We start from the raw sequence: 144,179 nt of genomic DNA, 5'->3' as shown, positions 1-144,179 counted from the left end.
ACTTTCAGCTCATAAATTATGAGGATTCACTGCTATTTTTTTGCTTTATGTGATAGTAAACTGAAAATCTTCGGGTTTTGACCCCTCGGTCAGACAAAGCAAGTCATATGACGATATCACCTAGTGTTTCATGAAATTGTGACATTTTATAGACCAAATAATTAACTAATTAATTAATGAGCAATGACAATAATTATCAACTGCAGCCCTAGAATATTAAACGGCCTCATTCATGTCAATCAGGAGACTAAATGGTTGAAAAGTGAGCGTACTTACTGATGAAATGAAATCTTTATTGTAGAATGTACTGCACTCTGGGCTCTGATGAACGCTGGAGGGGTGGAGGTGGACAGCTGACAACAGCCCAGAAAGGAACAGATTTAAATTCTACAGCAGCATCATGATTGCTTAACAGAGAAATAAATCAGAAAGTTGACTGGAGAAATGCTCACAGTAAGCTATTTGAGTTGGAGACAGTTTGAAAGGATATAAGACAGGGCAAGTGTATGAAAAGTAAAGCGCAGAGATTTGTTCTTGACCTTGGTGTAGTCAAAGCTGTTGCATGGACTGTGCGAACTGTGCAACCGCATAGGGCCTTGCGCCACTAGGGGGCCTCGCGCCTGCAATGTTTGTTTTTTAATTTTAAAATTTTTTGATAAACACATTAGTTATATATGATTTTGTCTGTCTCTGTCAGGGTCACATCAACAACAAACAAATAAATAAAAAACAAATCCAACAAATTAAGCTAGTTGTTCATTGTCGCTATGCCATTAGGCCTCACTGAAGCACGTCTGAATCTCAGGATGCACCGGACCTCTTCGTGGAGTTGAGGATTCTTCGAGAGATAATCCCAAAGGGAACAACTACAGCACTTAAAACACTTCGATACCTCAAAGGGATTGAAGGAACTTTCCCTAACTGTGAGATTACGCTCAGGATCCTATTGACTTTTCCAGTAACGGTGGCATCATGCGAGCAAAGCTTTTCAAAGTTGAAACAAATTAAAAACTATTTGCACACCTCCATGTCACAGGACAGACTGTGCGGGCTTGCCCTGCCATCGGCTGAAAAGGACATTGCATCCAAACTGGATTATAAAGATTTTATTGCTGAGTTTGCGGCCAAGAAGGCAAAGAAAGTGACTGTGACATGATCAGTTTCTGCGCAATTTATGCATGGTGAGTCCATCTCACTGGTTAGAGTTACAGTGCAGTAAGTATGTTGTGTGTAGTTGTAATGAAAATGAACGGATATTATGAATGAAAAGCAAAGCACCTAACCTACTTCTTTAAAATGTCAAAAATAAAGTGACTGAGCTGATTTGATGTAAAGCCACTCATTGCACAGTTGATTTTTCCCCCCTTTGAAATAAATAGCAAAAAGTCATAGCTGAGACTAACCCTGTCAAAGAGCAGGGCCTCGCATCCCCCCTGCGACGGCCTTGGCTGTAGTTAAGTATCTTACACTGAAAAAGCAAAGTCCACTTAAGCATTCCCACAGCTTTCAACCCATGATCCATGAACTGTGTCAGCAAATGGAGCTCGATCAGGTGTCGTCACCTGACAGAACACAAGGACTTTGGTCATTAGATAACAGTGGGAAACGTATCCTTCTTGACTAAACTTTCGCCAAGCTTCACACCAGTAACTGTCCAAAATGAACGTTAAAAGGAAATGGAAAACATAAAAAGACAAATTTAAGGTGAACTTGAAATATTGATCATACAGTTCAATTTCCCCCCTTCAAACAGCATTATCACTTTAATGTTATTGCCATTTTCCCCCTCTCTCCCCTCCTCCTCTCTCTTCCTCTCTATTCTTTAAACATTTGTCTACTGTACGTTCTCTGTCTCTGGGCTGTACTTGTTCCCCTGCTTGTACTGTCTTGACAAAATATTATGTTGTCAATTATACTGTCAACACACTTTCTTTCAACATCTGTGTCTCCCCTCTCTCTCTCTCTCTCTCTCTCTCTCACACACACACACACACACATACAGAAATTATTCTGTGTCACAGTTGCTTCATGCATTCAGTGACTTTAGATGAACACTTGAATTGTATCACCAGTTGCCTTTTTGTTAATTAGTACCCATTCAAACCAAAACTGTTCAGGACCAGAGAACAAAAACGTCTCAAGTCTCAAAGTCTCACCTTTTGTGACTGTTTTAACATCAAGCGTAGTATATTCCCGGATTCAGCACAGTCAGGGCTGTTGAACAGTGATGCACAGGACACAATGAGCGGTGGACATTTCAAGTACAAACAGCATTCAACTTGATAGCAGGCATGTGATAATTAACTCACTGCTGTAATTGCTAACAGCTAGCAATTTGGGACAAGGCTATTTGGCTATTAGGGCCCAGTCTATTACTGGGAACAAAAGTGCTCATTCTGAATAGTTACATCATTGATGCTTGAAATGTTTGAGTTTAGTGAAACAAAATGGCAAATTTACACGAATTTGCTTCAATATTAACATCCGTGGTCTCTCTGGTTATTTTGTCTTCATCTCTTGTTGAATGTACTGTGGCGAGCGAGCTGCACGGCACGCTGTTAGATGGTGTAACAGTTGAGTCCTCTCTTAATACACTGTGTACGTCTAGTGGTAGTAAGGCACTGCTAGTAAATATACCCTGCAGAACTCAAGGGCTCACCCCTCGACTGTGCACTTTGTTGGGCCCTCGGTAATACACCCGCCAAGTGTGAAGTTTTCATTGACTTCAGTGGTGATATCCTCTGACTTTTCCTGTTTTACCATCATAAGGTTGACATATTTGTTTTAAGTTAACTTTAAATGTCACAGCACAAATATCCGTCGTGCCTAGAGCATGAATCCTAACCGGGTGATCCCCTGACTATTTGGTTTATGACCAAATACCTGCAAAAATAATGACAGTGCCATCACATTCAGCTGCACTTAGCTGCTAATACGCTAAACTAAGATAGTGATCTTGGTAAACATGTTATGTCTTATAAATGTTAGCATGCTGAGGTTAGCATTGAGCTCAAAGCAAGAGTGGTCAACGTAGCTATAAATTCTCTTCCTTTGCTGATCATCTTATTACACTACAACTTGCCCAGCTAGCTAACAAAAAGTAGCCTGTCTGTCTCCATCTGTTATGTCCTTCTTGCTTCTTCAACCTGTACAGGTTAGTGTAGATGTTGTGAGCCACAGTGTAAATGTAGGACCCACAGGCTCTCCATCTGGGTCCCTTAGCAGTGACCTCAGTGGCATCTAACACCAACACTTCATAGGCCTGTCATACAGAGACAGTCATCCTTACCACAGCATAGATGGTTGTAGAGAGACCACTTAGTCAGATGACCCTCACTGTCTCGACTGACCACCTCACACTATGCAGTGCTCTCTCTCTCTCTCTCTCTCTCTCTCTCTCTCTCTCTCTCTCTCTCTCTCTCTCTTTCTCTCTCTAACAAACACAAACAAATAAACAGTCCCTCCTTTGCAATTACTCTTCTCTTCATTCTTTTCCCTTCCTCTTCCATCCCCACACGTGTGAGAAATCTGTGCACACTCACACACACACACACACTATATACTGTATATATAAAAGATTTGGATTGACCACACACACCCACACACACACCCACACACACCAGGCTCCAAACAGTCCCAGGGAGACATACAGGGTCTGCAGGCTGCAGCTTCATCCATCACCACTAAGCCCACCTCTCCATTTCACCACCTTCTATCCATCCATCATTCTCTCCCTCTTTCTCTCTTATTCTGGCTCAAACCCCCCCCCACTGCCGTCCTCCCCCTCCTTCTCGCTCTGTCATCTCTTCCACCCCTCTCTTTTATACTCTTGGTCGTCTCTTTCCCTCTGACCTTTAAGCCAACCTCTGCCTTTGAGCGCCATGCTCTCTATCCATCTTCGCCACGTCTTTCCCCTCTGCTTCCTCTCCCAATCTTCTCCATCTACCTAAAGTTTCCTTCTGCATGTCTCTCTGCTTGCTTCACTGTCCTCCTCATTTATCTTTCCTGCACGCCTGCTTCTCCTCTTCCATTTCTGAATTTCTCCCTCATTGAGCACTTTCTACCATTTTCCAGCACTTTGCTTTGAATCGTATTACTTCATTCTCCCCGGTCTGCGTCGGCTCTCCTGTGTCTGTCCCTCCCTCTCACAGTCATTGTTGTCTTGTGATATCAGCAAATCCTGGATATCAGACCTGCATCTTACAGCATTCACATCCAGCTCCTTCGAGATACATTGAAGTCGGAATTCAAGTTATTTGCAGGATTCATAACACCTACCTGACACTTACACTAAGTTTGCCCATTTTAGGGCAAATCATGTTTCGCTTGTTTTAGTGCTTCAGAATTCATTATGAACTTGCTTCCAGCTGTTCATCTTCATCAACCTTGACTTTAATTTAACTAGCAATTTGGATTTGATGTGGATTTAAGTGGTGAAATCAATACTGGATCAGGGCTTTCACCTGGATTCTCATAGTCAATCAGTTTAATGGAGCGAGTATTTGGGAGCACAGCCTCTCTTGTACAATCAGTGGGAAACACAGTGAATGCACAAACAAGCTTTTGTCATCCTCCCAAAACTTCCACAAGTCCTGTCACTGTTCTTATGTAGCTCCTTGTGAGTGAGTGTGTGTGTGTGTGTGTGTGTGTGTGTGTGTCAAATGTGAGTGCGTGCCTGGGTGTGTTTGTGTGACATTTAATATCATAGCTCTCCCTGGCATGCTCTTCATTACACTGCACTCAGTCTAATTTCATCGGGGCCTGCAGCCGTTTGAAAACAGGCCAAATACTCGATGAGAGATGAAGAGAGGAAGAGGAAGGAGGAGGAGGAGGAGGAGGACAAAAGGGGAGAGGTGAAACTAAGAATGGGTTGTTGATATTAAACAGTGGCTGGCCTGACATGATGCAACCATGTTCATCCACACACACACACACACACACACGCACACACACACACACACACACACACACGCACGCACACAAACACGCATGCAAATGCACAGACATGCTCACAGGCACATGCACGTCTGCTGCCTCCCACACACTTTCACATTAATCCAATTCATAGAATTAAAAGCTGAAGGATGTTTCGCTTCTTTACCCCCGTAACTCCCCTCCCTCCTCCTTTCTTCTCTCCTCTCTCTCTCTCGCTCTCTCTCTCTCAGCAAGAGGGATAAGGGGCTAAGATTAATTCCCTAGTTTTGCCAGGGTATTTGATAAACAGCCACTTGTCTTTGGGACATCGCTGAGGAGAAACACGGTGAATGAATCTGCACAGAGAGCCAACACAAGCACCAAGAGGAGGTGTGTGAGAAAGCAAAAGTATAGGGGACTGAGAATACACAGATGGGGGTGAAACGAGATGGAGATGGGAAGAGCAAATGGAAATGATCAGAAGAGGAAGAGTCAGGCAAATAAAAGAAGGACATGTGGGAATAAACGACACAGGCGGCAAAAGATAAAAAAAAAAAAGAGATCCATTGCGAACCAAATAAGAAGAAAAGTTAAGCAGTTGAAAGAAGAAAGGAAGATCAATCGTTGGCTCTGTCAGCATTAGATGAATGGACCATAAACCTTTAAAGTCTGGCTGAAATTAAAAAAAATTTTTTGCAAGGAAATCTGTGTATATGCACCAGTGATGTTAATTCTGCATGTGCGTTTCTGTGGTTTGTAAGATTGCACTTACAGAGAAGAAGTATTTGTTTTTCTGGAGTAGCAACACTCCCAACATTGACGTGAATTTATGCTAGCAACCGAAAATGTTGGTACCGTAATTTCACTGGTGTAATATCTGACTGCATGTATAATAGTTTGGCCACACAGACAGTTCATCAGCTCCATGTTGTGATTTCAACCACAGAGAGCGTATGGAGTGCTACCAGTGACTGAGCCAGTGCTGAGGCGAGAGCACAGACAGAGGCTTGAATGTTACAAGCTGTTCCCACACGTACACACCCAAAAATGGTTCTATCGACTTTTGAAAAATAGCACAATTGTGTCTCGAGACCTTTTTCCTTTTCAATTTCAATTTTAAGAACATCCAACACAGTTATTGAACACTAACTCAAATGTGATGACTGGAACTGATCCTCTTTGGTGGGGCGTCTGATGTCACATGATGATAATGATGATGATGATGATGACAATGATGATGCTACTGAATCTTTGCAAGAATCAGTTTTGAAAAGAGCTGCTCACGGTAGCAGGTTGTTGCTCTGCATCTCAGTGATTTCAATAATTTTACTTTGTCTGGTGGTAGCTAGTGTTGCTTTCGTCAACAGAAACTTATGACTAAATATCATCGTCAACGAACCTTTATCACGTGACAAAAAAGAGACGAGACACAATGTAAATATCGGTTATGTGATGATAACTATGATTAAATATATAATGCAATATTGTTCATGAATAAAAATGAGACTAAATGTGGTTTACAAAACAAAAACTCTAAAATGTCTCTTCATTTTCGTCCACTAAAACGAGACAAAATGTTATAACATTATTTCGTCTCGTTTAGTCGTGCTGTTACTATTATTTTGCAGTATTTCTGTTTCCTGTGTCTCACTTCAGAGGCTGCATCAGGTCTATACTACTAGGTACTTATACAATATTGACTGGGTTAAATAGAATTGCATTACTAAAAAGAGACTAATACAATACAATTTTCTTTGGCTAAGACTAGACTAAAATGTCATCAGTTTTCATCGACTAAAACTAGACGAAAATAGTCACGGATAATTCTGACTGAATAAGACTAAAATGCTCAGACGTTTAGTAGACCGAAACTTGACTAGACTAAAAAGAGTATGAACATTACTAAAACTAATAAAAACTAAAATGACAGCTTGACACAAAGACTAGACTAAGAGTAAAATTAAAACAGGCTGCCAAAAACAGCACTAGTGCTAGCAGCTCTGCAGCAGCAACAAGGCTCTCCTTCACAAATTCTCCATCTGAGTGAGGTTTCAGCTTCTTAGCTATTAGCTCACTCACCATAAAACATGCCTGCAGAGCACTGTCTCTGTCAGAGTGTGGTCTTGTAAAAGCTGCTTGTTGCGCATCCAAACTCCAGCGAAGAGTCCTATCTTCATCCAAGCACATTTGTCCTTGCATCTCATCCAGTTCAGCATGTTTCAAGCTGTAATGACTCTTGAGATTGACCTTTTCATCACTATGAGCTCGTCCCCGCAAACTAACTTAGAACCACTAGCTTACTTTTTACCTCCAACAAAAATAATTGTTTATCCATTTCTCTTGGAAAGTACCACACATCTACTTTTGTTTTGTTGACAGTCGGCCTGATGCATGCATGATACATGATATCAACCGCTACGTATGTGTTTATACTTCCTTACACAAAAAGTGAGGAGAATTCAAATTTCAGTTCAACTTAATCAACCAAGTTGAGCACAAATGAAGTGAACTAGTTTGACTTCCTCAACAAGAGGTGTGTGTGTGTGTGTGTGTGTGTGCTGTGTGTGCCGCAGCTTTAACAAGTGAATGACAGCTGTCATTCAGCTGCCTCTCAGTGCCTCTTACATTAAGCCATCTAGCTACAATAAGAAAATTACACAGGACATCCATGCCTCATCAACAGTTTGAGTCCAACCTCTGGTTTCTACTCACTGCCTTAAAGGCTGAACCTCACCTACCTTCCTGCTTGAAAAGTGTGAAAAACAAGGTGTATTTTTGTCTCAGGTCCAAATGAGGACATGTGTTTGAAAGCTCCATTGTGTTATTTTTATTGATAGATGCTGAGAGGCTGGTGTCTCTCAAAGTCTAGAAATAAGGTGAGCGCACTCTCAGAGCCTCTGTGCAAGTCAATATCTTGACTTTAAAGCGATTGACAAGTTGTTTTTGTGAACAAATCCCTCAGTTTTGGCATGTAATCCTGTCTGCGTTGAGCTCCGTCCCTCATCTAGTCTCTTTCCTGTCAGACAGGGCTAGTGCTTGATTTTATTTGGCTGCCACAAAAAAAGGAAAAGAGAGATGAAGGGGGAAGAATAATACAAATCTGATGTTCTTTTTTTCTGAGCTGTCTCCCTCTCTTTCTTGTTGACTGTTTGTCGTCCTCTTTTATTTTTTATTTAACTGTGCCTAACCCTAGTTTTCTCTCTCGTCCTCCAATTTACCATCTCCCCTACCATCTTCCTCTCTGTGGTTGTTTCTAAGATTAAAACTAAGACAGAAGTAATGGTCATTATGAAAACTGTGTCCTGCTCCCCCTCAACCCTTGCTTCACTCTCTTCTGACGGGCCTTTAAATTGTTTCTCAGACAGCCTTTCACCTTGATCGGGACACTAAATCCACCAATTAAATCACCCAAATTGGCACTGTGGGCGCAGCTAAAGGGTGGGAGGGGAATGGGAGTAACAGCAAAGGTGATATATAATACATCCCCTCTGTGTGTGTGTGTGTGTGTGTGTGTGTGTGTGTGTGTGTAAATCTGTTTACACAGTCACATAGTGGGGACTCGCCTTACTTGTGGTGACAAAATGCAGGTCCCCATAATGTAAATCACAATCACATTTTAGAGTTTGAGACTTGGGTTAAGATTAGGGTAAGGTTAAGTGTGTGTGTGTGTGTGTGTTTGTGTGTGTTTTGAGGGGATTGGCTATACCCAACAAAGACAGAGCAGCAACTATAGGCAAAATAACAGCAACACTATTGAGGAAAAAGGGTTCTCAGGCTGGGCAGCAAACTGCAAAAGAGATAGAGAGAATTCAATTTTCAAAATGACTGACATAAATATCAAAATACTTAAAAAATGCAGATGTTGCTCAAAGTGCAGTATCTTCCAACAAAACAACCCATTTTCATTTTCAGGTTGGTTTTATCATGCCTGGCAGAAAGCCTTTCTAACTTGTGGGAATTGTTGTGAATCTGTCGCAGTTTGGTGATGTTTGGCACCAAAAATGCTTGGTTAGGTTTAGGAAAAGATCATAGTTTGAGTGAAAATAAGTGTGCATTGGTAAGTATGTTACATACATTACATTATGTAGGTTCAGTTATGTGAGTAAGTTAAAATCGGTTTGTTTTCAAACAGGACATGAACCTGCTTCTTGGGTGTAAGTTCTGTGTTTGACACATCCATCTTTCCTGACCTCCTCTATATGTGGAATTTTGTTCTTTATACGACATAATCTTGCCCTGAGCATCTAAACTTGCTATCAGATAGGCTTACATTGGAATTAGTTGAAAGCCTGCTGCGTCTCATGCAGACACTCAAGGGTGCCTTGTGTGTCTGCATGAGACCCCAAGGAGTGTGACAAATTTGTCAAAACTATTCTCAAATGTCAATAATACATTTGGTGTCTCAGTTATACTGTTTTGTCTATGTTAAAATAGCCATTATTGAACGAAAGGACAAAATCATCACTAGAAAAGGTGTTTCAAAACTGTAGAACAGCCGTGTATACTAAAGCATACGCCAGAAAGTCAGATACCATTACAGCTCAATTTTGACCAAATATGTGGTTCCTGCATTTTGCCTTTGTAGGGTGGTACAGCTTTTGAGCTTCGTCCATCTGTCGGAAGGCCCCCAGCCCAAGGCTAAAGGTGCTATCTGTCATGCCAGATGACACAGAGACTGGGAGTCCATGACTGGAGGGGTTATCATATCACAACAGCTAGGAAAGGAGGCAGGGCAGGAGGGAGGGATGAAGGAAACGAGGAGTGATGATAAAAAAAAGGATGATGGTAAGAGAAGAGGAAGATAGAAGATGAAAGCACTGGTAAATACAGGGCACAGGAGGAGGGGAGAGGAAAGGAAGGGGTGTAAGGAATGAGATTTAAAAGAAGAATGAAGAAACAGGGGGATTCAGAAATGGAGGAGAGACCAGGAGAAATCGAGCAACAGAGCAATAGCGTGATATAATAGGTTGAGGGAAGGTAAGGGAGGGAGAGATAGGGGGAGGAGAAGCAGTATGCTGGATCAAACTTGAAACAGTAAGGATAGAAAAAGAGGTAGGAGGTGAGGTAGGGGAGGAGATACTGTATGTATGCTGGATGGAGGAAGGAGGGATGAACAAATGAAGTATACAATGGTCGGGAGAGTGGGGAAAGAGAACGGAGGAGGGGGAAAGTGGCGTTAAAATCAGAGAAGATTTGCTTGGTGGTGCTTTCACAAACCCACACAACCATACACACACTACACACACACACACGCACACACACACACAGGGTGTAACTCTCTTTTCAATTACACGTGACAGCTGCTGTCCCCATGATCCATGCAGTTACTGTGGCAATGGTGACAGGAATTATGGTGGAGCAGGCAGGTGAGTCAGAGGGGAGTGAGGGGAGCGAGATGTGGGAGAAAGGTGTGGAAAAGGAGAGAAGTCCAAGGAGGATCAAAGGAGGTGTACACTGGAGAGAAAGCGCTCGAGAAACAGAACTCCAAATAAGATTATTTGCATTTATTTAAATACAAGATTGGACCTTGAGCATGATGTACTTTGACAGAGTTGCCAAAATATAACACACAGCAAAGACAAAAATTTGATGGCTGGCAAAAAAGGAAAATTCACGCTTTGACCTGTGATGCTTGTGTTAAAACAAAATATAACCAAGATATGACGAGCACCTAGGTCTGTAAATACAGTGCTACATTCAAAAATGCTGGGATTGAACAGTCTGACAGCTGTTGGAATGAAGGACCTGCGGTAGCGTTCTGTCTTACAGAGTAGATGCAGCAGTCTGTTGCTAAAGGAGCTGCTTAGAGTCTCATGCAAGGGGTGAGAGGGGTTGTCCATGATTGATATCAGCTTGGCTAACATCCTCCTCTCACCCACCTTCTCGATGGTGTCCAGAAGGCAGTCCAAGACAGAGTCAGCTCTCCTGACCAGTTTGTTCACTCTTTTTCTGTCCCTCTCAGAGCTCCCACAGTTATCAGACCGCTACATGGAAAATTGCAGATGCCACCACAGTGTCATAGAATGTTTTTAACAGCGTCCTACATACTCCAGAGGACCTCAGTCTTCTCAGCAGATGGAGAAAACCTTGGTCTTTCTTGCACAGGACATCTGTGTTGTTAGTCCAGTCCAGTTTGTTGTTGAGGTGAACACCCAGGTATTCGTATTCCTCCATGATCTCAACGTCCAAGCCCAGAATGTTCACTGGTGGAGTTTGTGGCACCTTCCTGCAGAAGTCTATCACCATCTTCTTTGGAGTGAGGTGGGGGTGAAGGTATGTAGTCACTGATGTAGAGTTGAGGGGGATTAAGTAGTGTGAGGGGGGTGCTGCTGGTGTCAGGGATGCTCTGGGCGAAGAAGAGGGGTGTGGAGTATGGATGGTGGAAGGAGTCAAATCTGTTGAAAAACAAACTAAGCTCATTTGTCCATTCCCGATCTCCAGATTCTGGGTCCCTCCCACTGTCACTGCTGTGGCCAGGCATCTCCAAACCTCTGTGGCATTGTTCCCTTGAAGGCGCTCCTCCAGCTTCCTCCTGTAGCTGTCCTCTCCTGCCCTTATCTCCCCTTTCAGCTCCTTCTGCACCCTCCTCAGCTAATTTTTATCCTCAGATCTAAAAACCCTTTTCTTCACATACAGGCTACAGGCCTTCAGTTCCGGGGACATCCAGGGTTTGGGAAACACTGTACCTTCCTGGTAAGCACAGTATTCTCCACACAAAAGTTAATGTAGTCTGTGATGCAGGTTGCTAAACTGTCAGTGTTATGAATGTAGGGACTGCACAACACTTCCCAGTCATTGGTGTCAAAGCAGTCCCTCAGTGCTTGCCATGCTGGACTCTTCAGACCATCTCCTTACATGCCCTATGATTGCCAGTTGTTTATTCACCAAAGGTATGTAGACAGGGACCAGATGTGCCAGGTTGTGATTAGAGTGGCCCAGCAAGGGGAGGGGCGAAGAACTCTAAGCATCCTTTGGATTTGAATACAGTAAGTCCAGTGTTCTATTATCTTTAGTGTGACGTTTAACATACTGGATGAAGGTGGGGAGAGTGGAAGACAGGGAAGCGTGATTGAAGTCTCCAGAGATGAGGAGAAGGGCCTGGCAGTGCGATGTCTGCAGCTGTGAAACCACAGTTTGTAGGAGCTCGCAGACTGCTGCAGCATAGGCCTACAGGGGGATGTACGCCATTATTTTAGATTAGATTAGATTTAGATTTATTTGTCCATCTGCAAGGAAAATTGTTTCCACCGTCTCTGCAGCCTCAGAGTACACAAATACATCAAACTGGACAGAAAACATCATACATGAATCCCACACAACTTCAGAGTACAACCTCACAGTACACAAATACATCAAATGGGACAGGATACGTCAAATTTGACAAATACATAGATAAATCCCACACCATACACCCACTACTACCACATTCTCAAACTTTACATACACAAACACACAAACTCAGGCACATTAAAGTCTGGATGTTGTTCTGTTCAGCTCTGTTATGGCAGAGGGGACAAAGCTCCAGCTGAACTTCACTCTCTTCCATGCCAGCGACCTGTAACATCTGTAATTTGTCTTGTTGATTGATTGCCACACATCAAAAAGCCAGGTCTTATCTAATATGAGCCTTAAGGAAGGAGACACTGACGGAAGGATGCTGGCATCCAGCAGCTGTATCAAGGAACTCTTTGTTACAACCATGATAGACAATAACCCTCTTCCATGAAGCATTTTGGTTTAGTTTTATCTGTGTTTATGTCAGCTTCAATTAACCGAAACTAAATTGTGAGCCATTAGTGTGCAGTTGGCCATGCAAAAGAATGCAGGGCCCACGTCCCAGCCCCCACCTGAGGAAGGCAGCACTGTGGGAGATGAGTGAAGAATCACTGTGGGAGAGGAGTCGACCTCACCGGGATTCAGGGAGGGACTGCATCCTTTCTTAGTTGTTGACAACCAGAGCCCCATGGCCCCTGTGTTGCACCTCTGCGCTGTAGCAATGACAGAATGACTGACACTGCACTGGTCGACCCCTTGGTTGCCCCTCTGCAAGTTCTACCCAGTTTGTGAGTCACTTCCCCATTGCTAAGATGGTCAGTCAAGCTATTTTACAGCTTTAGCTCCTTTGTTCCATGTGTGATCATCCCACATCATACATTTATTAAGTCAACCCAACCAATGAGAGTCCCCAACGCTTTACACCCTCATGAAGGGCAGCTAGTTTTCACGGTCAAACATCACTGAATCACAATATCTTGTGAGAGTGAATGGCTCTGAAGAGACAATTAAAAAAAAATTAAAAAAAATAGCTTGGAACGTACTCTTATGTTTGCTTCCACTGTTGCCACATTGATTGCCCAGTAGGGATGCTAGGAGTCATCATTAGGGAGGGCTTCTCCTGCTCTGTGTTCCACATCCCCTGTTGTCTCCACCTCCCCTGTATATCAGCCTCAGTGTTTTGTGTTTCCATGCCATGTCATGTCAAACCTGTTCATTAGTTGTTTCCATTATGTTTTCTGCTTCGACTGACCGGTGAAATTTGTCACCTTCTTCCCGCGCAGCTTCCAATCGGCTGTTCGCCACTGTAGTTAAGTTGCTTTTGTGCTCTGGCCTTTGTTCCTGCTTTGCTGGCTTCTCCTGCTTTGCTGTCCCTCTGTCTTTAATTAGCCACCTGGTTGCCTTGCCAGCTCTGAGTGACTGCCCGTTAAGGATTGTAACCCAGCTGAGCACAAAGGAAAACCTCCTCTATTTTGAGACTTTTGCTTTTGGGTTCAAGCCCTGAGTATACATGTAGTGTACATACATGTAGTGTGTGTGCGCGTGTGCATTGTAGTGCTCAAGATGACACAGAAGTTAGATCAATCATTCCGGAAAATGTGTGTGGCCCGGCATGTGATAGTATGTCATTATCAGCAGAAAATAATGCTGATGCTGTACTTACAATGCTTTTGGAATCATTTAGGCAAACAAATAAACAAGGAATGCACAAGGATGAGATGGAAAGAGAGAAAAATTTGTACCTAGGTGGTTCAGTCTCTAAGGGTTCATTGAACAAACATGGCTTGTTTGGTTTACATGGGTGTTGTCTAACCCTTGTTTGTGTAGAAGAGAAACAAGAAGTTTCTTGCTATTGCTTTGTTTCCCTCTGTTACTGAACAATGGAATCACAGGAGTCAACATCTGTAGGCACAATCTGAACTGGATACAGCAGACAGGGTTCAAAACAAGGAGAGACGGACAGAGTGAGAGACAGAAACATGCCTTAACTGCATCTCAGTTGGGCTTCAAACTTAGTTCAGTCATTGTTCGGCTGATGGTTCAAACAACACAGTGTAAACAATTGGGAGGGTTGGTGGTTGGCTGTTAGCTACTGTTATACAGTAGAGATATCACACACACACAAGATGAAGGGATTTGGGATTTGAAGAGAGTAAACTGTTTGCTCCTTTGCAGAAAGTATTCAGTGCATCTGTACACTTGGTGCTTCAGTGTGTTGCTCACTATGTGTTTAACCCATCACCCTACGGGGAGGCTTGTGGGTAGTTTTGGAAAGGGAGGACAGGATCAGAAATAGGCATACTATAGGTACACAAGAACACCTGCACACCTAGATAGACACAGGTTCATGAACACAGACACAGACACATGCCCTGTGCACTAACGGACTGCTTGAACTGGCTTCATGGGCTGCCTGCAGGCCCACCAACACAGCCATCATTAGTGGGCTCTGTTTTTCTGGCCAAGGCCACAAGAGATAACATGACTAAAAGTGGTGGTTTCACAAATTTTGTAGGTGCTGAATACATTTAATATTTTAATTTGATATTGACTTAAATGCTTAAAGCGTAACTGAATGAATGTCATTATATATATGTTTTGTTTTGTTTTGTTTTTTTTTGTCTTATTAGTGAAGCCAAGGATGAGAAAAACCAACTAGGAAATCTTCTCTGGAGAAAATGAAAATAAACATAGTAACGTGATGTGATTTATGACCACATACATGATAAACTAATGACATTCCCATGAGCGTCAGCTGTACTTTGTGTTTAGTTTCTTAGTAGCAAACTTTCAATTTCCAAGCATAATTTTATCAGGTCACACATTTATTTTTGTTTTGTTGACAGTCACCATGATGCATTGACATGATGTCAACCGCTACATGTGCTGCATTCAGCAACCACTCGGAAAGCAATTAGTCAACTTTTTTTTTTTACCGCATGTATTGCCTTGCAGGTCAGCAATAAATATTGCAGAATATTTTTAATGGATATTTTGAATAAAATATTTTGCTCCAGGCTCTTAATTAGAGTTGCCAAAAACACTGAAATAATCTTTGCGTCTCATAAGATATTACTTGTTACTTTTATTTTAAGTTAATGTTACTTTACAATATTACTGTCTGTGTGGAGTAACGTGTAAGTGATTACATTACTTTTGTGTTACTTTTACCAAATAACCAGAGAAATGTGAATAGCTTTAAGTTTGGCTATGTATTATGATTATATTATGGTTTGTAATAATAATGCTGTCACTACTACAGCATCTATTGAATCTCGGCTGTGTGTCATGGATGGATATGCAGCCCGTGAGACCATTTAATCTGGCCTGCAAGGCAATTCATGAATACTAAAAAGCAGTTTCTTTTTTTCAGCACTAAAGAAAATAACATAAAATAATAAACTCCTTCAGGAATTTGGTGAGAGGTTTCAGGACATGAAGGGTAAACAAAAGAAACTGAACATATTCACTAGACCTTTGAAAACCAGCTGATGTGCCTGACAACCTACAACATGAAGTAATACAGCTGCAAAGCAATGGCCAACTACTTTGAGCATCTCTTATGAAAGCAACTCAGCAAAACTCTGGACTGACCCAAACCTTGAAAACCAGCTGCGAGTTACATCATCATCATCACTACCATCTGACATCAGACATCTCCCCAAAGAGAAGCAGTTCCAGTCAATGCAGAGGTGAGTGTGATAAATGTGTTAAATAATTTAGTAGTGCCAGGGGCACTGTCAAAGGGGGGGCAAGGCCACCCTGATACAATTGCTGCTCCCCAAGTGAGCCCCCTCCATTCCCTCATTGCATATGCATAATAAGCTTCTCAGGTGCTTCCCAAGCACCAGGCGGTTGAAATGGCCGTCGACAGGAAGAAGTCTCCCCACCCCTGGCGTATATGATTATCGGTGAGGGGTGAACAATGAAATTACTTCCAGGAAAAACACAGAAACATAGAAAAAAAAGGAAGACAAACCAAAGCTCAGTGCAGGAGGCCCAGCTTGGCAGGTGGCTAGCAGCATTTACATAGCAGTTCATCTGTTCCTGTAAGGGACGGATGCGTGGAACTCATATCTTACAGTATAATCACATCTCCCCACACAGCCTGGCCGCTGTGCCTTCCTCATAATTCCTAATCTAAATATTAGGCCACACACACAGATGCACACACACACTTAAACCTCCATCAGAGATAACAAAGTGTGTTGCAGGACGGTGTGACCTGGCCTCTGTTTATGAGCACATGTTAATATTTGTCAAATTACAATCATCTCTTGCAGGATTTAATAATTCACAAAGATACACACACACACACACGCACAGAGAGAGAGAGAGAGAGAGAGAGACACACACACACACACACACACACACACACACACACACAATGAATTTGGTCCAGGTGGAGCGGTAGCTGAGCATCCACAAAGAGAGGTTGAATTACCTCACCGTTGGCATGGCGATAGCTCATTGGAGAAAATGGCTGCTGCTCCACCCCAGCTGAGCTCCTTGGAGCCTGCAAGGGATGATGGATCAGAGCGAATGAATGAATATGATAAAAGAGCACGAGAATAAAAGAAAAACAGGTCGGAGGGTTTACTGTGAGCAAGGTGACCGTAGATAAGGAGCTGGGAAAGCAACGGAGCAGATGCCACAATGAATGCATGAAGAAATGAACAAGATGAGCAGCTAGTGATTTTGCAGAAGCACCTGTGGCTCCACGACTCACGATGTAGATTTTTCCTGCTAAAAAGATCATCCATTAAGTGCATTTTGTAAATCTGAAAAATCTATTTTGTCATGTAATCAAGCAACTGACTAAAACTAATACATTTATTTCTGCAACTATTAGCCCTGTTGGGATTTTCAATGCTGACATCATTCACTTTGCACCTTACAGCACTGATTCATTATTTCACATGATTTTGTAATTCTTAAGATTTCAGTCCTGGTTGATTTTGGTGACACCTGTAGTTACCATGGTAACAGCAAGTATGGTTTAATACTACAAGGAACACTATTTGAGCTACTAGAACAGGAAGGCACAGTCTGTTATGAATCTGTTAAATACAGAAGAAAGTTACATGCTTTTAATGTGAAGGAGCAGCAGTAGGAGATGTTCGGTTTTGCTTCAGCACCAACAGTTCTGATTTTGTGTTAAGCAAGTGAACAGTAAACAGTGAGACTGTTATCAACGATCCTAAATTACATGCATGCCTTGTCTCCTCTGTATCCTTTATGCCTGTGAAGGAATATTTGAATCCAGTGCCAGAATGGCAAACTATGCCAACAATGAAAATCACAATGTGGAGAGGTAATTACTGTATACATTAAATGCCTATTGTTTTAAAATGGCAACCATAAATGGTATTACAAATAGGGTTTTATTTCAAATCTTAAGGATTTTGATTTTAAGTACATACTAAAAACCATATCCACAGGAAGATAGATAATGGTGTGGCAGAAATCGCAGCCTGGACCAGAAGGGAAAAACAGAACGAGAAGCCAGAAATAAAAGTTGTTTTCTCTGTAGCAGCCAAAGGGAGCCAGAAAAAGCAGCAGTGGGCCACAGGTGGCAAAATGCTTCAGGTAAGAACCACTGCAAATTGTTCCCATTCCACATCTTTTTCGTCATGGAAATCTCCAGGGCTAGGGGCGGGGATGGGAGTGGATCAGAGCTAATTCAGTTCATGATGCTGGCACTGTTATAAACCAGCATGTTCACTGTGAGCAATCAAGATTGGAAGTGTACTGTACTGTCAGTGAATCAGCACCAGGCAGCTTATAGCACATATGAGCACCCTGCTAAATAAATACATACCTGAACATGCAATAACGAGCATGTGTGAGGGCATGAATGTGTGTGCGTGAAGTCAGCTTCTTTCAGCAGACTTTCTTTCCTTGATTGGAAAGTGCCATAAGTATGATCACTTCAACTACTCACCCTATTACCTTACTTCTCATCTGGATAAGTGAGGCCTTTCTTTAGTTTACTTGTAGTTCAGACTCCAACACTCCTGAGCCCACCCAGGGAACCATTAAGGGAGGCAGAGAGGCGAAGACAAAGACAGAGAAAATGCCGTTACTTCTAACTCATCAAAGCCTCTGCAGGGGCTCTGTCTCTGTCTTTCCGATGACTGCATATCTTTCTGCTTATCAGCTCCCAAGATGCTTTGCAAGAGCAACCAGTGCAAGCTGTTGAACTTCACTGTTCTACCTGGTTGCCTTGGAGATACCCTCTTACCAATCAACACAAGCAACCTCAAAGGCATCCTCTTGTAGCTCAGAAAGGTTAAAAGCAGAGCTCTCTGTGTCTCCTGTCCCCCCCCCCCGCCACCCACCCCAGGGGTCAACTTTGGTTCGGGCCTTGCTGGCTTCTTGTTCTACACTACTAATTGGGCGGCAAGATCACTGATCAGTTGGCACAACTTTACACCATTTCTTCTAATGAGACAGTGGCCACTGTCCACAGAGTTCAACCCTGTGTGACTAAAGACATACACTTGCACTGTACAAATGTACGATAAATGACTTTTTAAAAAAGTTTTGAATTCTCAACATTAAAAACCAAAAATTTGGAAAGACCTATCAACAGACAGAAAATATAAGGAATGGTCTTCACAGGCTTTCATTGCAAAAATTCTTCTGTATTAATGCATTACACTGATTCAGCTCAGAGGGATGTTTACACTTAAAATGAAATGCGATCAGTGTGCAAATAAGTGGTATACGAAACACTTAAGCTCAGTATGGATAATATACTTAGTTTTCAGTAACACATCCCTTCTGTCTATAAAAAAAATCCCTGGAAAGACACCATGTTATCTCTAAACTAAGAGCACTGTCTGCCTCCTTTTGTTGACTTAGAAAAGCATCCTGTTGTACTGTTGTCCCTGTTTGTTCACCATGTTGACCATCTCCAACAGCATAACACATGCTACCTCTGAAATCATCAGCCTTCCCACACCCAAACTTTCAGACATTGAATGACAGCCATCACACGCCCAGCATTCACAACAGCAGATGCCTCTGATCGCCCCCTTAATCATCACTTCACAGTACTGCCGTCAGGACAGAGTTACAGGACCTTAAAATGGAGGCGAGCTCTCCTCAGCAGGAGCTTTGTCCCCTCTGCCTTTGCAGCACTGAATAAACTGCTTCGCTGACTATGTCGTGTGCTAGGATGTATGCAAGTATTTCTGGAGACTCTGTGCATTGTCTTTATTTGTATGTATCTGTGTGTTCCTGTGTTGAACTGGCTGTGAAAACAAATCTCTCTCAGAGACGAAAAAGTCTAAATCCAGGCAGTGATTACACGGAGTCATCTGAGTGAAGTTACTGCTCTATTTTCTTACCTTGTTTACTCTTTGGTCTTGCACACTGATGATGAGATGCTGAAAGCCTCGTGTCTCAGATTTTACCAAATATTCCTGTTTGATCTTGTATTTATGCTGCAATTCCCCTATCTTGAGTCACCCACAATATGCAAATGCAAATCTGTGAGGACAGTGTCTTCAAACGGAGCCTCTCCTGTCTGTGCATGCATTGCCCATTGTAACGTCTAAGAAAGAACTCCTTTATTTGCACTGCAGTGGAGCACAAATCGAGAATTTCACTTAAAAGTGATTGCTCTTTAATTGGTCTTTATAGGGGAAATTACATTTTTAACCATCTGAAACTCCACTACCAACCCCTAGAGGGAGCAATGTTAATTACACCACAAAATACTAAGTGTTGGATGAAAGGAATTAGTAACATAATGGCACTTCTGCTATTCTTTGGGACTAGGTGTGATGCAGATAATGTGAAGTCTGTCTTTGAATTTGCGCTTGAAGTATCTTGATACAGAACAGATACAGGAGCATGAAGTTTTGTCTTTTTCTTCATTTTGATGAGCGCTGTCTTTTGTCTTCCATCAATTCCATTCCCCAACAACCTCCACCAAGAAGGGAGAGTAGCATGCTCATGTCTGAGAGGTAAAAACCAGGACAAAAAACATCAGCAAACAACTCATCACTGCTTGTAAAGCTTAATTGTTGTGAGTGCACATTAGTAACTGAAGCCAACTCAAATGAGCATTTTAACATTTTGATCAAATTTGATCTTCTCCCGTCTGGATTTTTTGCAGTTGGACAGTAAGAGGACATGATTCCCTCATGTGTATGTAATTTGAATGCCACATGGAAATGGTGGACTCTACCACTATGAATGAAAATTACTTCATGGAGGGGCAATCACAGAATGTAAACTAATTGAAAGGCTATTATTGAAAAACGTAAACATCAAGTGTGCAGGATTTAGGCTGATCAATTTGCAGAAATGGAATATAATGTTTGTAATTATGTTTTCATTAGTGTATAATCACGTAAAACTAAGAACAGTTATATCTACAGAAGGAGCAAGTAGCACCACCATGCCTCTACAGCACTGTTTCCCTACCTTTTTGAGCCTTGGCACATATTGTACATTAGAAAAATCACAAGGCACACCACCAAACAAAAATGTCACAAAAAGTATATTTATTGAAATATAAAGAAAATCTAGTTTCAATTTACTCAATATACTTACTCAGTGTGAAACCTGGGCCTGTTTAGTTGAACACAAAGCTGATATTCTTGCAGACATTGAAGAAAGACACACAGGAAGAGTTCACCTGATTGGTGCTCTAAAGCTTAGAGCACCAATCAGGTGAAATTGGGTAATCTTCCACAGCACACCTGATGATTTTTCATGGCACACTTATGTGCCGTGGCACAGTGGTTGGGACACACTGCTCTACAGTGCCCCAGAACAGACAAACCAAACACCGACTCTCGAGAAAGTCTGTCATGTTTGGGAGCTCTGAAGAGGCCACCTCTGGAGAGGGTGAGGTGAGGGGTATTCAGCTGTTTGCAATCTCCAACCTCACCAGTAAGTGCCACTTAATCCTACACACTGAACCTTTAAGGATTAACACTTTAAAGTTATATACTATCTACCGACAGCTCCCTCCTCTGAAATTAAGTCTGATAAACTGAGAGGATGAAGAATAAAACCCACTTTATTAAACTGAACCACAGCCTAACGTAATTCAAACACGATTTTAATTCCACAACATTATTTAATCAAATGTCTTCAGAATACAATATATTCATTTTAAACTGCTACCCCGTGTACCATAGTCATTTCCTTCATTCACAGTAATTTGAGCTACTGAATTCGAAAAGGAAGATTTATACTCTCTGCAGTGCCTTCACAATGGCATTGGAAAAAAAAAAAAAACCTCCCACAATTGAATGCTTTGCAGTTGAGCCACCACTGCAACATTTGTTCAGTATAGCCTGAGGAAGGCCATTGAGAGGTGGAACATTGGCGATTGATGGTTTTCTGGGAAGACACACACCAGAGTGACGATTCTGCCACTGCAGAAAGCGTATTAGGAAGTGTTTGTTTGCACTTTTAAACTTCAGACAAACATAGAGAATGACCAAACCTGGTTACCAAATGAGATTGTTAGGATAGATGGATATCTGCGGTGGTTGCGGCTGTCAAGCTTAACAACAATCTAAGTGTGGTGGAAGAGCAGTGAGCACGCACAAGTATACAATGACATTGGCTCTTTCATGTTGGTGTATTTATTTTTGGTTGTTGATCTGCATGCCCTTTCAGGGGCCAGGTTCAGACTCAAATTGCTGGGAGGCAAACTTGACCAAGTGAGGCCGAGGATGAGAGATGGCACTCGATGGCCTCCAAGCAAAAAAGAACATATAGTGAAAATCAAAAGTTACATTCTTTCTTTCTTTCTTTCCCTTACTTTTCATCCTTATCTCTATGTAACACAACCGCCATTCTCCCTCTCTGCCCATCTCTCTGTGTCTCTAACTCTTACTTGGTATCTTGCACCTCAAATAGTGCAGAGACAGACTCACAGTTGACTTCATCTACTTTGCCTCTCGACAGAACAGACAGTTATGTGCCCTCTCAACACACTGTTATGGAAGCACACTTGTGTAACTGCCACACACAGAGACGTGAACACACACTCTGACAAACACAGAGATGTGCATGGTTATGTGAAAAGCATTTCAAACGCACAAATGCCCAGTGGTAAGCTACATAGTCACTCAGCGTGTCACACACATACACACAAACAGATGCGTCATTTATATGGGCAGCCAAATGGACTACCAAGTGCTGCTTCACCTCCCATAAAGCTGCCATAAACCCTCTCCGCCTCTGACAGTTGACTGATTGGTGTGATAACAAGGCAGGTGTGTGTGCGCGTGTGCAGTCGTGTATGTGTGTGTATATGCACTGAAGTGGACAAACAGCTCATACTGCAGGAGGTGGATATAAAGTAATAGAAATGTTTTAAAGTGAAAGTTTCATAGTGCAATCAATTTGACAAAAGTGATGCCAATATGCAATATTATCTCCCAAATTACTGATTAAAGATTAACATTTTCAGCTCTACTGAGCTATATATAATGACAGGAGGTAGTCATGGATGTGTCATTAGGATCTGTGTAACTGGTCTAGGCTGTCACTCTTAAAGTATTTCTACAGATTCTAATACTTTTCCTCCTAATCGATATGTTCCCACTTCAGACCAAATCCTTCGCAGAGGGCGAGAAAGTTATGTCTATTTCTGTCTCTGCAGACAAAACAGCATTGCTTTCCTCACCTTCCTCCATTAGAAATTTTTATTTGCTCAGTCAACATATACTAAGATTCTGGAACCCGGCTGTAGGAATTTGCTCCCGTTCAGCCACAAGAGCATAGAGAGGTCAGGCACTGATGTCGGGCGATAAGGCCTGGCTCGCAATTGGCATTCCAATTCATCAAAAAAGATGTCGGATGGGGTTGGAGTCAGGACTGTGTATAGGCCAATCAATTCTTCCACACCAAACTTAGAAACCAGTTCTTTTTTTAAGGTATTTTTTGCCTTTATTTGATAGCTGACAGCGTAGAGAGAGAGGGGAAAAGAAAGACATGCAAAAAAAAGTCCCTCGCCACAATCACTGAAGCCACACAGTGTGCGTGTTAACCACTGGATCACCAGGACGGCCCCAGAGGAACCATTTCTTTTTTTGACCTTGTTTTGTGCATGGGAGCGTTGTCATGTTGAAAGGGCATCCTCCAAACTGTGTCTGACAAAACTGGAAGCACACTATTGTCTAAAATGTCACTGTAGGCTCTAGCATTAATGTTCAACTAAAATTAAACCGCATCTCTATTTTCTTTTACAAAATACATATCTGCTCCTTAAATTACACGTCCTCTGTTCTCCTTTGAGAAGTACTCAGTTCTGAAAAGGGAGAAATTTAAATTTTATATTTTTTGCTTGAAGATGGTGCCCTCTGTCTATGCAATAACTAGCTGGAAATGCAACCACTCAAACCATTTCATTTAAAACTAGAAAGTCTTCCAAATTAAATGGCCAAATACACTTTTTGTCCATACCCTCCAGCACAAACACATTGTCTCTATTGGCAGGGAGCGTCAGCATTTCAAAAATAAAACAGTCACTCTTTTTAAGGTTCAAAAACAGCTTGGTTAGGATCAGGAAAAGATCACGGTTGGGGTTTCTTAAGGTTAAAGGACCTTCCTTGTCAAGCTTACAGTAATAAATATTTAGTGGAACGATCATGGTCATGTTTTTAGAGGAAACATTGTTGACTGTTTGCTGGAAGTGTTTGCTTCCATCCATCCCAAACCTCATCCCTACCATGGATGTTCAAAGGAGAACTGGATAGTGTGGTCAAAGATGGCACCAGATTCAATTCTATGAAAGATGCTCATAAGGTACATAGATGGAAAAAGCCTCTGCTGGCTCGCTCTGGCCTTGCTTCCGTGCATAGCAGAGTCTTTCTCCAATTGAGCTGGATGAGTTTGTGTGTGTCTCAGACTTCCACGAGCCGAGCCAGCCTGTTTCCTGTGGGCTCCCCGCAAACACGAATGGAATAAAATAATTTACTCATACAGCTTTTCTGGATTTTCTGAATGTTACTGCACCAAATGGATCAAATTCTGATAATACAAAGTCATTTTTAGAGGTTTGTGAAAAATTAACTCTCTGTTTTATAGCCACTCCTTTTCCAATGATTGCGAATGGAAAAATGCATTTTAGACCAGTGTGCATCATGTGATGAATGCAGAAGTTGGAATGCACCTTGCGGCCATTACACCAAAATTGCTTCACGGTCTGGAGCTGTTCCTGGGTTCTTGCTCCCTGTGTGAACTCTATAACACCTACAGCCGACTTCCTCCTGTGCTCCTGTCAAAACTGTTGCCTCTAAAAGTCCTCATCACTTCAATGGAAACATTTTTGGAGCACTTTCCGGTGTGACTTTTTGCAGTTTGCAGGTCAGCTGCAGCACATTAAACAGTAAATAAACGTACATACAAATCACACTTTGGTCCGTTTGATCAGGCCTTCTCAAAGTTTTGATGACTGAGTGCCAGCTTAGGGAGCCAACATGTAATTGAGAGCTGCAGGAAAACCCATGAACTTATGATTTGTGATTGTTTCTAAAAAATTCCTTGAGTACCTTTACCTGTTTGCAGATAAGACAGATCACTTTATACGTCCCAGAGGTCAGGCAGACCAAGAGTTGATCGACTTTCCCTGAAACCTGTTTTTCTTCTCAGCCATACAGCATTTATTCCAAGGTGACTTTCCCATTTCACATGCACATTTAATAGGCTATTGAAAGTGAAAGTATTGCAATGGGCTGACCACGTCACATTCAGTCTGCAGAAAATGTTTCAGAGGGCCTCCATTGGCCCACGGGCTGCACTTTGAGAACCCCTAGAATAGATGTTGATGTGGTTGTTCCTCTTTAATATCTCTACTAAAACAAGCACTGTCTGTCTATGAATCCCATGAAAGATTGTGTACTTGGTCTCTGCCAGATTCTGTCAATCAATCAAACACACTTTCATAGACTTTCAGAGGCTTGATATAAAATGCTTTTTTCCGTCCCAATCATAATGAATAACTATGAACAATAAATTACTGTTATTGAAAATATACTGAAAGTGATTATGCAGACTTTAAGGTGGCAATACAGCAGACAAAGGGTTAGCCTTTCTGTCAGTTTGCTGTTACTCTGCTCCTGATGACATAAACACAAACTAAAACTGTAGTGGTGTTTTTAAAGTTAAATGTATATACACTGCAGCCTTACAGGTTATTGTCCCACACTTTTCAACAGCCCAAACGCACGAGGTCCTTCACACATCCCCCTTTCCATTCATTAGCCCACCTCAAATGGAACAGTGCTTCGCTCTAGTTCATATTCTCTCTCCTTTGCTCACATTTTAAATTGGTACACTCACTCTTACTGCCTCCCTCCCACTCTCTCTCTCTCTCCCTGCCTCTCTCACTCACGCACACACACACACACAGAGGTACACACTCGTAACAGCCCACAGCAAGTGCAGTGCTCCCCGGTGTGGACAGCTCCATCCATTGTGTGTGAATAATGTCCAAGGTCACTGTGTACTCAGAGGGTGATCATAAAAACCATACTGCTCCTAACCACAGGCCCAACCACTGAATTAGACAGATGCTGGGTGAGAAGAAAAAAGAGGGAAGGAGGAGGTCAGTGCAGTGTGTGTGTGTGTGCCGGGCGATGAGAGAAAGAAGAGGAGGAGGGAGCGCGGGGAAGGGGGGAAGTAAAGCAAGGAAGGAGGGGAATAGGTGAGCAGGGGTGGGGAAGGAAACAGGGAGTTGGAAAGGCTGAATGAGGCATAAAGGAATCCACAGCTGTCTCTCTCTGTCTGATCAGTCATATCACAGGGGGGCAGCGAACCTTTGCACTCCTTCGTCACTGCTAATTTCTCTCTTGCTGGCTGTTGGCCTTCTTGTGGGAACTTGTGTGTGTGATTCTGTTACTGGCCACATCTGGGGACAGAATCTGGCCTTCACGCCAGATGAGGGAAGACAGCTTGTCAAACCAGAGACTGGATGTGTGTCCAAAATTTGATTTAACTGCACTTTCACTCAGCACATAAGACGACTTCTGTCTTAATTGGGGTTATAGTTGAGGTCAGGCTAAGCCCTCTGGGCGATGAAAGGAAGTCACTGCAATGTTTGCTAAACTGCGCTTGCAATGCAAAACAGCAAATGTGGGTTCCAGATTGTGTTAATCTAAAAACTCTTCATACACTCAACATGTTGACATAATGATGAGAAAAGAACCGGCTGTAACAAAAAGCTTCTCACTTAAAGACAAAAAAAAAAACCTTTTGTTGACAACACAGTACATCCCATCCGAAGTGGAGATAAACAAACCTGGAAATAAAATTAACAAAATCCCATTGACGGGTTATTTGCTGCTCAATATGTTGCCTTTTTTACACCAGAACATAGCTTTTCATCAGTCCTAGTGTAAGAACAGAGACCTTGGATTAAAAAGCTTTTTGTTGAATTCAATCTTCAGCACCGTCATTCTAGACCTTGGAAATAAAAGTAAGTGGACCTTCAGTTAAGATTCTTTTGTCAGAGTCAACCTTGTAATGACTATAATGATTTCACTACAGTCCTTGACATTATGACAATGACCTCACATGAGAACTTTCCATTGCCACTTGTACATGAAAGGGGCTGATAAACCCACAGCTATGTATCACCCAACTTTGCAGCTCCGTCATCTCTACAGAACTTTAGAATATCTCTCAGCTCATTGCTTTGGTTCTTGTCGGCCTGCAGCTTTGCTGTTTTGGTTCACTGTCACTGCTTTCTCAGAAGCCGTGTTTCCATTAATGTATTTTAATGAGCATTCTGAAGCATCACAGGAGAAAAGGTTGATGAAAATGGCAAAACTTGAAAAGACTCCCTAAGTAGGAAGTGCTTGTAACCACCATGACACCCTGCACACTAGTAGATATGATACTGTATCTGTGTTGATATTTTCAAAAGATCAACTGAAGACCTGCTTATTCAGGCAGGCATTTAGTTAATGTAGTACATTTCTATCTCTTTTTTACCACTTCATTTCTCTGCCCTTTTATTTGATCTTTTATTCGATTTTTATAAACTTATGTATCTTTTTTGTATTTTTTCTATTTCGATTGTGTTTTGATCTTATTGTCATACTCTGAGCTGTGTTCTATGTATCGTCGCTTTTTATTGGAATTTTTCTTCTATTTTCATGAACTTATTTATTTGTTTTATATAATTCTAGTTAATACCAACCCTAACCCTGAGTAATATCCAACAAATTCACAAACCTACACAAATGACCTTTGCATACCTGTCAAGTTAACATGACTGAAATGCACGCATGGCGCATGAAATCGGTGAGTCACTCCTAACGTCCACACACGCACATTTAAAAAAACACAAGCAACACAGACAGTGCCATGAGCTAACTGCAGAGTAATTTAAGCGCGTATACTCATAGAATCTGGGGTTACTGTGAGTAACCACTGTTTGTTTGGTTTAACCTTTGCTATACCAGAAAGAATTTGGCCATAATATGCTTGCCTATTCATCTCTGTTGCTCTCCATGTTTTGGTGTGAAAATTGCTTTTGTCAGCGTGAGATTCAAGGTCAAAGCTGAGCCGCTGTTCTGTACTGTAACGCTGTCTTACAGCAAACACTACATGCAACCGACAACAGCTGTACTATCTGACTGGCTACACTGGCATTCACAATGATAGATCACTGAGAGCTGGAGATGACAGAGAGTTGGATTCACTCCCATGCATGTTTACCCCACCACGTCTGTGACAATCACACGTCAGCATTTTCGAAAAGTTCCATTTCCCCTTAATCACCATAAAGCAAGTGGGATTTTCAGATTCAGGGAGCTCTTTTGTAGTTTTGGAGAAGACGAAGAACAGCAGACAGGGGGGAGAAAGAGAGAGAAGAAGATGCCTTTTCGAATGCATCAGCATTAGTGTGAACAAAGCCTTGAAAAATGTGTGTGCGTGTTTCTCATCCCACAATTTTTTACTTATTCACTTTTGAATAGATATTTCCTGTTTATGTATGTGCATCTATTTTGCATGTAGAATGTACATAGTGGTTTTTTTGGTTGTTGTTCTCCACTCTGCATGGTGTTTGGGAGAGTGACATTATTTGTCTGAATGAGTGTGTGCGACTGTGCACGAGTCTGTGCACGGCCTGCTTCCCTTCAATTGCCTATGCACCTATGTAATTAGTGTGTTCTTGGTAATGTAGTCTAATGGCTTCACAGGAACACTCTGAAATGCTGATGAACATCTGTTTGGCAGAAAACTCAGCACACACTCTGTTTCTGCCTCTCTCTCGCTCCCATTCCCTGACAGACACATGCTTTTTATGCAGTCTGCTGTCCAATCACCAATGTGTGTATTTGAATCTATGTAAACAATGTAAATGTTATGTAGCTGAAAGAATGAATCCAGCCAAAGAACTTAAACACCTCTAATTGCGGAAATATCTTTGCATAGAGGTGATAATTAGCATTTAAACAGTCCTGTGGCTCAAACACACACAGGACAAAATTATTGCAGTTGCTTATCTCCGCAGTGAAGATGAATAGAGCAAGCAGAGTTGAACACTGTTCTTTTTCCCTTTAAGCACACACCAAAACACACACAAACACACCAACCTGCTGAATTTATAACAGGTCAATAACAACATGGAATACCATTTAGATGGGAGCAGGTGGCTTGTTGGGGTGTGTGTGCGTGCGTGTGTGTGTGTGTGTGTGTGTGTGTGTGTGTGTGTGTGTGTGTGTGTGTGAGTGTGTGTGTGTGTGTGTGTGTGTGTGTGCGCGCGCGCGCGCGTGTGTGTGTCCTTGTTAGGGCTGTACAGTTTGCTGCCCCTACCAAGGTCACAGAATGTCTTAGTGCACCCTGGGAGAAAAAGCAAGCCTGTGTGTGTGTGTGTGTGTGTGTGTGTGTGTGTGTGTGTGTGTGTGTGTGTGTGTGTGCGTGCGCGCGCACCCTCGCCAGCTGGCAGAGATCCAACCTGCTATCAGTGTCGCCCCCTCTCCTGGAGACAGATCTACTGACTAGTTAAGAAGGTAAGCAGAGAATCTGACTCCTTCTCTCACTCTTGCGTCCATCACTCTCTCCTCATGTCCTCCCGTCATCCTCTCAAATGTCAGAGAGAAACAAGAGTGACAAGTGTGTATGTGTGAGCGGCCCGCTCTGCATGTTTGCATTCGGGTGTGATCAGCCATTGTCAGTTCTATAATCCAACAGTTTGTAACCTGAGATGCATCTTCAGAGGCACCAAAAACATAGATTTACTGTGACGCCGCAAGACTGACTTTCATTTATTTTCCAGACTTACTCTCAGACTGCAGGGTGGACAGATGAAGGGACGATAGGATGGAGGGATGAAGGGGAAGTGAGATGCCAAGAGAGGGAACCATGTGATGATGGCGACTCAAACAAGCTGCCTAATTGGGCACAAGAGGCCTCACAAGTTTGGTGGCGGAATGCTTCAAAAACACTTTTCTAATATAAACACATCCAGGAGAAGCACATAACAGGGTGCGGATAATTACACACGATTGCAAACACACACACACACACACATACACACAGAGACAGGCATATGATGGAGTCATTAACTTAGATATAATGAATTCTGTCAGAAACACACAAATCAGCACACACAGGCCTATTAATGAAGTTACAAAGCAGTTACGAAGTGGGAAGTTGGAGGGTTTGTGTCTGTCAGTGACACATGTAAACTTCCTAGCACACGCACACGCACACACACACAGAGACACACACAAGCTTAATATAATAGGAGTCCCTCAGATCTCGAAGCAGTTGCATTATTTAACAGCAGGACTAGGATAGCCTCCAGTGTGTATGTGTGTGTGACTCTCCATTTCCAGCTATAAATACACCTGGATCTGAGAATCCCCCTGTTCTCTCCCTGTTTTCCTCTGTCTCTTCTCTCCTTCCTCTCTGTCTCTCTCCATCTGCACTGGAACTGTTGTACTCCACAGTGATTCATCTATCTTTTGAAATATTTCCCGACTTCCATCTAAATGGTACCTGGCATGAAAGCAAAATTCAGTATTATAGGATATTACAGGGAGGGAAAAGCCTTGTGTCACTGCCTGCTGTTTTTATTCAAAACCTGCCATCAAAGTGAAATGTATGGTTTTCTCACAGAAGGGAAGGTGTGATTTCACCTCAGATTCCTGTGAAATGGATTGTTATCTCAGCATTGCAAATGATCAAGCCTTTAAGAGGCAGATCTAAATATGTCATTGACATAACCTGCAAAATGAACAGTCACACCTACAGTGTCGCTGCCACAGTGTCACAGAGGGTGAATACAGGCAACAGATTGTCAGGCAGACAGGATCAGTTCAGTGATTTGTTTACAAAAATGAGGTCTCAAGGCTTACAGATCCATGAGGCAAGCAAGGGTCAACACCCGGAAGGCAGTCCAAACAGGCAAACAAATCCAGAGGGGCAAGGCAGGTGTTAAACAGGCAGCAGATCAAAATCCAGGTAAATCCAGAGCAGATAGCAAAGAAAAAAAAAAAACAGATGGGATACAAATGTAGATGGCTAAAACTGAAAGACATGAGGCACATAGCAACTTTGACGACCCGCCAGGTGAACAATAGATCTGGGCTGGTATATCTATGAGTGGTTGCTGAGAGAATGAGGTACAGGTGGGGAGATGTGAGAGGAATGCCTCAAGTGAGAGGAATAAGGTGATTGCATGGCAGATGGCAGAGAACCTGGACCTGGAGGATCTGGAGTGAAAGGAGAAAAGTCAGAAAGCATCTGGTGGACAAGTAAAGAATAACGCTCGAGGGGCCCGGGGAAGTGGAGCTGTGGTGGAACAGAGACAAAGAGACAGAGTGAGCAGGGATGTACACACCTGATGTGACACACACACACACACACACAGCCTGTTGATATACAGTAGTTCTTGGATAGACCTACGTAAATCAGTCATTTCTAAGAGAATCAGTGATTCTTTGCCAAAGTCATTGTGAATCACCTTGATGCTTTCCCACCAACTTAAGACATTAAGTATCTTAACACCTTTAAATGCAGTATTTCTACACATATTCTACTATACATTTTGCTACATTAACCAAATGAGCTTTCACCTAAGCTGTGTGCACTGTTACACAGCAGAGCTTGAACCGGTCTCCTTTGCAGTGCAAAGAGACATGCAATTGTGCCAGATAATGATGGACTGGACAAATGCAAGAACTGAGAAAATCAAGCAAATACCTTTTCAATTTAAGTTTTGGTTGCTCTGCGTATTATCTCAAATCCAGTAACTGCACACTGTGCCACTGGTAGCCATGTTGGAAAGCAGCCTGCGTCGCCCTTTCACAAGCCAGCAAATATGCTTTCACTTTCCATTAATGGAGTATTAAAAGCATATTTAGTCTATGCGGAACAAAGGTAGGCTCCACACTGTATAAGTATCTAAGTCATATGATCACTGGATTGATTCTGATATATTAACAGAATCACTCGTTGCTCAGAACGTGGCTTTTTTGTGATGGAAATTAGCCAATTTCTTATCGCCCATTCCTATTGGTTGCTATTTGCTTTACAGCAATGGCCAGTTGTGGATTCATTAAACAGAATGTCACCAGTGAAACTGATCCTGGCTTTCACTCAGCAGGCAATCAGTTGTTATTTATTCAGGAAACAATAATTTTTAGAAGCACAGGGACAGAGCAAGTATGGATGGATGAAACAGTTCTGTGGGGCAAATATTATGTGGTATCCTTCATATCAAAGCAAGTGGTTTGGCCACTACTTGTCCATATCAAGATAACAGATATAGACAACAATAGTAGGCTAGGCAGCTAGCAAGTATAAAGTAAGTGAGCTTATTGATAGCTTCATATAGATTTAAAATAAAAATATTAAGTAAAATAATTGTATGGAACAGAAATTGTTAAATTAGATATATAAACATGCAAAGTGTCTTCCCTAGAAATAAACATGTTGGACAGTGGCTATTTCTAACCTGCTGCACAGCAGATGTAACACTAATTGTTTCAATTATTTCAGAAGCTTGAGACTTGACTTGGACTTCCATGAAATGACTTGTGAAGATCTCTGGCCCACACACACTAAACACTATTAAAACACAGAGTAGCTTGCACTTGGAATAGTTTATTGACCAAATACTTTTGTACTTTTACTTGAGTGGATTTGTCAAATGGTCATTTTAATTTTTAACATGACAATTACATTATTATACTCTACTAAATAACTAGATTCTCATTCATCCAGGACATGGTATTTCTAAGTACTTCCAACAGCAACTGGACTTGCTTGTGGTTCTAGAAAACGTTTTGTCTCTCATCCAAAAGGCTTCTTCAGTTCTAACTCCCTCCAATGGCAGTTTAACAGCCATTCACGCCAGGAGTCACATGACCCTAATGAGTCACATGATGGTGAGGTGGGTCAACGACACACCCATTCTCACCCATTAACACCCATTGACCCATCAACACCATGACTCATGTGACCCTAACGACTTGATAGCTGAACGGAGCTATGATCCTGCAAGAAGGATAAGTGCCTGGACTTCCCACCAGTCAGTTAGAACTGAAGAAGCAAGTCCAGTTGCCTTGGGAAGCACTTATACTCTACCAACTCAGTTTTCAGACCATAATCAAATACAGATGATTTTTGGAATGAGCTGAAATGGGATGCTGACAGTAGGTTTTAAAAATTATCCAAATGAGGAGCTGTGTGACCAGCATCTGCTAAAAGCAATCTTGTCAAACCGTTGCCTAGAAGGTTCCAGGCTGTTCTCGTGGAAAAAAGGAAATGCACTTGACAGCTACCAGGTGTAGCTGCTGAATGGACATTGAGCGCACATGAATCGATGCTGATGGTGTTGTTGACTATGATGCTCAAGTCGCAGCACCCTTCAATCACCTCCTCCGCAGTCGTACAAGAACAACTGGATTCACTGAGACACACAGAAGCCGTCAGAACAAAAATGCATTTAAGGCACTTGCTGCTAGTGATTTTTGTTTACGAGCAAAAAATACAGGAACTCCCAAACATGGACCTATGGTCAAACCATTATGTCTGCATTTATAGAAACGAACTCAAAGAAACACACGTGCACAAACACGTACACACACAAACTAGAACATTCTTGCATTTACCTTAACGATCCAGGGATCAATCAGATAACAAAACCGAAGACAAAAGCAAGTGAGGGGAAGGAGGGGGGAAAAGAGGACACAGCAACTGAGAAAGTTGAGAATGGACAGTTTGATTGAAGAGCACAGATGCACTTAAGCTGCACAATCTTACAGTCCAGCAGTGGAAAAAAAGAAGACGATTAAGAAGAGAGGACAGGGAAGGAGTTTCTTAGTTGGTGTTGTTTTTTTTTTTTGCTCAGAGAGAGCAGCAGAGAGCACAGACGCAGCGGTATGTTCCACATAAATCTAATTTATTTGGCTGTCTCCTGCCACTAATTTGCCAAAGGAAGGATTCTTGTCAAAAGGGTGAGACGAGAGGCTCCTGCTCCGACACAAGCAAGTGATGGTATTCACTTTTTGAGTCCAGCCATAAAAATAAGTGGGTCCAGTGCAAGTCTGAACTAATTGAGAGGGCTAGGTGAGGTTAAAATAACTTTCTATGTTTGTGTCTTCTGAGCGATTTGAGCGCCTAACCTGCACACTAATTTTTGACACATTTTCTGAAAGCAGATGACTTGTAGTTATTTCGATTTTGTGAATAATGAGGTGTGTGTTCTTCTTGACTTTCCTTTCTTTCAGGCCCAGACTTGCAGTCTGCCGATAAGGACCAAATTCCCTTAGTTTTCTTCTGTTTTATCCATCTCACCCTCCCATAACTGTTGTCTTACTCATCTTGCTAAAGGGTTAGTCGGATTTTTCTTGTGCTTCGTTCATTCACCACTGCAGCTGTCGTGCATGACCAGACAGGCAAATGTGGAAGGGGAAAACAAAACATGAGCATCAAATAAAAAAGTCAGAAAAGCTTTGCCCTTTTTGTCACTTTTCTCATGCCTGTATCTTTTTCTCGCTTTCTTTCGCGTCCAACTCTGACTCACTGAAAACTCAGAAGTAACAGGCTGCTTTTCACAGTGTTTGTAAGAGAGCAGCCTCTTCCTTGCATGATATTGCATGAGGAACATGATTCTTAGAATTTGAAAGCCTTTGAATGGTCATGAACTCATACATGAGTGGAGTATCTTCATTAAATAGACATATTCCACATATCACAGCGTTCATAGCGTGAGCTTATATGCAAAGCTTTTCCCTCTCATTATTTTTCAATCATGTTTACTGCATTATAAACATACCAACATGATGCATTGTTGTAGAGAAGTTAGATACTGAAAACGAAAAAGCTCAGTATTTGTCAACCTGGATTGCATTCTGGTGCTTTTGCCAATTATGACTAATGGCAACTTACCGGCTGCTGTATTCAGGCACAGAAACTTTACACTAGTGTGAGGCTGTGGCTTTTTTACAGTTTAGCTTACAAGATGCAAATATTTCTGAGCTGCATATTTGGAATTATCTTGGATCTTATCTATGGATTTTCTTGCCAGCAGTGCCAATATGAGAATATTGACACTACTCACACCACTTTATGTATATATACACGTGTATACATATACGTATATATACATATACGTATATATATGTGTGTGTGTGTGTGTGTGTGTGTGTGTGTGTGTATGTATATATATATATACACATATACATATATACGTATATATACGTATATATTTATGTAATTAGCATGATTTGTTCAAAAATCCAAGTGCAATAACAAAAGATTGTGCTAATCAGCTCCTGGCTTCACCTTCACACTGAATGGACAGATGAAAGACTGATATTTATCTCCTCATTTGACTATCAACTAGAAAGCGAATAAGTGTATTTCCTAAAATGAGCTGAATGGCCAGATTTTAAATGTCAGTTCACACTGCGGTGCCCTGATGTATGAAAATCATAGGCAAATGTCTGTTGTATTCTCAAGTCAAGTCACATTTATTTATTCATGAAGCACATTCTAGAGCAGGACACCTTAAAGGGCATTAAAGCTGTGCCATGGTCTCATTTGTAAAGTTTGTGTCTTTAACCTGTTTGAATTCATGCTTGTAATGTCATGTTAAGGTTTCCATAACTCTGCTCTGATGTCTCTGCAGTCAAACTGGGTATTTCTTTAAGGCCACTGTTTTCAAAAAAAAAAAAGCCATAATATCCAGTGGGCAACTTTATGATATCAGGCACGCTTTCATCTTGTCTGCACCTACACAAGCATATAAGCTGCATGTATATGATCTGAATATTTCATCTACACCACAGAGAGCCTGGGTTTCTGCATCCGCAGCCTGTTTGTTAGTGGACCCCCTTTGGAGCCTGGGTCACTGTGTTCTATAACCGTGCAGCATGCATGAAGCAAAACAAACACCCTGGCAATAGGCAAAGCAAGCAGTAGCTCAGCACCCTGCTGTCATTTAAGGCACAGAATGGGGTCCGTGCTGTTCAGAGGGATTTGGATAATGGAGGTTAGGACATAATATTTCCAGTAACTTGACGAAGTTGACAAAAGTGTGTGTTTTTGTGTATCGCAGGTGAGTGTGAGCGAGTGTACAAATATGAAGGGAAAATTGCGCTCATGACTTAAAGAGCGTCTCGGATGTAATGTGTGTAAGAGAGCGTGTTTCTGTGCAAATGTGCACACGTTACAGATGTGCTGCAGCCAGTGAATCATTGTCCTTCTGCAGCCGACTAGATCAGACTCTGTCCGCCAGCTCCATTGTGTCCCAATAACACCCTTGTCTCCTGCTGATAATTATCTGCACGGCTGCTCTCCTCTACTTTGCTCTCCTCGCGTCTGAATGGGAAAGACAAAGAGCAAGTTTGTAAAAGAGCCTGAAAACTTAGTTAGGGAGTAAGGAGGGGGAAAGAGAGAGCGACAGTCAGCGGGGTGGGGTGGGGGTTTTCGGGGAGGGGCAGGCGGCAAAGCAGACAGACGAAAGGAGAGGAAGGAGAAATGATGATGATGAGTGTGGATAGGCAGGGAGAATTGAATCTTTTAATCTCCCAAAGTGGGAAGAAAGCGACCTGAGGCATTTGTGATTGGATTTCCTTTAAGTCCACAAGTAGGTCAATAGAGCTAGCATTGCTCATTAGCAAAGAGGGAGGGCGAGGGAAAAGTTTTGTGTCGATACAGTGAGCATCATTCATTTGCCCTTTCCTCAGAAGAGGAGGAGGAGGAGATGGAGCAGAGAGAGTGTTATGGAAAGTTTGGCTGCGTGGCTTTTTGTTGACTGTCTGAAAAGGGTGGAGGAGAGGATGGAGCTGGCAGCAAATACACTGAAGTTCAGAAGACTTGCAAAAGGGCATTCACACTAAATATCAACCATGAGGCTCGCTGAGGAAATAAAGACGTCTTGCTGTTGAAACCATGAGGCCTTATTAAGCCACATGCAAATCATCCGAGGTCACATCCAGCCAAACAGAAAACAGACAAATAAAAGCACGCCAACATGCCTGTCATCAACCCTTAAAATGGCTGCCACCTACACTGGGGTGTGAATGAAAGCATTAGCAACTAGTTTTGGCATTTGGCTGAATAATAAACAAGTACTAAAAGCTCCGGATAATTCCTCCATCCTAGATTTCTTTCTGCACAATTAGATCTTGCTCTTAAAGCACAATTAGCAATGTGGTGCCAAAGGCAACCGGAGAGAAGAAGGAACGAGGTGGCAGAGCTGTGGGAAGCAATAAAAAGACACAGAAAGGTTAACTTGAGTGGAGCACAGTTTGTATGGAAATGCCAGGATGTTTTTAAAGTAGTTGTTGTGCTTGGCTGGGTGTTGTTTTGCAAATTACAAAGGCTTTATCCGAACGTTGTTCTAATATAATCTTTAAAATTAGCAGCTTACAATAGTTTAGTATGATGGTTAAAAAAAAAATGCTAAATCTAAATTACAACACACTTTTATTTAAAAAATACACCTCACAACACTGGTATGGATTTCACAAAGGAATGACTTGAACTGCAAGACTGCCAAAACCAAAAGTGACGAACTATTGTCCTTCACTTTATTAAAGGGAGTAGCGCTATAAAGCACCATGTCACATTGCATGCTGGGTATTTTATGGGCTAATCTGGCATTGTTGTTGGCTACTCGCCGAGAGTTAGATGAGAAGATCGAAACCACTCTCATGTTCGTCCATTAAGTATGAAGCCAGAGCCAGCAGGCAATTAGCATATAAACTGAAAGCAGAGGTAAACAGCTGGTCTGGCTCTGCCAGCGGAATAATATGCCCACCAGCACCTCTAAATTTTACGAATTAACACATTATATTTTGTTTGTTTCATCCGTACGCAAACGTTTCAGGCTACCTTTATGCTAAGCTAAGCTAATCACCTGCTGGCTTGAGCTTCAGACTTGATGCACAGCCATCATAGCAGCTCCTTTGCTCCTTTGCCTCAGCCAGCTTGCAGGCGGCCAGAGTGCCAGTGTTACACCGCAGGGGACCAGAGACAAAGTAAACAAACTTGCGTTGTAGCTACATGTCAGGGGCAGACAGCGTGTTGTTGGTGGTATCGATGAGCAAGGATTACACCAGCATCTAACCAGACCCAAGAGACATTTGCGGATACATTTATAAACCGGTTAATGTGCTGCAGCTGAGCAGCTAATTAGCTCTCTAGCCTGCGAACCGAAGTTAGCAGCGCACATTTTCCTGGTGAATCTTTGTTTATACGGTCGTTCGTTCAATGAGCTAAGGTGCAGGACAAGACACAAGAAGGAGACTTTGGTAGGAAAGCTAATGTGGCTCTGTGTGTTGTGTCGCAGGCTGCGGTCCGGCTCAGTGTGACCATCTGCTCTGCCTGTGAGAGACATCACTGCTTTATGCAAGATTTAATCAGCTGTATGGAAATAAGATCTCCATCCGCATAGATGGATATCTTAACGGGATTCCATCTAATTCATGACAAACAAGAGGATGTCATCATGAAACAAAAACAATACCAAATTTCATCATTTTAGTTTCAGATTTTGTAAAGGACAAGTGATTTACAGAGCAGATCGTCGTGCTGTAGGAGACGAAGAAAAGGCTGTTTGTGTTCAGTTGGATGAAAAGAGAGAAACTGAGCAGCAGAGTCGTGAGTATGCATGACTCTGTGGTTGTAGTGCTGTGGAAATGTACATCATACAAAACCTACCATGTGAGTTGTTGCAGTAGGCTACAGACAGTTCTGCCCCATGTCTTATACTTGGCCTTTATAGATCAACTCATACATATAACCGAGCCATAGCTGTGATAAGTCGCCTTCAAATACAGCACAGAACAGATTCGGGCGGTGCCAGCAGAAAATATGGTGGATCATTTCAGTGAGATGGCAATAATTTTTCAAGCCCTACTGTTTTCTTTATTAGGCTAAAATCATTTTTGAACAACTTCCACATTAAATCTATGCATGTTCCCCTCAAATGACATTAAATTGTGGTGTTGTGAAAGGGACAGTTTTAATGATGAGCTATTGAGCTGGAAGGCGGACATTAAGTGGAAAATGACTGTCTAACGCATTGTGTTATTTGGTGAACACATAATCATTTGAATTGGTCCTTTCTGCCTCCTCCAACACATGCAGATCAGGTAAACTGGAGCGACTGAATTGCTGAACGTGTTTTTCTGTCCGTCTCTGCAGTCTGTGCAGTCAACTGGTGTTTAACTGCAATTTGCTCAACGCATTCTAGAATCGGCTCCAGTCTCCAGGATTCGTTTGTCATTTACTTTTTGAATGTCTTCATGTTCAGAAGTTTCTCTAACAAAAGTCAGAGCTGCTTTTTTTCATGTGAAATTTTCTTATATTTGATAAAGATTACAGAAGACCCTTGATATAAGGACATTTTTCCATACTTTTTTTTAATTTGAGAGTTTTAAGTTTTAACATTTTTATTATCTTTCATTATTGGACTGCAGTCCTTGGCTGATATTCTTTTATTATTCATATTTACTGTATGATTGCAGCAGAAGAAGAAGACTATGTGTCTGCTGAGAGGAATATCAACTATGGGCTGCACTCTAATTTGTACTGTATATAAACAAAAAAAGCAGGCCAATCAAGCACGCATACACACACAATACACATCTACACACTCAATCTTGTGCACACTTTTCCAAACAAATATTCATAAACCTGCCTGTGACACACACACACACACACCCACACACACACACACACACACACACACACACACACACACGTAATGTAGAAGGAGCTGATGCTGATGAAGCAGTGGCAGCCTTTGGGCTGAGGCAGATGATGGATGGAAGGTAGTTGATGACTGTGTTGGGTGGCTGCTCACTCCCTTTCATTTTTCCTCACACCCCTCCCCACACAGTATCTCTCTCTTTCTCTTCCTCCCTTCACATCCATGTCCAAGTCTCCCCCCTTTTCTCAGGTGATGAGTGATGGAGGGAGGATCTGTCCTGCCTCCACTCTTACTCTCTGCCATTCAGGGTGTCAGCATCTCCTACGTCCTCCACTGCTTGGACCCAGTACAATTTATAGAACCACTGTGGCACAAATGAGGGTGAGGGAGGAGGAGATGGAGACACAAACAGGCATGCAGGGAGATAGATAAAGAGGGAAAGTGATGGGAAACTCGAGAGAGAGATGGTGGGACAGATAGAGAGGGAGACAGTGAGAGAAAAGGAGAAGGGAAATAAGAGGAAGGCAGAGACAGCTGAAATGATGAGACCAAAGACACTCTAAAGCTCCACTTAGACCATATCAGTGATCAGTGACAACAGGGGAATTTGTCTGACATCCATACAACTTATATGCAGGATTCTCCAAGTTATTCTTCTCAAGATTATCTCTAAAGCCACAATTTTAACTTAAAAGTCGTCATCATGAGCACAAACGCAACCTTGGCCTCATGGGAGACTTCATGTCAAACACTGACGTTGTGGTCGCACCAGAAAGTGAGAACCGATTAAACTGTGTGAGATGGTTATTAGGATTAGCACAGAGCAATTAAATGTTAATGATGTAATGAATAATGAGCCCCCACTCATTCTCATTAGCAAACAGTTGTTAATTGTATACAAGGCCACTAGCAGCTGAAGCAGGGAGGGAATGTGGGAAAGGAGGGAAACTGGAAAACAAGAAAGAGAGAGCGAGCGAGAAAAAGGAAAAGGAAAAGAAACGCAGGAGGGGAAGGCTCAGTGGGTGTTATATTACCACTAATTTTTGGATTAAAACACATGATGCACACCTCAGTCCAAGTGCAAAGTCAAACACGCCTGCCTCAGTGTACCTCCTGACATTTCGTACAGACCCAGGAGCAGGTTGTAGAACTCCGCAGCTGCTCAGGGAGCACAAAACCTCTCTCATTTCCTGAAAACGCCCAGAAATCTGAGACAGCGGCGATAACAAAAGTAGTCTTCTCAAAAAACAGGATTTTAATAGAGGGTTAAGGCCTGTTTCTTAGAAGCATGTACTTTTTTTTTTTTGTGAACAATCCATTTATTTATTTATTTTTATGCCGCTGTCCTGAGGAGGCGGTTTTTCCAGTATAACCAGAGCGCCCCCATGAGGCAGCAAACTAGAACCGCTGACTGTCCAGAGGGATGAGCATCACTTCGGGGACCTGGCGGCAGTGCACTGGAGTAGATTAAGAGGAAAAATTATTTATAAATTTCCCTTCAATTATTTATTGAGCAATTCCTCCCAGTGTTTACTCTGGGGTTATTAAATATTATGCTGCTAAGCAACTTAAAAGACAGAATCGTCAGAGGACATCCCGGGATACTTATAATTCCAGTGCTCACAGAACTCACAGAGCTTCCAGAGCCAGCATTCAGAACGCAATTAAAGCAGCGGAATCTCAATCAATTTTCTCACCATTTCACTTTTTTCCCTCCTTCCTCTGTCCTTCCTTCCTTTTTGCTTTTCTTTTTCATTTGTGTTCAGCATTTGCAGTCTCTGGCCAAACACAGTGCAGGGAACAGTGTGTGTGTGTGTGTGTGTGTGTGTGTATGTGTGTGTGTGTGTGTGTGTGTGTGTGTGTGTGTGCGTGTGCGTGTGTGTGTGTGCGTACAGACACTTGTGTATGCGTGGCTGAGAGGTAATGGAATAACTGCGACTCAGCTAATCCGATCTGTCTCTCTTTCTCCATCTCCAGGTCCTGTCTTCCTCTCTCTATCGCACTCTCTCAGTACATTGAGAGACAGACCTCTGTCTGCTGGCTCAGAGACCGTCAATAGTTTGTCCAGATAGTGGCAGCAGGCTTAGCTAGGGAGAGGAAATGTAGCCTTGGATTTTGTCCTTCTTGGCTCCCACAACAAGCCAACTAATAGGTTTTGGTAAGAAGGAAAGAGAGAGAGAGAGAGACAGACAGAGAGGTAGTGAGAGAGAAAGAGTACCTTTAGCCAGACAGTAGGTGAACATTACACAGGGAAGCATTCTAAATCATCCTGTCTGACACTGATAACACACACATACGGACATGTGCACATACATAGTTCATCCTACTTGTGTCTCCCATAAGTAGCCAGTTGTGCAACATGCAAACATGCACATACACATGCAATGAAAGGAAGGGGAAGTGGCTGTTTTGACATTTTTCAGCCACTCTTCTGGCTTATTGGTCGGTGTTGGGATTCATTCCATCTGCTTTGTTCCCTCATGTCTCAAAAACCTGAGGTGTGTGTGTGTGTGTGTGTGTGTGTGTGTGTGTGTGTCCTTTTGCCTTGAGTGGCTCACTTTACCAAGAGAGAAAAGGAGAAAACACAAACCATAGCTATCATCCCTCTCCACTCTAACCCACACTCACAGTCTGTCTTGCCTCTTCTCCCTCACTTTGCTTTGCTACCGCACGTATGTGTATGTGTGTGTGTGTGTGTGTGTGTGTGTGTGTGTGTGTGTGTGGCCAGAGGCGAGAACACTAGCAGCAGAAGGAGACCAATAAGTTGGAAAAGTGGAGGCAAGAGGAGGCAGACAGACGAAAGAAAAATGTGTCATCTGCTTGATAGTTGGAGAAATCAGAGCTGGAGACAAGATTAGTGTGTTTCTGCCTGTGTGTGTCTGTGTGTGTGCGTGCATGCATGGTGTCATATCAATTCATGTTGACAAGGTTTGCTCCAAATGACACACGTGCACACACACATGCACACACACACACACACACACACACACCAACACACAGTTGCACACACACACAACTCAATCAACACACAGTAGAGAGGGCTGGTGGTCTCACACATTTCAGTGGAGCAACACTGACCCCTGCTGAATGCAGCCATTTTCAAATGACGATCCTCATCACAGCATTTCTTACCAAACCTTTGAAAGCCTCGCGTAATAGCTTTTCATATTTCCAAGCAGAGAAGTCATTCACTTGAAGGTAATCTTCAGTTTCTCACGTCCATCGTTAGAAACAATGGAGGATCATCAGGTTGACAGGTGATGCTGTGCTCTTGCAAGTGCATCAGTGAGACTCTACAATAACAATTAGAGTGGGTTTTAATGAATAACTGCTTGGAATGGGAGTGCTTCTCTTTGAAGATGGCTCCTGTGCTCTCCTGTCTTTTCTTTCCTCTTCAGTTCTGCTCTGCTTTTCTCTCACCAAACTGTTAAAGGCCACGTTTATCATGTTTGGTTTCAGTGGTATAAACTTTTAATGACCTCCGTCCCTGCTCTCTTCAAAAGTAATGATTGTTCAGGAGCGTGAGCTGGTATATTTCTCGCATGGCGCTCATGGAGCACTGATGACATTTTAAAATGGCAGTTTGGGGATTGGCTGCAATCTATTGGCTGACTGAACCTCTAATGTCAGTCTGTTTTTGATTTGTGGCACCATGTGTATGTGTGTGAGCCAGAGTCGGACAGGAAGACAGGTTTGCTAAGATACCTATAAAAATGATCGGTGGATGGGGTCAACACTACTTAGAATCTTTCAGTTTCAGTCATGAAAACTTGATGTTTCATGTTTTTCACGTGAACTACAAAGAGTGCTGTGCTTTACTGGTTTCAGTGATGCTTAGTTCATGCAATTCCTTAGGAGACTATCAAGAGTCAGTAAAAATATGCTCAAATGATTTTTTTGCACAAAATAATGCAGAGGTGTGGGTGCTTGTTTCAGCCCTGAGCAGTGCCTGAATTCCTCCTCCAAGGCTTCCTGACCTCCAGTAAGAAGATAAGACAAAATGTATGTAGCTTGAGAGGCAAAATCCAGGGAAAAGTCTTGTCAGGCTGCTGGTGGTCAAGTTTATTGCTCTGAGAGTTCAGTTTTGACTGACAGTGACTCAGACAAATGTATGAACATTTTTATCAGCACCTCTCTAATCTGGATTTTGGCAGTTGGGCAATAAGAAGACAGTGTTTAGAGAGATTTTGGTTACAGAATCAACCTGAAACAATAAAAGGGAACTCAACCTGATTGAACCATTTCAGGCACTCAGTCCTGGCTCCAGAGGAAAGTAACTGGCCGGACATTTAGTTTTTATAGGTAAGCCCTGACAATCATGTAACTTTTTTCAGACATTTTAATGCAGGAACAGATTCACTGAATAGCAAAGGTATTCATATTAAAAGACTGCCATGGAGTGATATCTTATTTAATGTATATTTCAATGATGAACATTAAATCCGATGATGCGTGAGCCCTAAACTGTCCTTGGTACCATGCACTGGAAAAAGTGTGTTTCTTCCCTGAGAAGAGCCAAACTGGAAAATGATCCAGAAGTACCCGTTTGGGTTTATCCACCCCGAGTTCACCTGGAGTTAAACTGCTTAGTTCTCCAAGAGGAGGGTTTGGAGAAGGGATGCTAACTATGCTGGCCGACAAGTGCAAACATGCTGCAAAAGCCCAAAACGTTTCCACTGGGAGAAATGTGCTGCAAATGAAAAAACATGCTGCAGAGAGCCAAAACAAATGTATTAAAAGCAACAATGCTGCAAACAAACAAATGATGCAAAGTCTTAAACACACAAACTCCGAAACCAAATGCAAGAGGAAAAATGTTGCATTTCCAGACCACACAATGGAAGTACTCCCGGCCTCTGGAGGGAGCACTCAGCAGAACAGCTTGATTTTCAGAGAGGTTTTGGGCTTTTACAGCATGTTCACCCCTGTACTATAGCTAACAGATGCACAACTACCACGGTGGCAAAACAGTGACCCAGGTCCCGGTAGCGGTGGAGGAGAGGGGAGAGGAGATGGTGGGAGAGATGACACGGCGGTGGCTGCACTTGTGTCGGCTGTGGTTACTAGACTGGTGGTAACGTCAACGCTAGTTCCTGTTTCATTAGCGAACAACAAAGCTTTTTGTGGTAAAACACTTTCTTATGTTCAATTTCCACAGAGAAATATGATTGCTTATACTTAAACCATGCTAGCCAGAAAGGAAGCATCATTATGACTTCAATAACTTCAAAATAATTAACGAGATGGTTTTAAGTATGGGATCATGAATGTACGATGATTCGATCGATTTGTTTGAATGTAAAATTTAAACACATGCACAAGGTTGGTCTGCTGTGTTACATTGCTTCTGGTGCAACAGTATTTATTTTAACAGATTGTACTGTTTTTTTCAAATAGTTCTAGTAAATAGTTTTTACCTGTTGGAGGGCCAAGTAGCCGCGTGAAGAGAAAAAAATAGCCCACCGTGTAAAAATGACGGTTAGCAGTGTGATACCCATGCGGATGCATTTTGGTATGCATAAATATACAGTATGTACACATGATGCACACATACACACTCAGTGTCTTGCATAAGCGAAAAAAAAGTCTCTACAAGTGTAAATATGTTTAAAAATCACTAGGTGCTGTGTAAATGCAGACACACAAGAGGCATTTTCAGCTGCTTGACAAGGAGACAGAGAAAGTAGTTAAACAGAATAATAAAACCGCTGCCTGATGACAGTGGCGACAGGAGCCGCTGTCTTTTGGGAGTGTGGGTGGGTATGTGCCTACAGCTAAACGAGGGGAAATGACAAGTCAGAATGGCACTTTTCAATGTTCTGGATCTTCATGCTGCTGCTATCAGCTCAACATGAGTAATCCTATGCTTGGCTGAAAATGTTGCACCACAGGAAGAGCGTGTGCTCGTACAACTCACTGACAATGAATGCACTGCATAATGCATCGGCCGGTCTGTTTCTTCAAAGTCCCTTTTCAGCTTGTGTTTTCTTCATGTCGTCCACCCCTTTATATTTCATCTCTTACCTTTCTTGTTTTTCTCTTTGTCCTCATTTGTGCAACCCAATTATGAATTATGCAAGGGCTCAACATGTTGATCAATGCATGTGTTGTGTCATGTGGGTGGAGGGGAGACACGTGGAGGGCGTAATGAGAGGGGAGTGGCAGGGTCGAATAGGTGAGGGTGAGAAGACGGGTGGCATGAAACGGGGGGGGAGGGGCTGCACAAATGAAGACAGAGAGAAAAACGGGAGAGAGATCAAGAGATGAAATATGACGGGTGGACAACACGATGAAAGCACAACATGAAAAGGGACTTTGAAGAAACACACTGTGTTACAAAGGTACGGACGCAGCCAAGCTATATTAAGTTGAACGGTGATGAGAGTTGTCAAACAGCGACAATCACCGCTTGGACAGAGGAGGCTTTCAAAGCAACGTGACACAAGTAAGCTCCAAAGAGAAAGAGCAGTCAGTGCTCAGAGTGCCAGGAAGTGATGATATAATGATTCACTGCGGAGGGGAACTCACTTGACTTTTCAGATGTGTAAATACTGTGTCCATGACAACATAAAGACGTTACATCAGCAAACATGCAAAATAGACAGTCTCCAAATAACAGCCGCATGACGCAGGACTGATCCACAACCTCTGTAGCCGTGTCCAGCTCTACTGTGCATAAAGAACGTTTGAAAGGTGGACGTTCTGGCAGAACTGTGAGTGGATGCACAAAGATGCCTAATTTGAATCAAGGAAGACAAAAATATGCGTGATGGCTTGTAATAAATAAATAGATTAAGGGTGTTGGTATTGCACTTGTGTCTAATACTATGATCAAGGTGCTGCTTCTTTTATTATTTCTTTGGTGTCTTGTGAGCAACAGAACAAGCTGAAACTGCAACAGTGACACTTATTCAGCTGTCATGACTAATGTGTTAGTAAAACTGCTTCCAGTATGTAAACATCCAGCAGACATCAAGCAGCATTATCATCCATTTGAAGTCACGTTTCTGGTCACCTGGCGTATGTAAGTCTCACTTTTTCTTCTCTGTTTTGGTCACTGTCAACTCCTGAGACAAATATCTGAATCTTTCTGCTCCACTATGTTCATTGGCAAGTTGCTAACTTTGTCTACTGTTTGGTGCTGAGCAGTGGGCCCGTCAGAGCTTTGAGAACTCTGCAGACTTGGCTGAACCAAATAATACATCTGCTGGCCAGAAAACCAAAACAATGAGCTGAAATATGCCAAAACACTCCACAGAGCTGATCCGGATCAAAAGGAACTACAGTGTCTGCAGTGTTCATCATAATGAAAGAGCGTGTCACTCAGTCTAGCAGTGAGGCGCATTATTATGTTTTTAATAGTTTTTGGTAAAAACAATGGGGCTCTATGGCACAAAGTAATAAGCTATAACAGGCTTCCGCTGTGTTTATTGCTCTGGGGTCCCTATAGCATGGCAAACTGCTCATGTACAATATCTGAGCAATCATGCAATTGTCTTATATAATATAGATTTTACTTTGTACTTCATTATATTGCCTAACATATTCAAGGACACATGAAACCACGTTACTACAGAGAGAAAACACTGCAGGCCCTGAGATTAATTTCAAAGGCCTTGTTAACAAGGATCTCGCCTGACCCTGTGCTGCTCTGGTCCATGGTAAAAGGTTCTCTATAGAGACGTGTATAATAAATCAGACATGTAAGGCACTTAAAATAACTGGTACAATACATTCTTAGTCATTGTGAGCAGAGTAGGAATATTTAGGCTTCAAGGTTTCCTCTTGCATGAAAAATAGATTTTTCTGTCTCTTTCTCCATTCACTGTAGGTGCACTTACACACACAGCAAGACCGGTTATGTGGTTTCAGAAGCTTCTGCCAGACCTGAAGGACAAACAAGCGTCAAACTGTGAGACTGGCAGGGGAAAGAGTCCAGCACAGCTATTATTACGCACGCACACACACACACACACACACACACACACACACACACACACACACACACAGTGATGAAAGATGTGCATGGATGTCCACTGACAATGACAGTATGAACCCCACTGGTATGCTTGACTCTTGTTCTCTCTCTCACTCTCTCACTCCACACACACACACACACACACACACACACACACACACATACACACACACACACACACGTGTGTGTGCAGAAAGGCAGAAAGAAAGAAATTCCTTTTTCACGGCCAATGTCAACTGGCTGCTCTCAATCCTGTTCAATGAGTATGAGAATTGCTTCATTCACAGTGTACTTTATCTTACCATCAAGGAGTTCTCCTGAATGGCACTAAATGTCCCTCGCTAAGAGCTCCCTCTTGAAACCTACTCAGGAAGCTACTGAGAGCAATATTTACTATGAATGAATAGAAGGATAAAACTAAAGAAATTGTGCAGTTGAGCATGTTGCTGCTTGTGTCAGGTCAACTCTCATTCAAGGCAACTGGGATCATGCACAAAACAGCTTCTTCGAAAGTGCCATGTATTGTATTTAATATTTACATGATAGTGATGAATGTCCCCTTTAAAACCAAGGATAAATCAAATTATTTATTTATTTATTTATTTTTTTTTCCAATCCAAAGACAATCAATCAGGGAAAAAAGAAAAGATAAAAGCTGTGTTGGAAACATATTTGCCCTTTAGAGAGATACAGTGTGGTGGTCCAGTGTTGAAAAAGTGCTACAGAGCAGATCAAGAAGGAAGCATGTTCACCAGCTAGGACTTTATTTGTGTATCAAAACGAAGTTTTACATAAAATCATCCAAACCAACTGGACCATAAAATAAGCCAACAATAAGAAATTGTCAGTAAATAGTAAAATTAAAAGCAATAATAAAAATAGATCATAGACCAGCAACTATTTTGAAAAGATCAGGTGATGTTTTGTTGTTCCAGTTTGGGTTCCTGATAACATCTATCCTCAAAATACTGAAAAGGGAGCTTCATAATAGGACCTGTGGTAGCATCAAAATGTGCACCGTGGCAGGCAGCAGAGCACGTTGCTCCATGGATCATGGACACTGAGATGAATGAGCTGAAAGCCCTGCAGCAGTGTTCACAGGGATCACTTCATTTTTCTACAGGCAAAAACTTGAGATGTTGAACAAACGTCTACATGTAGTGACTTAAAATTAATCACGTTAAAGAGGAGCTCCACCAAGTCAGTTTCCAGGTCCTGGGTAGTACTACTGCATATGTGAAAAAAGTGTAAATCCATCTGTGGCTCCAGAGTGAGCTGCACAAAGTCGAATAAACTGCCTCCAGTGATGTCAGTTGGAGCTGAAGACTACAAGTTAGAACCTGAAAGAACTCCTCCGCTCCTCATCTCTGCTTGAGACGAGCAGCTCAAGGCTAGATTAGCCACCACTAGCACCTCCGAGCAAACTGTCAGTGGTCAAGCTGCATTGTGGGTGATGTAGGCGCCAGGAAAAAAGCATGCAACAACGAGGAAATCTCTGGTCATGATTAGAAACTTTATGGTACATAATACATAAAATTGTCTTTGGTTGCACTGCTCTGTTTGTGCTGCACCAAACTGATCATTTTTTAAAGTGTTGACGGTCAGTCTGACAGGGACGTAAGAGTTCAGTTCTAAATTGGTGGAGTATTATTTTAAGAGATCCTAAATACACATAAAATCTGACCTCTGTGCATCTTCACATCAAACTCATGAATCGCCACCACCATTCTCAAAGCGGGCGCCGAGCACCTTCCTGATTGACCAGTCACAGCAGCAGCAGCATCAGCTCCACCTCTGAATAGACCATGTGTCGCTACGAAAAGTTCAGCAGAGAAGCTAAATGAGGAGCTCTCTGCTATTCTCTGAATGTGTGCGAACACAGTCCTGGTTCATAGTAGGCTATCTTAGTAGAAACAAGGAAAGCAGCGTCGGCCTCATAGGTACACTTATTCTTTCATACACAATAAAGAGAAGGTGAAGATGACGGACTTAAACCCCCTCTTAATGGATTTAGTGGACTTACAACAAATGGGAATAAAAGTTAGAATGAAGAACACATCAAAGTTCAATTTCTTCTGCCTGAGCTGCTTTTATGAAATATGAAGGTGTTATGAATAAGGCACACTAGCCTTGCAACACTTGCCATAAATCTTCCACAGTGCACTCCGTGGCCTGTTAAGCACTGAATTTAATATCAGAGTGATTTGACACAGAAAAGAAGCTTCTTTTGAAGCATCAGTTCAAGGAGGAAGAGACATTATTTTCCAAGTCCAGTCAGGAACTGCTAATGCTAATGATTAACTCAGATTTGAAAAACAGGAGGTGACATGTCCATGTGATATCGGGAATTTGAGATGGAAACTTTCACGAAACGTGATTCTGTGTCTTCTTATTCAAAGTGACGTTATTCTTTGACACTGACTGCTTTATGTCTTCTCTGCTTTTTCTCATTTTCCTTTGTCTCTCCCACCTCAGGGAGACGTTAACGTCTCTGTAATGAAAGGCAGTGGCTAAAACCAGTCGACGGTGCTGCACATGGTACAGTTTTGAACATATTAAGTAATAGCAGGAGATCTAAAGGCAAAAAGAAGTACTGATTGTGGAGGAAGACGCTGGAGGATCATGTATGTAGGGGACTAACAAATACTACATTTAGGTCATTTAGATATTTTATTTTCTTACCCCATATTTTCATTTAATGTTGCATTTCATATTTCTGATTTTTATAAAAAGAAAAAGGAATCAAATATTTACTTCAAAAAGATGCTTTTCATGTTGACCGTGGAGGTGTGTTCTGCAGCCCTCCATGTCGACTTTGGAGTGGACATGGAGGGGCCCTTTGGCACGAGCTGTCGCCTGGTCCTCGTTTATGCATTTGATGGTTGTATTGGCTGAGATTGACTGCATTTTCCAACATGTCCTTCAAATTAAATGACAAAATCCGTTGTTTGTCCGTGCCCTTGAGAGCGACACAGATGTGTTTTCTGATCTGACGCTCCTATGGGCAGCACGGTATCATTGATGCCTTTCAAAACTTTTTCAAAACACTGTTAAAAACTACGTCTGTTATATAATTTGACAAAGTTGATTAAAAGTTGGTTAAAAAAAAAAAATCTTCTTTTTTTTTTAATAAAAGAATAAAATTTTGCACCTGTTCCCACCCTAAAACTTTTCCTACAGTCCTTTGGTCGATGCAAAGAGAGGAAAATGGGAGTTTGCTTTTCTTATTTTTAAAGAGAAATTAAACATCTCAAAAGAAATTCTTATATTATTGGCCCGATCAGAGGAAACACTAAGGATTTACACAAGCTTCATAGATACTTTAACTCATGTTTTAGCTCATCGGTTTGAAGCAAACATGGTGTATGTTGGTTAACAGACAGGAATATGTTTATATACGCTGTGCACTCCCACACATTCAACTGAGCACCAACAGGCTGGTTTCACAGTCCCCTCACACAGCCACGCTATCTATTACGCTCAGTGCAGATTCAGCTAAGTAGGTATTTCAATTGCCCTTCATAGATAACTTCTCTTGTTATTGGGTTCAGACATCAAAAAGAAGATACCATCTAGAACAGAAGCACCGCTTTAATCCACATTTCCACTCTCTCTCTCTCTCTCACACACACACACACACACACACACACACACACACACAGAGCGAGACAGAGTTTAGCCTCAGCTAGCTTTTACCTCACCTTGTAAATAAGATTAAAATGTTATCAGTTGTACCACCTGCACAGTGCTGCTCTGACTCGAACTTCAGATAGAACACATGAAGAGTAATCCTGAACATGAGAAACATATGTAACACACACACACACACACACACACACACACACACACACACACACACACAGGCATGGGCTAAAACAGTGTCCATAGAGACTTGTAATTATGACGTGTAGCTCTAATGGAGTGACTTTCTTAAAGAGTACTCCTCTATTCCACAGCTGCCAGACAAGAAGACTAGTATCTCTGCTGCGGTCCTGATAATTGAACAGTGAGGTGAAACACTGCCACCAAGCGGCACATTAAGACACTACAATAAAAGTGGTGTAAAACCTGACTGAGGTATTTTTGGAGGAGCTTTTTAATGATCATTTACTTTTAACAGTCAAGTGGGTAAATTTAGTCATCAGTCATGATACATCATCTAAGAACTGTCAGTTCTTCAGAAGGTGCAGTTTTCAGGATTTTAGCACAGCAATCTGAGCAGAGAGAAAGCAAAGTTCACCTGGAGGAGAAACTTTTTAAAACCCCTTGAAATTATGTTTTATGACCTTGTAGAGTCACGTGACCTGGGGTGGATTTACCAAAGACAATTACTCCTAAGTACTGATCTAAAGAGTTTAGGGGGAATTTAGGAGAAAAGAAGCTCTTCACTGAATGTGGAGAATAAGACATTTATCATCCTACACCTACTCACAATGAAGTGTGAGAGTAATCCTAAACAGTCTTAAGCGTGATTCATCACATGTGCGCTCAGAGCAGGAGGAGCCAATCAGCGGCAGTCATAGGCATGTTTTTTTTTTCCTCTTGTTTTATCTGCACAGCTTGTAAAACAAACAAAAACAAAAATAAAGACAGAAATAACCAATCAGTGAGCTGGATTTTCTCAACATCTGCAAATTATTATTTTTATTAATCCTTAAGAAAAAATAGCAGCAATTAACATGTCAAATGAACAACAATCTAATATATAAACACATATAATGGGATAAAATAATATGAAATTGGTGGAAATTGAAACAAAAAGACAACCAAACCAAATTTCAATAAATAAATAAATAAAACATAAAAAGTTGCACCAGATGAAGTCAATGAAAATAAGAGGCAACGGCTACACCATCCTGAACTCCAATGCTTTCACTGAAGCTGTGTGCTCATCTGTTTCTGTGCTGCCGCCATCTAAGATCTACTCTGAACAGACAGAATCACTTTTATATTTCATCTATGTCCAAAATTTGACTTTCTGCAGGCTGATAAATACCTGCCCTGATCCATGGTCAAAGATATAGTAAGTGCTGCGACGCTCACAGGCACGGTGCAATTCATGTGACGGAGGAATCTGAGTATTCACAGAATAAATAGTCATTTATTGATGAAAAGTGACAACTGACCTTTCTCTGTGCATGCTACATTTCACAACACACTGCCTCCTGTCCTTTAACAACACTACGACACCTTTGAAAGTTACTAGATTAACCTTTCTCAAATGCACAGAAGAACTTGGGACAATCACTTCAAAAGACGCCTAAACAAGAAGCATTTTTGCAGTCACAGCAGCTGTGTTACACTGCGAAGGAAACACTGTTGCACCTTCATCTAAATGAAACAAACACACCAAACGTGTCTTTTTTCCTCACTGGCTGTCCATCATCATACATCCAGATGAATCCTCTGGTGGCGTTTCAGGTTGCATTTCTGGGTGAAGCGTTTGCCACAAGCCAAGCAGCAGTACGGCCTCTCTCCGGTGTGGACCCGTCTGTGGGCCTTCAGGTTGCTCAGCTTGGTGAAGCTGCGACCACAGAGGGAGCAGCAGAAAGGTCGCTCACCAGTGTGAGTCTGCAGGTGGGCCTTCAGGTTGCTGGGGTGGGGAAAACACTTCCCACACTGGCCACAGCGCAGATGCCTGGGGCCAGAGTGAAGGTGAGAGTCTGGATGGGGTAAGGGGTTGGTGTGATGGGAGTTTGCGGACTGAAGTTGGGTTTTGATGCTGACCCACGGGGCGCCGGTTCGGTTATGTGCTGCGGCCTGTTTGTCACCCAGGTGAAGCCGCTGCACTGAGAGTGGAGGAGGAGGAGCGGCTTTAGACGTGGAGGGAATTCTGTTGAGGGAATTTAAGTTCACAGCCTGAGAGTGAGCTGTGGACAGAGCTGCGCTGACGCTGTTCAAAAGCGCGTGGGGGGGCTTTTTCATCGGCCGGTGGAGGTGCTGTATAGCAGCTTGCAACCTGAGACCTGTACCCACTTTGGAATGCAGCTTCATAACCTCCTGCACAGCGGCTTTATGGGAAATGTGGTTCTGCTTGAGCAGTTCCGAACTGACCCTGTGCTGTTTTACTGAACATGAGAAAGATGCCATCCCAGACTTTGTCGGCCTCTTTTCCTTCTGCTTGCTTTCCACACACCCGTCAGAATCGACAATGACCTCCTGCTTGATAGTCACACCCAGCGCATCACCGTCTTGAAGTCTTGCCAAAGGGGACGCTGAGGATGCAATCTGATCTCTGCCTGGGACAGCCAGAACATTGACCTCTGCTGTGACGGAGTTGGCCAGCTCGTGTTCCGTTTGCTGTAGAGAACCTCGAGTTTTAGCCGGATCACAATCCTCTTCTGCTGCAAGTCTGTGATTCTGCAGCAATCCAGCTGTTGTGACAGTCAGGCCTGCCCATCCACTGTCCACCTGGAGAGATGGATCTGTAGCCATGTGTGCTTCCTCCTGCTCTTTGTGAAAGACATATGCAGCAGAGATCTGTGGGTCTTGCTTTATGACGTTCCTCAATAAGTCCTCACTGTTCTCTGGAGTCTGTTTTGGTTGTGCCTCAGTCATTTCAGTAGTGCTGAGGGAATCAGGTCCTGCTTCACCTGGAAAATGAATGGAAACAGGAGTTACATCCATGCCTTTTTTTTTGGTAGATACTTCATGAAAAAGCAAGTTGGTTACTGCCACAGCTAATGCTGTAAACTCAGGATTGGTCTGAAAAAGTAATATTCTCTCAAAAAGTACAAAAATCTGCCAATGTAAGAGAATTGATAAACTTATCTATTTATTCCAGAAGTTAAGAGGTACAGAGGTCATGCATTTACAAAAAAAAATGCTCCTTGAAAGGACAAGATTTCACTGATGGAAAATAAATTTGAGAAACTGCCTGCATGAGAGGATGTTAACCTCTGTGTCTACAAGCCACAGTGGCAAATGAATTCCAAGGTCTCTGCACTACAGAGGAAAAAATGTAAATGTTCTTACATGATGGGCACAAGGGAAGTTATATTTGGTGGTATAACTGAAAGAACTGAACATCACTTTTCTTTGCACACATTACCTTATTGAGAAAACAGCCAAATGTGGCAAAATGAGCTCTTTTTGAATAGCAAAATGTTATGATAAGTGTGATACTTATGTTTACTTATTAAATGTGAGGAACAACAACACTTTACCATAAGAGCATAATAAGTGAAAACAGTATAAAAAATTTATATTAACAGATAACAGGGGTGTAACAGTACATGTCTTCATCCCCAACCATTCAGCGCAAGAGGCTCAGTTCAGTATGTGGCTTCCTTGTTCAGTACATCCTGTGACCCAAACAATTACCATCAAAATAGTCTACATATTTATTTCTACAGCTCACACACGGAGCAGAGATTGTAGAGTTTTACCAGCAAAGCTTGGCAGTGCACTAGTTGTTGCCAATCAGCTGTCTTGTCGCTGCATACATTTGTACTGTTACAGTAAGACTTACAGCCAACGACCCACTGTTGAATGTTTACATTTTTCAAAATAAGTGACAAAATGGTATTTTCTACATTTGTCGTTTTCCCTGCTGTACTAAAAACATATCTTGATCCCAAAACCAAGGAACTGTGAATTTTTGTACCCGTTACACCCGTATTAGATAGTCAAACTTAATAAGCAGTGGACATCGGTGACGCAGGCCAACACTCACCATCAAGGGTACCGCGCCACCCTCCCAAGTGCACAGAACAAGAGAGCGTACTCGCTTCTTCTTCCTTTACATCCGCTGCTGGCAACACATCTTCTTCTTCTTCTTCTTCTTCTTCTGTGGCCTAAATGGCACAGACAACACATCAGAGAATTCTGAGAATATGGTTTCATTGTGATTGGTTAGTTGGATGCTCTCTGCTGAAGTCTCCTGTCTGAACAGATACGCATAAGGCCTCTTAGAACAACACTGATGTAGCATCGCTGACAGTCTTGTGACCCACCAGTGATTCAGGGCCGGGGGCGGCTGCAGGATGATCTGCTGCCTCTGATGTGACTTCCTGTTGGATTCTTGTCCACCTTTCCACAGAGTCGCCCTCTTTCTTCACACCACAGTCCCTCAAAATGTCTGAAAAAGAGGAGAATTGGAGTCGTTTAAGAGAATGCAGTGCTTTATAGCTAAATACATACTGAATCTGCTTGGTCTCACCATCTTGCTGTTCTTCGGCCCTTTGTTCTGCGGCGTCACTGGACATTTCCACATCATCCTTCCCATTTTTCCCTCCATCTTTCGCCTCTTGGTCACTCAACTTCCTCTCAGCCCATTGCAGCTGAATCCTAAGGGACTCCACCTCCTGGTTCCTGCGCTTCACCTCCTCCAGGAAGCCGTCCTCCACCAACCTGGTGACCTCGTACATGGCTGTCTTCACCACCGTCTCCATCACATCCGACAGCTGAGTCTGGAAAGTGACAATGAGGGTGTCCAAGTCCGACATGATGCTCTGTCAGGATCCCGCGTCTGACAGCTGCTACACAACGGAATTCCGTGTGTTTGTGAGGAAAACAGAAGTGAGAAAGAAGGACTCCGCTGTGTTTTTTCCTTAAAAAAGCTACCACAAGTTGTTTAGATTGTACACCATTATCGTAAGGCAGTCTCTACTCAATGAAGCTGTGCATCCACTTGTTGATGTGAGTTTTTTGGGAAATGACAAATAAACATATTCACTAAAATACAGATGTTAAAAGGCTGAAATTACGATACCCGACGAGCTGTTTACTGACACGAACCGCTTTCATGACAGCTAGCCAGCTAACGTGCCTCCTTAGCTTAATGGTCGCAGTCGTATGCTAACTAACGTAAGCGGCGTTAACGACTCATTCACAGTGACGGACTACGTAAACCACAGTCAACCCTAACGTGTTGGTCTGGAATATTTGCGTTTATGGATACCACGAACAGCAACTCTTCGGCTAAGCACAGTCATGTGCACTAACCCTTTCACCGTGCTAGCCGTCAAACAATTGCTTGTGGTCCTTGTTTTTACTCGTGACGTCATTCACAGCGGAGTACGGTGGCCCAACCTGAAAACTGTTAACTGAATAACAAAACGCGTTTTCGTAAAATGAAAGCCAGAGGCCGCGGCAAGCACTTAATTAGTTAATACTCAATTAATTAACGCGCCCCAAAAAAGTAAAGCATCTCTATTGATGTGGAGATCAAAGGTTATTTTCCGACAAGGTTTTTGATATTAAAATTATGTGATACATCCACTTTGATGGACCCCTAGATCAGGTTCCCAATATAATGGATATGTTAACTTTGTACTTTCTTATCCTCCTGGGGGAAATTTATTAAATACATTTAGCGTACCAATTATTACATTTAGTAGTTTGTAAGGCCACAATGGCCACTGGTCAAAAGAGTAGTGCAGATGAGTCAGACTTGTGTCTGGGAAAGGAAGTTTTATACCACAGAAATAGACCCCGGCTGGTCCTGTAGAGGTTCAAACCAAGGAAGGCTTTGCTGTGAGGCAACACACATCACATTAAGTCACTTTGAAGGATGTTTTAAAATCTTCCTCTCTATCTAAACTACACTCTTCTCTCTACCTTCCATCCTTCTCCTAGCGAAAAGAAACGCAGAAAGATTTCTCTGGACACTCACCAAAGTCTTGATCATACCACCCTGATGTGGTACGACGCTCCTCATCTGAAACAACATGGATCAGCACTGGGTCGGCCTCTCTGCCTCTTCTCACTTTGCAAAATAAATCTTGTCCCTCTCATCTTAAGCACAGGCTCCCCTATGATTTTCCTTTTAGCAAACATCTCAAAATACTGAAGACTCAACATTCAAATATAACTGTGCCAGTGGCTGCCGGATGTATTCTGGGGGTTTCCTTAAAAAATGCATTTTAAAATGCCTTTTGTTTTTCCTTTTGCCACATGGAATTCACTTAACAGATGAATTTAATTATAGACTTTAATTCAAGAATGGACACTCATCATGAAATGAATCCTGTGAAAATACACACCAGCACCGAGTACTGCGAGTACTGTAACAGTTTATTGGAAAATAAGGGTTGGGTTCTTATACCTTGAATAAAAAATAGTAATAATAATTACGTCATGAGGTCTAATGACCAAAGTGTAATTTTCTAATAAAGTTGTTCCAAGGTCAAAAATAAAGTATTTTCAAGTGAGTTCAGTAATTGAAGAAAATGTAAATGTTAGAACAACTTGTGATGAAAATGGAATTAAAACTCATGGCTTTGGTGTCAACTGTTTCATTTACAGAAAACATTTACAGATACCATTTTCAGTTTCACTTTGAATCAATAGCATTACTCAGCCTTTTTCAATTTGATCTAAAGTGAGTCATTTTTTCAGGAATAAAATGCGCAGCAATAAATGAGTACAGATAAGTCGTATGTCTTTCATATGTACGTTTTTCATACCAACAAAAAGTTTTTGAATAAACACTGATGGACTTGGAATTGAAAAGTTATAAGAAACATAACTTTGGCTGATAAATGGCTCATAAATAAAATCATTCTTTTTTAAATCTGATATAACAAAGAACCTTAAATTCTCTGACGCTCCTTCCCAAAACCCTGGTTTTATAGATCTGTCATGTGTTTGCGTTGATGTGATTTCAGATGATCCAGGCGTTTGAAGCTGAGGCCACAGACAGTGCAGCAGTATGGTCGTTCCCCTGTGTGGGTGCGCTGGTGAACCTTCAATATGTCCGCCCGTGTGAAGCTCTTATCACACATGGTGCACTGGTGAGGTTTTTCCTGTGTGTGAATTCTCCGGTGTAACTTGAGATTCCAGAGACGGCTGAACTTGTTCCCACATACAGTGCAGCAGTAAGGTTTGTCACCTGTTTGACCGCACTTGTGTGCCTTTAGGTCAGAGAAAGAAGGGAAACCTTTACCGCAATGGCTGCAGAGGTGGAGCCCCTGCCCTGAGTGAATCCTCTGGTGGACTTTGAGGTTACAGGCTTGAGCAAAAGTCTTTCCGCACTGGGTGCAGGAGTATGGTGGCACCTGTCCAGTGCCTTTATGCGTCTGCTTATGGGCCTTTAGTGAGGCTGAATCAGAGAAGGACATGGAGCACTGATTACAGGTGTGTCTCCTCCCTCCTCTCCCTCCTGCCTGTTGCTGCAACCTCTCCCCCAGGTTTAAGGTGTCACTGTATGCATCTGATGGCCCATACATATCTGCTGTGCTGTCTAAAGATGGGTCAATGCGAATGCCCTGACCCCGCAGGCTCAACCTGCTGCCTGATTCACCAGACACAGGGTACAACATACTCGGGTCCTGTAGATACCCTTCTTCATTGATTAATAAACAGCTGAACTCTCCGCTTACATCAATGTTAGTCTTTGAGGGTGAGCCTGCAGGTGAATTGGCCCCACCCCTTCTAGTTCGTGGAGCACCTGCTTGGTAAGCTTGATGCTCAGCTCCTTCTGGTGCTTCCACATCCTCCTCATAGTGCCCCATGTAACTCAGATCCTCACCCAGGTGGGATGGTGATCCTTGTAAACCATCCAAATTGCCCATGTCCATCATATTGCCGTAACCAGTCTTGTCAAAGCCACCCAAGTCTTCCATACCATACCTGCTCTGGAAAAGTGGTGCAGATGGATCACCAGAGTGTCCATCTTGGCCTGATTCTGGTGTCTGGTCAAAGCCAACTTCCCAGTTCATGTGGCACTTTGGGATCTTCTGGTCACGTTTACTGGTCCCCGGCAAACCTGATGCCCCTGTTTCTGACCAATGAGAGGAGTAAAAGGCTTGTAAACAGCTATGGATATATTGTGAAAGGGACTACAATGACACAATGACCTGGATCTATCTGCATGTATGAAGAGACTCACCCTCCATGTTGACTACCCATCTCTCCTGGGACTCATTAGTTTCTGGAGTGACCTGAAGGGCTTCCTCCTTGAGCAGTCCATCCAGTTTTTCACCCTGTACACCTGGAGACTGGCAGACAAGCCAAAAGACACCATAAATACAGGACATTTAACTCTAATCACCTCTGACTTGATGCTAAAGCATGTGAAAGTTAGACAAAAAAGAAAATACTGAAAAGTATTACAGAGATTACTTGACTCCTTGTATTTGTGTACAACAATGAAATTGCCATTGACTGTGCTGACAAACACATTTCAACCATTTAAGCCTAATTTATTGAAGCTCAAACAGCGTAATAGACTGTCCTTTACCTGTGGTGCCTTCATGGCACTGTGGGCGTCTTCCGCTTCATGACGAAGTGTCTCTCCATCAGTACTCTGGGAGCTATTTATCTCTTCTTGCAGCACACTCTCCTGTTTAGGACTTTTGTCTGTAACAGAAGACAGGGAAAATATTTTTGAGGTTTTGAGAGCATGGTTACTTCCATTTGCATTCGATATTTTAGAGTTGCTCAGATGGGTCAGACTCTGATGGGTCACTGCATCACTTTGAGATACTTAAAACAGCAATAACTAACATTCTTATGGATCAAATAGTGTGAAAGGTGTCGTTCCTGGTAATCAGCCCACAGAGAATTATCTGCAGCTCCCCACTGCTCTTCAAACCTTTATGCTGACACTCAGCTCATTGTTTTGGTTTTCTGGCCGGCAGCTTTACTGTTTTGGTTCACCACCACTCAGAGCATAATTTTCAGCCACAGCAGGGCAGCTGTAATCAGCATGAAGTTCCAAAAACTCCATGTACACATGAGCTGGCAGAGACCAAAAACAGCTAAAAGGATAAAAGGAGAGCAACGATTTAACTTACGCTCACAATGCTCCCAGAAATATGTCAGTGTTGGGTTTACAGCTGCCTCTGCCCTCAAGTGGCCAAAAAAAATCATGTTTAAAGCAGCATGTCTGAATTTGGCCACTTGGGGGCAGCAGAAACAAGCTGTAACGAAAACATTTGCTTACACAGCGTTTGCCTATTTCCACATCCAGCAGACATGGAGCAACATTAGCATTCATTTGGAGTCATATAATAAATGTAAGTTCAATTTTCACTCTTGTTTTAGTTCTGCTTTGGTTGCAACAAACTCCTGAGGTTAATATCTCTAAAGTACCTCTTTAGTTGCTGGCTACTCCTCGATGTTCACCAGCTCATTATCAACTTAATCTGTAGGCAGTTTGGTGCTGGGCAGGTAGTATACAGTCGGTTTAAGAGTGTTTTCTCTGAACTGAGCTGCCTGCCTGCCTGCCTGCTGTGACAGTGAAAGATGTGAAATGCTCTGCAGAGCAGTGGTAATTATCTGTGGGTTTGTCACTATGAGCCATCCCTTCATATTATACATAATATCAATATAAAATCAAATCAAAGTTAGACTCTTTGTTAATACTAAAATATTGATTGGAACAGATTTAAAGATACAATATTTCTGCATTAAAATGAAAGACCTAGATGGTATATTTTGTTAAGTTGTGTACTTACATAATCCCAAATGTTTCCAACAATGTTCAGACGCAGAGAAATAAGTATTTTTATTCAAGGTAAAGGTGCATTTCATTTGGTCACCTGTCACTATAACTTCCAGGGGAATATGGGAAACAACAGATGAAACGTCAGCGAGTGTGATTATTCATAACAGAGCAGGCGTGCAATTAGTCACCTGTGAAACAAAATTAATATTGGGAATTCACAATGGTCGAATATGCAACCCTGAATTCAAAGGCTGGGATGCTGTGTAAAACATAAATAAAAACAGAATGCAATTATTTGCAGACAAACTGTGTTCACTGACAACAGTTTTCCAAAGTGTTCCTGAGTCCATGCAGTAACATCCTTTCCACAATCATGCAGAAAAAGTGGTGAACCTCTCTCCATCCAGGTGTTTTTGGAGCATTCCACATCTTTCCCAGTCTTTAGTTGCTCCTGTCCAAACTTGTTTGAAATATGTTGCTGCATCAAATTTGGAATATATATTTACAAAAATCAATGAAGCTGATGAGATCAAACACTAAATATATTGTCTCTGTACCGTTTTCGATTGAGTATATGTGAGAAAGGATTAGTAGGTTTTACACGTCGCCCCAACTTTTCTGGACTCCAGGTGGTACATGAGTAATCTCCAGACTGACCTGTGGTTCTGGGTTCCTCCTCACTCGACACTCCAGCTCTTCCGCAGTCAATACATCTCCCCCTCCGGTCTGCCTCTCTGTCTTTACGTCGACTCTCTGACCACTTCAGTCGCCTCTTCAGGGACTCGACCTGCTCCCTGCACCGTGTTACCTCTTCCAAAAAACTGTCCTCCACCAGCCGAGTGATCTCATACATGGCAGCTTTGAAGACCGTTTCCATGACACCAGAAAGTTGGGACTGAAACGTTACTATAGCTTCGGCCATTATGCCAACAACGTGTGGAAACTCTGGCGAGTTTCTTTTTATTTTCAGTAAACCGAAGAGTAAGCAGCTTTCGACTGGCAATTGCAATAGAGTGGCATTTATCGGCCACAGCTAATGTCGGTTTCTCTAAACTGGATATGCCAGTTTCTTCAAGTCGGTTTTCAATGTAGGCAACGCTTAACAGGTCGTAGGCGTATAGTAGTTGGTTCACGTTAACCGTTTGGTTTCCTCCATCACACCAAAACCGATGTTAAACAAACAATAGGTCGCAGGTAATGTCAGCGTTAGCTTACTAGCTTGCAGCACTAGTTTTGATTCAGAGTTAACGTTACAGATTCCGATCACTGTGTCCTAAGCTATTACAGCAAACATAAAATTGCCGTATCAAGCATGCATATAGTTTTGCGTTTGGTGCGAGATGCGTTTGGTCGTAACAGTAACTAATTCGACTGCTTCGCTTTAGTGTAACGATACAAATTGTTTTCCGTGGAGCGTCGCATTTCCTCTTGATTCCGTAAACAACCGCATTTCCGAGGTTTAAAGTACAGGTCGCGAGTTGGGACAATCTTAATCGTTTCAGCTGTCTAAACGTCTGCGAATGAATGACGCTTTTTGGACAGAAAATAGTGTATGGCGATGAATTGCGCACACAAACACAAGGTTATTGTTTCTTTACTAATTGTATATATACAAAAAACACACTTTGGCATTTAAGTGGCTCACTGGATAGTGTGCTCAACTCCCTCCTGAGGTGACGTGCGTCACATAAAGCGGATATCGCGTCTGTCTGACAAGAAGCCATGTTGGACAAGTAGCTCAGCACGAAATACTTCGTGTTTAGTAAAGCTACAGTGAATATAGTGTCAAAAGTTGATTCGTATTCAAATTCGGATGAACGGTTAACCATACCAACATGTCAGCGGATGATTTTCAGACGAAGTACGCTTCTGTTATGGATAGCATGCTCAAGAGTGCTATCGCGGAGACCACGAAACTTTTCGAAACTATGGTTGATGAGCTCAAGGCAGAAATATCCAGAATCAAGAAGGAGAACGAAGACCTCAAAACAAGATGCAGTCGATTTGAGAATGCGAGCAGCCAACCGACTTTTTACACCAGAGAGAGTGAGCCTCTTCCTGGGCGAAGCGACCGCTGTGAGAAACGTGACACAGCTGTTCAGTGTGGTGAGTTCAAATGCCCAGTTACCCACCATCAGCTCTTTAGTCTTTACAAATATAGATGTCTGTTTACGTGAAGTTTGAACTGAAATTATGCGTGGAGTCGTGTTGTATGCGATACTAACAGGAGCTCCTGTCTGCTGATGTAGCAGTCACGTTAGCTATGACGAGCTTTGTCTGTTCTAAAGCGTGGGATCCAAAACAGGAGGGAAACCATATTGTGCTAGCACTAGCTTAGCCTAGCTTAGTTTCCTCTCAAGCGCGTGGACCTAAATAGCAGAGACACCATACCATGACATCAACATCAACAACAAAGTGTACTAAACCGATGACAAGTAGTATTTATTCACAAGATCACGAACGAAGAAAATATAGTATAATGTTGATTTCTTGAATTAATTGTACGTCTTACATTCACCGTCAGATCGATTTTGGGGTTCACATGGAGTGAAATCACATAGTCTTATATAGGACTGAAATATGTGATAATGAAAATTATAATTTTAAATTTAAAAATGTCTTTATGATAGGAGCATGAAACATTTTACAGACTGCTTTCTGATGGGTGATAGTGAGCACTTTATTGCATAATCGCGGGGGGTAACTGAGACAGTTAACAGAATGTGTGTTGGAAACCTTTTTGACTTGGAAGCACAAAACCCAAACAGTCGTAAAACATGTATAGCAACACAAACATGCCAAATGATGCAGGGAAAAGTGAGAAAAAACAGCTGACGATTCAAAATGTTAAAGACAATCTCATTTTCAATTTGTGTGCAGATGACACCCAGATTTACTTAACTTTTGATAGTCCTCAATGCACGTGTTGCACTTATGCATCCTTTATACATATGGCTCCTGGTCTTTGCCACCTGAGCCCTATGACTCTCTCTCTTCTTTTTTTTTTTCTTTTTTTTTTCTTTTTTTGTCAATGTTTTTACCAGGAGTTAGACCAAACATCATTTGGGTATTCATCAGTTAGAATGAAAACTTTTTTAATTTTATCACATTCAACATCTTAGTCTTTAGAAATCACCAGTTGTCCTGTTATTTTGTGTTTGTGTTTACAGACCTTGTTTCTTTCTGCACAATGCTGGTCGAGCAGGATCAACCATTGAGACACTCGTCATTGCAAAGCCAAAAGCAACAATGCAGTCATGAGGAGATGGAGTACGCTTTGCAGGAGCACAACTATACCTATGGAGGGGGAAATGCTGAAATGGCATTTATACTGGTCAAACAAGAGGTGGGTGTGTGTCCTTTATACATATGGCTCCTGGTCTTTGCCACAAACACATTTGTTTTCCCCCTGTATGACTTTTATGATTCTTCTCTACAATCTGTTTTGAAGCAAGAAGAGGTTGAGTCCACTATGTTCTGCAGGCAAGTCTTGAGTGATAAAGCAGGTGAGGAATTAAAACTTAGTTTTTCTGAAGTTTTCAACTAATGAGCAATCATTTTTAACATTTAGTATAGCCTACACAGTTTGGTAAGCTGTAAATCTCAAAATTTTCACCTTTTTGTTACTTATGTTTCCTCTTGGCATCTCTATCCCTTCTGTGCCTAGATTCACCATGGGCCTCTGCCTGTGGAACTGAAAATCAAGGGCCTTTCATTAACAGGGTATGTTCAACTAGAGAAATACCCTTGTCTCAAAGACATGAAGAGACTCAAGTGGCCCTGGAACTGCCCTCTTTGGGAACATGTAGTGGTTTACAAGATGCCCAAAACCGGTCATCGGAACAAGAGCATTCAGTGGTCATCTCACTCTCTGCAATAAAAGATGACCTCGAAGAAGAGTCTGAAGTCAATCAGAAGATATCAGAAAGTGGTTCACAGGGAGAATTCAAGACATCTGAAAAACACCAATTGGTGGTTGCTCAGCCTCATGAACCCCCTGAAAAAGAGCAGCAATTAGTGGTCCCCCGACAATGTCAAAGAGAGAGTGAAATGTTAGTAAATGAACAAACTGACATTACGCAGCAACAAAATGCAGATGTGCAATCTACACAGGAACAGTTTGCACAAACCAAATCACTCAACAATGGACAAGCATGTGGTGAATTAGAAAATGAAGTTGCAGAAGTTGGTAGTCACCAGCCTGACTTGTCAGTACAATGTAGAAGAGGACAGCAACCAAAGAAAGCAAAACGTCTGAAACCAGTAAAAGAAATACTTCAGTCATCATCTGATATTCCAGCAGAGCAAGAAGTGAAAAAATCCCCTGCAATAAGAGTGGAAGAGGTTGAGGTCTCATCTGCAGTTGACATAGTTCATATCACTTCATCTGAGTCTCCACAAACATGTCCAGTTCAACCTAAAGATCCAAACATTGCTTTAGAATGTGTGGAGAACACTGAGGTTGGTTCTCTGGTAGTTTCAGTAGCATCTTTAAGTAGAGGATGTTCATCTGAAATGGAAAAAACACGCAAATCTCGACACCTTTCCATGGTTATGGAAGAAGGGACTATTCAGACTGCATCCACTGAAATTTCCTCTGCAATTGAAACACCTGCTGAGTCACCACAAGCACTACCAGTTCAGTCCAAAGACGACAACACCTCTGTAACTCTTCAGGATGCAATGCTGTTAGTTGAAGCCATGAATCAGTCAATGGTAGAAAATACATTCTCCTCTCTACAATTAATGGCAACACCTCCTCAGGCCCAGTGTGTTCCCCATGTGGGTGCCCTACAAACTGTGGACGAGGTCTCAGCTGAGCCACCGCTTCCTGTTGAAACTCATGAAGCTATAGGTACTCTACCCATAACAGAGCTATCTGCAACAACACAGTCGACAATAGAGGAACTTAGCGGCCCTCTTCAGACTACAGGTACCACACCAACCAATGAAGCTGAGGCTGACATGAAAGCGGTCTTTTTATCCAAAACAACAACATCTTCAGTGCCCCCACCAGCTGCTGCAATTCAAAGAAGTGTGCACTCATTTCATCGACACCATCCCTATCCTCTGATAACATTGGTAGCACCCAGTAGACGGGGTAACACAGTACCTCATAAAATAATTGTTGTACCAAGATCAGTATCCTCATTAATGCCTCATAAACTTTCAGCACAGTCTACCAACCAGCTTCCAGCTGTTGTGTCAATAGTAGATGCTGCACAAAATAATAGTGTACTTTCTACAGCTGCAGGTTTACCTCTCAGAGCACCTTCCTCTTTCCCGGTTTCTCAGAAAACATTGTATGTTACGTCGAGCAAATCACTTCCTGTTGTCAGACCATCAACCACCACCTCTGTAGACCTGCAGTCAGGGAGTCTTCTACCCCCCCAAAAAACAATTAGAATTCCAAGGCAGGTGTCAGCTGTAGCATCAAGGACACATCAATTACAGACCATTGTTCTGACAGCACAACAAGAGTCCAACAAACCATCATCTCCTGTTATGGTGTCACCGCCGCAGTTCATTTTTTCATCACAGGAGTCAAGTGTTTCTGTTGGTACACAAACAGCTTCAGGTAAAGTGCTAATAAAATCGTCTCAAAATGTGGATAATACACCTGACAACTTTGAATCTCCCAAACAAACTGCCTCTGTTTCTGAAACAATAAATGCCCATACAGAAACCTGTTCCAGTTTAAGTATGTCAGTTGGGCTAGTGCCACCCTCCAAGTCTCCAGCAGTACCACCGACTCTTGAGCAGCAACTGTCTGCCGTGGTCAGATTGACCAGACTCCCATTTCCAATATCAACCAAAGAATCAGTCTTTGTCTCAAGACTACCTCCAAATGGATCTTCTGACTCTCAGTCCAGTTTGAAGAAATCATGTGTTGTCATACCAACACAGCCACCAGAGACGCTTGTGCTATCCACCGACATTCGTTCCAGTTTAAAAGAAGCTTCTCTTGCTGTGTCTGCAAATACCTCTCAGATGTCAGAAGTGCCAGATGATATCCAAGAGAAGGCATCATTGACCGCTGAAAACTGCATCCCTCTGGAAGAGTCACCTAGCAATGGGTATTTTCAGCCATCTACACCATCCAAGGTGTCACAGCCAGTCTTTGAGAAATCTCCAGTGGCCATCAACATGACTGAGTTTTCAGCTGTATCTGGTACAGCTGCCGAACGTACTTCTAATTTGGATGAGGAAATCGGCATTGCAGCGCAAGATGGTGTATTACCTAATGGCCCATCTATAGAAGAGAAACAATCACCTGCCCTCATACATCTAACCTCCTCTGCATCCAAGGACACCTCAGATCCTCAGTTACAGATGTTGAAAACCCAGTTCCTGCCACAGCTGGCAGTGTCACCTGTTGAGCAAGATACAAAAAAGGTAATACAATACTCCTCAGTCTGTTAAGCAATATGATTGTTGTGGGGATAAACATATTTACACTAGTTAATACATATTCAAGGAGCCTGTAGTGGGCACATAAAGGAAGGATAATCAACCAGGGTTGTGACAGTATTATTTTTAAGTCACCTTTGTAATAGGAATGCACACCCCAGCAGCTAGGGGGTTAACCACTATTTTAAGTTATCTAGTTTTTTTGAAAGTTATTTTGAACCTGAGTGAGAAATTCTGGAATTTCAAAATCAAATTTCTAGATTATATAGGTACGATTACATTTTATAAATAGCACTGAATGCTCATCATGTGCACATGAATGTTATTTCATATTTAACTCCTACAAAGGGTATTGTGATTGCTGTGCATGTATTTTTTTTGCTAAATTTATTTATCTGCTTTCCTTTTTTTATAGACCTCCTGGAGTGACTCAATAGATGCCAGAGCTTCTTGTGCAGAGCCCAGCACTAGTGACAAGAAAGGATTACGGAAAAAATCCCTTATGGCCCAACTTCAAAGTCACATCAAAATGCACTTCCAAGCTAGAAGAAGTGAAACAAATCCAGAACCACACACAGAAACCGAGACTCACGCTGTAAGCCCTAAGAAGTCTAGATCAGAAAATGACCATCCAAATGATCAAAACATAACTAGTGAACCTATTCCCCTTAGCCCCAAAAACCCAGGAGTACTTGAAGATGTTACATCTTTGAAAAAGACAAGTAATGACCCTACTCCCATTATTCCTAGGAGATCTGGACTATGTGTAAATGTTGAACCCCAGATGACTGTTAATGAATCATCTGTCAGTTTGAGGACTGCTGTGGCTAATAATGAATCAGCTTCTGTGAGTCCTAGGAGGTCTAGCTCAACTACAGAAAGTGTGACCTCCAAAAAGATAAAACAAACTTGCGTGCGTCTTAGGAGAACTGTTTCAACCAGAAATGGTGCTAGCCCAAAAAATACAAATAACAGTGATAGCCCTAACAATATTAAAACTAACTCTGTGACTAAGAGGACTAGTTCAAGTAGAGATGGTACTAGTCCTAAAAAGACTAAATATACCTCTGTTAGTCCTGGGACATCTGGTTTAAGTAAAATCAGTACTAGCTCAAAAATATCCACCAATGAATCAACTTCTGTCAACCATAGGAAGTGTACCTTCACTAAAGATGGTTCCAGCACTAAACAGAATAAAAGAGAATCCAATTCAATCAGTCCCAGGAAATGTAGTACAACTACAGATGGTGCTAGAACTAAAAACACCAAGAGTGAGACATATTCCCAGAGTGTCAGGTGGCCTAAATTGGCTAAAGATGGTGCCAGTCCAAGAAAGGCTGGGAAATCTGCTTCACCCAGATTAATTCAAGATGGTACTTGTCCTGAAATCAATCCAAGAGTGGTGAACGCTAAGTTATCTAAAGCAGCAGATGCCAAAACAATAGCAAAAATGAAAAATGCCAAGCAATCAGAATTGCAGAATGGAGCTAAAACAAGCCAGTTAGCAGAGAATAGTGCTAGCTGTAAAGCTGTAAAAAAATGTACAGTTAAAGCTGTGTGGACTCCTCCGAGAATGCCCACCGGTAAAACACTCCCAGCGGGGGAAAAGATGTCAGTGCACTTTCCTGTAAAGAAAGAGACAGTGTCCCAGGATCGTACAGTAATTTACCCTCCGAGTGTTCCTCTTCACCCTATACCTGTCAAAGCACCACCTGTTGTATCACCATTACAGCCTTTATCAGTCATTGGTAGGCGTCTGCTCAAGAACCAGTGTGGGGAGTGTGGTCGTGTCCTCAGCAGCAGTGTTGCCTTGGAAAGCCATGTTAGTCTTCACAAAGGTCGGCGACCTTTCTCGTGTACACTTTGTGGGAAGCGCTTTGCAGACGCCAAGGGACTTAAACGGCATGGGCGGGTGCACCGCAATGGTCGCATCCATATGTGCCAGAAGTGTGGCAAGGGCTTTGTCTACCGATTTTGCCTCACCAAACACCTCCAGATGGTGCACAGCAGGATTAAACCTTTTGTCTGTCAGATGTGTGACAAGGGATTCTTCACAAAACGAGACGTGGAAGCACACATACGAGTCCACACAGGAGAGAAACCATTCCATTGCAACCTCTGTGAAAAAAAATTTGCAAGGAGGGTAGAACTAAATGTGCATTTAAGGTGGCATAATGGGGAGAAGAGACACTGGTGTCCATACTGTGGGAAAGGATTTTTAGACTTTAATAACCTGAAAAGGCACAAGTATACCCACACAGGGGAGAAACCACATTCCTGCCCATACTGCCCCAAGAACTTCACACAGTCAGGCCACCTGAAAAAGCATGTTAAAAATGTACATAAAATCCAATAAGAGATGGACAGCCAAGATGCCACCCTGTTCCACCCCATTTCCATTTGTAACCAAACCAGAGTTGGTGATGATTGTTGGAACAGTGAAAGAAAAAACAAGAAGGTTTTGGTGAGCTTTGTTTTGTTTCTGCCGAGTTTGAATTGTGTTTCATGATGATAGAATTTGACGTTCTGTAAACGTAGTGTGATGGCTTTGGCCATAAACATAATATGTGATAGGTATTTCTCCCTTTTGTCTGGGACATTTAAAACTTCCAGGACATGTGAACTGGCATCAATTGGAAACTCTGCACACAGTGTCACTTTGATTGAAAATAAAATGTATGTCAAGCTGAAATCTGCAAATAATTAAATTTCACAGTATAGGACATTATTTATTGTGTAATTTATAGGTATGTAGATCTTGTAAAAAGACATGTTTATGTTATAAACAAGATCACCAATGTCATGTCTGTATTACATAAGGAGCTGAAGCAAGGAGGCAATTTGCACATTTTAAAGACCAGAAGATGCACTTCTAAAGCAATATTTAAGTTGTAAAAATGTAAATTTTGATTTTTAAGTTTATAGATTAAACAAATGAGATTTGTAATAATTAAGTTTGTAATAATTAGAGATGCTCATAGTTGTGTTTTGGAGCTTTGAACAGAGCCAGCCAGCTGTTTCACCTGCTCTCAGTCTATATGCTAAGCTATTCTAATCGTCTCCAGGCTCCTTATTGAATGCACAACTATGAGAATGGTTACTCAGCAAGTAAACAAATAAACTAATTCACCAAATGTCAGAGTAATCTCTTAAAACCATTTTTTTTAAGGGCACTGCGTGCTCTTCACTTGGTAGAAAAAAGTGGAGATTTGAATGATGATGATTTCTGACAAACTCAGGTTGGTTGCTAAGGATTTACATGTGGAAAATTGGCATATCTTCTTCATTTGTTAAATCCAAAGACTATTAACTTAATTCCTTCAAAAGATTTGTGAGAACACACCAAAACCAACTGCCACAAGATGTAGATTTGTAGTAATGATGTCAAAAAATGCTGTGGTTAACCTCAAGTAGCCTTTATGATGTACATCAAACATTGAGGTTGGAAAGCAGCTTTAGTGTAAACATCTGTATACTAGAGCTCTCACATTTTTTCTGTCATCCGTTTTTTTCTATTGGTTTATCACAGTTAACCCACAATTTTAGAATATTGTCAGCAGATATAACAATTTCTTGCTGTTGTGATGGCACTTGAAAAATTCTAACTATTTCCAGTGTTTTCACAGTAGAACTGAAAAGCAAATATATGTTTCCAGTTGTTACAGTGTAACTTTGGAAGATATAGTAGATGTATGAAAAATGATTGAATTGAAAGAATTGTTTTGTAACTGTAAATGGTTTTGGTTTGAATTGTTAATACAATTTAAGTTCTTTATTTTGCTTTTTCTTTCACTGCATTGCTTTTCCCTGCTGTTACAAAAACAGCAGTGAAAAGCAAGGGTTAATCGTACTGAGGGGTTGTCCCCCCAAAGACATACAGAATATATCTCTGCTTCCTTTCCAGTACAATAGAAGTTAATTGAATTTGAACACAGTTCTGTGTTTTTTAGAAATAGTAGAGTCACAGACAGCTGTATTTTTGGTTTTCAGAATAATTTCTACTGCAGATTTTGTCTATAAAAGCCCTCACTCCACAGCAATATCATTGTCTCTTCTGATTTCATTGTTGCATCCATTCTGTCACACTTAATGCTCTCAGGTTCTCTGTCCTCTGAAGGTGTGACCCTAACTGCCTTTAGATCATCTACCCAGGGCATGTCTATCCATTTATTTCAAACTGCAACAAAAAACAAAACCTTCCAAATCCTGCCATCTGGGGAAAAAAAAACAAAAAAAAAAAAAAAACAGAGACATTGGTTACACTTTAGACAAAGAATGTTTTTATTACACAAAAATGTAAAATGTGTCCATAGAACAGAATTCACTGTGCACTCATTTTTTTTAAATGTTGAATGTGATTTAAAAGGAAAATGTATCTTGCTTCATGCTCAGTTTATGCTCTGATCTGTTCCAGCACCTCACAAAAAATGTTACAGGCATGTTACTGTGCATTTTAATGGGTTTAAAATGGTTCTCTGCTGCCACAGACCAGGCGAGAAAGAAAACTCCTCAGCAGTGTAGTTCAACTGAATGATTATTTTTTTCCATCGTGGTTTTATCTGACAACTACAGTTCAAATTCATCATCCATTGCTTAACCAGTGCTAACATTTTATTTAAGCAGGACATCTGAGCAACCTAACCTTAGCCCTTCAAAGCCTTGTTACGAAGGTCGATACCAGCAAGCACAACCACAGTGGCAGGGAGAGGGTCAAAGCTGGAGGGCCAGCAGAAGGCTCAGGAGAAGGCTCAGCAGAAGGCTCAGCAGAAGGCTCAGGAGAAGGCTCAGCAGAAGGCTCAGGAGAAGGCTCAATGGAATGATAGCACTTGCCCACATTGCCAACTTTATCTACAGCTACCAGCTCAACGATCTGTGAGCAGCAGGAGCCTGTGTATTTTGCCTGAATGACAGGAGCAGTCAGGGAGGTGTATGAGAGTGTTCCATTGCCCTGATACATGGAAACACTCTCTATCCCGGTGCCGTTTCCATCAGTAAGGTTGGCCGATAGCTCCCACTGGAACAGTCCACACTGAGACATATCTTGAGGGCAGTCATCAGCCAGCACACTAACCACTTCACACAAAGGCTGGACAAAGTCTGTAATCTAGACAGAGAACGGGAAAATGAAAGTGAGAAATGTATGCATGAATCACAGCAAATGGCAATTTAGATCTGTAGGGTACTGAAGAACTTCAGCAATAATACCAATGATTGTAAACTTCAGAATTATTTATTTCACACTTTCCAACAGTGTAATCCAGAATGTGTCTGGTTACCTTGGTAACAACAGAGAATCTCAAAACAGCGTAATTGGAGTCAACTCCACTGGGCGACTTGACATCCATAGTCAGAGTGACATCAGTGCCTGACAGTGTGCTGGCAGGTGGTGTAATAGTCAAATTGGCATTAGTATATTGTCCAGCTGTCAAGTCGAGCCTGGCAGGAGAAGTGAGAAAATGCATTTTGTGATTATGGGAACTATTACTGTTCATCATCTTAGCATGCTGATACTTGCTCATAAGTAAACACAAAGTACCATCAATGCTAGTGTCATTAGTTTTGCAAGTATGTAGTCATAAACCAAAGTATTGGACAAAATGAAATTTGTGATGGTGCTAGATAAAAAGTGAAGGGATCACCTGTTATTACAATCTCTTCTTTGGGGTACAGAAATATGTGTATCAAAATTCATAGAAATTCATCCAGTCTCACTCAAAGCCACAAATGTCAACTTCATGGTGGCACTTTTGGAGGAATCAGCATCTGGGAACCATGACTGTGTATACCACATTTTTGTATCATCCAGTAGATGGTGAGCTATTTCACTGGATAAGTGAAAACTTAGCAACAGGAAGACTCAAGAGGATCACTGGTCATTGTTATTACCATCTGTACCAGATACGTACTGTACATACATACACATAGGATGTAATGTCAAACAGGCCAAAACATCCCTGGGCTACTGTTATGATTATTGAGCACGTCTCAGGCTCTGATTGAGTTACTCACCGTCAGTAAGATCTGGCAACACCGGTTGTGGTGTGCAGGTGGTTCTTACCAATGGGCAAGAAAAGAACTAGTACTAGAACTATGTGATGTATTGTCTGTGAGTGTTGGAAGGCAAAAGTGTGTATAGCTGTTCAGAATGGCCATTTTCAAAGGCAGTGTAAAAAGCATCAGAAAGGGAGGAGATGTGATATTGTTTGGGGATAATGGCAGACAGTCAGAAAACATAGCACATTTTAAAACCCAGCTTTCTCACATCCACACAGCTGACCAGTCATGGCATGAAGTGGGTGTGAATGCCGGATGTTCAATGTCTGAAAGTTACATAATAAGGTTGAGCGCAATCCCCCCCAATCTGATGTCCGAAAGTTGTGAGGGTAAGAGGTTTCTGAAGCTATTTGATTGTCCAAGAAGTTATATAGTTGTATACTGGCACCTTAAGCCTGACCCTAACCTCTAACGGTGTGTGGCGTGGCACATTACTCTACCCAGATGTAACTTTGCCCTAAGCTTCGATCAGTGAGAATAGGCTATTTTTTAGGAGATGTGTCAGTATGGAAAAGGATATTCAACAAAGGAACTGTTTGCTTTTCCTTACTTGTTTGGGTAGGACATGGGAAAGTCTTTGTCATTTCTGGCATCAATGGAGTACTGACCACCAGAACCCTGGGTCATGACACTGAAGGGGAGCTTGAAGGCTTTTCCTGGCTCCAAACTGCTGTCTACCACGGCCTAGAGGGAAATGGAAAAGAGGAAGAAGGGTACAAAGCAGGTGAAGAAGAGTTCTATTCTTCCCCTAAAAAGTTCAAAACAGGCCCCAAAAGAGTAAATACAGTGCTTAACAAATTTATTAGACCACCACCGAAAGTAAGGTTTATGCCACAGCTGCCCTAAATTAACAGCAAAATCATTTTTTATGTTTCTGTAATGGTTAATACACCAATATGTAGAAGCTCTTTAACCGAAATGATATTTTTAATGCTAAAATATAATTATCATTGTTATCCATGAATTTTCAAATTTACTGATTTACAAAAAAACTGAAAAAAATAGTAAAGCACATTATTATTTCTTGATTATGTCAAATTATAGTTATTTACTTGCATTCCTGAACAAAAAAAAATAGTTTTAGTGGTTGAATGTTATGCTTGATTAATTTCTGACTCCACAGGGAAGCCCAGAGAGCCAGCTCAAATTTGGGTATAAAAAGGTGAATTTAGTTTGATATTCCTCATTCCTGGTCAAAATGGTAAAACGTCGAGAGCTCACTGAAAATGAAGGAGTCCGCATTAAAGCACTTCATGATGCCGGGTGGTCTCTGAGACAAATCGGGAAAGACATAAAGTGTTCTCACAGTGTGGTCAAGTATGCTTTGGAGTCAATTGCCATGACTGGTACTTACAAAATGTGCCAAGGAAGAGGCAGGAAATGAAAGTTAACTGAAGCACCTCAAGATTTTAAGTACTAGAGACAGAAGGAAGACCACTGCTGATCTTCAGGCAGAGATGAATGCTTCTAGATCAGAGTCTGAGAAAGTCTCCAGAATGACCATAAGCAGGTGACTGACGGAACGAGGCTTAAAGGGAAGAAGAGCTGCTAAGAAGCCATTATTTAGGCCTGCAAACATCCAGAAATGCCTCAGATTTGCGAGGGAGCACAAACACTGGAATGTTGATGACTGGAAGAAGGTACTCTGGATGGACGAGTCCAAGTTTGAACTCTTCAGTCAGCATCGTCGTGTTTATGTCCACAGAAAAGCTGGAGAACGTTTTGATGCCAGATGCATTGCACCCACAGTGAAACATGGAGGACATTCCATTATGGTATGGGGTTCCATTTGTGGAAACGGCGTGGGGAAATTAGTGAAAATTGATGGTACCATGAACAAGACCGTCTACCACAACATCTTAGTGTGTCATGGAATCCCTTCTGGACTGAATCTGATTGGGTGTGGGTTCATATACCAACAAGACAATGACCCCAAGCATACTTCAAAGCTGTGCAAAGACTATTTGACCAAGAAAAAGGAATCTGGAGTACTGGAACTGATGGACTGGCAAAGTCCATATTTGAATCCTGTTGAACAAATTTGGGACTTAGTAGATTTAAAGATTGATCGCACAAAAGTTTCATCTAAAGCAAGTCTGTGGGAACAGTTAGAAACTATTTGGAACTCAATAACAAAAGAGATTGTCGAAAAGTACATAAACACAATGCCAGCAAGAACGCAAGCTGTTATCAAGGTGAAACTTACAAAATAGTAAGTTTTTTGGTTATTATGTGTGAAAAAGGACTATTTAGTCATTTCAGTTTGTTATTTGCCAAATAAATAACAATAACATTTTTAGTTTTAAACAAGTTTTTGAAAGATTTCTAAAATATTTATGTTTTCTCGTTTTTATGACAGATGGTTTAATAAATTTGTTAAGCACCGTATATCTTTTATTTTACCATGAATCAGGATGTGAAAAGTAAGAGTAGAAGAAGAGACAAACCTGAATAATCACTTTGGAGACAGACATCTGGGTGGTAGACTGCCTCTGAAAGTTGCTGTTTGACACTTTGTCAGTTCCTGTCAGAATGACTACAAACTCGCCCTCAGGGACTGCATCAACATTCACTAAGATGTCTCCATTGCCCATGTCAGTTTTTGTGCTCTTGCTAAAAATCTCAGAACCAGATACAGTTACCAGGCCAATATCTCCAACAGCTATGGAAGACGGACCTTTCCTACCAAGCACTGAGACCATCATGGTGGCTGGCTGACCTGGGTTTCCAGTAGAGAGAAATGGGGAAGCAAGGTAGGGGAAGAAGAAAATTTATTTTCATGGCAAAAAGTGATTGATTAAACAGTAAACACTGGGTAGTTTTTGGAATAGGTGGTGGACGGGTGCTTGATTTGCTCAACTTTACCATAAGCTTAAGTGCTTGATTGGGCCATACTATTAAATACTGATTATCTTTCTTTACTTCGCAGGAGGTCTTTTAGGCCTGAGAAAAGTTGGCTTTGAGGCATATATTTGCATCTAAAAAATGAGAACTAGTTCTGGATGCTAAGATTGCAGTATGATTCTCAAATTTACAGTTAAGTTAAACCTGCATTAACTGATATTTTTAGCCACTTGCAGTGGAAACAGGTGGCAATTACATCACTGACATATGATCATATTCTAAAGGTGTTATAGCAAACTTTTCAACAAGCATTTGCTACGTTACACATCCAGCAGACATGGAGCAACATTCCAGAAATATGACTCTGAACTCATGGCCAAAGTCCATCTAGTTTTTTGGTTGCTAAATGCTCTGATGTTCACCAGCCTTGTCTGTCTGCTGTTTGGTAATGGACAGAGTACAGTGGGTTTATCAGTGTGTTTTACATACCTTTACATACAAGTAGTCATGGGGTCCATAGTTAATGTGAAAATATTAATCATGGCAGCTTAAAATTTTATCTCTCTGTCTGCCTGAGCTAGACAATTATGAAACAAGAACTTTGCCATTTCTGTCTGTTAAATTTTAATTTTCTCTTGGTTACTTCCAACATTTGTAGAGGTCAATTACAAGGTGGCTTCCATGGTTTTATTATATTTCACCTCTTGATCTGGGGTGTGGAACTTCCAGTCTTTGGGCCATATATGGTCGGCATGACCGTTTGATCCAACCCGTATGGCAAGTCATAAATACAGTTAAGCAATTCAGAGATAGAAAAAAAATAATTCATAGAGATGAAGTGAAAACCTGGTGTGGAAACTCAGTGATAGCAAGTGTGTGTGTGATTTGGCCTTCATGTTGGACATAACCAAGTACCTCTCAAGCTCCAGCAGCTTCTCAGCTCTCTGCTTTAAAATGTGAAATCATTTGAGGTGGAATTAAAGCTGTTGCAAGTGCAGGTGGAAAGAGGAAACACTGCATTTTCCTACTCTGCATGTTATGACATCTGAATATGCTGCTGAGTGTGAAAACTCCTTCAACCATTTGATGAGAGGTTTCAGGACATGAAAAGTAAACAAAAGGAACTGAACATATTTGCTATGCTATTAAGGTAGAATCAGCTGATGTACCTGACAACTTACAACATGAAATCATTGAGCTGCAAAGCAACGACCTAGCAGTTCTTCAAAAGTGACTCAGTTCTGCTCAAGACTGACTGACCCAAACCTGGAAAACTACCTGTGAGTAGCATCATCATCATCTTGGCTACCATCAAATGCTTCGCCAAAGAGAAGCAGTTCCAGTCATCACAGAGGTGACTGTGATATATGTGTTCAGTAACTGAGCATAACCCTTGAAGGATATGTCAAAGAGGATGAGATCCACTCATAAGAACTGTGAGTAAAAGGACCCAGTCCCAGTATGGTAATGTAATACGCATGAGCTTTTATTATAAGTCATAACAATGATTGATATGTAAGCTGCTGTTATTATAACCAAGTAATGTAATGAAATTATAGGAATAAGAATGATTGAGAATTTAAATGTAATCAAGTACAAGGTGTTCTGAGCTGAGCTAGGTTAATGAAAAATAGTTTATGATGTTGGATATGGAATCAGTCATTTCATTTTATAAAGCAACACCTAAATAAGTAGGGCATGTAGACTGTCACCCGTGGCCTGTGCCAAACCATGCCAAATGCCCCCCCAAAAAAACAAAAAACCCTAGACAATTATATGCTTAAAATATTGTCAACTCATGCTCTATGATTGAAGTAAATGTCCATAGATGTAATTCTATCCCAAAGATCCTGTAATTTGATTGACGATTATGCACAATCGCTTTGTGTTTGTATAACGCACAGTGAGATGCTAACATTGCGAAACAGTAAAAATTGCTTTATTTTTTTTACTGTACCTGCTTTTGGACGCCCACTGAGAACTGCATAACCTGGATGAGGTCCCGCGAAGCTTTCCACAAAGTCATAGATAAAGGTAATTGTACTCTGGCCTGGAAACACACTTAAAGTAAATACATTTACACACCAAAGAAGAGCTCACTGAACTTTTATGAGGCCTAATTGCCTCCCCCGACATTCATTTTACCAATGGTTGTGTAATAATTTGTTCAAAATTCTTTTGACAATAGTTACAGAATTGATTTACATGGTTTACTGGTCTTCGCCGGGTTTCTTGCTACCTCACAGTGACTACCACTGAATAAAGCCTGACTATGCAAAGCTAACCAGCTACTAGATGTAGCCTTATATTTACCAGATGGATATGAGAGTGGTATTGAGCCTCTCATCTAACTGTTAGCAAGAAAGTGAATATGCAAGTTGAACTACTTTTTTAAGCTGCAAATTAAGTGTATACGCAAAAAGACACAATTTCAAAAATTTCTGACCTGTGATTTTAAGTGTGTATGGTTGGTTGGACTTTATGTCTATCTTCCAAGTTCCTGTCTGCTTGTCAGCATTGAGATGAATTCTTCTCAGGTTGCCCACTGTCTGTATGGTCCCCAGTTTACCACTGGTCTCGCTGTGGCTCTGGCTCACACCTGGAATTTGGTAGTATGTGTCATTAGTCATAAATATGTATCAAATGGCATTCTCAGCAAGAAAAGGGGACACTTAACAAGTCACAAACATTACATTGACTTGAACTGGTGGAACGATGTCTCACCTGCAGGGTTAAACAGTGTGAAAGCAATGGAATTTCCTGTGATGTAGATAGTGATATTTTTCAGAGATTCATCCAATATGAAGGGGAACGTCTCCTGCTTCCCATTGTTCCTTGCTCGCTGAAGAACTGTCACCTGATTGGGCCGACAAGAGGAGCAAAATGGATTATTTACATCTTTGTTAATGAAACTGGCCCAACCACGAAAGGCCTGGTACATGGTTCAGATAGTGCACAATGTGCTATTAGAACTGCATAGTCTTACTAGAGCTGAAGTGGACGTGTCAAGGATGACATCTGTGGCCTCAGGCAACTGTCTCTTAGACACCTGGATGGCCTGGCCTCCAGAGGCCAAAGCCAGGTCCTTGTAGTCTTCGAAGGAAGAAGCTCTGAGGGACCGACGACGCCTACCAGTGATCCCAGTCATGAAGAATGACACCTGTGGAAATCATTTAATGTGAAGACTATACCCCCAGCCTTTCAAGATGAATTCACTTAAATAAACCGGGCATTGGTGTTGGTCAGTATTTACCGTTGACCTGGTGCTCCTGATGAGGGCAACAATCGTGTCCTTGAGGGCAATGTCTTTGGCTGTAGCATCAGTGAAAACATAAATGTGGGAGGAGGCAGGGGCACCAGTGAGAGCCAACTGCAGGAATAAAATAATGAACTGAATCAGTTAATTCTGGATCACCACAGTCTTTAAGGAAGCCATAAAAATATCCACAACACATCATAGTTTTAGTACCTGAAGTCCTGACAGGCACATCTCAGGGGTATCACCACCTCCAGTTGCTGTAAGTTTAGAGATTTCTCTTTTCATCTTATCAGGGTCTGTTGTCCTGATCATCGGTCCAAAATCTGCACATAAAACACAGACAAGGGGCTTAGTGTCAAGTATTATGGACTAAATGTACCTCCCTGCAAATCACTTTTCATCTCACTGAACCACCGTGATTCTATGCAGATTTACTGTTTTCACCACACTAAATCTATTTTACATGAGATCATACAGTTACATCTACTGTAACTACTATTACAATTATAATGTAGGAAACAGTCAATGCCATTATCACACACCAGGGGTCTAACACCACTAAAGGTTTCCTAAACATGAACAGCAAGATTCATACCAGGATCATTGAAGGGCACAAGAATGTACTCGGATGGCTCATCCTGCGTCCCTTTTTTGCTGTCAATGATTTCGTAAACAACTGCCCTGGCTTCATCGATGTCATCTGACATGCTGCCAGTGGTGTCAATAACAAAGCACACCACAGAGGAGCGGGCGATCCCCAACATTCTGTGAAAAAGAAAGCAAGAGTGAGCAATTCAAGGTCAGGTAAATCAAATCGACTTTGAGACATTTTTCATGTCTGAATGACATACCTCAGAAAGGCATTGTTCCCGGCAGCTAAACGGATGTCATCCAGCAGCTGCAGGCTGGCAGTTGTGGCTGCACTCACAGCAGCATTGTGGAGGGCCATGTTGTCTGGGCGACGCTCATCTTTGCTTATGCCTCCGCGAGGAACTGCTGTGCTAGTCAAGTCAGCTGCTCCCCCATGGCTACATTTACCTGGTGCAGGACAGAAAGTACATGTCAAATTTGGGACTAGGTTCAAATAATTGTTGAAAGTGGACTTGTGTCTAATATGTACCCAAATGTGCTTTTCTGGGTCGACTGAATAAGCTTGCAGAACTGAATCATGTTTGTCTTGTACCCCAGGTAGAATATATATAATATATAATAATATGTTTTCAAATAGGCATATGAGTATTGCACCTGGATTTGAATACTTTTTCAAAACCCAATAAGTATGAGTGCATAAAGAATGAGAGTTATAGAAGTGATGCATGCAAGTTAGTGTTTAAGTATAATATCTATATTCCTAATAGGGCATTAAAGGAAAAGCTTGAGATTCTATTCTATATGCTTATTTGCTTTGTTGCTGGGAGTTGGATGAGAAGATTGACACCATTCTCATATCTGTCCATTAAATATGAAGATAAAGCCAGCAGCCGGTTAACTTAGCTTAGCACAAAGACTGGAAACAGGGGAAAATGGCTCGCATGGCCCTTTCCAAATGTATCAAAATCTACCTGCCCCCACCTGTAAAGCTCACATTGTTTAACTCACAAAAACAAAGTGTAAAAACAATGTTTCATGCGTGGGACTGCATCTTGGCCTAGAGCAGTCACTTCTTGGCCATCTCACGATTCAATTCAATTCAATTCCATTCAATTCAATTCAATTCAATTCAATTCAATTCAATTCAATTTTAGTTATATAGCACCAAATCACAACAGAAGTTGTCTCAGGACACTGTCCATATAGAGCTGTTACAGACATACTCTTTTTCTACAGAGACTCAACTATTCCCTCATGATGACAGCAGGACTTCAGGAAGTGACTGCTGCATATTGAACTGGCAGATGTGAAAATGGCACTGATCTTCTAATCTTGAGAACAAAGTGAAAATTATAATTAAAAAAAAATATAATATCAAAATTTTCATTATTAGAATAACTTTATACAGCACCTTTCATGCAAAGATGCTTAATAAAACAAGATCAGATGAAAAGTAACAAAAATAACAATAACAATGAAAAAACAACCAATTTGATCAGAATACAATAAAACCTTAACAATGATATGAACAAAGTTAACCCACGTAAAGATTTCAAAGCCTGTGAAACAGCAATGTTATTGACATGAAAGTCAAAAAGTTAACGAAAAATAAAATAATCCTATCATAACTAAGAACGATTTCCATAAGATTAGAAAACACCGATTAAAGTTGGTCTTGTGCTTAGAGGGTCAATAGATAGTCATAGTTCATGCAGACTGCTTAGCTTTAATTAAATAACAGATAAAAGGGTTCTAATAGTATGGCAGAAGCAGTTGAGGAAAGCCAAAATTCGGCAAAAAATAGAAAAATAAGGACATGAGAGATAAAATCATTAATATAAAAACTCTTAGACAGGGACCAGATATTCAAAAGCACTAACTTTATCAGTTGGGATTTGGGGGCAAGCAGGAATTGATGGAATCAAGGCAATTTTCGCAAACTGGGACTTTTCACAAGGTCCTGTGATAATGATCAGCAGTTTTGACGTTCATCACATTTCAAATCGTGGCCTGGGTGCCTATGCAGTGTGTCAACAGACCTCATTTTGTGGAGCATATGAGAACATTTCTCCTAATTGTTGTGAGGGGTAATAACAGTGGGAGCTGGTCAATTGTTACTCATGACAGTGGAGGTGTGATTATAACCAACAGTTGGTCAGGCTGTTTGGGTGTAGCCAATCATGAGCAAAGGCAGTTGGGATGATTCCAGAGGGCAGAAAATTGTCAACCACAGGAATTTGAATTTTGCACCAGTATCCTTTGAGACAGATATGCAGCTGATTTTATCATCATGTGCTTGTCAAGTCATGTATCTAAGTCGTAATGGTCTCAAAAAAAAATGTTTACATATCTTGGCTAGCTGTGGAAGTTCATTTCATCTGCAAGGGCATTTTTAAGACAATGCACAGGCTCCAGTGGCAGCAATTGGCCTCTCAGCCAGTCCTGCACCTTGTGACTGTGAATGAATGTGGCCCAAACGTACTTGAATATGTTTTGGAGATATGTTTGTCACTGATGGCCTACCTTCAGGCTTGGCTGCTGAGAAGATTCCCATGTAGCCTGATGTGAGTTTCTTCTCATTCAGGATGTTGGAGAGGATGGTATTGGGGCATGTTCCACTGGCACAGTCGCTGCAGGTGGCAGTGTCGGCATCTACACAAGGAGTTAAAGACGTGAACTCCAAACCAAGGCTAGTAAACATCACTTTGTTTCATTAGGCTGACCTCTGTTGTATGGTACATGTTAGAACACTGATAGGAGTGCTATGTCAGAGGTTATATCTGAAAATAATTGCACACCTACCAATCACGAAGAAGTACTAGCAATAAAACACACACCTGCCAGGTTGTCCAGTGGACGTTCTGGGCGTATGAGGTTAATGTATGGCTCTGTGTATCCCAGCTCCACCCAGTTACTGTGGCTGTAGAAGTCCTGACAGTGAATGGAAACACACATATTCAATGAACTTTGATGCATACAGACAGATATGATTTCACATTCAGTACACAAGATAAAGTGAACTTTTGAGCCCTTCATTCTTTGGGTAGGATGACTCCTTATCTCTGCCCAACTGTTTCGTTTAGTCTCTCACCTGTAGTGTATGAAGGACTCTGCCCAGTGTTTCTCTGGCAGCCTGGAAGTTCTCCTTGCGAATGTTAGCCTTAATGGCCACCATGCCCTCCGTGATTAGGGCGCGTCCCTCCAGAAAGGCCTCTGAGTTGAAGTGGTGTGGAGCACTGAGAAATATTTTCACAAGTAGTAAGTGTTAAAGCAAATATTTCGAGCTTAGCAACACACACCGTCTCTTTATTTGATTTGATTTGTTATTGTTTTGAACCTCCTCCTACCTGTTAACAAAGTCACGGTCTACCAGCCCATTCTGGGTGTAGATTTGTTGAAGAGCAGAGTGAAATTTGGCACCAGACACTTCTCCTGTTGCTGTGGGGCCCAGGCAGGCCTGCACCAGCTCCTCAGGAGACGAGCCCTGTAGCCAGAGGTCAAAGGCTCTTACCACTCCATGTTACTGGAGCTACAGTAACATGCAAAGCTCAGACCACCTCTTATCAACACCATAACAACTTGTAGAATGTCGGATCTCCTGTGTGGTTGATTATGTGCCTGTGGTGATCACGCGGCAGTAGGGGTGATTATTGTCCTTCATCTACATTTTCTGATTTGGGAGGAGCTGTATGTAATTGTACACATAAGCGGCACAGCACAATCAACTTCATTAATTACTTGACTTACTTGACTTATTACTCTCCCAGCATATGACAGGATCGACCAGGATAATTAATCAATATTCTGTTTTTCTATCTATCAGACTGGAAGCTACCATCACAGATTCCAAGTTTAAAAGTTAAATCATTTGAAGTTGCACACTTGTCCTCAGGGTGAGTCCTGAGCTCCATCAGATCTGTTTTGATGAAAAGCAAAAGCCCAAACTCTGCTTCTTCAGGAAAGTCAAACTCCCATAAGCCTCTACTACTTTCATCACCATAAGCTTCCATATTGTTTCCATGCAAAAGTAGATTGATGATTTTCATGTTTTATGTTTCATGTTTATATCCTGACTGTGTTGAAATCAGGGTGAATGTGTGAGTATTCGTGTGTGTTTCTGCATGCTGGGTGTGACTATGTTTGTGCTGTCTTGAACAGTTTTTATCCTCCATCCTACCGTGGGTTTGAACTCATGACCAGCGGCCTCAGCCACTGCCCGGCATGTCTCTGTCACTTTTTGCAATAGAGCTGTCCCCGTAATGCTGATGTGAGTGGATGCCCCACCCCCGATGGGGACAAAGGCCACGGTGGGTCCTGATAGGGCCAAAGCCAGCAGTGTTACACTCAGCACTGAAGTCATGATCAATCTACAGGGAGAGAAACATGTTTAAGTAACAGTTATCAGATTAGAAAGTGTTGAAGTTTAGATTAGTTTATTTGAATCAGAGAATGTAAATCCTGAGCCATTCATGAGATTTTTTATCAGCCAAATCCAGAATAACTATCAAAGGTGAGAGAGACCAACATATAACAAACTCCATGTGTTTGTTCTGATTTTTAGAAGCTTTGTCTGTGGCGTTTTTCAATTATCCCGTTTTTTGTTTTGTTTTTTTTCACAGAAAGTAAGAAGTTGCTCAGTGTACTGAACGTACTGAGGAGTTCATAGGCAAAGACACACATCTAGTACACACTTGATGTTCTCATGGGCCACTCCCCAGTAAAACAATTATTGCACTTTTTCCTTTGTCCTTCATTTGCTGCTCACACTGATTTCTCTGTGATTGTGTCAAAGGAGAACTGAAACCCAATGGGTTCCAATGTAATGCTTGCAACAATCTGTTGTGTTTTGTCAAATGAAACATTAAATAAGGTGGAAAAGAAAAGAAATTGTCTAAAAATATTTTAAATATGAAAATATAACCTATATACAGTAAAGTAAATGCATAAATAATAGTTTTCAACATTGGAAATTGCTAGAATTTTTTGGAAAACTATAACTGGAAAAACAAAACATTTTTTAACACTCATTCATTTGTTAAAAGATAGCACTGACTCTACATTCTACACATTAAAATAAAACTTATTTAGTCATGATCTTTTCAGCATTATGAAAAAGTTGTTAATGTTTTGATTTTTTTTGTTACAAACACCTCAGCAATGTGGAAAAACTATTGTCAGTGTCATTGAAATGAACAAAACTGAACCATGAAATACAATCATACCTTGAAGTTTCTTGGCTGGGATGACTCCAATGACTCTTAAAGAAATGTAACATGCAACACCACCACCCCTCTACTCCTGAATATATACTGTACAGCACGTTGTTTATGATGGGTGGAGACTTCAACATTCATGTCTGCGTGTTTAGGTGTGTGTCATGTCATTATCAGTCATACACAGGTAACATCCGATTGAATGCAAGGGTTTTCCCCGTGAAAACCTAAAGGGTTGAAAAGAAAAGAAGTTTTTACAGCTTGTGAAGGTTCCAATGAAGGTGGGGCAAGTTAAGATATAACTTGATACATTCTTCTCACCTGTCAGGTTAGAGGTGGAGGACTGGAGAGGAATGACTCCAACAGCATGGTGTAGACTTTGAATACAGTAATACTGTATTAGAGCCCCACTCCCAAAAAAGATGGGGCACTGTTTGAAACATAAATAGATGCAGACTGTGGTGATTTGCAAAACACTGAAACCCCATATTTAATTAAAAGTAGCACAAAGACAACATGTCAAATGTTGAAACTGTTGTGTGATGTATTTGATGGCAGCAAAATCTTCGGAAAAAGTTGGGACAGGGTCATGTTTAGCACCAACTGAGGAGACCCACTGTTGTGATTTTGAGACTGTAATATTTCCCATTCTTGCTTGATGTACGATTTCAGCTGCTGAACAGTTCAGAGTCTCCTCCAAATATTTTCAGTGGGTGACAGTAGTGATGGGAATTCCGGCTCCTTTCCAGCATTTTGTCTGTCGTGGCTCTGTGTGTGTGTGTGTGTGTGTGTGTGTGTGTGTGTGTGTGCTGTGTGTGTGTGTGTGCTCTGTGTGTGTGTGTGTGTGTGTGTGTGTGTGCGCGCTGTGTGTGTGTGTGTGTGTGTGTGTGTGTGTGTGTGTGTGCTGTGTGTGTGTGTGTGCGCTCTGTGTGTGTGTGTGTGTGTGTGTGTGTGTGTGCTGTGTGTGTGTGTGTGCGCTCTGTGTGTGTGTGTGTGTGTGTGTGTGTCTGTCTGTCTGTCTGTCTGTCTGAACCTCCCCCCGCTCAGCGCGTACACACAGAGCCGTGTACGTGTAACTGTTCTGAGTTGACATTTTCTCAGAGTTGTTGTGTCCTTATCTTAACTACCAGATGTTTAATTGAAGCATCTATTGGCACTGATGATATTAAAAATTGCCGTTGACTGTTTGTAGAAGAACTATGATGTCAGGCGTCAGCTGACTGCTGTGAAACTGCGATACAGACAAATTGCTTTCCTTTGAAATTACATCATATTTTATAGTGTTATGCATAAAGTTACAATATGATAGATTAATGTTTAACCCGGTTACTGGAAGGAAACAACATGATTCTGCTCCACCCCATTAACTAATCATTTTCCTGACAAAGTTCAACAGTTTCAGTACTTTATCAGTCAGAATAGTGGAATATTCATTGAAGACATGAACATTATTATTCCAGAGAAAAATATTCTCAACCGTGTGGAGAGAAAAAAAAAAAGTTACATAAAATTAATTAAATTGTCAAGCACTCCGAGTTTTAATATAGCTTCCAAGAAACATGAATGAACAATGACATGAATCATAACCAGCCAACCAGCTGAACCATTATCCCACCCCCCCACCCCCCCGATCTACAGGTCCAAAGAGCACAGAGGGAGGACAGAGCAGTGGCAGAGAACGTGAGCACTTTGAGGTCGAAGGCGCTCGACTGAGCAGAGGAATCTGTCTGGCAGCTGTTGTTACTGTACAAATTCAGATTTCACATATAAACATGTGATGAACCTATAAAATATGATGCACTGTTACACCTCCAAGCACCCAGCAGCATATAAGATGGTTAAAACTAAGTTAAAACTAGCTCCACCTTGAACAACTACAACAGTAAAACACAACTAACACATTAATGCATCAGTAATAATACCCAATCAGCAACAATATACTCACAGGGGGCACGTTTTCTGCATCCTCAATCTGTTTGCTTTTGAGACTTAACACAGCCTTTGATAGTAATACTGTGCTTTCACTGAAGTGACCTTTTCTGGCACTGCAGGACTTTTGCTTATGATAGAGTATCTTTATATTGCACTGTTGTGACTTTTACGAGAGTAAAGGATCTTGATACTTTCCCCACCACTGCAGTAACCACCACTGCTGAAGCACCAACTACTTCAATGAAGCTCTGCAGTCGCCTACAGAGAAACAGCGGTTTGACTATGCTATATGAGAAATACTTAAATGACAAGTTTCTCTTAAGCTTCACCTTGTTTTGATAAAGACATCACCAGTAACAATGTTATTACTGTTATCAGTGATTTTAGGATCTCTTGTCATTCATCTCTAAAGCTGCAATTAATGAGAAAAGAAATACGTAAAATCTCATTCAAATCCTGTCATTTGAAATGTTTGTGCAACTTTGTTCTGGTCAGTGCCGCTGACTTAACTTTTGTCGATCATGTGTATCATACAGTTTTTTCTGCGATAGATGATTGCATGTACCGTTTTTCCGTGCAATGACAATTAGTCATGGTTGCATGGTTTTGACAGTTTTAGTAAAAACTTAATGAAACAAATCTCATAGAAGATAGATATGTGTATGTGTATGGGGCGGCACGGTGGCGCAGCAGATAGTGCACATGCCTCACAGCAAGGAGGTTGCTGGTTCAATCCCCGGGTTGGTGAAGTTTGCAGCTTCCTCCCACAGACCAAAAACATGCTCATTAGGTTAATTGGTGACTCTAAATTGTCCTTAGGTGTGAGTGTGAGTGGTTGTATGTCTGTCTATGTTGCCTTGCAATTGACTGGCGACCGGTGCCAGCTGGGATAGGCTCCAGCCCCCCGCAACCCCAAAAGGGATGCGGGGTGTAGAAGATGAATGAATGATATGTGTATTGCTTTTACAAATGACAAACCACAGTGTGGTTTGTGAACTCTCAACGTCTGGGATGAAAGTGAAAGATGTTTTGAGTGTCATTCACCACCAGATGGTGACAGAGACTTTTGTAACCTCAAAGCAAAACTCACTTTCTCCTGCTCACGCTTGGCTCTGATAGACTGAGTTGCCCAATAAGCCATATTTGAATGTTGCTGTTCTAGTTGAAGGTAGATTAGCACTGTTATGTTAACTACACAGCAAGGGGGATTTTGTCAGTATGTAGATATATACTTTGTGCGGATGCAATGTATCGTCATGGAAACTACAACACAGTGTGAAGCATCAGGAGAACGAGTTTCCACAAGTCCAGCACTATCGTGATAATCAGTCACGTACAGACAGTGACATGTCACAGATAGCATGTCTCACTTCACGTTCTGTCCGTTTTTCTGTTTTTCTCTTATGCAGATTTTTTACACCTACTTCCTCCCAAACCTGACTGAAAGATCAGTCCCATTTCCATCTATGTCAAAGCCTTCCTCACTCATCAGAAATCTTATCAGCATATTGGGCGGAGCAAGGGCAGGTATGTCTGTGTGCGTGTGTGTGTGTGTGTGTGTGTGTGTGTGTGTGTGTGTCAGGGCTTCAGTGGGCGTCTCCATAACAGGAGGATTGTAGAAAGTGACAGAACTGGGGGGATGAGTGTCTTTGACAGGACGACAAAGAGGACGACAGAACAGGAATTTTGGAATGAAAGACTGTGACTCTCTCTCTGCCGTGAGAGTAACCTAACATCTAGGTGAGTGTTACAAATACTTCAAAATGAATTCAGAGTTCACAGCCCTGTGATGATTGCATGTAGCTGCAATCACATTAGTGCATTAGAGCATGTTAAGATGATACTGACTTTTCACGTTTTCGTCTACTTTTCACCTTTATTAAGCAGTTGTTAATGTTGAATGTGAACCTCTTACGATACTTTATACCTTTTACCATTATACTTCATAATCCTTATACACTTGCTATTGTTATTAATAGGTTTTGTTGTTGTTGTTGTTGTTGCAGACTTGCTTTTTTCCGTGCTGCTCTAATACTTCCACGGTAGGTACGTTTTTCTGATTCTGCTTAATTGATGGGTCGTTCCATAACATGCATGTTGGAAGGATTATTGAATGATTGATTTCATTATACAGCTCTTCAACACAAACAGCCCCAGGTTGGTTTTTGTTTGTTTGTTTTTAAATATAGAATTTATAGATTATCATAAAACATACTGTCTCTTATCACCACATGTCAAGCTCTGGTACAGCAGGAATCTGCAGAATTATTTGATAATAGGAATTCATTTACAAACTGGTGCTATATCATACAATTTTCGATTTATATGCATCTACACTAAATTGGCAGGTTATTACCAGCTTCACTTTCAGGAACATTATAGTGTTTTGTTTTCTGTTGAAACTGTTTAGCAAGGTGTTGATTCAACTTTATGGTCACTGTGGAGGCTGTATTTTTCTGGGGGTTGTTGTATTACTTGATATCGAGAGGTGTTTCTCATATTTTGTCCACTTGATTTATATCAGTGAGGGTAGACTAAATATTAGCTCGATGTACCTAATAAAATGCTAACTGATTTTCTATATTAAAAGTCAAAAATAACAGCAGAGCAGTTAATAAGAGGCAATTACAGTGTCAAACACGAGTAGAGGTGTGGAGCCAGCTGCAATTTTAAAATCAACTCCTACAGGAAAGTGCACTGCTGCACATTGACAGCTTGTCAGGCACTAATGGCAGCACACAGAGCACTGGTCAATGAAATGTAACCATAAAATGGAAGTACTAGTGAGAACCTTGCAGGTTTAACACTGAGGCGTTAAACACCCTCTGATTTTGCTCTTGAGGGGGAGAGGAGCTACATCAGAGTTGCGTCATGGATACATTTGCTCATATGTCTGTATTCGTGTGCAGACACGGTGCTGTGTTTACCTCATCTAGGCCATGAGGATAGGAGGGGATGTGACTAAGTATGTTTCCAAGGCTGTTTTATTTAGAAATATTTAGTGATAATTAGATGTTCCACATTTCTTCTGTTTCTTATAATTAGACTAACACCATACCTCCTATAACTATAACTTCAGTAAGCTACTGAATTACACTGTTTTAACACTAGTGTGTCAACTAAAAATGTCATCTGTAATAACTGAGAATTTGCAGATAAGAAGAACAATGGGATAGGGCAATGGAAATCTAAGTAGCTGAAGTTCCCTATCAGGTCACAGAGTCTGACAGATCAGGCAATATACTGTGACACTGGGATGTAACAGCAGGGCTTTGCTAAATTCCTTTGCAGTATGTTTCAGTTTTTAGAGGTTACATTGGCTTAATTATTAATTTTGTGTTGTGTGTTAGCACTGCTAATAAACGACTGTAAGCAGATACATTTGCAACTTTGATCAACCAAACAAACTCCCTTTATTTTAAGTCCTCCTCTGCCTCATGTTATACTCCCTAGCACTGGTACCACAGTCCAACAAACAGCAACTAGTTTTCTGCTTCTTCTCAGTGGGTAAGTTAAGATGAGCAAAGGATTTTTATTTTAGCTAAGTACTGAGCATTTTTTGTTCATTAGAGCTGTGTCTCTCAGCACAAGAGCTCCACATTTTTCTTGGCTAACAGGTTCCGCAGTTATAAAAACAACGCTTACATACAGGTGCTGCCAATCATGCAACCCAGCAAGTCAGTCTTCATCGTTTTGGTAACTTACTAGCTCACCAATGCTGCCAGCTCCCTGATACCAAACTGTAGAGTTTGGTATGTTGGCAAATGGGAAAATAGGTGCAGTTACATTTCCATGGAAAGCGTGGGGTGGTGTTGATGGGCTTTGCATCATATGCAAAGTTGAAAAAAGATGTGGAAAGACAGCATGTTAGCAAATAAGGTTCAACTACTTTATAACTTGCACTTTCAGTTAACTTATGTGTCCTGGCCGTTTCACCCAAGAAGAATTGCATGCAGTGATTATCTCCACGAGAAAGAGATGGATAGACACGTAGATAAACATTAATCATGACAACGGCATGCTGCTATCTCCTTCTCTCTGCCCGTATTGCTTAACTAAGCGTCTGTAGTTGCTGGTATGTGGTTAGACCGCAGGGACATGCTTTGGCATGTTGTTCTCATCAAAGTTCAAAGGTGTAGTGGGGTTTTTGGGGGGGGGGTTTCTAATTTGTTTTTCTAGAGAATGATGATTAAACTGAATATCCTTCTATTACAGTGTTTTCAGTGTATTACAGGAGATTGGTTCATACCTATGAGCAGGCATGTGATGCAGTTTCCCCAGACATTTTCAATTGCATGTGTATCCCAAGGACAGTTATTGCATTAGTCAAGCATTATGCAACGTCATATAAATGTATGATGGATGAAATGTCCTGGAACTATGTCTTTCTTGCTCTTGTTATTACTGCGTGACTGTACAATCCAAAATCCCACACTGTAACCCTCTGAGACTACATTTGATTAGATTTTCTTTACTGTTTCCTCAGCACCAAAGTAGATTTACTACTTGAGCAATAAAGATTAACAAGCCAGACGATTATGGTGCTCATCTCCTTTAGTCATTGTATAAAAGCAACAGGGATGTTGACTTATCAGCTGTCTACAAGCAAGGGCAAGCCTACTGGTCATATCATCATCAACATCGCCATCATCAGCATCATCACTGTAACAAATGATTCTCGGAAATCTTTCGCACTGTAGACAAGAACATGAAAAAACATCAGCTACGCAGGAGGTGTCAACAAAGCATTTGGCTTTTAAACAAGAACCAGCATGTGTGCACCTAACCCGAAATCTGATTTTAATCTGCCTAACTGCCTTTTGTCTTTCAGAGCACTGATGTCAAACACAACCTTGACCCTAGATGCCTTGGAGGGACAGCTGATCTGCCCCCAGCTACAGATGATGAGGAACCACCGCCTCAACAACAACACAGAGGCCAATTTGGTGGTGGTCTGCATCCATGGTCTGGTATCTTGCCTGGGGATTTTGGAGAACGCCTTGATCCTCTGGGTGGTGGGCTTCCGCCTGCGGCGCCGCACTGTGGCCTCTGTCTGGGTGCTCAACCTGGCCATGTCTGACTTCCTGACAACCCTGACACTGCCCCTCTTCACCCTCTACCTTGACTCCTCACATAGCTGGGAGCTTGGCAGCCCACTTTGCAAAATACAGGCATCCATCTTCTTCTTGAACATGTTTGTTTCAGCCTTCCTGCTGGCAGCCATTTCACTGGACCGCTGCCTTCTGGTAGCCAAGCCAGTGTGGAGCCAGAACCACCGCTCAGTGGCAGGAGCATGGAAGGTGTGTCTATTGGGTTGGCTGTGGGCAGCAATTAATACATTACCTTACTTCCTGTTCCGCTCAGTGACTAAGAAAGAAGATGGGAGGAAACTGTGTTATCATAATTTTGCCTTGTATTCATCCTCTCAAGCCACTCTGGAGAGAGATTGCAACGTGAGGCAGGCAGCAACAGCCATCTCCAAGTTGCTGCTAGCATTCCTGGTCCCCCTGGTGGTGATCGCAGGAAGCTACATTCTAATTGGTCTCAGCCTGAGGAACAGGAACAGAAGGAGGAAGCAGAATGCCAATAGAATCATTGATGCACTTAGTGTGTCAAACAAAGATGGTGCATCAGGAGCTACAAATACCCCAACAACCACAAAAAAGAGTAATATGTTTCTCAAGCCTCTGGCTTCCAGTCCACCTTTATCCCTGACAACTACAACCTTGTCCCCTTCTACCTCCAATCAGATCAATAACAGCCAGCTGTCCCAGAGTTTCACCAAAATGGTGACGTTTGTGATTGCAGCATTTGCACTGTGCTGGGCTCCTTATCACATCTTCTGCATAATCGAAGTAACAGCCCAGTACAGGAGCAAAAATGTCGACCTAGTGGAGGTGGGGCTGCCCATAGCTACAACCTTTGCATTCTTGAATCCAGTGCTGAACCCCATTCTGTATGCCTTCAGCTGCCCAAACTTCTGTGTCAGAATTCGACAGAGTCTGGGTGCAGTGTTTGATGGTCTGGTAGAAGAGAGAGGGGGTTTACTGATGGTGCCAGGGAGAAGTTTAAGAGCACATATTAGGAGAAAGAGCAGTCGAGATATAAGCCTTTGAGTACCAGGTTCACCAAAAAGTTCATGTGCAACCCCTTTCCCAAGCCTAGAATCAGAAACTGAGGTGGAACATAGCTGCTAGATGCTACTGGATTTTTGGCTTTGTATTTGATTCAGTTGAATTGTTAATTTATCTTTAATCATGTTACATATGTCTTCATGTACATGTAGGCCTGATTCAGAGGACAGTCCTGATCTCATCAAAAGTGTAGCCACCATTTGGAACATGAATTAGTAATATAATTTGATGCAGTATCGTTAGCCGTGGGCTCTAGAGACGGCAGTGTGGATATACTGGTCGGTCCATTCACCATTGTTCAACAATTATAGGATGGGTTGCCATGACATTTATGGCACCTGGAGAGTGGGCCTCAGTGGGTGAATCTTACTGACCTTGGTGATCTCTTGACTTTTCCTCTAGTGCCACAATGATTTTTACATTAGTGGTCTGAAGGGCGATGTCTTGACAATCATTGGATGGGTCAGAAGGGTTAGGGTCAGCCATTAAATTTGTCCTCCTTAGGATGAATTTTAAGAACTTGGTGATCCCTTTCCATCTAGTGCCATCGTTAGGTCAAAATTTCAATTTGTTCAATACTTTATGACAAAATATGTAGAAAAACAAATCACTACATCCTCAGCTGTGCTTCATGTTTAATGCAAATTGGGAACTGTTAGCATGCAAACATCTAAAGCTAAGATAGTGAACATGGAAAACCTAATGACATCAGCCTGTTAGCATTGTCTTTGTTGTTGTGCTACGTGTCTTGCAACTTACCCTGATATTTGCATTTTATCTACATCTGACTTGCCATAAATGAAATGATTTTTGTTTGTCTGTATCAATTTAGTATTAAACGGAAAAGTGTTTTATACCAACAGAAACTATATTATCTATTTTGGTTTGTTTGGTTTTTCAGTGACTTCAGTCACTCATTTCACTAACCTTTTAGTTACGTGCATTAACATGTTGTCATTTGATTCTTGTGCCCTGAAACTCCCCATTTTTCCAACAGTAAATTGTAAATGTAAACAGGGAAATAAGGAAAAGAAATACACACTCAAGGGGGTTGCATTTGTCTAGTAACCTCTCATAGGGTCACAGGATAAATGTAGTCATCATCACATGATTAAAATAAATAGAATAGAAAAAAAAAAATAGATCTCTGTTCCACCAAAATTAAGTTTATCATTTTAATTCTTCATCAAACTTTTTAAACGCTCACAAGACTAAAACTTTGTGTGCTGTAGGTTAGGCGTTCATGCTATGCAGATTTTGGCCACCAGAGAGCACCATAGCTCTGGTTACATAGATCGACGTGAAATGATAAAGTAGGATTATGCTTTTCAGGTCCTGTAATCCACAGCACATTAGAATCTGAACTGCTGAACGTCTGACCACGTTCCTGAGTGATTGGATTTTATCATATCCGATATCCATTTTGATTGACTGTCTCATCACTGCCATTGCAATTGTCTGGTCCCATTACACTCAATTGGACACAACCACCCACCCACCCACCCACACACACACACACACACACACACACACACACGGGCTGAGGTGCAATGTAGGCCACAGCAGTGTAGGATTACCATGGAGGTACCGTAGTTGTAATTTGGAGAGAATATCAGAGAATGAAGATTCACAATATAAAGACAGAGCAGGATTAAACCTAACGGGTCAGACTGACATACAAAGCTCCACTTTCCTCTCAGCCATTCAGTTGTAGCAGATTATCTTTCTCTCACTCCCACCCTTTGGTATCTGTCATTTTCTCCCTCTCTGTATTTATTTATTTTTCTCTTTATGTCTTTTTGGCTTTAGTTTGGTGGAGCAAACAATCGTGCAGTGAACTCAAAGTGACAAAGGAAGCAAGGAAAGGTGTCATCAGAAGTTAACATGCATCCTGTTTACATATACTAGATTGTTTTGCTATCAGCAAGTGGACTGCAGAAAAAGAATAAGTAAAAAAATACTATGAAGGGACTGTTCTGTGGGTTCTTTTAGCTGGGGGGTTAACAGTAACCTTATATGTGGCCAATGCAAATTCTATGTCACGTTCACAAAAAATCAGGTTCACTGTAACACAAATTCTAACACTATGCTAAAATTGATTAAGGATATTTGTAAAAGTTGTACAACCTGTACAATTTCTACATATTGATTTTATGAGAGCATTGGAGGGCCTCTTCTATTTCAGCCTTCGCTCGCAAGATTTATCACAAAAAAGGATAAAATTAGGATAAAATAAGATGGTAGTCCACAGAGCCAATATGTCACTTTTTAGAAACACAGAATATGCTGGATCTTTATGACATAAGTGCACATTATCCTCACATAAAGGCCCAAAAGTATTGTCATATAAAATAAACTAAGTTCAGCATGATGTGTTTGTCCAGTTCTAAACAGGATATGAAGAACATATTAATAAGTCTGAGGAGGGTCTTGCTTTTTTAAAAAGGTCACCTACCTCCCCACTTTTTGCACAGTCCGTAAATGATAGAATAATGAGTGGATGGAAGGGGAAAAATCCAAGAGGCAAGGATAAGGCCAACAAACGTGAGTCAACTGAGTAGTCTTAATACTTCTTGCTGTAATTTACAGAATCTCTCTGAAGAGACACGAGTGGGATGATGAAGGAAAGATGAGAGGGGATACTGATGCTCGACTACAGAGAAGAGGGAAACACACAGATGAGGATAAAGACAATGGAACAGCAGGAGAACAGTGAGAACACTGACAACGTATGTTGAAACGATGGAGCCAGAGAGATTATATGATAACGATGATAACAGTTGGTACGGATAAGAGATAAGAAAGGAATGAAAGTGAGAGTATGTGCACGGATGGGTATTACTTTAAAAGGGTTTAATACACTGCTACAGTGCTACACACTACATACAGCTGGCAGATGCTGACTAGAAAATGAAAGCGCATCGCACGTCAGTGATTAAGCATCATGCACTGAAGTATACACTCATGCATGCACATACAGACACGATGAATGGCATTTGTGCATAAAAACCTCATATGCACAAAAGTTGGATATGCATGTATGCATGTGAATTCTATCAAAGAGATCAAACATAGCAAATGTACATTTCTGTAAACAGAAGAAGAATCTAATAAAGGTCAGCTATGTTTCCTCTCTATTACAACTGCAAGTATTTACATGGTTTATATATATATTACCTACAGTTTATCTCAGAATTTGAATCTTTGACAAAAATGTTCAGACTGTACGTTGTATCTGTACTTACGACATTACATATTTAGCATTGTTGACTCTGTTAAATGGAGTTAAAGACATACATGCCAGCAGAAAAAAAACTTTTTAATTATAAATGAAATGATTCAGGAAAATGAAAGAAAACATTATGAATCAACTTCTTGTTGTAAATGTTAGTATTATACTTACCCCCGGGTTCAGAGGTAGGACCAGGATTTGTTTTGGTGTCAAGTTTGTGAGGAAATCCCGATGCAAAGGTTGTCTGTTGCTGTTCCTTGCAGGGGACACTCCTTTTTACTTTTCCTTCTTATATGAAATATCTGAGGGCTCTTTGTGGGTAGCGGTTGTCAATGCTGCCAAGAATACTAGACTGCTTTGTTACCACATGCAGCAGCATGTAAATTTGTTTGCTGTTGTGACTTGTTAACAACATTTTCAAAGATTTGGAAGTGAACTCCCAAATTTCCAATTTCTCTTGACACTGTACCCCAGGTCAAAGTTCTAACAGACAAACAGTATTTATTTTTTTCTGTGACTGGCACCTCTCCTGTGGTTCGGCGTGTCTGGTTCACTGTGACACAAATTGTGACACAATGATTTTAATGTAAAGTTGATTGAGGAGATTGGCAATTCTTGTACAACTTGTAGATTTCTATGTAGTGATTCCTAAGAATCAGTAGATATAATCACATTGGTAGATTTAATTAAGTAATTATTGTGAGCTGATTTCAGACTCTATGTATAGATTATTGATATGGACACTGAGGACTGACACTTAATCTTAATGGGGAACAATGCAGTGCTGTCTTTGCCTTGTGTGATGGTGCATTCCCAATAGCTGCTTGTCAATGTGATGGGATGATGCAGCACTTAAATAACTTCTGTGTAAATAATGAGAAATGATTGAGTAATTCAGCACCTGATATACAGCATACACACACACACACACACACACACACACACACACACACAGTGTGTGTGTGTGTGTGTGTGTGTATGCGCGTGTATGGATGTATGTACGTGTGTGTAAATATATATTTACGTGCATACATATATATGTATGTGTTTGTGTCTACTGGGAAAAAGGCACTTCAAGCCAGCAGAATAATGCTGACGTGCTGTGTATTATTATTATTATTATTATTATTATTATTATTATTTGCTCAGCATTTTTATTGCTTGAAGTGCCTTTTTCCTAGTGGACATCTTGACTCCCTGTCAATCAGAGTTGAGTGTGTTTCTCTCTGCTCTGTATCCCCATGTAAAACATACCTTTTCCCTCTGTTATTGCTGTCCAAATAACAGTAATGTAAAAAGTAGGGAGTGAATGCAGAATGTAAAATTTAATTAATTAATTATTTAGTGAGTATTTATATAATGATTGTAGAATAATGTAGTATCATATCTATCATTTTGGGAACAGAGTGCCAGTCTTTAAAGTATGTTCACATGGATTTTTCTCTGTAGGTGCCAGTTTTTTTACTTTCACTTACATACAGACATACAGACCACACCTAAAACTGTTTATCCATTGTATTCGTCTTTTTTTCATATCGACCTGTCAGTTCTTGCTCTGCTGAGCCCTTCCCTCCTCTCTTTGTCGTCTGTTTTCTTTTTGCCAGGATTCTGTTTGTAGATTTTAGGTCTGCCTTTAACACCATCGTCCCAGCTCTGCTGTCAGACAAGCTCTCCAGCTGAGTGGGCCTGATTCCACCTGCAGGTGGATCACAGACATCCTGTTGGACAAGAGGCAGCACATGAGGCAAAGGAAACTCATATCTCAAGGCTGCATCCTTTCCCCTCTACTCTTCTCCCTGTACACGAACAGCTGCACGTCCAGTCATCAGTCATCAAGCTACTGAGGTACAGGGTGGTGCATTCATGTACCACTGCTATGATATGAGAATGTCCTAAAAAATTAAACATTAAAAATGTTCAATTGGCCTTAAGTTTTTGGTAGTTAAAGGTCAAAGGTCAAGGTCACTATGACTATTTCTGGCCATAATTCAACACCGAAACTCAGGAACAGAAGGGACCATATTTCATATTTCAGTGCTAGCTCTTTTTGCATGCATTGAAAAATATTAATGTGGAGAAATTCATTCATATATAAATCCCCAAATACATTTGTGAATCCTTCTGTATGCATTCATTAATAGAGAGACTATGACTCCACTTGCATTGATGGTATATTTTTGCACTTTCTTCAGTCTTTTACTTTAAATCAAAACGAAGAATGGCCATACCTTTTCATGTACACAAATAAAATTATTCCCAGGACATGCTGATTATTTACATTCTACCATGTATTCTGACCGGTTAAACTAACAAAATTTTACTATGTTACCAGTGCAGCGAATATAGTAAAGTAAAATAAAATAAAATAAAAAGAAACAACATTCCAACATCTGTAGCTATGAACTAGGGGTTTTTTCACAATGTACATCTCAGATAAAATCTGACCTAATTGGTTTTATGTGCTCTGTCCAGTTTTCCCAAATTCTTTTAAATCTACCCACCCACACTCAAGGAAAAGGTTAGCCTCTCCATCACATATATGTTATGTATTACCTCAACCAGTTTTGTTTCAGAGGTGTGATCAGTGATAGCAAACTCAGAGCACTTGGTCGTTGAATTAGTGAATTGAGCAAGCATTTAAAACTGAATTGATTTAAGCACAGATTGTGTTAAAAGTTTATCAACACCTCAATATTTAGAATGGAATGACATTTTACGCTCTGATTGGACGTTTCTTGTCAAAATGCAGCATGCGGTTTGTACGTACATAGCCTCGTACCTTCAACTTTTTTTATGAATCAAAGAACAAAATTTTTTTTTACATAGTGGTTCATCTTTCACCTAGTGATGATTCAACCAGTAGAGTTTCAGGCCAATCAAAGTCAAGGGAATTCTCCAACTGTGTGTCTGTGGAGCTTTTACTTCCAGAACCACAGACGTCTGAAATGCAGTGACAGTGAAACAGTAAGCACAATACCAGGACCCTTAAATCAAAGCAGCTAATTCATTATTTACACTTTTCCTAGTGTGACCAGTCAAAAGGTCTTCCGTGAAATGGGCGTATTGCTCAAACCAACAGAATAATGACAATTAGAGAGAATGCAGAATGTAAAATGTTGTTGATATTGAAAAATGTGTATATTTGATTGCAGTTTGAATAATGTAGTATTTTATGTATCACACTGGGAACAGAGGTCAAAAGTGTGATCTCAGGGATTCTGTCCCATCGGGAACAGTCTTGTTTTTACTTTCACTTTGGAGTACAGACCACACCTAAAACCGTATATCCTTCTTATTTCTCATTATTTTTCATACTGATCGGCTCTTGCACTGCTGAGCCCTTCCCTTTGTCTTCTGTTTTCTTTTGCCAGGATTCTGTTTGTGGATTATAATTCCGCCTTTGATGCCATCATGCCAGCTCTACTGCAGAACAAGCTCTCCCAGCTGAGTGGGCCAGACTTCCTGCTTGACAAGATGCAGCACATGAAGCTGAGCAGCAGCTGCGTGTCCAGGCATCAGTCCATCAAGCTTCGTAAGTTTACAGGCAACGCCTCCCTCATCTCTGGTGGGAATTAGCTCAACAACAGGTGGAAGATTGACCGTCTGATGACCTGGTATGGAGAGAACAACTTGCAGCTCACCTGTGGGCACACCATCATCACCCAGTTGGAGACAAGAGGGTGGCCGGTCCATTCAGACTAAAACCTCATGCTACAAGGATAGTTTTCTACCTTACTGCAGCTGGCCTCATCAGCAGGGCCCGGGACGCCCACTGATACCAACTCTCATCTTGCTCCATGGACACTACATATTACATTGAAACAGTATTTTACATTAAAGCATTACTCTTTTCTTTTCTCTGCACATTGCACATATTCTTTATCCAGTGAAAATGTGAACATGCACATTTCATCCTCTTTGTTTCAGATATTGCGCAGCTCTTTTCATTTTAGGTGTATTTTGTATATTTTTGGATGTGTTTCACACTTTTTATGGCCACTCTTGACTTTTGTAGTATTTGTTTTTTCCTGTTCTCTGTCCATGTTGGGTTCTGCTTTGGGGATCTACAGTGGATCATTTGCCAGACATTTCAGAAACTCTCCATAATCCAGTTTATATTAACTGCCATTCAGCTTCATGCGTCGTTTTAAATTCATGAAATGCTTTAACTATTCCACCTATTTCATACTAAATCAAATCGAGCAAATACTTCTCAGAGTGACGTCCTTGGTGTGAACTGCTGTATGCAATCACACTTTACATGTAGGAAGTGTACCGTATGTGTGCTTGTACATGCACTGCATAGGCCCATATGGCAAATGTAATAAACAATGGGAAGCACTTCAAAGTGCAGAGGATTGAGGACAAGCCTACATCAGTATCAGAACAGCCGAGATAGAGAGGAAATAAATAAGGGATTATTGGAGATGTCACATACATAGACAGAAAATAGTGTCAGGCTCAAAGACAAGATGTGTGTGCAACTGTCACACTTCTGCAAAATATTTGTTTTTTTATATTATTTATTTACATAAATGATATACAATATTATATTGTGTACATTTTTTTTATTTCTCAATAAATAAAGTTGTTTCATGAGAGAGGCCACGTTACCCAAGAGCAGGATAATATGCATTAATTAACATTCAGCTAACAGTAAGAGTTTTAAAAGACAAAACATTTTTCCTTTATCTTAAATTTGTGTGGTTGAATGAATTAGTATCTGTGTGTGTGCACGCAACATTTACAGAAAGAGAAGCCAAGAGAAGAGGCGGCTAGAAGCAGACAGATGTAAAAGTGAGTGATGGGTGTTGATACAGGCGGAGGGATGAAAGAGGGAGAGAGAGAGAGAGAGGATGAGAGAAGGAGGAGCAACAACAGTAGGAGATATGCCTCAGATTATCAACCAGTGTCAGATGCTGTAGAGACAGATAAAGAGGAGGAGTGGACAAGAGTGAGACAGGAGGAGAGACAGAGAGAAAGAAGACGGCTCTGTGCATGCAAGCTGGGCTGCAAAGATGACCGACACGAAAAGCGTATCATCCGTGGAGGCGCCAGAGGGGAAGTTAATGAAAAAGGTCAGTGGACGTACGTGCCAAAGCATTTACAGTTTACAGTGTCCTAAATCCTGCCACTGGTGCTCAAGCCCAGCATGATGAACTGTCGTCTTCCCTGGCTGGCATGGATGCACTGTTTACTTTATTTGTTCACAACTTTCAAACTCAGTCACTGTTTCATGTTTATTTAAATGCAATAGAATTTTACCACAATGCTACGTGTGCAAAGAGGGAAGCTGACAACTTCCATCAGTTATATTGTTTTTCTAGGTCTGTCAACCAAATTCCCCCAATGCAGGAACATCTCTGAGTTGGTTTATTGAGAAGGGTTACACCATGAATGCTGTTTGTGTGAATGTCATTTCATCCAAAGCGGGTGTGTGAGTGTGTGTGTGTGTGTGTGTGTGTGTGTGTCAGTCTACCTGTGCTGCTGTAGCTTCACTTCCTCAACTTTTTGCTGATTACTTTCTAGGAATTTGTGTGCATTTAATCTTGAAGCGTGCAATGCGTTTAATATATTTCACTTCATTCATTTATCCATTCATTAATAATCTTGGTCAATTTTCTTTCGCTTGCTTTTCATTCACCTTCCTGTTTATTGTATGTGGAACAATGTTCTTTCCCACTTCAGCCTCTTTCTTTGTCCTCCAGGGTTCCATCAAGAAGAAGATTGAGTCATTGAGGCGATGGAGTTCAGCTAGTATAAAGCGGCCTCCAAAGCAGAAGGCCAAGACCTTGAGTCTGTCTTCCCCCGTGGGAGACCCCGATGACCTCTGGCTGCAAGAGGGAGACAGGAGGAAGCTGCGACCCATCGTTGACTCTGTCTTTGGACAGGTAGGACACTGAACTGTGCATTCTCTGTACCCCCGGTATGTGTCTTTGTGTAAGTGCACTTCAAAAATGGCATGTCTCTGTGGCATTGTTAATATGTCTTTAGCTTACACTATGTTGAAAATGACACTATCCTTCTGGATACTGTCACTGACAAACTGACAAATATCGAACAAACTCAACTCGACAAACTGCTCCTCAATTAATGAATGAATGAGTGAATGCTTGTCCTATGAACAAACCTTTGCAAGCTATCAAAGCATTACTTGATTTAAAGGTATCCTGTGGAGTTGTTGACCTCTAGAAATCATGTGGAGCAATGTTTTGATGAGTGGGCCCCCATTTTGTTTGTATCTTGTGGGCACACATGCAGATGCACAAGAGCACATGTGTCACATTACATAGTCCTTCAACACTGTAAGATAGCATCTATGGATGTTAGCAATACAGCTTTCATAAGATTTTAAAGAAGAAGCTTTTCAAATATTTCAAGATGAAGGAAATGTACTAAATATTAGGCATCAAGAATACACATAATGTGTTTGTTTTCCTTCTGCTTTTGTTTGTTTATGACATCACAGAATATTTATGCACTTCACTGGTTAATCCAGATTTACAACAACAGCACAAAATTAGACAGACATTATAAGTAAGCAGCAATGAGGAGCACAAGAATATGAACCATAATCTCCTGACAAATATTGCAGTGACCCCAGTGTGATCACGTAGAGAGAAAAAAGTATGATAGAGCGAGGAGATGTAATCTAATGTAATTAGACTTCTAATAGACAGAGACCTGGCAGAGACAGACCACAGGCAAGAGGAAAACATATACACTGACTAAAAGAGTGAAAGACAGTCAGAAAGAGAAAAAGCACAAAGGGGAAGTTCACTCTAAATGAGAGTCAGAGAACTGACTGTCGCAGTGAGACACTGATTAGATCATCAGAGCCTCTGCCTCAGACTGATTTCAGACCCTGACCGTTGACCTCCCTGAGGACAAATGAGCAGGTTGTTCGCGTCTTTGTCTATGGGAGCATTTTAGTGCAGTCAAAAATACAAGTGCAGAGCATAAGAGATGGGACAATCGAGATGGACAAGACAGAAATGAATATGCCTTGAAAATGACAATGTAATTTAGTTTACAAACTTTTTTTTTTTTTCAAAAACTATAAGTTTGGATGCAAAGTCAATAATTATAATTGGAAGATCACCAGATTGAGCTCTGATGACTTTATGTACTGTGTTTGCATCATCTTATATGAACCCGCTTCTGGTCTGTACATCGTATGCTTTAAAACGTGTTCTGTTATGTGTTCTGACCACCTGCTGCTTGTGTGCATGTGCACTGGTGTACAAGCATGCAGATGTGTAAAATTTCTGAATGAGTACACTCGGGTGGACTTAGCCTGAAGGAACTGCCCAGTGTTCTCACTGGGTTGGTCTAGATTTTAGTCATACAGTTCCCAGAACATCAATAGTTCCTGATGTGATCCAAAGTTTGTGTCTACATCACCAGTTGGGGCTGTGCAGTCCTTAACAGGTTTGTGGTTTTATTGGAGCAAAGACAAAAGACACTGTTTTTCATTTTCAGATTGATTGACTGAACTCTATATTCAGCTTAAAAGAAAGGAGCATGGTGTCTTTTTTGAGATCATGAAAAGGTCAGCCTGGAGTTTGTCCCAGCAGAGTTGTCAATTCAGCCAGCAAGATTGACAGTAGTCAGCTAGAACTGAAAAGGCTGCTTTTGCCGACTTCTGTCTGAAATCCACTGCTTGAAAAAATACTGAGAATTCTGAGTGGTGAATGTGACATTGTCATCTTTGTACACTACATGAGCTGTGCAAGGACAGAAAGCATGACAGGGCACAGGGACCGGGTCACATGGGTGTCAAAATGCCACTTTTGGTCATTTGTTGACAGTCACAAGACGTTCATCAAAGGTCCACTGTGGAGAAATAGAGGTCCTGTTGTGTTTTTTGCTGTCTCTCTGTTGTTCGTTGTTCAGATGAGTCATCCATACACTCAGCGACAGATGGAGTGAAAGAGGAGAAACTGAAGAAAGGGAGGGCTGGGATGAGGCCTGGGGAGTGATTGATGGCTACATGTGATAAAGAAAGAGAGAAGAGATTGATTGCAGCATGAAGGGAGATTAGAGTTTAAACAAGCGAGAGGACAGCATTCAGTTAGACGCAGATCACTTTTACATCAGTCAGACTACCAGGAGTACACTTGAGGCACAGAATGCCAACAACTGTCTACTCGAAACTGTGACGAATTTGTTTGGCAGATGTGACACGAGAGACTGTAAATGAATGCTTCAGTCAGAATCAGTCAGAGATTTAAGTTAAGGCCTACGATGACCTGAGTGCTTATCCATGTTTTACACAAACTTAATTACTCTGCTTAATTTTATTTATTTATTTTTTACCATCTGTGATTCCTCCTCATTCTCATCTGTGTGTTTATGTGCTCACCTTGTTTTGTCATTTCAGCCGTGCGTCTCAGGCCACTAGATGTCTTCAGAATGTTTTACAGCAGCTGGACTCATTCTGTTATCAGTCAACTGATACATGCTGCTTTCATTGGAGTAGCTGATCAGACTGATGGACCAACAAACGTCAGTCCCTGTTTAAAAGTTCCTCCAAATGTGGCTGAGATTACCCTTTTGGCCAAATTTGGGAGATGAACAATGTCACATAATCCAGTATATGATGATGAATTTATTTAATGAAGCATTTGGGAGGTTCTTGGACATTAATTAGGGTCAAAAATAATGTATCAGGGGCCTGTGTTGTATTTACCTGTCTGCAGGTGGTTGGCAGTCACTGATAAATATGTCACCTGCACTTCATCAATGAAAAAGATTTAAAAGTAAGTTTTAAATGATAAAAGACAAACATAAATCCCCCTGTTAATTTGTTTGTTTGTTCTGGCCAGCAGCAGGATCACTCGTTAAAACAGGGTGTTAAAGGGTGTAAGTCATTAATAGCTAGGTGGTACAAATAAATGGAAGTGATATGGCTAACACCATCACCTGTAGCAACAATGAAAACACAAGACACAAAGCACATTTATTAGGAGCACATTTTAAAGATCTAATGCTGCAACAAGAACACAGTTTGAATTTTACCCAAATGACCATGACCACCACTTATTAAAGAGCGAATGAGCTCATGAAAGAGGTGCAGGACTCAAGTTCACTCAGCCGAAGGTGGATGAATTGAAAACTAACTATAACGAATTCTTAACTAGATGCAGTTCAAATACAAATGACATATGCAAACTGCTGAATTTCTTGTGGTCCTGGATACTAAAGCAAACTACCTGAAGGTCAGCGCAGGTGTAGCAATATAGAGGTGGATGGCAGTCCTGAGTTTCAAAATGAGAAAAGGATGTGAGCAGAAAGTCAAACATTTCATTCAAGAGAGAAGTAAAAACTTGATCATGACAAAGTTATTTTGAAAAGAGCACAGAGCAATGAGAATTTCACCATGCCCAGATCCATTGTGGTCAAATTTCTTAGGTGTAGGATATGTAGGAATAGGTATAGAAAGCTAGAAATGGCAAGGAAAAATCTACATTTTGATAGATCATGTCAGTATTAACCAAATTACCCAGGAAAGGACTGGAACTAACTCATTTTAATGCTTGCAGGGAAAAAAAAAAAAAAAAAACTAGCATAAATAATAGATGTGTTGATTACAAATTATATCTATATTTTAGCTGTCACATAAACTCACCTTGACTATACATTCTAATATGAACCAGTGAATATATAGTATGAAACCTATTGTAAACTGAGAAATCAAGCTACTAAAGCCAATGGGAAAAACATGTTTTTCAAACAGAAAATAAATGAGTGTAGATATGATTGGAAATAATGTAGCCAAACAGCATCATCTATTGATCAGATGACTGATTTCTAACAAAACCATATGAATATTATTTTATAATGTAGACAAACTGAGACAATAAATGTCATCTATGAATCACACCACGTCACATAGTGCAGAATCAAGTAGCTTGTGTCTTGTGTCTTCAAAATGTCTCGCCTTCAACATCCTCCTCATGGCCTGTCCATCAGCCACAGGTGAACCTCCTGATGGCGAATGAAGTGTGACCCTGCTTCTCTCAGCCTGCTTAAGTCACACCTACTTCCATAATACATTATCCTAACAGTTGTATCAAATGTTTTACTAATTATTTAGATAAAGTGTGGGTAGTTGAGGTCATTGTTTTATGATGTAACAATATTATCATTGAAGTTTTATTATGTTTTGACAGTTATCATAAGTAAACATCATGGTTTGGGTTTAAAGGACTATTGCTAATATTAATGACTATGACTATCATTATCACTGGTCATGCTTTAAAAGAGACATTAATTGTCAAAAAAGGGAAAAGGGTAATGAACTTCAGTTTCCCATGTTATAGTCTGTTAGCCTGTCCACCCCAGCCTCCCCCTTATGCTGACTTTGTCGTTCTGTAATATGTCACCTGACATCCTTTTATTTATTTATTTTTCCTTTTTGTTCCTGCAATAATTCCTACAGAAGGCTTTGTCACTTGAATGTAAACGTATGTCATGGTGGGGCACTTGTTGATGCTCTCTTTTAATGGGTATTCAGACTGAGCTCTGCCCTGTGTTAAAATATTGAAAGTGTGGTGGTGGGATTTTTAAGGCACCATTGAGACAATGAGTGACAAATCCATGAATTTGTAACACCATCACATGCCAAAGCACTGCAAATTGGTTCATAATACTCAAAACAATAAAAGTCAGTATCATTTAATAATTTCTTAGAATACTCCATTCATGTTACAAATTAATGTGCACTTGTGTGCGTGTGATTGGCCAACACAGCATGTTGCCCTGTGATGTAAAGTTGGGTGCCTTTCTTCATATTGAGTTATTTTACTGCTCCTCTACTAAAGTTACATTTTTAGTGCCAGACTTGAAATGTAATTTTTTGAGATTGTGGTTTTATCCTGTGTTTATAGAAGCAAATACTTATTACAAATACTTCTTCTGCAAAACTGCAAGACGCAGTCACTAAACTTCACGGGTGTGTTGTTGAGGTCAAAATTGAAGGACAACTTTGAAGATGGGTGTGGGCCAACTCACTGCGTACTAAGTACTCATGTAAAAATATAATAATGATTACTGGTCTGAATATGAACATGTTGATGGGCATTGTGCCTGGTTTGATCCCATTATAAGATGATCTCTAGTTTCATCATGTTTTGCAACAACAGTCTAAACAAAAACTGCTTCATCATAGCATCGATTTCCATGAAGTTTAACTCTCGGAGAACTGCGGTGTTATGCTTCAGGGAATAGTCTTTTGTGTAACATCTCCAGCGCTGTACATGAGGTGTCGAGGACATATACAGTAATAAAGTACAGTCATTTTGATTTTAACTGTATGAAGCAGGCAACATTTCACATGAAAGGTATTGAGTAACAGACGTTTTTCTCCTTGCGCATTTGAAATAATCAGCACAAACAGAATGTAAACATATAATAGAATATAATAGGTCATTGTATGAAGAATCCTGTATAACATACACAATTAACATCCCAAACCTTGATCTCTAGTCTTTATTGTGACTTTAAAATGGATATTTTTGCATTTATTCTCCACTTGCTTTTACAAGTCAAATGTGTTTGCCAGTTGGCATGTGTCAGTTTGCCAGTCATGCACAGGGTTGTGGTGGTGTAAAAGTTTACATTGTGAAATTCCTCCACAGAATTTTGTGATCATGACAAAGAAAATGCATTTTTGCCCACTTTAAAAAAGATACTTTTTCTCATGTAAAAAAATTCAGCAATACATGAATTTCAATTTGAGTCACATTTTGTTGATGGAATTCAAGCCTAACATCTGTCAATCAATCAATCAATCAATCAATCAATCAATCAATCAATCAGTGATTTTCATTACACATCATTACTATCTACATTTTCCTCTACCTACCTAACTTATAGTAAACAGGTTCATTTCCTCTTTTCATTGCAAGCTTTGTCAGAAAACATCGTATCAAGTTACAGACTATTTACTGTTGAATATCAGTATTTGTAGACAGTTCATATAAAGTAATGTGAACAAAAAACAAGAGCAGCTTTAGTAGACAGATTTAAAAGCGGTTTAGTTTGATAGACCATTACCACTGGGGCACTCTTAGCAGCAACAGTTGTGTCCAATACTCATGGAGGGAGAAAAAGGACAGGCAGTTCCAGTGGTTCCGTGACTTTCTGTCCCATCATCCTATTTTTCACAGAGAATCACTAATGCATAGGACCTCCAGGACCCCAAACTCCAACTAACTGAACTTTTAGGTCGCATAAAAATGCATAAACAAAGTCTGGACAGGTGCAAAAGGCATTATCCTCCTTTTGGGAATGGGTAAGTGGGCGAGAATGAGAGCGGGGAATGTGGGACAATCCAGGCCGCCATATGTGGTTGCAGTCTGTAAAATGATGTCAGGTTAAATTGAAATCCTCCATTGACTGTAGCAGCACTTTTTCCTTGTATGACCTTCAGCTGTCAGCACAGTTAGTCCAGAATCTGGATAAAGGTTTCATGAAGTATTACTTAATATATGGTTTAATATTATGTATGGCTTTTGTGTTTGTTTCTTTATTTCTTTATTTTTATATCTATCAATGGATTGGCTTTGAATGCATTTTCTACTTGTTAAGATGCTGGATTTAAAGCTGCACTCCACTTGTGGACCATAGAACAAGCTGTAAAGCATTGACATATTATCAAACAGTTGCCTATTTACACATCCAGCAGACACAGAGTAACAGTAATGTAGTCGTGTTTCTGGCCACATGACAAATGTAAATCCCAAATGATCATTTTTTTCAAGACTTCATGAACTCCTGAGAAATATATCTCTTTAGCTTCTTAATGCACCACTATATTCAGAAAGCTATTCAATAACTTTGTCCGCCTGCTGTTTGGCAGTGGGCAGATAGCTCTAGAGCTCATTTGCTGAAAAAACCCACCTGCAGTAAAACTGCAGGCTTTAAAATCACAATAATAAGCTGAGAGATGTTTAAAAGCTCCACAAAGCAGAGGAAACAACAGTGTCATTCATTTTGAGTTGTGTTTTTGATGACCTGATTAATATAAGTCCAGTGTTCTCTCTCCTTTTAGCTCTGTTTTGGTCTCCACTAAGTCCTTTGAAAAATGTTTTTCATCCACCTGCTGATACAGGACTGATGAGAGCTGTAGAGAGCCAAAATAGTCAAGTTGTGGGCCAAAAAACAAGCAATAAGCTGAAAGATGCTAAAATGCTTTACGGAGCTGAAGCAAACTGCAGATGCGGGGCAGTAATTCTTCTTCTACCACTGACCCTTTTCACATTTCATCACTTTTTCCTTCATTGATATAAAAACTGATTACTGCAGCTATACTTAAATTATCATTTTTCCCAACCATTACGTTTTGAAATGTAGTGGTTTTGTTCCATTCAGCACAAATAAGTGTTTGTGCTCATGAAGCGAGAGCTAACTTTCAGAATGGAGGACGTATTTCTCTTTTCCATTCATCACGTGAACTGTCGACAGCACTGCTGGGTTGTTTCTCATATATGTGTGGATCAGGTAGACGACTGCAGCCTTTATCTGCCTGCAACGGGCCACATTAGCGCAGCAACTTGGACCAATCGTGACTCAGCTTTTTCACCTCTGCTTGATCCTCCTTCCTGCAACTCGGTTTACAGATGTCTTTGCAGATATACCATTTAAATGAATTCGCCAGAGAGATCAGCACATGTTCAAGGTCAGAGGGCATTCTTCGATGTGGATGGATGGTACAGATTAAATGGGCAAAGACTGAATGAAGGGATGAGCACTTTATATTTCTGTTAAAGCTCTGACGTCAAACGGGCTTAGTATACTACACATAAGAGTGTTATTACCCATCTTTAATGCACTGGGATTATGGTACTAAACTTGTGGGAGATGCGAGTTGAAACCATTTCATGACACTGATACTATTTATGCAGGCTGTAAGTGGTATATAGTCACAATATGATGATAAGTTAAACTGCCCTCATTCTTTTAGATTTGGGCTGGTTGAAGTGAGTATCTGTGTAGTATAATTTGTAGGTCACCCTGTTTGCCTCATATGAACTGATTTGCTGCATTTGTGATAACTTTGTGTTTGTATGTCAACATGTAAGCATGTGTAAGCATCCAAACACACATGGACACACCCTGTCTCGGCCAAAATATTTGACCTGAACTACACCAAAGCTTTTGGCATAGCAGGTCTGGAAAATCCTGACTTTTGGAATGTGTCCATCATGTTGTTTACTGCCCCAGCACTGGATTTTCTGTTGGCCTGTCTTCTATCCTTGTCTTTCAGGCATCTGGTGTGCTCGCTGTTGTCGAGGGATAGGACATGAATTCTCACCCAACTGCTCTGTTTTGGGTTTTATGGCTGTTAAGCTTTGTGTTCACACCATGCTGTTGATTGAGGCCGGGTGTCAGCGCTTCTTTTTTTTCCAGTGAGCAATACAGAAACTGTTTGGCTGTGTGCATGTACTTTACGGCAAGTGAATGTGTCTGCTGTTTTACGTGTAACTCTTTATATATGTACCAACACTTAATGCCACCCTAAGCCATTGTTGCAGTTAAAGGAAGCATAATCAAATGAAGTTGAAGCATTCAGTGCAAGTTTTTGAAATATGTGATGGGAAAAATCCAGGAAAAAGCCCATTACAGGACCGAGGCTTCCATTTGCTAATCTGAGTCCAGCTGGATCCGTGGGCTAAGGCACATACTATTATATAACGGAGACACTGTGGATTCAGATCATTGTGTCGCAAGTCATCTCATCACTCTCTGTCCTCTCTATTTAATAGAGTCTGACTGGATTTTTTTTTTAATTCCACCAAGTCCATAGAAAGGTCAGACTCAAAGAGGTCAGGGTCAGGTGGAGGATCTCGTCTGTGGAGCTGGTAGGGATTCAGCGATTGTGCTTGCAGTTCAACATCTCCCCAGTCAAGACTGCATCCGTCCTCCCTCCCTCTGCTGAGTGTGCTGTCCAAAACACAGAGATGTTTTTAACTAAAATGATGGACTTGATGTCAGCATGAGGCCGACATCTGGTGGTGGTTTGTAAGTATTACATCTGAGCCTCGGGCCTTCTTTTTATTCACAGCGAGCTGAGCTTTGCTGCACTCTTCTGGTGGTACACTGACAGAAGAAAGGCATCAGAGGAAGAGCAGCAATGTAGAGAGATTTGCACGGGGAAAAGGAGGCTGCAGTAGTTTAAAAAGATGGAGACGTGGTAACATGTAGAGAAAATATTAAGGGAAGGTGAAACAGCAGAGAGAGGGAAGTGAGTGGTCTCATGGAAACATATGGGAAAATGTAGAGAGATGCTAAAAATGCGTTAGTTGTCCTAGCTGAGCGCAGGGGATTATGGCTGCAGGCTCTCAGCATTGACCTTAGACATACTGTGCAAATCTCTGGCACACACAGCGCCGCATGACTGGCACCATGCAGCAGGCATCTACAGTACGTTGATGTATGTGTGATGTGTGTGTAGGTTTATGCAGATAAAATCACACACACACACTCTATTTCTTCCCCATTCACAATATTCCACCCACACAGTCTTAACACTCACAGCTGCTGCACTAAATTTAGCATCAGACTGTGTATTAAAGGGACGTATGAAGTTAGAGTTCAGGAGATCGTGTGTATCAAAGCCTGGTCCCTGCTGCAATTTTAATTTATTTGAAAGAGTATGTATGATCATGTAATCCTCTCTCATAGCAGTGATTGGAACACAGCTGAATAGTGATGACAGAGAAAGAAAAGGGAAAGGAGAAAGGCAAGTAGGAATGGAATCTAAGAAGACAGTAAAGGTTTGCCTAAAATGTAGATGTTATTAGGCTCTGAAAAGAAGAAATGTTTGGGATATGATTTTTAGCAGAAAGAAAACATACTTATCTCCTGTGGCACTGTGATTTCAAATGTCCCTGCTGTGGTCCCATTGGGTGGTCTTATCAATACTGATGCTGTATTGGACCTCTGCCATAACTGAACAGTTGAATGATTAAATGAAATGTTAAAAATCTTCTTTAAAAAATAATTTTATAGAGTTTGGTTGGGATCTGGTCTAAGTTTGACTAATCAGACACAAGTGGCAACTCATTGCATTCTGTTTCCATCTCATCGTCATCATCTCATAAAAGATCTTTAAAAGTAACCGCCATGTTCCCTGTTTTCATGCACATTCATACGGTGGCCGACAAGGTCAAACGTGCCACAAAAGCCCAAAAACTTATCCATTAGGAGAAACGTGCTGCAGCTTCAGAAACAATGCCAATTCCAAAACACATAGGAAAATCCAAAGCAAATACAACAGAAACGTGCTGCAACTGAAAGAATGTGCTGCAAAAAGCCAAAACAAACTACATGAAAATAGCCAGTCAGATGGTCTTGTTTGTCTATGTAGGTCACAAAGAGGCATCAGAATTAAAATGACTCATTGTAGTAAATATAAATATAAATACTAAATACTAATTGTAGGATGAAAAATGTCTTTGAATTTAAACTTCTGACCTTAGTGTTTATAAAACCACCGCTGCTTGTCAGTAGTTTCCAAAGAGGTCTTTCAGATCATCAGAGTCTTTTTTGACTTTCACTGTAATTTCACAAGTACTTCCTTCATTCTTACATATCTCTCTCTCTCTCTCTCTCTCTCTCCACTTCTGTCCATCCCACTCTTTCTGTCTTTCTTTGATATTTAAAAGTGGCCAAATAATATAAATACTCTTCCTCTATTTCTCTGACTTCAAGTCTGTACTCCCATGTCCTGTCAACATAACTCTTCCCCTCTAATCTGAAATGGCAGGGATTAAACAGGCAGCCAATTCTCCATCCATAATTCTACCATCCCGTCCCTCTTTCTCTCTCTCTCTCTGTCTCTCTCTCCCTCTCTCCCTCTCTCACACACACACACACACAAATAAACACAGAGTTCTGCCAGACTAGTCTTTTTGAGACCATAAGCATGATGTTTGAGAGGCAGAGAGAGGAAGGTGGGTGGCATGGATTAGATTAAGTTGGTCCAAATTCAAAGGATCACTCGTGGTGAGAGGGGGGGGTGACAGATAAATAGAAAAAAAAGTGTGTGTTTGTGTGAGAGAGAGGCAGAGAGGGAGAGAGAGGGAGAGAGAAAATGGTCGAGTCATGCAATCAGAGCCAGAGTCTGGCAGCAGCAGGTTGTTTCAAACCAGATATGACCCAGCTCTCCTACCCCACCCCGTCAATCTCCTGAACCCTGCTGCTATCCCATAATATCACACTACACGTCTCAAAGCTCATCATGACTGCCTCCAACAACCTATAGGAGTTCAGGATTTAATGCAACATCATATGCCTACCTTGCCTGTCACTGGACCAATAGGATCTTGGATTGATGCACGTGCACTGAGAGGAATCCTCATTCGCTTTCAGTAGTAGTGGTGCAAGTAGAAACATTTGCCTTCAGCATACTGAGTGTGAAAGGTGTTGCCCCATGGACTGCACTGGATTTAGCATGGACTTTGGACTTGTATTTGACAATTGAGCAGAGAGGGACAGAAAGAGGAAAAGAGGAAGAGGAACAGGGGAGACGTGTGGGTACAGTCAAGGAGGAAAGGGGGGGGGCAGGAAGAAGAGGGCAGGGTGATGGGAAACATCAACAAAGCTTCTAAAAAGAACAGTAAAAGGAAGAAGGTAAGGATTTATTTGTTTGCTTTCCGCTGAGAGGAATAGATTTATCAAAATGAGTTTAACCTCATTTATATATGTGATACAATGCTTTGTGGAGTCCATATGTAAGCCCAGATATTTGTGAAAGCTAGTCATACATCTGACAGTTTCCAAGCTACAGAACATCTGTAAACAACTTCCTGTTAGAAACAAAACAGTATGAATCTATATTCAGATTGTGTCATTGCAGTCAGGGGAATTTAAGCTGTAACTTGATCCTAATTCGGTTGGTTCCCCTCCTCTAAGGGGGAGTCACCTGTAGAAGGAAGCGGCGCCCCATTATCTGCCGCCATGCTGGGCGGCCAGGGTGGTGCAGGTGAGGTGGACACGGATGATGAGGAGGAAGGAGGGATGGAGCAGGAGTTCGATGAGCCCCTGTGCGCTCTGGTCAAGAACTGCAACATGCTGCACAACTTAGTGGGGCCTGCTTGTATCTTCCTCAGACAGGGCTTCGCTCAGAGCCAGCTTGTATGTATGACATTCTCTCTCTTTCTCTCTTTCACACACACACACACACACACACACACACACACACAATACAGATTTATTATAGGAAACATCACCCATAAATGTCTTCATCCATCCGTTTTGACAGTGGCCACAATGTCCCATCCCATCTCCACCTGAGAGAATTTCACCCTGTGTAAACCACTATACACCTTCACATCACCATAATTCATAAAACCTTTGTTGCTGAATATGAAACATATATGAAATCATTCTATATGATACCTTGGAAGAGTTCACTGTTTGTAATTGTTGTAACTTTTTTCAGACAGAAATGATTTTACAAAGCATTTGTGAAATGGAAAAATTAGAAGTCAAGAAAGAAAGAAAGAAAGAAAGAAAGAAAGAAAGAAAGAAAGAAAGAAAGAAAGGATCTCTCATAGTTCATACTGGACTTTATGTCCTATAGGAGTTGCGAGCTATAAAAAGAGAATAATTGGTAATATAACAAATTGTCCTACAGTGACAGAGTAATTGGACTCCCAGTTAGTCCAGATTATAATTTAGATCATAAATTTACTCTCTAACGGGGTTGGAGATATCATGCTTGCCTCTTATTTCAGATTAATGTCTTATGTGGAAATGGTGCATATGGCAGAGATCAATAACAGTAATTTCCTGGCTGTGCAATTAGCAGCACTAATAGGAAAGAGTCATTAGGATGGAAGTGCAGTCTGGTCTCAGGCGCTTTACTGAACTATAGGCTCCTGAGGTCCTGGAAGACCTTGGGCTGAGTCTAGAGGAGAAATGCAGCAATGACCGCACATTTATGATGCATTTAATGTGATTCACACTCCATAGACTCTAAACTCTATTACTGTATTTTGCTGTGTGGTGAATTAATATATGTATCCAAACATAAAGCTGAAGGTAGTCATGTGAATTTGGGCCAGGAGCACTGTTTGGTGCTGAGATTATACTCATCTACAGAGAGTTAATGTCTAACCGACTGTCACAAATGCATGTGTGATCATTTCAAGACAAGCCAGTGGGGCACACATGGAACAGTGGAACAGTTACCAGCTTTATCTCAAAATGACTATCTTAATATTTTTGGATCAACTATGGACTAAATGAGTGTGTAATGTGAAGCACATTGATCCTGGAGATGACTCTACAGTCACAGTTGCTTTACTTTTACTGCTCTTATCAGACTGAGAGCTGCAACTGGCAGCTGTTTTCAGTGAAAACTGTTTGATAAACCCACTGTTCACTACCTGTTAGCACCAAAAGGCAGACAGACAAAGTTAGCTACTAGCTGGTGAACACAGTGGAGCCTTTAGCAACTAAAGTGTCAGATATTTTTCTCAGGAGTTGCTGGAGGCCAAAAAACAGAGCTGAAAGGAGAGTGAATGTTGCATTTACATTCATTAGATGATCAGAGACACACGTCCAAATGAATGCAAATGTTGCTTAGAATGTTTCCATAGTTTTACTGTATAAGATAAGTATGTCAGTGTCAGGTTACTCTGCCTCCAAGTTGCCAAAAAATCAGTTAAAGATTTTCCTCTTTCCATCGACATATATTTATGTGCATTTTGAAGTAGAAAAAAAGCAAAAAAGGCTGATGGAACAACAATATTAAATATTAAATTAACAATATTTTGTTTCACAAAAAGTTTTTAAGCTCCTTTGAGGTTGTTTTTTGTCTTTATCAAAAAAGAGTTATTACACCTAATGAGGGATGGAAACACCTTTTCTGAATAAGTTCTGACATAATACTGCTGACTTCTGACTTAACTGCGCTTTGCATAGCCTCGTTCATTCCCTCCAAACCAGTTGATGGAAATACACCTAATTAGTTAATTAGTCAATTTATTTGATTTTTTTTTTTGTTTTACTTTTTTGCCACATTTCAAAAGTTCACTCCAGACTCACTTGACCATCAGGCGAGCTGATTTTTTGGCAGCAATATGCAGCAGAAAACAACTGCCTATTTGCGGTGTCAGAGTGAGCTTATCAAATACAAACATGCCCGAAAGCTGCATGTAGCAACACTCCTGTCTCTTTGTACTCATGTCTGAATGCATGTTAGCTACTTTCCCTTTAAGCAGTGATAATCTTATACTAAGAATGAGTATTTCTGTGCAAGGGGCTGCTAATACTGACAAACCCACAAAGAATAATCACCCAACTCTGCAGTTCCTCTCAGTTCTATGGAGGGTTTTAGCAATTTTTCAGATCATTGTTTTGTTTTATGGCTGTTTTTGTTCACTTTTACCTCTGATCAACCAAGTTTCCAGCTGGGAGCAGGCTGCTATTTTCAGCAAACAAGCTCTAAAAACAACAACCACATTCATGGGCACCAGAGGATCGATCCTAATGATCCTTTATTGATTGTTTTTTTGTGTGTGTTTTTGTGATTTTTTTTTTTTTTTTTTTTTACCAGCACCATCATCAGGTCAGAATTTTAATTTGTGCAACAGCCTGCACTTTAATCTATGATAAAACACCTACAATACAAAACTAATTAACCTCACTGATCACTCTGTGTTTAGTGCTAGATGATGACCATGACAAACATACCTGGCTATACCTGTTAGTTTGCAGGTATAGCAAGGTAATAATGTATGTAATTATAATGTAATAATGCTCCAACTTAATTCAGTCAACATGTTATCGCTGCATAGCACAGACAGTATTTAGGTCAAAGCACAGCAGTGTGTAGTTCATGGTTCAGCCTCACAGAGCTGCTAAGTATGGCTTGAGTCTCTCATTCTTGTTCAGTCTTCAGTGTCAATCAAGTAATCCAGTAAAATACTTTCTGGAGTTTTCTTGGAGGACAACTTCCCAATCTTACTTAAATGCATAGATTGGGGAAAGAGAAAGGATTCCTCGACAGAACAGCCTACAGAGATCAGTCTGCGAGATAAGTGACAAATTAAAAATAATGGAATAAATACTCCTTTAGCAGCACATTAGGCCTGTGCTGAAGTTCTAGTTTGCATGTCATACACTTGATAGAATGAAATGGAATCCTTGCTAAAGCATATTGCAGCGCCAGCATGTTTTCCTTCAAAGACTTGTGTTGATGCTGGGTCGCTTGTAGGTTCTCTAAAGCAATCATTGGTACTAGTGCTGTGGGCATGAAAGCAGAAAATGGAACAGGGAAACTGTACTTCTCCCTGCCTCTGTGCCTGAACTTGGCTCAACCTGCCAGCCCCAAATTTTAGCAAAAAAGACAACCAGCAAAACTAGTGTGTTTGCTGCATGTTCAGCTTGTGCAGGTGCGTTAACGTTTGTTAATCAATTGCCGGCCGAACTGCAGCACAGACGCAGATGGAAAAATCTGCAGTAGGTAGGGAAATGAAAAAACGATAAGCCTTCATGATTTGTAATACAATTTACAGCTGTAATCTCCCTGCCACTGTTCTCTGCCCTGCATCCTCTAATCCAGGCCTGTATTATTTCTGCTGCTGATGTCACAGCCCCACAGAACACGTCGTGAGCAAACCTATCCCGGGATCACCTTTTGTCCATTCCAGCACTCCTTGAAGCCAATTCAACAGAAACTCTAACTGCACATTTTTGTTTTTTTATTGCTAAAGTGTTACTGTTTAAACTCCTTTCTAAGACATTTTAGGCTCAAACTCCCTTTTGTAATGATAACAATAATAATTATTATTATCTCTCAAAGTGCCATTTAATTGCATTTTTCACCAATTTACTCAGTACAAGTGAAGCTTGGGTGGTTCTCTTTGGGTTTCTCAGAATTTTATCAACATACAAACCATTTCATCAGCTTTGTTGCATGTGTGTGTGCGTTATTTATGTGTGTTTGGAAAAGGAGGCCAAAAGGAGCGTGCTTGATTTGCCATTGCAATATTTTTCCTAATACATTTCGAACTCTTGTTGTGGAGCATATGCACAGCAGACTTCCAAAGCTTCTCCACCAGGGAGAGCAAAATGAGATTGGACATCAAATCGTGTAGCAGATAAACTAAAAAGGTTATTAGGGTCAGTCAGATCAAAAACCAAATAATCCTGTAACCGAATCTATGCTGAGGCGTCACGGAAGTGAAGGGACCAGCTGAGGCACTAAAATGTTTCCTACGTGTTTTACCATTTTGACTGTGAGTGAAACAGAACAAGATGGACAGAATGTCGCTGAAAGTGTGTGTAACCTGACCGGCTGTCCATTTCTCTGCATGTCTGTCATGTCTTCTATCTGTGCCACCGCAGGACAGAGATCTTCGTCCAGAGGAGATGGAAGGTACAGAAATATCAAAAGCTTAATCCAAATCCTCCCTCCATCTCCTGCTCCCTCAGTCGCTGCCCTGACCCGACCTCCTTTCAAACCTCAAACCCTGTGTTTGACTGTGAGAAATCATGCGTTCCTGTATGGAGCAGAATTTGAAAAGACTTCCCTGACTTTGCCTTCTCGCTGAATGTCAGCTCTGTGAACAAGTCTCTGCTGGTTTTTTTTTTGTTTTTTTTTTTTTTTATTGGAGCTGAAGAAGATCAAAGTGAAGGATTATTATTCAAAGGAAAAGATTATTCTTCACAGTTAAAGCACAGTTCAACTGTGTTCCTCAGATCTGGCTCACACTTTCAGTTCGACTGGAATAAATATTCACTGAAGCTTGTATTTATTTATTTATCTAATGTCAAATATCTATACATTTGGTGAAATAAAGAAATTACTTGGTTCACTTAAATACACGCTGACATGTTTGTTGGCATATTTTGGAGACAAAATTTAATTTTGAACAGAGACCAAAACTAACCTTGTACCACATAAACAACAAATGCACCTCTTACAAAAGGTTTAGCAATTCTAATGGCTTTTTTAAAGGTAATAAATAGTTTACCAGTGTTATAAACAATAAGAAGAACAGATTTGTGACAGACTCTTTTGGCAGGTGTTTAACATTTCTATTTGTAATAATGCAGTTTAAAGAATACTTTGTTCTTTGTTATCAAAACCTGGCGCCTACATTACCCACAATGCAACTCAACTGCCAACATTTCAGTCAGAGATTCAGGTGTGTTATACTAGCAGCAGCTAATATAGCCTCATGCTGCTAGCTTTAAGGCGAGATGATGAGTGCGCTACACATTTCTGAGAAGTTAATTTCTTTTGAAGTCCACACCCCCAGATTTTATTAGATTTTCAAACTTTCAAAATCGAGGATGTTTCCCTCAATCTTTTCTAATGCGACACTTCAAGGTGCACAGAATTTATGGAAACACAACTAGCAGTTCATAACTGATAAACATTAGTAACTAATGTACTCATCATGTAATAAATAAATTATTTGCAACTTGTAAAACCTTTATAAATGTGATGTATAAGTTTTTAATTTCTCAACTAAACTGGTGCAAATGACCATATGACAGTATTGTTACAATTACTAACTTGTGTATCCCAATGCAACATGTCATTATAGACAAATATCACATGACTTAGTTAAAGCCACCATGTGATTTAGGCCCACTGAAATGAAGACGCTCAAAGCAACACAAACACTCAAAGACTGGACAGTTCTGTCCAGGACTGTCTCATTTTCCTTTGCTGAGCAGATTCATTCGAAAGATGTGATAAGCACATAAGAATTCTACACGCAGGGCTTTTACATAAGACCTATAAATTATACACTACGACTACCTGTTACAGTAATGTCTCCATCTTTTTCTCAGTCATTCACTGTTTTTCTTACACGTCTCCCCTGCAGAGCTGCGTGAGGCATTCAGGGAGTTTGATAAAGACAAGGATGGTTTTATCAGCTGTAAGGACTTGGGCGAGTGCATGAGGACCATGGGATACATGCCAACAGAGATGGAATTGATAGAACTCAGCCAGCAGATATGTGAGTACTGCATGTACATACATGAGAGAGACACACAAAACACATGTCTATAATTTTCTTCACCCAGAGGCACAGAATTTGAGGTTGTTATTGCCCACGTGGGGGATGTACGTTTAGTCTTTTTCTGAAGTTGCAGAAGGTGATTCTGGTTCACTGATCAACAGGACCTAGACAAGAGAGCAAAATTTAAATATGTTTTTATGATATATATATATGTATTCACTTGGACGTTAAATCAAACCTATGAATTTAAGAACTCCCCCTTTTAGCACCAGTGTATTATCCCTTATCACTGTATCCGTAACTGCAGTTGTTCATGACCATATCCATGATGCAAAGGTCCTTGGGCTTCATGAAGCATTCAAGCTATAACTCCCCTTAACACTGTGCATAAGCAGAAATTGTCATATCGCATATCACTGATCAATCTGGCTTTTCATTTTTGTGCTTTTAGGAGACAAAAAAAAATCAGTTTACAACATCTTCTATGTGTTCTTATTCTCTCCCCCTCTAGGTGGCGGCAGAGTGGACTTTGAGGACTTTGTGGAACTGATGGGTCCCAAGATGCTTGCTGAGACTGCAGACATGATTGGTGTCAAGGAGTTGAGGGACGCCTTCAAAGAGGTCTGCGACACAATTTATTAACTTATAGCCAGACAGTCGACCTTTTAGTCTCAGGGGTTCCCTGAGTAGATTGCCCCATTTCCCCAACATTTACCTCTAATACATTTCGTTTTATGTTTTTTTTGTGCTTTTGAATTTTTTTTCTCTACACCATCCATTTTGTTTTCCAGTTTGACTCTGATGGCGATGGTCAGATCAGCCTTGGGGAGCTGAGGGAAGCCATGAAGAAGCTAATGGGGGAGCAGCTGAACCACCGCGAGATCGACGAGATCCTTCGTGACGTAGACCTCAACGGGGACGGACAGGTGGACTTTGAAGGTGACTTAGGTGGCTTAGGTGGCTTTAGGTAAAGATGTTGAGGGAAAACAAAGAGGAAATAAGGGAAAGTACAGTGGCTGAGGGAGCTCAATGCACTGCAACTGTTTAGATTTGTTGTGTGTATTTGTAGCACACATGTCCAGTTGTTGTAGATGTTTTCTTCGTTTGCTTGTGTTTGGCTCTGTATGTGTTTTTTTAAGATGCAGTGCGTTGAGTTCTCTCAGCTACCACAGGAAAGTGTCTAATACACTATATGGCACCAGACACTGCTTTCAGGTGGTATTAGACAATGATTGTCTGTGAAAAACAATGGATCCAGCATTGGTGGGATAATTGAGATAATACAGTAGCAGTTAATAAGTGGTATTTGTAGTTGAACATTAGATAATCCTTTCGATTAATCAACTGTAACAGTAAATCTTTTCCTTCCACAGAGTTTGTGCGAATGATGTCTCGCTGACTCCAAACGTCACTCAACTGCACTAAACACGACATGGACCAGACTGCACACTGTTAACGTTCGTGGAATTCTTGTTGATGTACAAAGACTTATTGGTGTTTGTATTTTTTTGCACTTCCATCATCTGTCGAGTATAAGAGAATCCCTTCAATGTGTTACCGCTGTATGAATGTAATCTGTATTTGACATGTAATGAGAGTGTGTAGAGGGTGAGGGGAGGTGGTTTAACCAAAGCTGTCGTCTCTTTAGAAGTACATTTGAATTTGTCTAAACTAAGAATCACATATCAGCAATATATGATAATAATAATAATTACACACACACACACACACACACACACACACACACATACATATACACACACACACAAAACATTAATGCAATTTACTAAGTTAGTTTAGAGATAATTACATGGGTAACTTAATGGGTAAGTTCACACAAATTAGAAAAAAAAAACATTTTCTCACATACCCTCAGTAGCATCTAGCCTCCTATTTAGGAGTTAGGGTTAACCCTAACCCTAATTATGGTTTAATTTGCCCTGTCTCTGGAATATTGTTTTGTTTGTTTGTTTGTTTGTTTGTTTGTTTGTTTGTTTGTTTGTTTGTTTCTGTTTTTTCATAATTTGGGTGAACTGACCCTTTAAATATGCAGTTTACTACTTTACCTGACCTGATCTTAAGTGTATCAATATGGATTTGAGGGTTGTATTGTCACAGCTTCAATAATGGCACATCTAAACTCCTCATAACAAACTGTTATGACAGTGACTGTGTGACTGTGACTACTGTGGAGAAGACAGCAAGAGTGAGTGCTTTGTCAATGACAGAGCAAGTACATGAGATTATATTACATGCATCATTTTTCTGCAAACTACCACATAAATTCATACACATATCAATTACTTTTAGCATCATCTTCAGCTGTGCACTTTTGATAAAATTCAACCAATGCAGCTAAATGAAATTATTGCAGATACTGTAATTTTTTGATAAAGATATCTTTTTGATAACACTAAGATGATTCTTTCGCGTGTCTGCTACACATCTGTACACGTCCATATGTCCATACCTTTGATTTCCTATTCAGGTGGAACTTAATTAACAGACTGTCTAAAAATATGTGTTTATTTTATGCATTCATGTAGTTTAATGTTTTATTTGTACAGTGTTCAGCAGGTGAGATCTTTCAAAAAAAAGGCATTGTAAATAAAAAAAAGTGAATAAGAATGACAATAAACTAGTTTTTATTGACTTTTCTCTTTTTTTCAAACCTGGCCATTTTGTTGTTGAAACTGAAGTGTCTGGATGTCACTACACAAACTGCACAGTGGCTTAAACCTTGTGAATGCAAGAAGCACCATCTCTAACATGTCTTCCTCAGTGGAGTTGTCCCTGGAAACACTACCGTTTGTTGCGTCACTTCACTTCTTAATGTAGGACTGCATAATGAAGTGAAGCTCAGTAAGCACCTCAGGGATCCATTTAATTGGGATGTTTGCAGCATCTCCATCAACAAGCTGAAGAATGAAAACCACCCAGCAGCATCAGCAGGTGCACACAGTGCAGGGAGTTGTTCCATGTCTTTTCTCTGATGCCTGCATTCTGGCAGGTGACTCCCACATTCATCCAGGTTGCCCATACTCTCAAAAAAGTGCTCCAGGTGTAAAGAACAAACAGATATTTTTGTGTCAATTGCAGCTATTTTTTTCTGTGTCTTTTGGAAATGTCTGGCTTAGCTCCTTGTATTAGTCCTGCAGAGCTGGCAGCGGTTCCCCGACAGATTGTCCAGATCAATTTCCAGCCATTTTAGGAAATAGTAGCACTGTACTTCTCCGTGAAGGAAGCTTGACATTGGCACTTTCATTTCCTTCTGATCTCATTTTCTTTGGTTTTTGAGGACTTGTGGTCTTCAGTGTTCCAGTTGCCAGCTTTTCACAGTCTCCAGCACTCACTTTGTTCGTCCCTGGAAAGTCAGTTGTTCGTCTTTGAGCTCTGAGGTGTTAACAACTTGTTCAATGACTTTACCTGCGTTCTTCCTCACACACTGGCATTAAACATTATCCTCATCAAGCAGGATGCCGCAACCGTGAGCTCTGTCTGCCAGACGTTTTGTTTGGGCAGTTTTATAGCATCTTAGAGATTAATTCCTAGGGGGCTTTTTTCACCTCTGCATCAGTCTGTTTCTTCTGGCTCACATTTAAATTGGTTTTATTGTTAGCATTTTGAGTGTGAAGGTTTCCACTTTGCACACTGCAGATCAAGATGACATTTGTTTTCATATCTGTTTCCAGATTCTTAAAGTAATCATTCTGATTTATCACAGAAGATGTAAACAGCTGCAGATGTCTGACAGATGAATTAGAATTGATTGTAAAAGGCTCTGGCATCCAATCTGAGGTTGGCAACAACCAGTGCTTCATTGAATTTGTGTATGTTCCCGTTACCACAAGGGTGATATCAGCTGATCTCGCCTAGTCCATCTGAAATCCTCCAGGAGACATCACCACACACCATGTTGCAGTGATAAAAAGTATCATGGCATTGTTGAGTGTTACTGAGAAGTTGGTTAGTCTGAGACTTGAACATTGTCCACTTCAGCCTGACAAATGTCTCCAGAGGAATATCAGAGAGGACAATTCTTTGTTCATGGCTTAACTTTCTGAACCCTCTGGTCTGAGGGTCTGAATGTTCCAGTTGCACATGGACCACAGCATCAATGTGATGTCTCTCATCATGGTTGGATAGAGGGAGCAGGACAGCAGAGTGCCATTTTCAGAACTATGTCCTGCTGAAGAAAGTCAGTTATCAGTTGATCGGACTGATGGCATTGCGCCTTTCTGTGCCTGACACATCTGACACTTGCAGCATTTACATTCAACATCATGATTTTCTTCCAAAAGGCTTCAGGAAGTGACTTTGCAGTTTCAAGTTTATTCTCTGATTCATCAGTCTGATTAATCTTCAGAGCAGTGTTGAACGTAAACATGTTGTCATACTGGTCATCCGACCAGTCGTCCAATCATTGACAGCACCTCCCTGAGACATGGCTGCATGAATCAACAGGAAGAGGCCAACGAAAATACAGGATGTTACATTTTGCACTATATTGATTAGTTAGAAAAAAGTCCTGATGAAGATCAGTTCACTCATTACATGTGTACAAAACTAATATTAGAGTATATGATATAATGTTGTTGATAATGTCATCAGGTTTATGTTGGATTGGTCTGGTAGATGTCAAATTTTGAACAGAATGCTTATATTACAAACTGAAATGTGGAGTTTAAAAACATGGACAGTTATCAAAGAAGGGATGACTGAACAGGCCCAGTAGGCCTTTGAGCCTTCATCCAGACACTGTGATGGCAGTGACTACCAACAATTCTGGATAGAAAGTCACAGGGTGAAGTCAAAAGTAAGGATGCTCCAAAAAAGTTTTTTCTGACTCCAACATTTACACCCACTTTGTACAGCGATTGGCCAGGCAGGCAGAGCTCACAAAGTAAACATGGTTCAATCTCGAAGACTCTCTTTATTCATTCTTTACAAGACTATTTCTGTTAACTTTAGCCATGAACAACACTACAAATGCCACTGTCTGAAAATGCACACCATTATCCCCATATTTAAACCATAATTGTGTCTCCACCCTTCATCATGGCCACCTTTCACCCCATTTTCCAGCATAATCCAGCCCTTAGACCTGCTTAACATCAGCATGGTAGCACTGTCATGAGCTTGGGGCATTTAGCTCAAAGGATCACTGTGTCTAAGCATAGTTTCACAGAGCGGAGAGCATGGACAGGGACAGGGACTCTAAAACTGCTGAAACAGAGGTCATTGTTCTAAACTTAGGTGTGAGATAGGCAAAATAACATCATCTGCATATTACATAAGTTTATGTTCTGCTTGTCCAGTTGTTATTCCAGTGATTTCCATCTGTGTCTGCAAAGTCCCAGTGTCCCACCTCCATAGGTTCTCTGGAGGTTTTCCAGCCCTGCCTCGTAAATTGCTCTGCCAGCTTGTGCTACTTGGCACATTTGCGCTTGTGCACTTCATCCATGTGCTCCTCACAGGGTACAATGAGCTCCAACATGATCACATATTTTGTAGTGAGAGAAAACAAGATCATGTCTGGGTGGGGTGTTGTTTGGATGATGTGCTCAGGAAACCTCCGCTGCTCGCCCAGGTCGACTTTCAACTGCCAGTCAGCAGCTGAGGCGAGGAGGCCTCTTGCATGTTTGGGCTGAGGGGTGTGTCTCTCTGCGGCTCTGACAAACGTGCAGACAGCACTCAAGACTTACGCAGGTTACAAGTGTGTTTGTTCACTCTTGTCTTTGCTTTGTCATTTTTTCGCTTTGTGTTAATTGTGTTTACACCGCCATAAACGTGAAAATGGATTGTGAATTTAAAACTCTTGATCCTGCAGCTTCTGGGAGAAAAGGTAAGTAAGAAATCCTGGAAAAATCCTGCAGCTATCAGATAAATAGGAGAGTAAAAACTAGAATATTCCCCTCTGAAGTGTAACTATCTCAAAACTGTAACTGAGCACTGTACATAAGGAAATGTACTTAATTACTTTCCACCAGTAGTTACAGTTATCATTAGAGCTTATCATGCAGTGTCCATGTTGAAAGTTAGTACCTTGAATTATTGCACATTTAAAAAATATTGAGAAAGTATTAAAGTAGTATAATATAATGAGGGTAACACAGCCTACTATGCCTAAATTGGTCTATCAACATTACTAATATGTCTAAATGAGCATTCATTCATATATTTTACTACACGATATTTGGCTACTCTGCAGTGGGCTATTTCTGATAATTTGCTACTTTAACTTTGCATTTCCAACACAACAATACCATGCTTTCTTGCATTTATGACATTTAAATAGAACTACAATAAAGAAAACAGATTGCATTTTTGTTATTTTATTGGGGGATGCCAACAAAACACAAAACTGAACATTTGTGGAGAGAGAAGAAATGCAGGCTTACTTTGAGTCCTCCTCTTTGTGCAAAAGAATAAAATAAAATAGCTTACTTTGATAATAGATATATGTCACAAATGTCCACAAATTTTCTGACCAATCACACATTTATATTTGAAGTCTGACGATGGATTCTCTGATACCTAATGAAAGTTTCTTCATGTAATTCCCATCCGTGAACAGTTTTCCACGCCTTACGATCTCCCGAGCTGCCACAAAAGTTGCAGCAGTAGTGGAGTTTGGAGAGTTGATCCATTTTTTCAAAGTACATTTGCTCTGCTCTGCTTTCCGCAGCAACTCCGAAATCGCTCTGCTTCTCTCGTCTCCAGCTGGATACTTTTCAGCAAATGCAGTGTGCTTGTTCACAAAATGTTTTTCAGCCTTATTTTTTTTGTTCTTTGCTAATTTCTCACTGCAGATCAAGTTGGTAGTGAATGCAAACAAATCTGTCCACACACTGTTGAACCCTCTGTTTTCCTTGGGGACTTTTCTTTTTTTCTATTTGCCATCCATCCTGGGTGATTTTTTTTGTCAAAGCCACAGGGAGCCACTTGAGAGGAGCAAAGAAGCCGCATGCGGCTCCTGAGCTGCGGGTTGCCGACCCCCTGTTCTAGACTCTTATCCTTGTTTCCTAATACAGCTGTGCTTTTAGTGGATTGAAACAGCCTCAGCAAAACAGTTACAACTGAATTTTAAAGAGTTAACCTGCAAAATACCACATCAAAAGAAAGAAAACAGCAGCATGGGGATTTGTGCTGAGGAGCCCAGTGTCTCCTAACATGATCAAGTATTTTTGAATCTTGACTTCTTGGAAGTTAATATTAAACCACTCGCTTTCATCTTTACAATATCAATCAATTACAATATCAAATATATTTCAACCAATACAGTATGTTAAAATATATAATGAAAAGTTACTGGATGTGTTTTTGCCAGTATTTCAGTTTGCCTGCAGCATGGTTGACTTGGTTTTTAAAAAGCATGCAATATAACCTCTCACCTGTCTGTACAGTTGTAGATATCAGCTTACTGCACTGATGGTTCAGCACTGTCCAGGCAGAGATAATGCCTCTAAATCAAAGAATATCTTGTTATAGTCTCTGGTGTGTATTACTTGCAGCTCTTTCACTGGTCTTGTGGCAGCTATAAAGATGTGAAATTCCCTCCATGTTGTCTCTTTTGGTCCATTTCAAGGACAGAGCTGGAGCCTCTGCAGTCCCTATGAGCATCCACAGCTTACTGACCACAGAGTTTGGCCTCACTGACAGGAACTTGATCTTACCAGCAGGGGGCACCACTGGCAAACATAAGAAAGCAGAACAAATCATTTGTGCCACTGGTAGTGTCATCTGAACCTAATAACAGAACTTGATCATGTTGTGAAACGCCTTTCATCGTATCTGCTAAACACTCAGCCCTCCCTGCCTCCAGTATGTTTTTCTATGAAAGTCAAAAATTTCAGGGAGAAGGCCTTTGGCAAATCCACACTTTGAAAAAGAATTCAGTTAATTTCTTATAGTTAGTATTTTGAGCTTGTGTCTCTGTCTCAGTGTCATTAGAAATAATTCACACATTCGTTATCACACATTTATTTATCAGATTTTAAAAAAAGGTTTGGCATTTAGATAGACAGATTTTTTAGAGGGTTGACATGTTTTATCTTATATAGGCTGTCAATAATATCCAGGGATGACAGATGCAGATTCTACAAAAGGACAATCCACGTGAGGCACCTGGACCTGATGGCATCCCTCGCCGAGCTCTCAATGTGTGTGCAGATCAACTGATGGATGTCTTCACAGACATTTTCAGCCTTTGGAGCAGAGGGCCACTTGAGAATGCTGTTTATTGATTTGCTAAGTATTCAATACCATTGTGGATAGCATTAGGTTCTGTTTTCAGAAAAAAAAATTCAGTTATACAAACAAAGAAACTGAAGCTGTACTCTGCGTTTAAATTTGATGTAGCTTTGACTCATGTTTGCTAAATTATGTGTACTAGAACAAGAGTTTGTAAAAGCATGACAGTGGAACTCCTGGAAGCCCTTTTTCTCTGCTGATGTAGCACCAATTTAAAAAATGTTGCACCTTTAAACTACATAGACTGATTAGTTTTATGACAACATCTTTCCAGCAGTGAAAAACTTGTTAAGTGAATCTGTTGTATATCACTATGCTGGAACTCTAATGTTAACATGTGGCCATATTACCGACCTGTCTAAACTTGCCATAGGAATTGGAAGTCAAAGATGTTTGGAACAAATATGCTCATTTAGAATATAAAATCTAATGAGTGCAAGGTGACAAATTGTTTGCATGTTTTGAAAATTATTAATCATTAAATTAATTTGCTCTGAACTTATGCTAACAAACAAGTTTTCTTTTTCTAGATTATTTTTCTCAGGTCATTGACCATATTTCGACAAGTTTGTGTCACTGAAATTACATTAAGATGTTAAAGATTGAAGAATTCCCCTGTCTAACATCAGCACCGGCAGCTTGTCTCTGAGCTCCAGAATATTTGGCAGAAATACAGTCACAGAGCTGATGGGGACCAGCAGAAGGGAGCCAAAGACACTTAAAGGACACTGGAAAGAGTGAAGGAATGACAGCCAACAAGGATTTAGACTGACAAACAGATCCATTTGAAATTGTGAGCTGAAGTAGTTAATTTGTATAAAAAAGTGTATAAAAACACTTTCCTGCTTTAAATTAACTCAAGGTAAAAGTGTATCTGAAGGTAGTTGTTATTTTCACTGTGGTTTTAATGATTTTCAAGCAATAAAAGGGCTAATATAAATGATAAATGTTATACATGACTGTACAACTAATATAATGAACAAGGTCAATATGAGGCAGAGAGAAGGAATGCGAGAATGGACAGAATCCAATGAGGCAAACATTGATTTCAGAGAAACATTGCTGAAGGTGTACTCCAGTGATTGCACTTCCAAAAAGTTGAGGCCTCAAAAGAGAGATTTTGAATCGTCATAATCAAAGCATACATTTAACAGCAGGTGGTGCCCCCAAAGCAATCTGCAGACTTCTGTGTCTCTGATGAATGGCAGTCTTCTCAGTTTGGTAGACTATGGCTGACTGTATCATCAGTAAAGTTTTAAACATTACATATTGAATAAAGTTCTTTTAAGATCACGTCAAGTCATCAATAGATACTGACAGCTCAAACCTTTCATCTTTCTGAGACGACACAGTGGGAGCATTAGGATTATCGCTCTTAGAAGTTGCTTGTTCAACATCTTCAAATGAATGGGTTGATAATCTCATTTATTACACTGTAGTTACTTTAATAGATAATCATTGTTTGAAATATCTAAGAAAAACATTTGGTTTGCGTCGGCGAATGTTCTGTGCACATTAGATTAATCGTTAGACTCCATGAAAGGACCTACAGAGGAAGATAATGGAAGGAACACCTACAGCACTGAGAGAAAATGAGAAATGAGTGCACACTCTTCCTCAAATGCAAAGGCGTTGTGGAGAGGAATGAGTAGCATTTCTGGCTATGGAGCTGGCTGCCAGATGGTTATCCTCTCATGGATTCAAAGCACAGCACAAGGGGAACTTTGGCTCCCTTGTTAACATAGAAATGCAGAACCAACACAATGTCTCACCACAAAATCTGTTTCAGCAGTAAAAAATTGCATACGTGACAGCAAAGTCAATCATGACAGCTCCCACAATGGGTCATTGTTAGGAATAGTGACATGCAAGTACAGCCCTGATTGCATAAAAGACGGGACGAGGTTTAAAACAAAAACAGAATGAAGTCATCTGCAAATGTGGAGGTTCATTCTCGATCTTTGTGAAGTGCGGGATGTGACACATGGACTGTCTGGTGGCTACGTGACTTTACTCTGAAGGTATTTTCACATTATCATGAACCATTGTCAACACAGCTAATTGCTGGTGACCACTGCTTTAACTGAAAATTGGCTGAAAAGCAAATTACTCGAGTTTCTGAATATCCAGAATTGCAGTGTGGAAATATAAATTTTGCCAATGATTATTCATTGACACTCTTTTATTTCTTGACAAATTTGTGATAATATTTGCAACAAAAATGATGGCAAAATCTCTGTTCATTATGCCCTGACAAGTAAAGGTGAGATGAAATGCTTGGCTTTGTTACAGCGGACAACCTACATTAGATGACAGTTGTCAACTCAAAGCATTGGTTGTTTTCCTTGTTAACCAATCATTTATCTGCAAGTGCAAGTATGCACTCTCACTACCTCCATGTATCTTTCCCATTGGATGTTTTTTTCCTACTGCCACTGCCACAGTGCGGATCATTTTAGCAATCTCAGAAAGCTATTTTTTCACATTATACTGTTTAGTGTTAGCGTTACAGTCTTTTCTCTGGACATGAGTCAAACTTGGTTAGAACCTTGTTCTCTACAGCAGTATTCTCTGTGGCTGGCTATTTTTCACTACTGACAACATCAGCAAACAGTGCTTGGCAGATGATATTGTTCCTGGAGAGCCAACACACACCTGGTTTTTTTTTAGCCTGTGAGTGTGATTTATTACACTAGTTGTACAAGAAGAATTCTTTTATTTGAAATCATTCATTTTATGTGTTTACATGAATCACTAGTTTTGAAACTTTAAAATAAGCAAGAAATGTTTTAAGTGCAATGTAAGCAGCTTTTATCCACGCGTCAATTTAAACAGCTAAATCACAGATTTAATTGTTAATACATATTGAATTATGCATGATAAAGTATATTGCTGGTATCCATTCCCCCTACGTCAGTGTCATCGCACAGGGAGCCATAACTGAACACAAAATCGCTAACATTAGTAACCTAAGACAAATCCTTTCACTTTCACCATGTTTGCCTCTGTTTCAGCTGTTGGATGATTTTCACCAGCAGGTCAAGCAGGCAGACCAAGGCCTGGTGCTAAAGGACACATTTTAGCGAGCTCAGCCTCCACCCCGCTGCTCCATCACTACATCAGCAGGAACTGATTAATAAGTACAACTCTTGAGAAATGCTTATTAATTAATTACAGTTGCAAATCAGGTTGACATGATCTGGATGTGTCTTTTTCTAAATTTGGGTTAACTGAAAATCAATTGTCGTCCTTTAAGAAATTTGTTACAACACTAAAGTCATTGTTTCTTCAGTATGCACAGATATCAATGGAAAGCTCAACCTCTCTCAACCAACCTGGTTCCATATGACCCAGATAGTTTGACTTCACAATACATCACGTATCACAACAATACATTTCAGGCTTTAACTGGTAGCAATGCTGTGTGTCATTGTGTGTATATTGATCTTGTATTATTGATTTTTAAGCAAACAGGAAGTCTAACATTTCACTTACTTCTAATTCACTGATAGCAGTCCATATGCATTTTTTCGTATTACACTAATCTTACATGATGATCATCAGTGCCAGAGAGTGGCCAGCAGGGTTAACCAAAGCTCGAGGCCTCTCTGTACTTGAAAACTACATCTCACAGATCCAGTTTTGTTCTATGTTACAGTTCTCATCATTCCAGTCGCCAACCCCTGATGCATGGTGCCAGAACTCCACACAGTCCTGGTTCCTCCCGTCAAAGCTGTTGGGCTGGTTTTTACCCCAGAACCTGCAGGATGAGGTGAAATATCCAAAATGAGAATAAACCGTGCTCTATCATTGGGTGAACAAAGTCAACATTGTCCAGAGGTTTTAGCTTGGAATTAAAAAGAAATAAGTGTAGTTTCTTACGATGTGGTCATCGGTGTCCCATCAACCCATTTCCACTGGCCCTCTACTCCTTCATCAGTCAGTCCAATCCAGACTTCTTTGTCACTTGGATACAAGCCATTGATGAAGTTCTATGAGAAACAAGGCATAAACGTAAAAGTTATTGCAAAGTTGTCTTACCCATAAAGTTACATTAAGCTGTGTTTTACTTTATTAGCTTGTCATATATACAGGTATTGTTGGAGTGTAGCAGAATAAATAGCTTAAATTAGCTGCACTAATCAATATTTTTATAGTAAAAATGGATGAAATGATGTTATGGATGAATTTAACAACTAGCTGGTGAACTTAATGGGGAAGCCAGATATTTCCGTGGGGGGTCTGTGGAGACCAAAAACAGAGCAACAAGACAGTGAATATTTGAGTTGTATTTGTGGGGTTGCTAAATACCCTTGTGTCTGTAAACTGTTTCCAAGTTCTTTCACCGTATGAATATCCTTGAAGATTGGTGAAATCTAAAGCATTCAGGATTTTAAAAAACTGATATGGTGATACCTGAAGGTACAGTCATGCAGATATAAATAAATGCATCCGGATAAACAAACCATTTCCTCTTGGCTCGTTATGATTGCCAGGTCTGCTCCTTTGTTTTGACAGTAGTCTCTGCTCAGCTTCCAGTTTTTCTTGCCAACAGAAGTGTAGTAGCAATGATGCTGAAATTTCCTCCAGCCACTGGGGCATTTCTTGTCTGAAAACGCAATGAATTTATTGTGACAACAGTGTTTACATGCATTGAGTTGGACGACATGATAACGTGATGTTTGGTGGTTTTCTGTAGTAAATCAAAAAGGTTTAATTTTTTTTTTTTTTAATTTAATTTAATTTTCAGGTGACAAGACATTTTGCCATATCAAACGTGTCAGGTGTGATTTTTGTCAGTTACCTTGAATCACTGCTTTCAGTCTCTCAATTTCCACCTGCAGCTGGTCTCTCTCAGCAGTCAGGTTGTCATTTTTCGTCTTCAACAGGTCTCTCTCCACAGTTACATTTTTGCAGCTGTTTTGAAGATCATTTTTCTCCTGAACCACGGAGGCATAGGAAGCCCGCAGCTCATCTGTTGCTTTTGTCAGCACGTTGTAATTGGCCTGCAGAATGTCCTTTGCTAGGGTCAAGTTTTGGTGACTGCTTGCTAGCTTGTCTTTCTCACTGGAAGAGAAGTTGTATCTGTCCTGCAAATGCTCAACATCCTTAATCAGGTTGTTGTAATTCTTCTGCAGCTGCTCTTTTGATCTTGTTACATTATTGTATTTGTTCTGCAAATTGTCCCTGTCTCTGGTCACTGAGTCATAGTTGACCTGTAGCTCATTTTTGCGTTTGACCACTAAATCATACTGTTTTTGTAGCAGGTCTTTGGCTGTAGACAAGGCATCGTTATTAGTCTGCAGCTGGTCGTGACTGACCTTTAACTGTTCTGTCTCTTGTTTTAAAGCATTGTTACTCTCCTGTAACTGGCTTTGGCTGACTTTAAGATTGTTTGTTTCCTCAGTGAGTAAATTGTTATTGGTCTGTATCTGTTGATTTCGTCTGGATAAGTAATCACTTCGTTGCTGTAAGTCATTGCGCATCGTCTCCAGATTCTTCTTCTCTCTTCGCGCCGTCCTCAGATCTTCCTGTAGACTCTCTTTGTCTTTACCCATGACTTTTAGCTTGTTCTGATGGTCTTGCTCTACATTTTGGTCTGCCAGAGATGAGAGATATCAGGAAATCAGTGATTTTTACTATGACATGAGGCAACTTTCTAAAACTTGAATATTTGACAAAGAAAACAGAGAGGTAGACTCACAGTGGACACTCTGACCTATGACCCAAGCCAACAGGAGGACACCGAGCAGACCGAGGCAAACTGTAGCAAGCCGGAAAGGGCTGTTTCTCAATGCATAAACTGAATGACCGCAAGAATAGAAACAGAAACTTCAAATTGATGAAGTGTTTTAAGGAACCTGTGGTTATCTGCTTCATCTGTACAATACTGAATGCAAAACACTGACAAATCACTAAATACCAGTTTTCTTGGAAATACACAAGATTTATAATTATTTTCTTAGGTCTTAAAACAACATATTACATATACCAACATATTTATGTGGATATATCATTATATAACATATACAATTTGTAAAACTTATACCAAACCAGAGGACCAGTCATTAGTTTAAAAATATGGATCATTTTGAACTCGGGTTGGCTGATAAGGATAAAATCTCACCTTGCAGTATTTGTAGGTTTACATTGACTTATCTACACCACATGTATAAGTTAAATTGTTAATAAAGTCAAATTGAGACAATGTTTATAGGTAAAATAATTAGACAAGGATGGTGTTTTTGGCTAATCTTTAGGGTCAAATATCTGACAAATGGAGATACTCATCCCATTCATGCAACAGTTCTATAAATCCTACATTGCCATTAATCGGTCCTGCTCGGTGATCACTAATACGACCAAAAATATTGATTGGGATATTGGAAGATATTGGAATTGGGTGCAAACCTCAATATAGACACTCACAGACAGTCAGTTTTTTATCATCTGGTGAAATATATCATGATGTAGAAGTAGCTATGTGTGTGGAACCAAACGAAAACAGTCCAGTTGTGTGCTGTGAAACAAACATAGCATACTGAAAAATATCAAAAAGCTCTGTGGAGCTGAGGGGAACTGGTCCTTTTTCGTTGTTTTGTGGTTTATATTGTCACATCCCCCAACCCTATGCAGACTGAAGTTCTTATTTTGTTACCTGAATACTGGAGCTTGCTGCCATCCATGAAAAGTTGCTTATAGCCAATTTTACTGTTCTCGTAGTCCATGTTTGTCACGGTAGAGGCATGGTACTCGACAGCCATCTTTGCTTGTGCTTCATGAGCTGTAGACTTACCAGTGAAAAAAACTGTAGCGTTAGCTTCTGAAATAGCCTTTTTTCATTAAGGTTAATAGGAAATCTGTCCCCTCTCAGTTATTTGCCTTTCATTTATGTTCTAAGTTCCCTCCAGTAAGTTTCTACCTTGACATAAAGAATAATACTGTAGACATTGTAGTAACTTTTAGCAGGACATGTATGTATGCAAAATGACAAAACTTCTTCTGTTTTGCTGATTGCTTAAAGAAGTTGGATTGTCTGTTTTTTATAGTGTCACACTATATAAGAATATCAGATTTAGACCTTGAATGCCATTAATGTAAAGTAAATCTTACCTCTGCCTGTAGAGATGATAACACAGTCAATGGGATGGAATAATAAAGGAATTAAAACCAAACCTATTCACTTCTTGTAACTTCATCCACCAAAGCAGGGCACTTGTGCTTCAATGTATGGCACACTTACTTTAAATCATTGTGTGGTGTTCTCTACATGTGTGGCCAGCAGGGCAGAAATTTAGGGTTGGTCAGGAGGCGGAGCGAGAACCTCCTATCCCCCTAACTGCTGGCGAGTTAATCAGAAAAACCAGTTGAAGGCGTGTGGCATTGAAATTAAACTCAGGATACTCTTGGTCATCCAGGACTAATCTCAGCACTGGTGGTGCAGTTTGTGGTGTCACTGTGACCAGAGAAATAGCTTCTTTTTTTTTTTTCATTTCCATCATAAACAGACAAGATGAGCTTTTAAGTGAAACCAGTTTGTGTTTCCGGTTGGACTAAACACCTGCCCTCTCCACGGTCATGAGGCATGAAGACCACTGTTTGAGATCAGGGGAAATAAATCTGTTTGATTTAGTGTAATCAGAGCTTTGCAGAGAGCAGCAGCAACGTTTTGCCAATTTCACAACATGAACCACATATTGACATGGACAGATATGAGGAAGAACAGATTTCACAAACCCCAAAGATGCTGAGCATGGAGTTTTCATATGAACATACTGGGAAGAAGTCTGAGTCTGAGTCTGGTCGCAAGTTTACTTTTCTTACTCAAGTTTTGCTCCAGCAGATTTTCTGATTGAGCAAAAGGTTGTGCACTGTGCAACTAAATCCATTTTTTGTAGACTTAATTTAATCCTACTGTGATCATAATGAAAGCAGCACGTGTGCTAGGGTGGTAATTTGGCCACAGAAGTTTGTTTTCTTTTTTCAGATTCATCTGAACTTGATGGTCATTTTCATACTGAATAATACAGTAAATCCATTCATAAAATGCTTTATGCACACACGTCAGTCTTATCGTTACACGCTGCGTTTACCCTCACTGGCTGCTATATTTGGAAAACATCATTAAGCTCAGGACAGTAACTGGTCCTGTAGGAACAATGGAAGCTGGAGCTAACATTTCAAAAGCTCTAATGGCTCTATAGCTTGTCAATGCAGGCTTAGTCAGGTTCCTGTGTGAAAATCACTTGCTATAGACGGTACATCAGCACATCAGTGGTCGCTATATGATGCAACCAGTCCTGAACATGTAGAGGGCCAGTGCCAGGAAACACGTTGCTGCCCGGACAAATGTGGATGTGTGATCAATGACTCGACCTCCCATCTGTTCCACTGTTAGTACAAAGAAATGTAAAATGGGAGGAATTACCCTGTATGTTGCAAGCTGTAGTCTAAAGCATTACCTTGTGGTCTGTATGTCCGGTCCAACACATTCAAGATTTGCTGTCAGGAATGTTCCAGTGATGCACTTTCATTCTGGCTCACAGTGTGTTTTTTTGCATTTTCATGTGTTTCTGTGTCTAGCTGCAGGTAAAAACTCAAAACCTCTAAACTACATTTAGCTGAACTGAATGTTAAAGGGCCAGTTCACTAACCCATAGCTTTCAGGGTGTTAACATAGATAACGACTTAGAAAAGTTGAATTTCATGATATGGATGTTTAAGGTCATTCATGTGTTTGTGTAAGGAAGTGAGTCACTGAGAAACTACAAGTGAGTGAGTCCTGACAGAGCTGGGATCAGCTGCTACACCCTTCTATTATCTCATCCAAGCAGTTGTGTTTTCAAGATGGCCTGATAGCTCAAAAAGAACACAGACCAGGCCATAGAATGTGCAAAAAGTATTGTTCTTCACCCAGAGATGAAAATGTTTTGACTCATTTGAATGTTACACTGATCAATAACAGAGTAAAGACTTAAATTACAAAGCCTGCAGGGCTTTATGAGTATGCACCATTCTAATGAGAGATTCAGTCTTCAAATTATTCAGCTGGGGCACTCCACCGATTTTAAGCATGACGATTAGTTTACTCCTCACAATGAGTACAGGACTACTCACCGAACAAGAGCTCACAGAACAATTGTATAATGCCTAATGGGGTTCAGGAGGGAGCTTTCAAAAACAACACGTCATCAGGGTTAGCTCAGCTTGGGTTTAAGATGTCACAGTTTTAACATGAAGCCTGTTTTACTGTACAAACATGAGCTTGAAGGTTTGAAGGAAGTAGGCATTTAGGAGGCAGAGCAGTCTAATAAAAGATGCTTAGAACCTGCATTATGGGAATGTAGGATGTAGCATTTTTGGAGCTTGGTCAGAGTATCTCCGCCTCTGCTGCTTTGACTTTGCACTTCTGTCTGTCTATTGTGAGTCCTCCAACTTGATACAAATGCAATGCTATATATAGGTGTTATTTAATTAATCTCCTTGAAATTCTTTTGCAAGAGAGACCCAAGCACCGCAGATAAAAAGAGAAGCTAACATAACCAGACAAACAAAAGCACATACAGCATCAGTGAGAATCACAGACATTGCTACGTAATAACAGTAAGTAAGAAAAACATAGACATGTACATGATAGAGCACATATATTTATTTTTTTATTTATATTAAAGTATTTCAAAGGGGATAGTCAATACTGAGCTTTCACAATAATCAAAATATGACCACAAGTCTTAAAAGTACTGAGATAGTTCTCTATTTAGGTAGTCCTCATATCTAAATAAGTAAACAAGTGTTTTTTTGGTCTGACCCATGCTGTGTGATCGTGTTCTGGTTTAACAGCCCTGTGGTCAAGATGAGCCTCCGAAACTGCCCCCAAAAAACGAAATCATATGAGCCTTTTCTGATCAGCCAACTCTACCATTAAGATTTGGTGAAGTTCATATAAGTAAACCACTACTACTGATTAAGTGGAAGAAAGACTGTTGTCATGGTTCAAAGAATCACCAATCACCACAGCTGACAGAGACAGAGTTATCTGCACAGCATTGTCAAAGCCAGCCCTGCTGAGCTCTTCCCACACAGGTTCAGTGGTGCAATAACAGCACTGTACTGTAGTTTATGTATGTCGCTTGTCAGGAAAACATAAACATTTTTCATTTTTCTGGTGCTGACAGTGCAGAACTCCCACAAAGGCTATCGCTGTCCATTTCAAGTGTCTTGCTATTTTGCACGTTGAGGCTGTAGTGATGATGGCGGACCCTGTAGAACATTTGTTCTAGTAAGGACTGTCTCGCACCAGCTGTGACATACCCATTGGTGACCCCCACACAGCGGAAGCCCAAACGCTGGTAGAGCTGGTGCGCAGCACGTGTGTACGCTGTGTTTCCCAAAACAACAGACGAGTATCTGTGAGTGACAGCAAACTCCAGAACCTTCTGTCCCAGTGCCACGCCGATGCCACGCTGCCGATAGCTGCGGTCAACACACATCCGCTGCAACTCGACAGCACCTCCTGGATCCTGCTGGCCGACTGCTGCCACGACACCCACCACTTTGCCTTCCAGCACCGCTACCCACAGACAGGAGTCTGAGGTGAAGGGCAAGGACACAACATGAGCATGATGAATAAAGGATGTGGAAATGCAATGAAAAAAGGAAAATCATTCTGTTTAAAATGCAATTCATTCAAGTCTTTTCTTTCACAGCTACAACAGATAATTGCCTGCCCCAACCAACCGGATCAGTCACTGAGCTTTGATGCACAGTATCCTTTTCAGTCCTGACGTCATTACAGGTTTCTTGTCGACGCACAGGCTCAAGGAAAGCTTGTACAGCAAGTGTGGTGTGAAAACTATGATTCACAGGCTCAGCCAGGTAAGAGATTATCACTGTGTCAACGCCGGAGGAGGTGTTTAAATTGGTCTTTATTTATAAGTTGTACAATGATCCATACAGCTGGGCATCCTTTATCAGACACTGCTCTGTTTCCTCTGGACAGAAAAGTCTTCCCAAAAATATAGTGAATGGCTAACTGTCTGTGATGTTTATTCAAGTGATTCATATGATGCAATTTTCTAGTTTCTTACTATTTTGAAATATTTCTCAATGTCAGACACTGAACGCCTCTCTCCATCTTGACTCTGAAACACTTGGAAATAAGGAAAAAAGTCCAGGAATTTATCCTTCTACCCTTGAATAAATCTCATGTGTTGTATTTCATGAATATATTGTATATATCTAATATAAATGTCTTCAATAGACTGAACCAAAAAAGAGAATACTATTAGTTGCAGCCAACATAGACAAAATGAGGCGACACTGTGTCTTAGTTTTAAATCAGTTTGATGAAATTGCTGTCATCTCCATGCAGAACCATATCTTCCTGCACTTTTTATGGCTAACAAAGCTTCCAACTTTCATTGTAATAATCAATTTTTATTTATTTTTTTTTTTCTGCTGCAGAAATTTGATTATTTTCCCTCTTGAATGTAATTCAAGGCATTAACATTTTGAAGAAGTAGCAATACAAAGAAACAGGATATGATACAGAAGTTTGTAGTTTTCACTGGATGCATGAATCTACAAACCTGTAATTAGTGTAAATACATTACTCTAACACTGCATTTATCTGACATTGTGTCATTCAGAAGGACTTCAGTCTTCATTTTGGGTCCAAACTGTGCTGCAGATATGGCTGTGCACAATTCAAAAACACTCATCACCCTTATATAACATCCAGAGGCTCATTCTTATGTATAACTGCTTATCAGGGAACAGAAGAGGGTGCCTCAATTTTATCCCTGTAAGTCAGAAATAGATCATTTTTCACTACATTCTGCATTTGAAATATAAGTTATACAATGGATACCTGGTGGTTTCATATAAAAGCCTTCGATGTCTGCCATGTCTGTGCTCATGGCGTGCTCCAGGTAACCACGGATCACACGTCTGCTGTAGAAGTAGCGCCCACACAGCACAATTGCAGGGAGGAGTCCTATCACCCACCAGCACATGGTGATGATAAAACAAACAACTGCCAGAGCAAAGATATGAGCAGATGTGTGAATGTAACGACAATCTAAAGTTCTTACACTTTTAACTTTCTCCAGGCAACAAGCACAATGTCAAATTCATTTGAACACTGCATTATGAATTACAATAACATGAGAAAAACACAAGAATTAAGTACCAGACAAGACAAAGAATGTTCTTGTTGCAATTAAGAAATCTTTATGGAAAGAATGGTCTATAAGAACATTTCTTAAGATGTGTCTCAAAAGAAAATGTAGTCGCCTGTTGTCTGGTTGGTGTCAATGCTCAGTGTTCTTGCAATTATCACCCCCCACATATTTCTGTCCGAGCCGCAGAGAATTAGAGAAATATGTCATTTATGTAATAATCTTACCTGTCATAGCAGAATAGAGCAGGAGACTCTCAGGGTGATGTCTCAAGCCTCTGAAGGCCGTGTCTGGTACCATCTCCATCAGCCCTTCATAAAAGATCAGCTGGACCGCAGATTTGTCCTCCGGCTCAAACTCACGCACAGCTATAATTTGAAGTCCATTTTGAGTGTTTAGTCCTTTGTCATGTTTCTGGACAGAATTCGTCTGTGCTCTTTCCTCCATATCAAACTTTTAAGATTCGGATTCAGGTATGAAATTCGTAGCTGAGGTCCAACCTCTAGCTTGCTTGTGCTGTCTGTTGTGCACAACTTTCTCTATGGCGTCCGTCTTTGTGAGGAGGTCTGGTACCCAGAGGTTTTGCAGTTGTTGTTAGAGCACTTCTTCACTTGCAGGCATACTATTCAAGATTTGTCAGTTGCTGTTTGAAAACCCACTGTTCAAAGTTGGCCCCTCCTCAGCGGTGCTCTGATGCTACCCACTCAGGATGAGCTGTCAGACCAGTCAGATGACCTAAGCCTTTCATGTGTGATCACCTACCCCAGCAAAAAACATTGTTTAGAAGCTACTCAGGTCAGATATGTGTGAGAAGCAGATATACAATCCCTATAAATAGGGTTAAAAATGGATTTGCTCATTCTGTGTGAAATACCTATCAGAGTGGACACCGACAACTGTGGTCAAAAGTAGAGGAGCTCACGGTGAGCCCCCAACACATGTACACACACAGGCGCACATTTATCACTTATCTTTGTTATTATTCACTTTACACATTTCCTCAAGAAAAATGCAACGTCTTGGTTTTATTTCTTGCATTTCAAGCAAATATAATTTAATTTAATTATAGTACTAGTAGTGATCGTTATAGAAGTAGTAAGTTACATATTGTGGCACACATATTCATTATTAATTCAACAAATGAATCCACCATTCTGCTTATTATTATTATAAATAAGTGTCATCCTGTTTCCACCTGGATTTTTTGTTACGAATAATCACCAATTATGACATATTTTAGGGGGGAAAAAACAAGAATTTACTCATATTATAAAATTAAGTTTAATAACAACACTTTTTCAGCCTCGGTTAAGACGTTGAGAGATTATGTGCTTCATTGCAAACTTTTTTTTTACCACAGGCATGTGTTGATGTTATTGTAAGGACGACTGTGGCTGCTGCACAGTTTTGAACACCAGTGTCAAGACACTAAAGATCTAATCGCTCACTTGAAGAGGAAGGATGTGCGGTGAGTTGTCCAGTGAGAGGATGCCCAAATGTTTTCAAGGTCAAATCTTCCTCTACCACCCACATGTCAAGGAAACACAGATCTAACAGAGCACAATATCAGTGACTTACACTGTGGAAGAGATGAGTGCAGACAGATAGGTTTGCCTGTGAGAGAGACACTGAAATGTTTCTTAGAATCTGTTCTGTGGCAGAAATGTGTGTAGGGAGAGTTATTATTGGTTGTCTATGTGCAGTATCTGCTGCTAGTTTGCCACTTCATGCACGGTCTGACACCAGAAGCGACATTATTTACATAATTACCCAGCATTGATTCTGAAATTTGAGCCCTTTGGGCAATGTACCATTCTCTGGTGCTAATATACAGTACATAGCAGAATTCCTTTCTCAGCACCACCTGTACTCAGTTAGGAAATCTAACAGAACGATGCAGTGATGAACATAAGTAGCTTCACTGATTTCTCTCCATTAATGCAGAGCAAAAAAACATACTAAGCAGCACTCTTACTAAGGTGTAGGCAGACCTCCCAGCACCAGTTCTAAATATTTTAGAGTCTTCAGGCAAGCAGTCTTCAGGTGCAGGGATAATGAAGCACAAACAGCCTGTCAGCTCCTTGCCTGTGACTAGAATGAGGGTTGCAAAGGTTGAAACGAAAAACAAGAAGCAACTGTCAAATGTCAACCTTAACCCAAGAGTCCTCAGACTCATGGCAGATCTCTGACCATGAGCGGAGACAGACGTGTTAAAGATGGACTCGTTAACTGTTAAGACTGAACTCTCCCACAGCAGCAGCTGTATGTGACAGTGTCCACTTTACTGTACTGTAACTGTTAACCACTGTCATTCTGAACAGTATTCTTTGATGTGTTGTGACGTGCTTCAGTGTTTTAACCAGAGGTTTTTTTTGGTTCTGTTAAATTTTATTTTTTGCCATTTTTGTTTTTTTTGCAGTTCATTCAGTGGAAGATCAACTTTCTTTATATGATTCTGAAAATGGCAAGCAGTCATTTAGTTCATCAAGATTTTAAATTACATGGAGTTTTCCAATTTTGGCCTCTTGTTTTTATTGACAGCAACAACTTCTCAGAGGATTTGAAATAATCTACAGTACTGGCACAGGATTTGAGAGCTTCTTAGCTATCCGTACATTTGAGTTAATAAAACTGCCTTGGAAGAACATTTGAGCATCTGTTTCACTGCTTTTGTGATTCTTCAGAGATGGCTGAAGGCTGGTTTCTTTGCTAAGATCCAAGAATCTCCATTAAGGTGTTTTCAAGGTACATCTTGTTTGATTTGGATGTTCATTCAATCATTTATTTGCATACAAGTTACATTAACGTTATGCAGGTTTACAATGGACTTTTATGTGATTGAGGTTAGTAACAGACTAACATTAGTAAATTAGCTAAACTGTGACAATACCCTAGCTAACTCTGAGGCCGTTAGCTAAGTTTATGTAATCAATAGTTATTGATATGATGACCAGGCATTAGGTAGATTCGCCACAGCCACTCTGAAATGTTCAGTTTTATCACACAGCACAATGCCACAGATGTGGCAAGTTTTGAGGGAGCGTGCAATTGGTATGCATATGTATATGTATATGTATATGTATACATACATATACACATGTATATAAAACTGAACATTTCAGAGTGGCCTTTTATTGTGGCCAGCCTAAGGCACACCTGTGCAATAATCATGCTGTCTAATCATCATCTTGATATGCCACACCTGTGAGGTGGGATGGATTATCTCGGCAAAGGAGAAGTGCTCACTAACACAGATTTAGACAGATTTGTGAACAATATTTGAGAGAAATTGATCTTTTGTGTATATAGAAAATGTTGTAAATCTTTGAGGTCATCTCATGAAAAATGGGAGCAAAAA

The 144,179-nt window shown here is 40.8% G+C and overlaps 7 protein-coding genes across 10 annotated transcripts; 3 read left to right on the top strand and 4 right to left on the bottom strand.

Annotated features, from left to right (window-relative positions):
- Positions 1-51,946: 51,946 nt before the first annotated feature.
- Positions 51,947-62,194, bottom strand: LOC143319064 (uncharacterized). Its single transcript, XM_076727634.1, has 8 exons — positions 61,381-62,194; positions 59,515-59,633; positions 59,164-59,272; positions 57,905-59,055; positions 55,492-55,783; positions 55,286-55,410; positions 55,006-55,126; positions 51,947-53,923 (listed from the first exon to the last, which is right to left on the bottom strand). The coding sequence occupies exons 1-8, from the start codon at positions 61,643-61,645 to the stop codon at positions 52,716-52,718; spliced, it is 3,390 nt and encodes a 1,129-aa protein (XP_076583749.1). The 5' UTR covers positions 61,646-62,194; the 3' UTR covers positions 51,947-52,715.
- A 63-nt stretch (positions 62,195-62,257) lies between these two features.
- Positions 62,258-71,174, top strand: LOC143319192 (uncharacterized). The gene is made up of 5 exons (XM_076727906.1): positions 62,258-62,829; positions 63,894-64,069; positions 64,175-64,229; positions 64,391-67,119; positions 67,550-71,174. The coding sequence occupies exons 1-5, from the start codon at positions 62,559-62,561 to the stop codon at positions 69,488-69,490; spliced, it is 5,172 nt and encodes a 1,723-aa protein (XP_076584021.1). The 5' UTR covers positions 62,258-62,558; the 3' UTR covers positions 69,491-71,174.
- Positions 71,175-71,785: 611 nt separating this feature from the next.
- vwa11 (von Willebrand factor A domain containing 11) lies at positions 71,786-84,242 on the bottom strand. The gene is made up of 17 exons (XM_076727633.1): positions 84,060-84,242; positions 83,230-83,366; positions 82,974-83,118; positions 82,720-82,813; positions 82,406-82,534; positions 80,143-80,329; positions 79,887-80,056; positions 79,502-79,614; positions 79,286-79,402; positions 79,019-79,192; positions 78,757-78,889; positions 78,479-78,631; positions 77,990-78,082; positions 75,636-75,907; positions 73,739-73,872; positions 72,411-72,570; positions 71,786-72,238 (listed from the first exon to the last, which is right to left on the bottom strand). The coding sequence occupies exons 1-17, from the start codon at positions 84,240-84,242 to the stop codon at positions 71,786-71,788; spliced, it is 2,847 nt and encodes a 948-aa protein (XP_076583748.1).
- Positions 84,243-88,679: 4,437 nt separating this feature from the next.
- Positions 88,680-93,873, top strand: LOC143319770 (prostaglandin D2 receptor 2-like). 3 transcript variants are annotated; one of them, XM_076728977.1, is made up of 3 exons: positions 88,680-88,767; positions 89,034-89,069; positions 91,859-93,873. In XM_076728977.1, the coding sequence occupies exon 3, from the start codon at positions 91,866-91,868 to the stop codon at positions 93,141-93,143; it is 1,278 nt and encodes a 425-aa protein (XP_076585092.1). In that variant the 5' UTR covers positions 88,680-88,767; positions 89,034-89,069; positions 91,859-91,865; the 3' UTR covers positions 93,144-93,873. The 3 variants fall into 3 exon arrangements, with proteins under 3 accessions (XP_076585092.1, XP_076585093.1, XP_076585094.1); XM_076728978.1 differs by lacking the exon at positions 89,034-89,069; XM_076728979.1 differs by lacking the exons at positions 88,680-88,767; positions 89,034-89,069 and adding an exon at positions 90,508-90,534.
- Positions 93,874-101,289: 7,416 nt separating this feature from the next.
- On the top strand, positions 101,290-123,047 carry cabp2a (calcium binding protein 2a). 2 transcript variants are annotated; one of them, XM_076728076.1, is made up of 8 exons: positions 101,290-101,471; positions 102,102-102,284; positions 114,316-114,537; positions 118,759-118,789; positions 120,252-120,386; positions 120,901-121,010; positions 121,181-121,328; positions 121,763-123,047. In XM_076728076.1, exons 1-8 carry the CDS (start codon positions 101,412-101,414, stop codon positions 121,786-121,788), a joined length of 915 nt encoding a protein of 304 aa, XP_076584191.1. In that variant the 5' UTR covers positions 101,290-101,411; the 3' UTR covers positions 121,789-123,047. The 2 variants fall into 2 exon arrangements, with proteins under 2 accessions (XP_076584191.1, XP_076584192.1); XM_076728077.1 differs by lacking the exons at positions 101,290-101,471; positions 102,102-102,284 and adding an exon at positions 113,893-114,033.
- Positions 123,048-131,342: 8,295 nt separating this feature from the next.
- Positions 131,343-135,888, bottom strand: LOC143318905 (uncharacterized). The gene is made up of 7 exons (XM_076727429.1): positions 135,756-135,888; positions 135,301-135,433; positions 134,347-134,445; positions 133,447-134,241; positions 133,109-133,251; positions 132,525-132,634; positions 131,343-132,402 (listed from the first exon to the last, which is right to left on the bottom strand). Exons 2-7 carry the CDS (start codon positions 135,404-135,406, stop codon positions 132,264-132,266), a joined length of 1,392 nt encoding a protein of 463 aa, XP_076583544.1. The 5' UTR covers positions 135,407-135,433; positions 135,756-135,888; the 3' UTR covers positions 131,343-132,263.
- Positions 135,889-138,304: 2,416 nt separating this feature from the next.
- LOC143320154 (N-acetylaspartate synthetase-like) lies at positions 138,305-141,449 on the bottom strand. Its single transcript, XM_076729614.1, has 3 exons — positions 141,049-141,449; positions 140,512-140,676; positions 138,305-139,230 (listed from the first exon to the last, which is right to left on the bottom strand). Exons 1-3 carry the CDS (start codon positions 141,266-141,268, stop codon positions 138,797-138,799), a joined length of 819 nt encoding a protein of 272 aa, XP_076585729.1. The 5' UTR covers positions 141,269-141,449; the 3' UTR covers positions 138,305-138,796.
- Positions 141,450-144,179: the final 2,730 nt, after the last annotated feature.

This window comes from Chaetodon auriga, chromosome 4, assembly GCF_051107435.1.
Source record: "Chaetodon auriga isolate fChaAug3 chromosome 4, fChaAug3.hap1, whole genome shotgun sequence".
NCBI lineage: Eukaryota > Metazoa > Chordata > Actinopteri > Chaetodontiformes > Chaetodontidae > Chaetodon > Chaetodon auriga.
The sequence above is the reverse complement of the archived record's forward strand: the minus strand, read 5'-3'. Positions and strand labels throughout refer to the sequence as shown.

Excerpts from the sequence above, each read along its gene's own strand:
- LOC143319064 (XM_076727634.1), bottom strand. The coding sequence starts at position 61,645 with ATGGCCGAAGCTATAGTAACGTTTCAGTCCCAACTTTCTGGTGTCATG. Across the intron at positions 59,634-61,380 it reads GGAGGAACCCAGAACCACAG|ACAAAAGTCCTAAACAGGAG; the intron begins GTCAGTCTGGAG and ends CTTCTGTTACAG. Across the intron at positions 59,056-59,163 it reads ATGGGTAGTCAACATGGAGG|AAACAGGGGCATCAGGTTTG; the intron begins GTGAGTCTCTTC and ends CTCATTGGTCAG.
- LOC143319192 (XM_076727906.1), top strand. The coding sequence starts at position 62,559 with ATGTCAGCGGATGATTTTCAGACGAAGTACGCTTCTGTTATGGATAGC. Across the intron at positions 64,070-64,174 it reads TTATACTGGTCAAACAAGAG|CAAGAAGAGGTTGAGTCCAC; the intron begins GTGGGTGTGTGT and ends TCTGTTTTGAAG. Across the intron at positions 67,120-67,549 it reads TTGAGCAAGATACAAAAAAG|ACCTCCTGGAGTGACTCAAT; the intron begins GTAATACAATAC and ends CTTTTTTTATAG.
- vwa11 (XM_076727633.1), bottom strand. The coding sequence starts at position 84,242 with ATGACTTCAGTGCTGAGTGTAACACTGCTGGCTTTGGCCCTATCAGGA. Across the intron at positions 80,057-80,142 it reads GGGAACAATGCCTTTCTGAG|AATGTTGGGGATCGCCCGCT; the intron begins GTATGTCATTCA and ends TCTTTTTCACAG. Across the intron at positions 79,193-79,285 it reads TCAGGAGCACCAGGTCAACG|GTGTCATTCTTCATGACTGG; the intron begins GTAAATACTGAC and ends TGATTTCCACAG.
- LOC143319770 (XM_076728978.1), top strand. The coding sequence starts at position 91,866 with ATGTCAAACACAACCTTGACCCTAGATGCCTTGGAGGGACAGCTGATC.
- cabp2a (XM_076728076.1), top strand. The coding sequence starts at position 101,412 with ATGACCGACACGAAAAGCGTATCATCCGTGGAGGCGCCAGAGGGGAAG. Across the intron at positions 101,472-102,101 it reads AGGGGAAGTTAATGAAAAAG|GGTTCCATCAAGAAGAAGAT; the intron begins GTCAGTGGACGT and ends TTTGTCCTCCAG. Across the intron at positions 121,329-121,762 it reads CGGACAGGTGGACTTTGAAG|AGTTTGTGCGAATGATGTCT; the intron begins GTGACTTAGGTG and ends TTCCTTCCACAG.
- LOC143318905 (XM_076727429.1), bottom strand. The coding sequence starts at position 135,406 with ATGGCTGTCGAGTACCATGCCTCTACCGTGACAAACATGGACTACGAG. Across the intron at positions 134,446-135,300 it reads CAGCAAGCTCCAGTATTCAG|TTTATGCATTGAGAAACAGC; the intron begins GTAACAAAATAA and ends GCGGTCATTCAG. Across the intron at positions 132,635-133,108 it reads TAACGAGCCAAGAGGAAATG|AACTTCATCAATGGCTTGTA; the intron begins GTTTGTTTATCC and ends TGTTTCTCATAG.
- LOC143320154 (XM_076729614.1), bottom strand. The coding sequence starts at position 141,268 with ATGGAGGAAAGAGCACAGACGAATTCTGTCCAGAAACATGACAAAGGA. Across the intron at positions 140,677-141,048 it reads GCTCTATTCTGCTATGACAG|TTGTTTGTTTTATCATCACC; the intron begins GTAAGATTATTA and ends TTGCTCTGGCAG. Across the intron at positions 139,231-140,511 it reads CTTTTATATGAAACCACCAG|ACTCCTGTCTGTGGGTAGCG; the intron begins GTATCCATTGTA and ends CCTTCACCTCAG.